The sequence below is a fragment of the Mchenga conophoros genome, linkage group LG23, assembly GCF_057382185.1.
Source record: "Mchenga conophoros isolate Kocher_MC1m ecotype Shallow Benthic linkage group LG23, M_conophoros_male_GT1.1, whole genome shotgun sequence".
Taxonomy (NCBI): domain Eukaryota; kingdom Metazoa; phylum Chordata; class Actinopteri; order Cichliformes; family Cichlidae; genus Mchenga; species Mchenga conophoros.
In genome coordinates this window covers 41264318-41408496 of record NC_140547.1, presented here as the reverse complement: position 1 = coordinate 41408496, position 144179 = coordinate 41264318, and the positions used below count along the sequence as shown (strand labels likewise).

The 144179-nt window shown below is 41.7% G+C and overlaps 3 protein-coding genes, 2 long non-coding RNA genes and 5 other non-coding genes across 13 annotated transcripts in view; 6 read left to right on the top strand and 4 right to left on the bottom strand.

Moving 5' to 3' along the window:
- The window catches only part of LOC146547870 (uncharacterized), a 14302-nt gene extending 2205 nt beyond the window's left edge, over nt 1-12097 (top strand). Inside the window, exon 2 of the long non-coding RNA XR_014890706.1 lies at nt 11929-12097. This is a non-coding gene — a long non-coding RNA (uncharacterized LOC146547870). The remainder of the gene's footprint in view (nt 1-11928) is intronic.
- Nucleotides 12098-23837: 11740 nt separating this feature from the next.
- Nucleotides 23838-91971, top strand: rnasel4 (ribonuclease like 4). 4 transcript variants are annotated; one of them, XM_085264586.1, is made up of 6 exons: nt 23838-23909; nt 24213-24335; nt 25650-25857; nt 43381-43436; nt 91022-91241; nt 91886-91971. In XM_085264586.1, exons 3-6 carry the CDS (start codon nt 25656-25658, stop codon nt 91969-91971), a joined length of 564 nt encoding a protein of 187 aa, XP_085120712.1. In that variant the 5' UTR covers nt 23838-23909; nt 24213-24335; nt 25650-25655. The 4 variants fall into 4 exon arrangements, 1 of the variants encoding a protein (XP_085120712.1); XR_014890703.1 differs by lacking the exons at nt 23838-23909; nt 24213-24335; nt 25650-25857; nt 91022-91241; nt 91886-91971 and adding an exon at nt 57509-57677 and having other exon boundaries at nt 43339-43436; XR_014890704.1 differs by lacking the exons at nt 23838-23909; nt 24213-24335; nt 25650-25857; nt 91022-91241; nt 91886-91971 and adding an exon at nt 54599-55232 and having other exon boundaries at nt 43339-43436.
- Nucleotides 65303-67639, bottom strand: LOC146547869 (uncharacterized). Its single transcript, XM_085263772.1, has 2 exons — nt 66514-67639; nt 65303-66378 (listed from the first exon to the last, which is right to left on the bottom strand). The coding sequence occupies exons 1-2, from the start codon at nt 67637-67639 to the stop codon at nt 65303-65305; spliced, it is 2202 nt and encodes a 733-aa protein (XP_085119898.1).
- On the top strand, nt 77931-78049 carry LOC146547868 (5S ribosomal RNA). Its single transcript, XR_014890973.1, has one exon. It is a non-coding gene; the product is annotated as a 5S ribosomal RNA (ribosomal RNA).
- A 7053-nt stretch (nt 91972-99024) lies between the features above and the next one.
- On the bottom strand, nt 99025-99143 carry LOC146547866 (5S ribosomal RNA). The gene has a single exon (XR_014890972.1). It is a non-coding gene; the product is annotated as a 5S ribosomal RNA (ribosomal RNA).
- Nucleotides 99144-99462: 319 nt separating this feature from the next.
- Nucleotides 99463-99581, top strand: LOC146547865 (5S ribosomal RNA). The gene has a single exon (XR_014890971.1). It is a non-coding gene; the product is annotated as a 5S ribosomal RNA (ribosomal RNA).
- A 15731-nt stretch (nt 99582-115312) lies between these two features.
- Nucleotides 115313-115431, bottom strand: LOC146547864 (5S ribosomal RNA). Its single transcript, XR_014891007.1, has one exon. It is a non-coding gene; the product is annotated as a 5S ribosomal RNA (ribosomal RNA).
- Nucleotides 115432-115787: 356 nt separating this feature from the next.
- Nucleotides 115788-115906, top strand: LOC146547863 (5S ribosomal RNA). Its single transcript, XR_014891003.1, has one exon. It is a non-coding gene; the product is annotated as a 5S ribosomal RNA (ribosomal RNA).
- A 1595-nt stretch (nt 115907-117501) lies between these two features.
- LOC146547862 (uncharacterized) lies at nt 117502-120401 on the bottom strand. Its single transcript, XM_085265431.1, has one exon. It carries the CDS (start codon nt 120302-120304, stop codon nt 117968-117970), a length of 2337 nt encoding a protein of 778 aa, XP_085121557.1. The 5' UTR covers nt 120305-120401; the 3' UTR covers nt 117502-117967.
- A 2722-nt stretch (nt 120402-123123) lies between these two features.
- Nucleotides 123124-137406, top strand: LOC146547861 (uncharacterized). Its single transcript, XR_014890797.1, has 2 exons — nt 123124-123221; nt 137240-137406. It is a non-coding gene; the product is annotated as an uncharacterized LOC146547861 (long non-coding RNA).
- The last annotated feature ends 6773 nt before the right edge of the window (nt 137407-144179 follow it).

Below are 144179 nucleotides of genomic sequence, written 5' to 3'. Positions count from 1 at the left end.
CTACTGATTTTCAGTCCAGTTCATGTGTAATTTGGCATCCCTCAGCCTTTTCTCCCTGTTCCCTTCCTTAATAATGGCTTCTTGACAGCCACCCTTCACTGACACCATGAGATGAGGCTTTGGTGAACACTAGATGGATCAACTGAAGGACCAAGTGCATCTTTCAGGTCCTGTGTCAGGTGTTTGCTGAATCTTTTTTGACATGACTTTCAGGTACTGTTCCTCCACTGTAGATAGATTTTTCAGCTTCTCCCCTTTTTTTCTGTCTTCTACTTTCCCAATCCAAAGAAATTAAATAGTGTGTTTCTGTGGCAGGTTGCTAGTAACAAAGTGCCTAAAGATAAAATTTAAAATTGGTTCTTTGCTAAGTTGTGTGTTTTGTATTGTATTTGACAACTCGGGTTTGTCCCCTTGAGTTAGGTTAAGTGGTTTAACCCCCCCAAAAACAAAAATATCGCTCTGAAAGCGATCAGGTACAAGGACTGGACTGAAAATGGGTGAAAAAGCAGTTATTGTCCAAAGAAAAACTTTAAATGACCTTCAGAAAGTCTAAAGAAAGGAAGAAGAAGAACATCTGACTCAGGACAGGCAAAATATAAAGAACCGAGGAGAGGCTCAAGACTTATTCACAGATAATCAATCAAATTAATCAAGCGTCATCTGGAAGCAGCCTCCTGGCTATAAGAGCGTCTCGTTTTTGTCTCATTAACTGTCTGGTGGCGCTCACAGTAGTCTGCTGTGACGGGGACCTCGAGGACTAATGTTACAGGGAAATCATTAGGAAAGTGCTTTGGACTGAGCTTTACTGAAATCTCAGTTTTCCCCCTGTCGGAGAGCTCCACCACCTCCACCCCTCCTCCTCCTATTCCTTCTTTTTAAACGTCAGTACAGGTACCGTCTCCCTCCCTCCCATCCCTGTCTTTTTGTTACATAGAACTTAGTGGCTGTGCTCACTGTTCAATTCAAGTTGGTTTAAGAGAGATGGTAGTTTAAAAAACACAAAAACAAGCTGTTTTGGTAAAGCAATATATATGATTATTAAAGATAAAGTATGGCGTTAATTTTGTTTGAGTTCCTGCCGTCTCTTTACTTCTCACTCTGTTTTGAAGCATCTGCCTTCCAGCAGATGGGGGAGACTGTAATGGCAGCTGCTTTCCAGGAGGATGTAGCTCATCTGTATCATGAGGCCTGTTGGGCCATATACGTCCTAAGAGTAAGAGTAATTTCCTGCTCTCTCTTTTCCTCTCTAACTTTTCCCTGTGTGCATCAGACTTCCCCCCCCTCTTCTTTGTCACTCCAACGTTCTCAGCTCAGGCTGCATAGAAAGCTGGCATTTCTCTTGCCAGGCTTATTAAAGCCTGTGCTTTAGAGCTCTGGAGGGGGGCTAACACTCGAGGGGGACATGACAGTCATTGGCAGCGACAGCAGTTTAGTGACAGCTTCCTAATGTCAACAGTCACATGGACAGGTGAACATCTAAACGGATAGAAGAGAGGTGGATGGAGAGAGACAGGGAAGGTCAGAAGTTGTGGATGAACTCAGCGTGCGGTTCCTGCGTCTTCTTTCCCTGCGCCGTGCAGCTGCTTCAGTGGGAATAAAGCCTCATTAGGATGGAAATGGGAAGGCAGACTAACAGAGACGGCTGCTGGAAATGAGTGGGAGTAAAAACGAGATGGAGATGAGGGAGTAGATGGTCAAACCTTCAACGTTTTCAACTTTTTTTTCCTTTTTTTTACATCCGTTGGGCTCCCAGACGGCCAATCAGTCCTTCTGTCTGTAAAGACTGACAGTAGCTGCTTTTTACTTCTCATCCCTCCCTTCTTTGCACCTCTCAAAACCAACTCTCGTCTTTACTTGATGAAAGTTGTTTTTGCAGAGTTAATCTTGCAGCTCAGCCACAGCATAGCCCTCGGCAACCTAGAGCATGCTAGCGGGCCGTTGTTATTATGTTATTACTGTGTTTTTCGGAAAATAAGGCACTCTAAAAATCAGTCCTTTGATTTTTCTGGAAATCGACAGTGCTCCTTATAATCCGGTTCGCCTTATGTCTCTACCAGCTTTGCACATCTACAGACTGAAATCTTTGCCCATTCTTCTTTGCAAAACAGCTCCAGCTCAGTCAGATTAGATGGGCAGCGTTTGTGAACAGCAGTTTTCAGATCTTGCCACAGAGTCTCGATTGGATTTAGATCTGGACTTTGACTGGGCCGTTCTAACACATGGATATGTTTTGTTTTAAACCACTCCATTGTTGCCCTGGCTTTATGTTTAGGGTCGTTGTCCTGCTGGAAGGTGAACCTCCGCCCCAGTCTCAAGTCTTTTGCAGACTCCAAGAGGTTTTCTTCCAAGATTGCCCTGTATTTGGCTCCATCCATCTTCCCATCAACTCTGACCAGCTTCCCTGTCCCTGCTGAAGAGAAGCACCCCCAGAGCATGATGCTGCCACCACCATATTTGACAGTGGGGATGGTGTGTTCAGACTGATGTGCAGTGTTAGTTTTCCACACACAGCGTTTTGCATTTTGGCCAAAAAGTTCCAATTTGGTCTCATCTGACCAGAGCACCTTCTTCCACATGTTTGCTGTGTCCCCCACATGGCTTGTGGCAAACTGCAAACGGGACTTCTTATGGTTTTCTGTTAACAATGGCTTTCTTCTTGCCACTCTTGCATAAAGGCCAACTTTGTGCAGTGCACGACTAATAGTTGTCCTATGGACAGATTCCCCCACCTGAGCTGTGGATCTCTGCAGCTCGTCCAGAGTCACCATGGGCCTCTTGGCTGCATTTCTGATCAGCTCTCCTTGTTCGGCCTGTGAGTTTAGGTGGACGGCCTTGTCTTGGTAGGTTTACAGTTGTTCCATACTCCTTTCATTTCTGAATGATCGCTTGAACAGTGCTCCGTGGGATGTTCAAGGCTTGGGAAATCTTTTTGTAGCCTAAGCCTGCTTTAAATATCTCAATAACTTTATCCCTGACCTGTCTGGTGTGTTCTTTGGACTTCATGGTGTTGTTGCTCCCAATATTCTCTTAGACAACCTCTGAGGCTGTCACAGAGCAGCTGTATTTGTACTGACATTAGATCACACACAGGTGATGATCTGTTGCTTGTGAAGCTCGCACACAAGAATTTCACTCACATGTGCTGTACCAATGTACCTGCACATGTGATGTGACAATAAAAGTGATTTGATTTGAGGTGCACTCTGTTTAGTCATTAGCACTCATCAGGCAACGTCTATGTGCAACTGACTGCACTCAGACCAAAGGGGGCTGAATAATTACACACACCCCACTTTGCAGTTATTTATTTGTAAAAAATGTTTGGAATCATGTCTGATTTTTGTTCCACTTCTCACGTGTGCACCACTTTGTGTTGGTCTTTCACGTGGAATTCCAATAAAATTGATTCATGTTTGTGGCTGTAATGTGACAAAATGGGGAAAAGTTCAAGGGGTTGAATACTTTTGCAAGCCACTGTATGAATTCTGGTTGTGTTTACTGACCTCGAAACGATTTTATGTACACGGCGCTCGAAAATCTGTCAAATGTTTTAGTACGACTTTGCTAAGCTACGAAGCCGCACCGCTTGATGGATTGTCGGAGCATTACGGCTATCGTAGGCAGGAGCCTCGCGGAGTGATACGTACTGTGCTTCAACATAATATTACTGTATTGTGTGTTTGTTTAACCTCTTTTTAAGTTTTGTGGATATTATACATGGTTGTGCTGAGGATATGTCGGCCAGTTTCCACTGGAAATGCCTTTTGGTTAAACTGTCAGCAAGGAATTTGCATTTGCACTGTTACATTTTTATATAACTTTAATGCAGATAAAACAGCTGCTTATTTAAGTGTAAATACATTGATGTTTTTTTTTTTTTGCACAAATGAAGTGGAGTTGTAAAGTATTTTGTCTCGTGTCAGTTATATCGTTATCGCACATTTTCAAATTTATATCGTGATGAATATTTTTGGCCATATCGCCCTGCTCTACTTCTACAACACGCCTTGTGTAGATGAGTTAGTGAGGCAAACTTACCAGCTGTCTTATTGTGTCTGTTGAGTGTTTGGTTTTGTGAACGGCCTCTTTAATGCACGAGGGTGTGACCATCCACATCCTTGTATCTGTCCACTGTCAGCCATTCATTTTGTGCAAATCTGGCCAAGTCTTCCAAGTGTGCGTGTTTTGGGTTTTTTTGGGTTTTTTTTCCTTCTGACCAGATGCAGCTTTCTGCAACATCACTTTAATGTCCTTATACTGATCACCACACTGTGTATGTGCGCTAAAACAGCAATCATTTCACTGCTCCTTCGTAGTGGCAGGTTACAAAACGTCATTAGATGCTGCGTGGCTGTACAAGATAGACTTTGGTTAGCAACAACTCTCTGAGGCCTTTACTGTGAAACAGAACGCTGTCTTATCCAGCTAACTTCAAGGCTTAATGGGATCACTGCGGTTCAGCTCAGTGTGACTTCATGTGTCTGAAAGCATCAGCAGGTGAAAGATGCACCAACATTATCTCCTGGCTTTAGTTTCCAGACTGTCAGCAGTTGTTCCTGCAGTCTGTAGCTTCCTGAACACGCCTGATCTTGTCTGATCTCGGAAGCTAAGCAGGGTCGGGCCTGGTCAGTACTTGGATGGGAGACTGCCTGGGAATACCAGGTGCTGTAAGCTTTTACACACAAACTGCAGAGGGCGCTGCTGCTCACTCACAGAAAACAGCATCAGGAAAAAAACTTGATGACAACACTTCACTAAAAAGAATGTGTTAAGTTTGTGTGTAAAAATAAATAAATAAAAAATACAAATCATCTTACGTTATCCACTTTTCTGGAGACACACAATTCAGCTAATCCAAAATGCTGCAGCAAGAGTCCTGACAGGGACTAGAAAGAGAGAGCAGATTTCTCCTGTTTTGGCTTCCCTTCATTGGCTTCCTGTTAAATCCAGAATTGAATTTAAAATCCTGCTCCTCACATACAAGGTCTTAAATAATCAGGCCCCATCTTATCTTAATGACCTTGTAGTACCATATCACCCTATTAGAGCGCTCCGCTCTCGCTCTGCAGGCCTACTTGTTGTTCTTAGAGTATTTAAAAGTAGAATGGGAGGGAGAGCCTTCAGTTTTCAGGCCCCTCTTCTGTGGAACCAGCTTCCAGTTTGGATTCGGGAGACAGACACTATCTCTACTTTTAAGATTAGGCTTCAAACTTTCCTTTTTGCTAAAGCATATAGTTAGGGCTGGACCAGGTGACCCTGAATCCTCCCTTAGTTATGCTGCAATAGACGTAGGTTGCCGGGGGATTCCCATGATGCATTGAGGTTTTCCTTTCCAGTCACCTTTCTCACTCACTATGTGTTAACAGACCTCTCTGCATTGAATCATATCTGTTATTAACCTCTGTCTCTCTTCCACAGCATGTCTTTTATCCTGTCTTCCTTCTCTCACCCCAACCGGTCGCAGCAGATGGCCCCGCCCCTCCCTGAGCCTGGTTCTGCCGGAGGTTTCTTCCTGTTAAAAGGGAGTTTTTCCTTCCCACTGTTGCCAAAGTGCTTGCTCATAGGGGGTCATATGATTGTTGGGTTTTTCTCTGTATCTATGAAGCGCCTTGAGGCGACTTTTGTTGTGATTTGGCGCTAAATAAATAAAATTGAATTGTTTCCTTACCCCTTGTGTCAAAGTGGCTCGGACTGAATTCATTTACCATTTGTCATTTGTGTTCTTTTATCTTATAGTCAATCATAATGCTTTAATGTAAACACAGCACATGTAACCTTGCCTCTGCATACTATCCCGGGTCTATTTGTGGTAGCATTGGTTATATTCATTACTGCAGTGCAAATGTTCTTAAAGCTAAATGTCACTTCATCATTAGTTGATTTGAATCTTTCATTTGGTTATACTTATCATTGTGTGTTCCTTTGAGCAGGTCCTATGTGTAAAACAGGTATGTGGGAGGGGCCGCCCTAGTACTTCCTGATTATATAGGATATGATGTCATTGATCATGTCAATTGGGTATAACCAAATGAAGGGGTGTTTCTTTTGTGTAAAATTGTTTATTTCCTATAAAATAACCTCATGAGTCAGATTTTGTGCAGAGATTGACTTTTCAAACCGTTTAGTTGGGTGAATGAGTTTGTTAAGTGCAAAAATGATTTTATTCCCGTTTCTTTGCCTAGACTGTTATTTAGTCTACCCTGTTTTCCCAATGGTAGAGGTTAATGAGGTTCAGATGTGAGTGGAATTCTATATAAAGCAGGGGAGATTTTGACTGCCGAGTTCTTCTGTTTTGTGAAACAATGGTTGAAAGGTGATGCCAGAAAATAAAGCACAATTAAAAGAAGCTTTAACAGTCTGCAGATGCTGTCTTCCTATCACTTTCCTTGCTGTCTATGTTGTGCTGCCTCACACCCCTCCAAGATCAAATGTACAAATCTAGCTAAGGTCACTCATTTCATTTTTCAAGCTTCCATGTTAGCTTGAATTATTTGTCGAGCAGAAAGGCAACTTTTAAAATCATTCTCTATCTCCTTCCATATTCACCTACTGTGCTAATATTCACTCCTGTTTTATCCAGATGCTGTCATCTCTTTTCTTAACGTTTTTGCTTCTTTGGTGGAGAGAACCCCTTCTCAGATGATAAAGGTATGACCAAATATATATTGAGTCTGAAGGAATAGATGCAAATTTAAATTAGTCTCCACAGTACAGGGATGCTTACGAATTCTCTCCTCCACCTTTGGCCCACTACAGCACACATGTGGTTGGTCTCTGATAAAGGTTATTATAGATGATTATTGTGTTAACATCTATAATTTTGCCATATTTTGTTGTAGTGTTGATGTTTTCTGAACTTAATTAAGAAATTGTTTCATTATTTCTTTTTAACTTTATTAAAGATTTTTATCATTAATTTTTATGTTTGTTTTCTGTTAATGCTGCATATACTTACAAATTTCCCACATATGTATAAATGCAATAAAGGTTAATTTCAAGTCTAAATCATCAGCATCAAATAATACAACGAATGATTCAGAGGCAGGAAATTGATTTAAAGTTTACAGTTTGTTTACAGTAAACAAGTAAATAGTGGCATCTAATCATAATCACACTGAAGCTGCAATTGGTAAGTGCAATAAAAATGTTATATGGAGTATACAAGGTGTGCGGTTCATTGAGTAACTACATCAGTTTTCTCAGACCCTCGGGAGGCCCGTCACTCTTGGTGTTCCAGATGCTCAATAAAAAACATTTCTTACACATTTTACAATAACAGAATAAATGATTTAAATAAACAAGTGAATAATAAATAAATAAATAAATGATAGAAAGTTGGTCCACTGTTGGTAAATTAGGAATGTGTTTATGTTACTTACTTTAAGAAGGAACAGAGGGCATTACTGTAAATAACTCCATAATCAATAAAGCCCACAGTAATGCGTGACAACTTGTGGTTGTGAAGCTACAGTTCACATTATTACTCACATTATATAAGGAGTGATCTACAATGCCAGAAGACAAAAGCAAAAATGTGATTGTGGACTACAAGAAACAACTGCAAGATGATATTGAACCAAAAGGATAGTCTATTGATTATTAAGACTGCTATAAAATTAATGAACACTGGCATTTTGTGTTGTTATTAAAAATATTTTAATACTTCCTGTTTCAGCATTATCTACTCTTTTGCATCATTTTTAGCAGAAAAATTAGGTTGAGAGCGGATATGTTCTAGAAAACATACAAACAGGAAGGGTTTAGGCTTAAAACTTTCCTTTTTGCTAAAGCATATAGTTAGGGCTGGACCAGGTGACCCTGAATCCTCCCTTAGTTATGCTGCAATAGATGTAGGCTGCCGGGGGATTCCCATGATGCATTGAGTTTTTCCTTTCCAGTCACCTTTCTCACTCACTATGTATTGATAGACCTCTCTGCATTGAATCATATCTGTTATTAACCTCTGTCTCTCTTCCACAGCATGTCTTTATCCTGTCTTCCTTCTCTAAAGCAAAGGGTGAGAGGTTTCCTTTTTGCTAAAGCATATATGCTTTAGCAAAAAGGAAAGTTTGAAGCCTAATCTTAAAAGTAGAGATAGTGTCTGTCTCCCGAATCCAAACTGGAAGCTGGTTCCACAGAAGAGGGGCCTGAAAACTGAAGGCTCTCCCTCCCATTCTACTTTTAAATACTCTAGGAACAACAAGTAGGCCAGCAGAGCGAGAGCGGAGCGCTCTAATAGGGTGATATGGTACTACAAGGTCATTAAGATAAGATGGGGTCTGATTATTTAACACCTTGTATGTGAGGAGCAGGATTTTGAATTCAATTCTGGATTTAACAGGAAGCCAATGAAGGGAAGCCAAAACAGGAGAAATATGCTCTCTCTTTCTAGTCCCTGTCAGGACTCTTGCTGCAGCATTTTGGATTAGCTGAAGGCTTTTCAGGGAGTTTTTAGGACTTCCTGATAATAATGAATTACAGTAGTCCAGCCTGGAAGTAATAAATGCATGAACTAGTTTTTCAGCGTCACTAAGAGACAGGATGTTTCTAACTTTAGAGATGTTGCACAAATGGAAGAAAGCAGTCTTACATATTTGTTTAATATGTGCGTTGAAGGACATGTCCTGGTCAAAAATGACTCCAAGGTTCCTCACAGTGTTACTGGAGGTAATGCCATCCAGAGTAAGAATCTGGTTAGAGACCATATTTCTAAGATTTTCTAAGGTTTTCAGGGCCGAGTACAATAACCTCAGTTTGATCTGAATTAAGAAGACATCTCACAGACACTGACAGTTTTCCTGTTAATGTTCCCCCTGCTGTGTTTTGCCCCAGCTCTTTTAATTTAGTTATCAAACTGTTCACAAAAAACACCCCAACATCCTACAAGCTGTTTTGTGAATTCTGATCTTCCAGTCTCAGAAAGTATGGAAATAACAAACACACACAGAGGAAATCAGTCTCTTTTTTTCTCAAACTACGTTATTTGTGCTGTTTAATAAGAACACTATTTTCCCTTTTCTTCAACAGAGGATCATGAAGGTTCAATTTGTCTGCTTGCTGCTGTGCCTGTTTTCTGCTGTGGAGCTGTCTGCAAGCCTGGACTTCTATCTACAACATGTCATTGGATTCATGCAGCCATACCAATGTACTACAGTGATAAGGGAGAGAGGAATCAATCATAACACTCCATGCAAAGATACAAACACGTTTATTTTGGCCAATGAAGGAAAGGTCAATGCCATCTGTTCACGTGGTAATGGAAATGGAAAACAACAATATGAATTTTCAATTATTGAATGCAGGCATGATGGTCGCAGTAAAAGTCCTAATTGTATATATGCAGGTCAACGCTATGATCGCAGGATTGTTGTTTTAAAGTGTAACAATGGAGAGCCAGTTGACTTGGATAGTACAGTCCAAATTGGCTAGTTTTGAATTGTTGCTTTTTGCTTCATTTGAAGTTGACAGCCATCCTGGCTGCAATCTCATGTTATTGCTTATCATGATTTTTCTTCAGCTTGCTTTAAAAAAACAGTGAATAGTGAAAATGCAATAAAGCACTTTTTCTGCACTCAGTTGTCTTACATGGATTTGCTGAACTCAGCTTGTCTTTTTTCTGCTGAAATGATAAAATAAATTTATGAACCAGCTTTCTGCTTCAGAGAATTTCCATCACTTAAAATTTTACAAATTGTATTTTCCTACATAGATTCAAAGTGAAGCTGTCTCACATTTAGTTCAGTAACATTAAATAATGAAAAAATGAAAACAAAGTTTTCAACAAATGAATTAATTTCTATGGATTTTTCAAGGTTGATATTTCCTGTACCAAATATAACAGCAATGTAAGAATTTCACTTTAAACCTCTACACTCCTACATGTCAGGGAGAATAACTCTGAAAATGAAATATAATCTGCTGTAGAGTCACTACTTAGTGGGCAGAGGACAGTTATCACTTTGCTGGATGCTCAAAAGTTCTTTATTTGCTGCATGTATCTAAACTGAACTGCAGTCTTTCATTTATTGATATTATTAATAGTTTACCCATATTAGACTCTTTCAGTCCACCCGAATCACACAAAACAACATGTTACAAGCTGTTTTGCTGCTTCCAGTGTCTCAGATCTCATGCAAACAAGTGGCTGGCTCATTGAATGTTAATTTAGTGCATGTTATATCTCTGTTCAAACATAATGTTGTATTTATTTTTTCTTTATTCAAATAAGAGCATTTTTTGTTTGTTTTTATCAAATTCTGAATGAGCCGCAAAGTAGTTTCTCCTCAGAGCAACGTTCCCGTTAACTTTTGCACCACTTATTGAAGCAAGATAATGTTCCCATCAAGATAATGGGAACATTGTTACAGCAGAATAAATGTATGTTTAATCAAAAATAATGAAAAAAATGGTGTTTACTAAGTGAGAGGATTTACTCAAACAACATGTACATGACTTACACTTAACTGTGTGAAATACATTTGGATTTGCTAAGAGAACTGCGGCAAGACCCGGTGCTAAAATAGCCTGGATCTAAGCCATCAGCGAGATTTTGCTCAAACAAACACACTCCACAACTTTCTGGCTTATATCCACGTCTTCTGGATACTCACAATATTACTGACATATTGTTACAGCTCATTTTGGTAATGCCAAACACTGAAAACTTACCAAGATGGAAGAAGTAATCACAAGAGTGGTGAATTGGTATTTTTTTTAATTTTTTTTTTTAGCTTTAACTCCTTCTTTTAACATGATGAGATTTTACTGCTTTGAAATTTCATATATCTCATAACTTTTCATCTTTGTAACTAAATCACAGAATTTGAATTTTACAACATGCAAATAGTTTCTTGTTATTTTAACCGGTCCCACTCAAACAGGACTATAAGACCCTCTGTGTGTTTACACAGTTTGTTGTGTGATTGCATCTTCTTGCTTCGTCTTGCTCCTAGTCTTGTTCTCTGAGTCAGAGAGACTGAGGTCCATGGTGCCATGTAAAACTACTTTGAAATTCTGACTGTTTGATAATAAATGATGAAAACTTGTAATTTGAGCATATTTGTCTTCTCTCATAAAAAACCCAGCAGCACAGGGTTTATGAAGGTACTAGCTAGCCAATATTTGTGTGCATGCTGCTGCCTCTCGTCTCGTGTTACTTAAAAAATTAACCCCACAGCTTCAATAACCGTATCTAAAAATCTCTCAGTGAAAGTTACGGTTGAAGGTTTGGAAACATTTTGGGGTAGCCAGTGTTAAATAGAGACAGGGCCACATTCTTTATCTAGTCATTGTAATGAAAGAAGCACATTAAAAACTATATGACAGTTTGCTTTTAACAAGCATGTAATGACTCTACTTAGTTTAGGTAGTCTTAGGGAGTCAAACTGAAAGTAGCATTTTGTGGATGTTTTCCCTGCTGCCCGATCCCATCAGTCTCTTAAAGCATCATTTTTTATGCGCCCTGGTGTGACAGAGGTTTCATGGCGCTACAGGTTACCTGAGCACATCAGGTATATTACGGTTGAAAACTAGTGCCCGGCCTTCCAGTGGGTGGTCGACCCCTCGTGCACAGCTCAGGAGTCTAAACGACCCAGCAGTTATGGACATGTGTGTTTTTGGTGTGCTGTCCCTCGTTCTCCCTGCTTGCAGGTGTGTGTGTGTGTGTGTGTGTGGATGCCGGCGTTTCTGAGAGCACCTGTTTACAGGCACCTTCAGGCCTGGTGGGTGTGGCCCTGCCAGGTGGTTGGCCACACCTGAAGACCATCACACAGCTGATCAAGCCTTGTCGGAGGAGCTACTTAAGAATGCGGTGGCGCTCTCTCTGATGCTGGATCATTGCGTGACTTCACGTTAGTCTCTCGGCCAGTCAGTACGGATAGTCTGCCGCATTGTATGTGTCTTACGGCTGCCTGTTTGTTATCTCCCCAGGAGAAGCGTGGAGACGAGAGGGCAGCGAGCACGGGGTGCTCAGACACTGAGGAGCGGAGACAAGGAACACTAGCAGTGGGAAGAGGACATTTCACGGGAGTCGGGAACGCACTGCGGATTTATTGTTATTTTCCATTCACTGTAAATAAACGCACTGCTTGCATTCAGAGCTCCGTGCCTGGCTCCTCCTTCCTCACATCCCCACGGTTGACGCTGGCCAACCGTGACAAATAGCTGTTCTTAGATTCATTATTAGTTCAACATTGACAAATAGTAGTTGACTAATATCAGGAGCCAAAAAGAAAACAAAAAACAAACTAAATAAATATTTCAGACGCTGAAAATATATTATTACGGTCGTTTAAATTTGCTGTCAGCAAGTTAGGTCTAATACATGTAGTCAATCTAAAGAATCAATATTACATGTAAAAAGTGCAGAACTGAAAATGAAACTAAAATATAACGGTAAATGAACTGGTTCTTGTATAAAACCTTTCTACTCTCTACAACTTGCCTCATTCATGCACTCACTTTTTTCTATGCTTTTTCTCTGTAAGTGCTTTCTATCTAACATTAATACGCATTCATCCTCCCGATGGATGCATCGGAGAGCAACTTGGGGTTAGCATCTTGCCCAAGGATATTTGGCATGCAGGCTGGAGCAGGCGGGGATTGAACCAGCAACTTTCTGATTAGTAGGTTTCCTGCTCTACCTGAGCTACAGACACCCCAATTTGTGGTGTTCTGGAAACAACACGTTCTCATCCCAACAGGTAACGATGCTATGTGACAAATCATCGGTATGTGTAAATGTGTTTTTTATTCTGATCATGAATCGCTTTGTAAAACAAGACCTGATAGGGTTAAGGTTAAAGTTATGGTTAGAGTTAATGTTAGGGATAGGGCTGGAATGGACGGCTGGAGCCTCTCCTCCAAGTGTGTGTTACTGCCGCCATCAGCATTCTGTTGTATGCTTTTCTCTGTAAGCGCTTCGAGCCTGTACTTTTTTGCTTTAGCTGAGTAATGAAGTTGAATCAGTACTTTAACTTTCACTGGAACAATAGTATTTTTACTTCTACTTAAGAATGTCTGATCTTTTGCCAACTCTGGCTGTCTCTCAGTCTTGGAATACCCACTTGTTGTCCAGCGGTGTCCTGGGAATATGGGAACTAGACAGACTGGGGAAACAATGGGAGGAGACACAAAGATGGAATCACTTTTACCATCTTTGATGTATTTGCTGGTCGTCTTATTTCTTCTATTTTGCAAGCACAGTGTTGCAATCATTGTCTTTGTGGTACAATGACACAGGTAGAATGCAGGTGTTTTCATGTAACACGATGCCAGAAAGATGAGTAATGTGTTTTGAAGAGAAGATAAAACATCATGTTTGAACAAAGATAAGCAGCAGACACGTCTGTGTGTGAGTTATTCAGGTTCAGTAAGAAGGTAATATGTCTGCAGAATTTGTAATTCTTATGAAGATATTGCTTGTACAATAAATAAAATCCCTTTAACTTCTTCTTCTGGAGAGTGTCTTTATATATTTAGTCATTTATTTAGCCTTTATTTAGTAGTAACGCTAGTCGGGGATATATATCAGAGTTTACTTTCAGATATGAGCATTGTGTTTCCTGTGGATGAATGAATGAATTATTTATTTATGTATTTTTTGAAAGACTGGCTCATGTAAAATCTCTGAAAGTATGACACAGCTCTCCTGTTACACTTTATGGACTCCTGAGCTTCACCATGAGGGCCTGTCTTTATTCACTGAAATCCACTTTTATAATGAATTCACAGTAATCGCTGACACCTTCAGAGCATTACATTCATTAAAGACGTCTTCTACACCTACTCTTCCAGACGACCGACACATACTTCAACCACTGCAGGTTAACCAGCCACTCATCAGTAAAGCAAAAACTAAATGTAAATGTCCTCATGTGGAAAAGACTGAAACACAACTCCCACATATCACTAATGTAACAGATCCATTTAGGGAGAGTGAGAACACTAGGCTGGATGTGTTTTAATGCAGGAACATTCATCATGTCTTGAGTTCAACAAATCATTTACATTGAATATGTGAGCTGGATGGTTACACGATACAATGTGATTGTCAACAATAACTGCAATGAACGCTGGTTTGAGGGCGGAGTCAAGGAGGCCATTTACGTGAAAAGGGAAAGACCCTCTCTGAATCAAGGAGGGGGCCTAAGGGTACATCTGTCACCATCTTACAATACGAAGCTGTAAAAAAGTAATTATAAAAAAGCATTTTTGTAGCTGAATGTTACTGGATAGCTGTTTCATCTGTAACACATCAAAATAACCTGCTAAGGTTTAATAGGCTATAAGGAACACACTCACTTCCTGAGCCCTGGGCAATAAGAGACGTTTTGTGTTTTATAATTTATTGATATGTTTGATCCTTTCTGACCTGCGTTAATGAAGCAGTCATTAGAGCACCATGTCCGCTATAATAGTTCTGTAGTTTGATGCTTGAGTCGTTGCAGACTTGTTGAAACTCCCTCACCCGTCAAAGCAGCGTCTTTGTTATTGGAGTCCAGCAGATGGCAGTGTTTCACTGTCTGACGGCTGTCTGAAGCTTCAGCTGGATTATCCGTTTGCTATGTTTGCCATGTTACAGTGGGGAGGAAAAACTCCTTTTTGACAGGAATATCTAGACATGAGTGATTACTGCAGTGGGGCACTATCTGTGCTATCTATAAGAAATGTTAGCAACAATAAAACTCTGAGGATCAGGGCTCCATTTCACTCCAGTGTTCAGTGGCATTTTAAAAGAGTGAATACCGACGCTGAATGTCTTTGTAAAGCAAAAGCACTTTGTTAGCCTTTACAGAGCAAAGCTATGGATCAATGTGCAGTGAAGAAAAATCGAGTTGGCCAGTCTGTCCTTTCCTAACCAATCACAGAGCTCCTTACATTGTTGCGCTGGAGAATAACTAAATATAATATAAAGATGATATTGAAAATAATCTTTTGTAGAGTCACTACTTAGTGGGCAGAGGACAGTTATCACTTTGCTGGATGCTTTAAAGTCGCATGTTCTGTATTTGCAGATTAACAGGATATTAACAGATTAACAGCTTTCATTAGACTTCATATGATAATCAACAGTGAAGTGTTTCTCTTTCAGTGTTTATTCTTGCTCATTGAATGGTCTCTGTTCAGATAATATGCTGCACTCATCTCATGTTTCTTTAAATACGGCATCACTTGTCCAGCTGTCAAACTCTGAAAGAGTTACAGTTTCACCACTGAGCACTTTGAATGGTTATTCTTTTATTTAAAAGCACTTATTCTAGCTGCATCATCAATACGACAAAAACTGTGACTTCAACAAAAATGTATCTAAACATATTTAGGGGGAAATGTTCCTACACCCCTCATGTAAACGTTACACCTCCAAAAGGGAGAAATAATCAGAATAAGGCGTAATCATTGTCTTGATAATAATGACCATGAAAATGAAACTAGGCCTACCTTTAGTTCAGCACACTCAGTGTTGCATAAAGACATGCGAACATGCCATCATCCATTCTGGAGCCTACTTTTAAAAAGAGCGAGCTGTTTATTCTGGCTGAGTAGCAAACAGAACCAACCATGAAAACCTAAACTGGGAAAACACTCGGAAACCTTGAACACTGGGAATATGGAGACACAGGGGGTAGGTGAACAGACACTCTGACAAAGGACAGAGGAAAACAGATACAGTATATACACTGAGGGGTGATCCGGGAGTGGACAAACATGGGAACACAGACTAGGATTATCAAAATAAGACAAGAAGTAGCACGAACACAGACTGAGATAAGGACACATGAGCTTGACACTAGGATGGAAATAAACAAACATGGGAACACACGACGGACTGAGGAGACAAGGACAACACACAAAGAGAGGGACACTGGAAACAGGTAAAGGAGACAAAAACCCAGAGACAGCACTAAGACACAAAGAGAGGGAGACACAAGACGGGCTGGGGACACTAAGGGGACGCCGAGGACAGAACACAGAGACGAACTCTATGACAGACATTACGTGACAACAAGACTGACATCCACAGGAGACACAGAAAAAACAATAATCAGAAAATTCACGAATGCAGGAAAAGTAAACTAGGAAACTTCAGTCAGTATAAGAACACAACAATAATGATGAAGCAACATTCAAAAGTCCACCAACACAAAACACTGGGACAAAGACCCAGAACCATGACACACAGACACTGACAGTGTTCTTGTTAATGCTCTGCCTCCTCTGGATCTTTAGTTAGCTAAAGTGGACTGCAGTCTTTCATTTATTGATATCATTAATAGTTTACCCATATTAGACTCTTTAGTCCACCTGAATCAAACATAACAACATGTTACAAGCTGTTTTGCTGCTTCCAGTGTCTCAGATCTCATGCAAACAAGTGGCTGGCTCAGTGAATGTTAATTTAGCAGATGTTATATAGAATAGAATAGAATAGAATAGAATAGAATAGAATTCAACTTTATTGTCATTGCACACGCACAGGTACAGGGCAACGAAATGCAGTTTGCATCCATCCAGAAGTGCTTTAGTGATATAGATATATTACAATATATATTAGCAATAGTATAGATATGTAAGTATATTACAGAAATGGGTCTATTATGGTATGTTATAATGTACACGGTATGAAGTATGTTGTGAATATTCTATAACTATAAGTATGTACAGGCTGTAGTGAGTACAAGCTATGTACAGGCTATGAACAGGATATAAATATGAAAAACTATACAGAATATGAAATAAATAACTTTACAGAAATCTGAGATATACAGCTATACAGAAATGTGAACTATGCAAGTTGTAAACAGTTGTAGGGTTAAAGATTATCGAATGTACAGAATGATTATTTACACAGAGCTATACAGTAGTGCAGTTAAGATAAGTGAGGGTGTAGATAGTTTCTACAGAGGCTATATAAAGTGCTAGTGGTTGTGAGTGGTGGTTCAGTCCATGTTATTATTGTGTGTTTGAGGGTACAGTTGTCCATTGTGGGTGTGTGTATGTTCAGTCCATATGTTAACGTGGGTCAGATGTCAGGAGGCAGAGTTCAGGAGTCTGACAGCTGTGGGGAAGAAGCTGTTCCGGTACCTGGTGGTCTTAGTCCGGAGGCTCCTGTAGCGCCTCCCAGAGGGCAGGAGGGTGAAGAGTCCATGTGATGGGTGACTGGGGTCTTTGATGATTTTCCCAGCCCTTTTCAGACACCGCTTCCTGTAGATGTCTTTTATGGCAGGAAGTGGTGCTCCGGCGATGCGCTGGGCAGTTTTCACGACCCTCTGCAACGCCTTCCGGTCCGAGGCAGAGCAGTTCCCGTACCAGACTGTTATACAGTTGGTCAGGATGCTCTCGATGGTGCAGCGATAGAAGTTCACCAGGATGTCTGAGGACAGGTGGTTCTTCCTCAGAGTCCTCAAGAAGAAGAGGCGCTGATGAGCCTTCTTGACCAGCTTGGAGCAGTTGGTCGTCCAGGTGAGATCCTCGGAGATGTGGACTCCCAGGAACTTGAAGCTGCTCACACGCTCCACAGCCGTCCCCTTAATGTGGATGGGTGGATGTGGGTCAGCATTCCTCCTGTAGTCCACGATGAGCTCCTTGGTCTTCTCGGTGTTAAGCAGCAGGTTGTTTCTGTCGCACCACTCAGCCAGACGATCCACTTCCTCCCTGTAGGCGGCCTCATCGTTGTCACTGATGAGGCCAATCACCGTGGTGTCATCTGCAAACTTAATGATGGTGTTGGAACCATCAGCAGGTCTGCAGTCGTGGGTGAAGAGGGAGTAGAGGAAAGGGCTCATCACACAGCCTTGTGGTACACCGGTGTTCATTGTGATGGTAGATGAGCAGTGGTTATCCAGCCGGACATGTTGGGGGCGGTTGGTCAGGAAGTCCAGTAACCATTTGCAGATGAGGGAACTGATGCCCAGGTCTGTCAGTTTCTTGATGAGTTGTGAGGGGTGGATTGTATTGAATGCTGAACTGAAGTCTATAAACAGCATTCTGGCGTAGGTGTTGTTGTTGTCCAGGTGTGAGAGGACAGAGTGCAGTGCGATGGAGACTGCATCCTCTGTGCTCCTGTTCTGGCGGTATGCGAATTGGTGGGGGTCCAGGGTGGGGGGGAGACAGGATTTGAAGTGTGCTAGGACCAGCTGCTCTAAGCACTTAGTGATGATGGGGGTGAGTGCTACTGGGCGGTAGTCATTGAGGCAAGATGGGTTGGAGTTTTTGGGTATCGGGACGATGGAGGTGGATTTGAAGCAGGCCGGTACCACAGCGTGGGCCAAGGACAGATTGAATATGTCTGTGAGCACTCCTGCAAGCTCCCCAGAACACGCTCTGAGAACACGCCCGGGGATGCCATCGGGACCTGCAGCCTTGTGGACATTGATCCTGCTCAGCACCGCTCCTACATCGGTGGGGGAGAGAGTCAGAGGTTGGTGGTCTGGCGTCATGTCTGCTTTGGTTGTGGTTGTGGGGTTCCCTCGCTCAAAACGAGCATAAAAGTTGTTGAGCTCGTTGAGGAAGGAGACATCAGAGGATGCGGGGGAGGGTTTGGTGGTCCTGTAGTCTGTAATGGTCTGGAGTCCTTGCCACATGCGTCGGGGGTTGGAGTTGGAGAAGTGTTCTTCTACCTTCTTTTTATAATGGTGTTTGGCTTTTTTGATGCCCTTCTTTAGATTAGCCCTGGCTGTGCTGTAGGCGTGTGCATATCCTGACCTAAAGGCGGTGTTGCGGGCCTTCAGGAGGAGACGAACATCCCGGTTCATCCAAGGCTTCTGGTTGGGGTACATGGTGATCCGTTTCTGGGTGGTGACCAGAAACGGCTCCAGCCAGGTTGGAATACACATGGTCTAAAGTCTTGTCTCCTCTGGTGTGGCAGGAGACATGTTGGTGGAATCTGGGGAGGACTGTCTTTAAGTTGGTGTGGTTGAAGTCGCCAGCAACAATAAAAGCAGCCTCGGGGTGTTTATTCTGGTGTTTGTTAATGGCTGCAGAAAGTTCTTTCATGGTCCGATATATCTCTGTTCAGATATTATGTTGTACTCATTTTTTTCCTTTATTCAAATAAGAGCAGTTATTGTTCATTTAATCAAACGCTGCTCAATCATCCATGTAACGAAAACTTTGATTCTCTTCATCTGGATGTAACGTTTTCAGAATCAACTTTTTTGGGAGCTGCAAAGCAGTTTCAGCTCAGAGCACCGTTCATGTTAACTTTTGCACCACTTATTGAAGCTGCATCATCATTTCCATCGAAGCTGTGTGTTGACACAGCTTCTTCTGTCATTGCATCCTCTTGTTTTTTTCTTGCTCTTGGCCTTTGTCTTTGAGCCAGAGAGATGGAGGTCCATGGCGTCATGTAAAACTACTTTGAAATTCTGACCATTTGATAATAAATTGTGAAAATGTATAATTTGAACATATTTGTTTTCACTCAGCACTACAAGCTGTATGTTCTTGCTTTTGAGCCCCGCACTCCCTCCTTTTTCCAATTCGTTTACTTCTCATTAGCACTCAGGGATCTGCACAGCTTAGGAGTCGCTGGCTGTCCCCTCTGTGACCTTCCCCAAACTGCAGCTTAAATTCATGCTCAAGCCATCTGCCATTATCTACTAAAAATGCTATCAAACCTAAAAAAAGGATGCGGTCTCAGCTGGTGAAATTGCATTATACACCGCTTTGAGGCAACTGTAGATAATTCATTTATCATTATTCAACATTGACAAATAGTAGTTGACTAATATCAGGAGCCAAAAGGAAACAAAAAAAACAACAACCCCAAACTAAACTAATATTTCAGATGCCGGAAAAAAATGATTACAGTTGTTCAAATTTGCTGTCACCGAGTTAGGTGTGATACATGTACATCAATCTTACATGTAAAAAGTAGAAAACTGAAAGTAAATCTGAAATATAAAAATGAACTGGTTCTTATATAAAACCTTTCTACTCTCTACAACTTGCCTCATTCACCCAATCACTTCTTTTTTTTCTCTGTAAGTGCTTTCTATCTAACATTAATACGCATTCATCCTCCCGATGGATGCATCGGAGAGCAACTTGGGGTTTGCATCTTGCCCAAGGATATTTGGCATGCAGGCTGGAGCAGAGGGGGATTGAACCAGTAACTTTCTGATTAGTAGGTTTCCTACCTGAGCTACAGACACCCCAATTTATGGTGCTTTGGAAACAACACGTTCTCATCCCAACAGGTAACGATGCTATGTGACAAGTCATCAGTATGCGTTTGGAGGCATGAGAGCCGTTTGGAATGAATCTATACATGTAAATGTGCTTTTTGTTCTAATCATGAATCGCTTTGAAAAACACTACCTGATAGGGTTAAGGTTAAAGTTATGGATAGAGTTAATGTTAGGAGCCTCTGCTCCAAGTGTGTGTTACTGCTGCGAGCAGCGTTCGGTTGTTTTCAAATGGGAATCTGGAGCATCTCATAAGGATGCGGAAAGATACCTTTCACGTTACTATGAGATGCCTCAGGCCATGACAAACTTTTGGTATGTTATAAGAACTGAGGGCAGCTGTATTTGGGCCTTTATTGGCTACAGAGATTCATTAGAGGTAAGGGTAAGGAAATGTGGCTTCCAGTAATTGTCCTGAACATACACCTGAGAAAACTTCAAAATCAGAAAAAAAAGCATCAAAGTAATCTTAAAATGTGTAATGTGCTTGTTACTCTGCTACAACTGGGATCATGTACCGCATAAAAAGACTAGATAGTCTATGTGATGTGGATGCTAGAGCGAAAGCCATGGTTGATATTTGACCTTGTAGTATTTTATAGTTTCCTTCCTGGAGCCAAATAGAGAAACAAATGAAGGCCCCAATTGCAAGAAGATGCTAGCATAAAACAAGCAATATAAAGACAACATATTCTGATCAAATAGCGCTGCAGTCATTGTCTTCATACTGGTAGTGATGATGCATTTCTGATAAATGCCTGTAAAAGAAAGACTAACCATATATGGTGCTCAGTGGTGAAACTGCTTTGTAAGTTCCTTACAAACCATTTTATACTGATTAAAAAACCAGAAATGAGAACGCTATATCTGAGCAGAGATAAGCAACAGACAGCTGTGAAAGTAAGATATTCAAATTCACTGAGCCAAAGACGCAGCTACAGAACTCATGACTCAAGAGTTTGCAAAATATATCCTTTCAAGAAACAAAGTTAAAAATGAGCTTATTGTTCATTATGATAGCGAGCGATATTCCACAGGGCATTGACAGATCCAAACCACTTCACACTTCACACACTTTAGAATTAATCCTGAACAGCTCACCACAACATTGTTTTCTCCACGGGATCTGCACACAGGAAAATAAATAATGATGGGACATACTGAACATTTGTGGAGAAATCCAGTACGTTTTTTATGAAGCACGTATCAAGGCTTGCTTATTTAAGAGTGAGTAATGTCTCTGATAAGAAAATTATTAGAGTCTTGCTGTTTCAGAAAGTGGTTTGAGTGCTGGTGTGATTAATGACCATATACAGTGGTCCCTGGTTTATCGCAGGAGTCACTGATAGATGAAATCCATGAAGTAGCCAACTTTATTTTTTACAATTATTATAGATGTTTTAAGGCTGTAAAACCCCTCACTACACACTTTATACACTTTTCCCAGGCAGGCATGAACATTTTCACACTTTTCTCTCTTGTTTGAACACTCTCGAAGTCTTGTAGAAAAACAAGTCCAGTGTTATAGAAGGAAACCAAAGGCACCCGCCGGTGACGATGTTTTGTCGACATTGTTGTGTTTGTTGGGGAGAAAACTTACAAACATACAGTACAGCACGTCAGAGTCACACTGCTAGCGATCGAAGCTTTATGTAAATTTGACCAGCTGAACGCATTCTGTACTGTACAGGAGACACAACACGAGATTGATTGACAATGGTCTAATTTTCTACAGCCAGTCAGGACGCAGAATACAATGCACTTAAAAAAATAAATAAAAAATGCAACAAAAAAGAAAAAATCAGCGAAACAGTGAGGGACCACTGTATGTGCTATTGGATCCCTGCAAAATTCTTCTGCTCATGTTGGAGATTCACCTTTTTCACCTCTTTTTGTGTGTGTGCCAAGCAACTGGGGTACAACAACACCTAATCTATATAATCTAAGCAGAGGTGCATCTATCCAAATCTTTACAGGCTTTCTGTGGGATACCCTTAAACCCCTGCCTTCTTAGTACCACGTGAAAGGGTTTTTCTCCAGAGATGGAGAGGTTATTACCAAAAAGAGAAACCGGCTGAGCCAAGGCACAGCGGAAAAAATATTATTTTTAATTAAACTTTATTTTTATAGAACCAAATCACAAATGTGCTTTATATTGTACGATAAAACCCTACAGTAATACAAGGACAACAGAAGACCCAACAATTATATGAACCCCTATGAGCAAGTAGGGTGACACACAAGCAGGTAGGGATGGCATTCTCAATATCACTTATCAATATGATTCTCTTATTGATTCTTATTGGGTTGTAACTGGCTCCACGTTGAGATCTACAACCATCTCTAAGCAGCATATTAAAGGCATTACATTCATGCAGATGAATTGCATGCTGTGGGTCAATGTTGGAGGCATCGCCCGTTCTTATAGAGTTCAATACTGGGGAAACATGAACCTAGTCAAAAAAGTAATGCATTACACAGAACAGTGTTCTTAAAAGTATTGCAATGCATTATTTACACATTACATCTGTCATTTTTTACAGTGTGGTATGTTGGAGCAGCAGTTTATCGGCAGCTGAGAGGAAGAGGTTGGATAAACTCATCAGGAAGGCCAGCTCTGTTCTGGGATGCACCCTGGACCCAGTGCAGGTGGTGGGAGACAGAAGGACTCTGGCCAAAATAACATCTCTGATGGACAGAGTCTCCCACCCCATGCATGTAGATGTTGCTGAACTGCAGAGCTCCTTCAGTGAGAGACTGCTGCATCCTAGATGCATGAAGGAGCGTTTCCGCAGGTCCTTCCTCCCTGCAGCTGTCAGACTGTACAATCAGAACTGCTCCCAACAAACATAGATGTTTACATCAATGCTGTAACTGCAATAAGTTAGTTAATTAACCAATTCGCACTACAACCTGGTTTGCCTCTTACCTGTAATTATTTTTATTTAATTTAATAACTGTACAGTTCTCTCTGTTTATAGTAACCATTGTCCTTAATGTAAATATGTAAGAAAAATTGTGTATGTTTCTGTTCTGTGTCCTGTGTACTGTTTGTTTGTATATGTGTCTTTTTGGCTGCTGTTACAACCAAATTTCCCCTTGTGGGACAATTAAAGGATTATTCTATTTTATTCTACTTTTGTGTTACTCTGTAAAATAGCTGAAACACATTGTCACATTATAACCAGTAACAGTATAAACCTTAGGAAACAGTCCCACACACCAACACAAATCCCGGTCCTAATGAGGACACACATATGAACTTTCTCTTAGTATTTAGGTATGAACACAATGTAACAATGAAAGCCAGCCTTTAAAGCGATCGCCACAGTGATTCTACTTTGGAAACACGAACAGGTAGAAATGGAGGCGTCAAGCCTGATCGTTCAACCTGATTGTTTGGCCTGCAAATATGCAAGAAAACTTTTTTTTTCGTAAAACAGTAGAAAAGCCAGCTATGAGTGACAAACTACATTTGCGTGATGCTGTGGTCATGTTGCATTAAGTTTCTGAAACACAAACAGAGAAGTGGTACATTTTCTTAGAACTGGTGCACTGGTGATGTAGGTGATAATTTAAATGATTACATAAGGCGGTGCTGCTGAAATGTATAAAAATGAAAGTGACAAGAACCAAGTGTTCTTTGTTCCAGTTTGACTGACTTGAACGTAACAGCGTGTCTCAGCTACACTCTGCTCATCTCGAGTCTTCGCTCCTCATTTGGTAAGAATGTTTTGTTTGTACAATAAAAATATTTAATTCTCAACAGGCTCATGTTCTACACCTCCAAGGAAGTATAACAACCCTCGCTCCTGCCACACTTTACCTACTTTTACAATCCAGACACGGGCTTAAAAACATGCTGACATTATCTGGGTTCTGTGAGCACACAAATCCTGCATAAGCTACATGCATGTACAGTTTGAGACCAGTCTTTATGTTAGATAATCTTTCATTTTCATTCACACTGACTATCAGATGTTGCCTATTCAGTCATGTATTTGATTTATTGTAATCTTTCGCCAGCTTCAGAGCCTTTCACCTGCTGCTCCACACGACCCACTTGTGCCTGAACCGCTGCAGGTTAACCAACCAACCAACCAACCAACCAACAACCACTCATTCACTCATCAGTGAAGCAAAAATAAGGTAATCTCATGCTGGATGCCTTTTAGTGCAGCAAAGGTCGTGAGGTTCTTGAGTTGAGTTTTATTCGTTTTCAGATGTGCAGTGCAGATTTGTTATTACAGACCAAGCCACAATACACGAGGAGATGTGAGGAAAGCTTCCAGCGTTTACATTTATGATGATTTCATGTCCGAGTCGACGTTTAAGTTCTTGCAAATTGTTTCATTGTGTGATGTAAAGATTTCTGGCTGGCGATCAGTTTGTGAAAAGACAAAATCAAAATTCTAATGTGTCTCACTATAAGACATTTAGATTCAACAGCAATTTAAGACTCGGCCCCTTAGTTCCAGTAAAAGATACTCTTAATGCTTCTACACACCAAAACACTTATGATACGTTCATGCTCCATAGTCTGTGGGAACAGTTTGGGGATGGCCCCTTCCTGTTCCAACGTCACTGCACACCAGTGCACAAAACAAGATCCATAAAGACATGGATGAGCGAGTTTGGCCTGCACAGAGTCCTGATCTCAACCTGAAAGAACTGCTCATAAATAGAGCAGAGACTGCAAGTTAATGTGTGAGATCAGTGGCTGACCTCATAAATTCCCCATACACTCCTAAACGCTGTGGAAAGCATTTACAGGGAGGTCGACATCATATGGATTAAAAATAGGATGTAATTCAAGTTTATATGTGTGTGTGAAAGCAGAGGAACAGAATCTTTTGGCAACATAGTGTATGTAACAGTAGAATATGAATGAAGGGGAAGGAGTGTATGAGAAGTCCCTGAGCACCCAAAGACAAAAGCAAAGTAACTAAGCAATCATTCAGCAGCTGATCCGACGCTTCTTGCTGGGCTTGAAGCCAGAATAGGAGCAGGCTCAACAGGAGAGGGCTGGGTGATAGTTGAAGCCTCTGCTTCCTGTTAGATTTGTATTGTTGGATTGTCATTTATGCTTAGAAATATATATTTATATATGCTTAGAAGTATATATTCATTTGTAGATTGAAAGAATGTCTCATCCTAGGAGGTCTGTAACAACTCTGTGTAGCATGAAGAGGGGGGTGCGTTCACTCCTCTTCAGAGAGACACTTGGCTCCAGGCAGGTCTCTCTCATGCATGAGTAACACAAAGAACTTTGCCTATTTGTGTCTTGATTTTTGCTGTGTAGTAAACTGTGGTTTATGCTACAAACCTATCACTTCCCATTCTACTTTAGGAACCACAAGTTAGCATGTAGACTCAAATTTATTACATATTTGTTGCAATAATTTGTGCTTTTTCTGGATAAAATTCTCAATCAGAATATTGTTTCTGTTTTTTCTTCACCAGGTAATAATGAGGATCCTGTTTATCTGTTTGCTGCTCATTGCCACTGAGAGTTCAACGCTTGAAGAAACCCGCTATGGCCAGTTTAGAAGACAGCACATAAACGCCAAGATGACTGCAATGGATTGTGATACGGTTATAAGAAGGAAACAGATCTACAATGTTGACAACAGCTGTAAAGATACCGACACGTTCATCCTTGATAATCCAAGTGAGATCAAAAACATTTGTGTTGAGGGAATATTTGATGAAACATTTCAAATGACAAAAAGTCACAAGAAGTTCAAAGTTGTTAAGTGTGAACTAAGGAATGTGGGAGCCAGAAAACCCAGATGCCAGTATACTGGTAATCTCCTCACTAACAGATATGTTGCAGTTGATTGTGAAAATAATTTACCTGTACACTTTGCAAGAGACATTCTGGTCTTAGACGGCTAACAACTAGTGTTAAGTATGTTCAGGAAAGCCCCTAATATTATTTTTTCTTTTCTCTTTGGTGGAAGCAAAACTTAGCTGTGAAGACTGTTAACCTGTAGCTAAACACACAATGAATTTGAATCTCTCTAAAACTGCAAAGTAATCACAGAACATCGAACGATTCCTGAAGCTCGTGTTGCTTTGAGTTTGTGGTCCAAAGCATTAACATGTCGTAACAGTAACATGCTGCCACTTGTTCAGTGATTCTGTCATCAGCCATGGCTGGCTTGTGACGCAGTGCCAAAGGTGACTGTGTTTCTGTGATACTTTTACAGTCTGGACGATGTCAATGACTAGTCTCATGATCACACACATTTCACTAAACACACATGAGCTGTTTCTGTCATGAATCGCTGTGCGGCAGGCAGGAGTTGGACCCAAAGTGCAGGACTCAGACTCAGGGAGGTGAACTCAAAACTCAGCTTTATTTGCTGGCAGGGAAAAAAACATACAAACTAATCTAAACTGGGAACTTGGAAAACTCACAGAGAGACACACAGGGAGATCCACACAGCATGAGGGACGACGCGACACTGACTCAGAGAAACACAGGGTTTAAATACACTGGGAAGTAACGAGGGGACAAGCAAAGCAGGACGCATTCACATGAGACACGGACCATCAAAGTAAAACAGGAAGTATCACACAGAGACGCGAACTTGACACAGTGGAGACAGCAACTAAGAAATACAGAGACATAAACCATAAGGCAGAGGTCTAAGAACCAAAATACACAGGGAAATACTCAGCTGGGAACACAAGAGACTAGACTAGAGAGAGTAACAAAAAACCAACCATGAGAACATAATGCACAATGCAGAGTGACAGAAAACAAGAAACTCAAACATGCAAAGACACACAATTACACAGAACAGAGGGGACACAGAGAGACATGAAGGGCAAGGGATCAAAACTAGAAGCCATAGAATAAATCACACACAAGTACAATGATACAAAAATCACAAAGAACTAAAAACGCTGGGTCAGGAGACCCAGGACCGTGACAGTACCACCCCCCCTCTCAAGGGCTGGCTCCAGACAGCCCAAACACAGAAAAACAAAACCAAACAGAAAACAACCCAGGGCGGGCGGCGGGGGCCCAGGACGGAGGGCTCGGAACAGAAAACAAAAGAAGAGCACAGCAAACACCGGAGCCCAAGAAAACAACCCAAACACAGAGCAGTTCAGGGGGCCGACCATGCGCAAGGCAACGGCGGCGACGCGGAAACAGTGCAGGAGGCCGGCCGTGCGCAAGGCAACGGCGGCGACGTGGAAACAGTTCAGGAGGCCGGCCGCGCACAAGGCAACGGCGGCGACGTGGAAACAGTTCAGGAGGCCGGCCGCGCGCAAGGCAACGGCGGCGGCGAAGGAGACAACGGAGCAGTTCAGGGGGCCGACCGCGCGGAAGGCAGCGGCGGCCCTCCAGTCTCAGGCGTGCTGGCCATGGCCTGGTGGGCACAGGACCAGACGAGGCAGGACCAGACGAGGCAGGACCAGGCGAAGCACAGGCTGAGGCCGGACCAGACGAGGACGAAGACTCGGAGGCCGGACCAGACGAGGACGAAGACTCGGAGGCCGGACCAGACGAGGACGAAGACTCGGAGGCCGGACCAGACGAGGACGAAGACTCGGAGGCCGGACCAGGCGGAGCTGCAGAGGCTGAGGCTGGACCAGGCGGAGCACAGGCTGAAGCCGAAGCTGGACCAGAAGCAGAGGCTGAGACCGGACCAGGCGTAGCAGAAGCAGAGGCAGAGGCTGGCCCAGGCGTAGCAGAAGCACAGGCAGATGCAGCCGGACCAGGCGACGACGAGGCGGTCGCAGGTGGCGGCTGGACAGGCTCCTCGGGCCCTCCAGCTGATGCGGCGTGAGGCTGAACGGGCCCCTCGGACCCTCCAGCGGAGACAGGAGGCTGAACGGGCCCCTCGGACCCTCCAGCGGAGACAGGAGGCTGAACGGGCCCCTCGGACCCTCCAGCGGAGACAGGAGGCTGAACGGGCCCCTCGGACCCTCCAGCGGAGACAGGAGGCTGAACGGGCCCCTCGGACCCTCCAGCGGAGACGAGGAGGTGCTGGCCGGGCTCACTGGAACCCCCAGCGGACGAGGTAGATGGCGGCGTGGGAGCCGCGGAGTCCTGGATGAGCTCATCCGAGCTTCCAGCAGGAGCTGATGTAGAGCCAGAGAGGTTTGGGACCCCTGGCTGAATGTTAAGCCGAACAGAAGACCGTATTGCTATCGGGGACTGGGCCAATGGTTCAGGTGCGAGCTGAGCTACTGGAGATGCGGATGAGAGTGGGAGCTGAGCTACTGATGGTGGTGAAGTAGATAACTGCACGGGAGACTGAACTGAGGGCGTCTGCACTGGCACAGGGGACTGAACTGATGTCTGTTGTAACGGAGGTGGTGAGAGTGGAGTAGGCAGTGGAGTTGATGACTTCACAGGAGAATGAACCAGAGGTGAGTGCACAGGAGACTGAGCTAGAGGTGGTAGTGATAGTTGAGGGGAAAGTGGAGCTGGTGATTGAGTGGATGACTGTGCTAAGGGATGCTGCACTGGGGACACTGGAGACTGCACTAGAGACTGCAGTGACGGTTGTAGTGGAGGTGTAACGGGTGGAGGAGTGGCTGAAGTGGCTGCGGGTCGGGCAGCTAGTGGCTCAGCTACAGAGTGTATTAACGGCAGGGCTATGGGTTGAATGTCTGACTGAGTAGCAGCCTGAATGGCTGGGTGTAGTGATGGTGGTGGTGGAGGCGGCGACTGGGCTTTAGGCCGGGCGGCTAACTGAGCTGAGGGCTGGGGAACACACAGTTCATTTTTAACCGAACCCTCAGGACCCTTCATTTCAGTTTGTAGCTCACAACCATCTGAGTCTAAAACAGTCTTTGGATCCTTGGAGTTATTGAGCACAGAGACACCAATCTTCCTAGTTTCATGGATAGGCTCGAAAGGAACAGGAGTGACACAGTTTGAATGGCTCAATGGGCCAGAATAATTGTCCTTAAAATAAGCAGTTCTTTCATTTCCGGTGCCGCTTACACAACAAGCCGGCCCGGAATTAACAGTTTTTATTTCTGCAGGAGCCAAAAGAGTAGCTCCACCACTCACCCTAGCCGACTGTACAGGAAGAAATCCAGGCCCTCGCTGGGGCTGTGAATGCTGGCGGGGTGTCTGCCGCTTCCCTGTTGAAGAGGGAGAAGGGCTGGCTGAAGGTGATGTGGGAAAACTCGGCTGCAGTTGCTCCTGCTGCGGTGTGGAAATGTTGGGTGCACTGGGGGGAACAATGATAATCCCCAGCATTTTATAAAATGCCTGTGCTGGCGTGAGCTGGTTGCTCGCAGGCTCATAGTATTCCTCGCGGTGCCGCCTCGGGTGCTTTCCTCGGGTCCGGGTCGCAGGCGTCAACAGTGGAGAGGAAACAGAAAAGTGAGTAGACGGGTTAGTGGCAAACGAAGATGACCGGCTACACGGAGGACCCCCAAGAACCAACCGGGTCCCATCAAAAGCCAAGCGGCGCCTCCTCATTGAGTCCGCTGGATCCTTTTTGTGGTCGCGTCGTTCTGTCATGAATCGCTGTGCGGCAGGCAGGAGTTGGACCCAAAGTGCAGGACTCACAGACTCAGGGAGGTGAACTCAAAACTCAGCTTTATTTGCTGGCAGGGAAAAAACATACAAACTAATCTAAACTGGGAACTTGGAAAACTCACAGAGAGACACACAGGGAGATCCACACAGCATGAGGGACGACGCGACACTGACTCAGAGAAACACAGGGTTTAAATACACTGGGAAGTAACGAGGGGAATGAGACACAGAAGGAGGGCACAGCTGGGAGAAATCAGGACTGACGAGACAAGCAAAGCAGGACGCATTCACATGAGACACGGACCATCAAAGTAAAACAGGAAGTATCACACAGAGACGCGAACTTGACACAGTGGAGACAGCAACTAAGAAATACAGAGACATAAACCATAAGGCAGAGGTCTAAGAACCAAAATACACAGGGAAATACTCAGCTGGGAACACAAGAGACTAGACTAGAGAGAGTAACAAAAAACCAACCATGAGAACATAATGCACAATGCAGAGTGACAGAAAACAAGAAACTCAAACATGCAAAGACACACAATTACACAGAACAGAGGGGACACAGAGAGACATGAAGGGCAAGGGATCAAAACTAGAAGCCATAGAATAAATCACACACAAGTACAATAATACAAAAATCACAAAGAACTAAAAACGCTGGGTCAGGAGACCCAGGACCGTGACAGTTTCTCTGTCAGTCACAGCAGGAGGAAGACTGTCACTTTTTTGTCTTTTTACCTTTGACTCTGTCATTTCTTTTGGAGCTTAGTAAACAACCTGAACACGCGTTAGCCACTTTTTAATTTCTTTCTTTGTTTTTAGCAGCATTCCAGGGCTGTGTGCTGCCCAGCAATTTTGTTTTTCAAAGCATGTTTCTTGTGTTTGAGCAATAAAAAAAGTTACTAAAAAAAACATCTGGTTACACGTCATTTTTCTTTATACTACCTGAGCTGGTACATAATAAATACAACAATAAATACTGTACCTTCTACAACACGACTTGTGTAGATGAGTTAGTAATATCTCTCCCGAGCTTGCAGAATTAACTAAATTAAACCACATCCCACTTTTAAAGACAGTAGAAGGCGACCTGGCTAGATGGATTTCTCTACCCATATCACTCATGGGAAGGGTCGCCGCTATAAAAATGATGGTCTTGCCAAAAATAAACTATTTATTTTCAATGATCCTAAATAAGCCATCACAAGATTGGTTCAGATCTCTAGACTCGTATATTTCTAAATTCCTTTGGAAAGATAAATCCCCACGTATCAGCTTAAAAACACTACAAAGGACCAAGGATAAAGGAGGATTAGATCTGCCTAACTTTAATCACTACTTTTTAGCCAACAGGCTTCAGTTCATCTCTAGATGGTTTAAACACATCTTCTTAGATGAAACCTGGATAGATGTAGAACAGGCACTATGTAATAACCTAGAGATTTCAGACCTACCATTTATCAGCTCAAACATCAAACGACATGAATGCTTTAAAAGCATCAATATCAGCTCTTCTCTGACAGCATGGTGGGAGTTTCTAAAATTGACGGCGTCTTCATTAATCCCATGCAAACGTACACCTATCTGGAACTATCCGGACATATTACAAAACAATAACATGATAAACTTTCCAGTTTGGAGTTATAAAGGAATTAAAAACTTGGAACATATATTGGAAGGAACAGACTTTATTTTATTTGACAGACTAGTTACACAATATGGGATCAACAAGAAAATACTTTTGGAATATCAACAAATTAAATCCATAGTAAAAAAAAGAAATTTAATTCCAGTGAAGCTGAATTACAAACACCACCAAGTGTGGTACAATTTTTTAATCTAACCCCCCCCCCCAAAATTATTGTCTAAAATATACAGCACACTTTCTAAAGTAGATGAATCAATATCCCTTCCGATTGCAAAATGGGAAGCAGATTTATCAATCAGCTTAGACCAAATCCTTTGGTCTCAGATATGCTTAAAAACCTTTCAATGGATCAGAAATCCCAGTTTGCCATTAATACAATACAAAATATTACACAGAGTGCACTATACTGGTCATAGGATGTTCAAGATCGGCTATACGTCTTCCAACAACTGCTCACACTGCACAGCAAATACACCGGACAATTATATCCACGCTCTTTGGTTCTGTCCACCAGTTCAGAAGTTTTGGCGCAAGATATGTGACGACTTATCAAAGTGTCTGAAATGTAACATTCCAGCCTCCCCTTTAGTATGCTTGCTGGGCAACTTGGATGAGGTCACTACAGAAATAAACACAGCCCACGTTGTTTTTACGGCCCTATGCATTGCCAAGAAAATGGTCCTCATTAACTGGAAAAATAAAAATAATCTTAATTCTAACCAATATAAAAACCATCTAATAGATCACATTAGTCTTGATACAGCCTCTGCCATCACATTTGATCAATCCCTCTGGACTACTTTGATTGGCTTCATCACCTAGTGGGGGTGGGGGGTCATGGTTTAGTTCTGCCTTCGCTATTGTGGTTGATATGGGGGTCGGGACGGCCTTAGGGCATCTAGGGATTCCCTAGGGACGTTTTCCCTGTGGCCATGACCTGGTAAGGGGCTCTGGTGGCTCTTAGATGGTGTTTTCCTTGTGGCTGCTTACAGCGGAGATGGGGGAGGGTCTGTGCTGGTGGACGTTGGTTACTGGCCTGGTAGCCTGGCTGCCCCTGGGTGGGTCCGGGATGGGCGTGGAGGCTTGGGGGTCTGGGGGTGCTCCGCCCCCAGGCTGGGGCTCTGGCTGGGCCTTGGGGCCTTGGGTCCTGGTTGTTGTGTCGCCGGGGTGGTGCATGGGGGCTCAGCCCCGGAGCGGGGGACCTCTGGTGCATCGGCCTGAATGGAGGGCTCTCTAACTGGTGGGGAGGCTGTTACATCTTTGCAGGAGGTCTCCTCTCTACAGGAGCAGACTCTGCAGGTGGGGGAAAGATATTGGAGAGGTGGAGAATGACTCAACCTGGGTGTCTATTGTCTTGTGTAGTCTGGGAGAAGATTGGATGACGGGGTGGGTGCATTTTTCTCTGCAGTGGGGTCGGGTGGGCTGTCCCGGACTCTGTGGGGCCGGGTGGTGCTGCTGCTGTGGGTCCCGGTCCGGATGGGCCTGGGCCCTCTTGCCCCGGTGGGTTCCAGAGTGTGGGGGTGCCTACTGGGGTCAGCGGGGGAGCTTGGGTGTAAGACTCCACCTCTCTGGGGACATCTCGGGCTCTCCGAGGTGTGGAGACCTCTCCCCCCTCGGCACGCTCCCTGCCGGTGGCTGGTGTTGGTGTGTTGGTGGTTCTGGGGGCGACTGTGGCTCAGGGATTTGGGAAGCCTCGCTTCTGTCAGTCTGCCCCAGGGCAGCTGTGGCTACAACTGTAGCTTGCCTCCACCAGTCTTATGAATGTGAGAGTGAATGAATAGTGGAATTGTAAAGCGCTTTGGGTGCCTAGAAAAACTCTATATAAATGCAATCCATTATTGTTATTCGTTTTGGTGTCTGGGGCGGGGCGCTCATGTATGTACCGACTCACTCCTGGTGGCCGATTGGCGGGGCCTGGCACCTGTGGCCCAGCTAGGCCCCTTACGGGGGGTCGGGTGCCCTCAGGCCTCTCGGCCTGATACCCGGTCTTCTCTGGCACAGCTGGCTGCTGGCAGAGCCCGCGGGCACATCACTGCAACCCCCTCTGGCCTCTGCTCCGTGGCTGCTGGGTGACCTCTCGTTTGGGGCTCTCCTCAGCTCTTCCCAGGAGGGTGGCACGTTGGCCCCCTGGTGGTCCTCCTCGGGTCCTCGTACTCTGGGGCCTCTGGATGTCTGGGGCCTGGATCTCCTCCATACCTGCTTCATGCCCTGGGGGACGGGGCTATGGCTCCCCACACTCCCTAGCAGATCGTTACATGGAGAAACCTTTTGAATACAAGCGTGCTGATCCACACAGGTGTGTACACAGGTGTGCACATAGGTGTTCACAGACACAAACTACACCTTTCTTGGCTGCTGCCTGAAAGCACATTGTGCGCTGTCGATCTTGCGTGCTGTAACATAACATCTAATATTTGGTATCTACTGTTATCTACTGTTAGCTGTTTTATTGTGATGGTGCTATATTTATTATGTTGCTCTTTCTTGTTTGTTTTCTCTTCTGTTTTTTCTTATCTCCATACAGGTGATCCAGGTGTTTTGTTTGTTTTTCTTTTTTTCTTCCCCCCTTTCTCACCGTCTCTTCTCCCCTCTATTTTTTTTTCTCCCCCTCTCTTTCTTTCATTCTTTCTCCCTGTCCTATCCCCCAGTCATGTCTGTCCCATCTGTAACAACCAAAAATCAAATCAAATAAATATATAATTATAATAAAGGTCAATCAAATGGCCCAAACGCAAGACCGTGATGATCCAATTGGTAAAGTAAAGCCGCTTGGCATCTTTCTTGGCCTTCAGACAACAATTCTGATGGCTAAAGATCCAAACGGGACAGGCAAAAAAAAAAAAAAAAAGATGAGTCAGTGAAGCAAACTGATCAGCTGTCTTATTGTGTCTTTTGTGTGTTTGGTTTTGTGTATTCAATGAACCGAACGCCGTCTTTACTGCACGAGGGTGTGACCATCCACATCCTTTCATCTGTCCACTGTCAGCCAATAATTTTATAAAAATCTGGCCAAGTCTTCCAAGTGTGCGTGCTTTTCCTTCTGACCAGATGCAGATTTCTGTACCATCACTTTATTGCCCTTATACTGTTCAGCACACAGTGTATGTGCGCTAAAACAGAAACTGTTTCACTGCTTCTTTGTAGTGGCAGGTTACAAAACATCATAAGATGCTGAGTGGCCATACAAGATGGAATTTGGTTAGCAACAACTCTCTGAGGCCTTTACTGTGAAACACAACGCTGTCTTATCCGGTTAACTTCAAGATTTAATGTGGGATTTTTTTGTAATCCAAGACATAATGCCAGGTCAACTCATGCTTTGAACCTAATCTGCTCCAGAGCAAATCATGTTCCAAATGTGAGATCAACAGGTAGAAAATCACCACCTACTAACCAGTAAGACCGAAAAAGAACAAAATAAATAAAATCCCCGATCCTGGAAGATCCCTCAGACCACTGTGTGCAGAGAGTAGGAGGGTGTAATGTCTTTGTCTTTCCATGATGAGCAACAATAATGAACATAGATTCTCTACAACAACTTTATTGTTTTGGAAGTATTAATATATTATCCCAAAACTTCTACATTTAACCTTTTAATCAGACCAGCAAAAATCTAGTATTTAATTTTAGCAGCAGTCATAAAAAATTATTTGCTAAAAGCATTTTTGCAGCTGAATATTTTAAATTACAGTTAACTTTACTTTTTGGCTGTTTTACCTGTAAGACATTAAAATAACATGCTAAGGTTTAATAGTCTATATGGAATACACTCTGAGGCCTGGGCAGTGTTGTGCTAATAAGAGAAGGTTTGTGTGTGCAGTGAAACAGTAATTTTTTGTATTTCACAATTTATTGATATGTTTGATCCTTTCTGACCTGCGTTAATGAAGCAGTCATTAGAGCACCATGTCCGCTACAATAGTTCTGTAGTTTGATGCTTGAGTCGTTGCAGACTTGTTGAAACTCCCTCACCCGTCAAAGCAGCGTCTTTGTTATTCGAGTCCAGCAGATGGCAGTGTTTCACTGTCATATGACGGCTGTCTGAAGCTTCAATATGATTGTTCGTTTAAATTAGATCGTTTTATACAATAGTTTGTGTTTGCTAGGTTTGCTATGCAACAGTGGGGAGGAAAAACTCCGTTTTAACAGGAATATCTAGACATGAGTGATTACTGCAGTGGGGCACTATCTGTGCTATCTATAAGAAATGTTAGCAACAATAAAACTCTGAGGATCAGGGCTCCATTTCACTCCAGTGTTCAGTGGCATTTTAAAAGAGTGAATACCGACGCTGAATGTCTTTGTAAAGCAAAAGCACTTTGTTAGCCTTTACAGAGCAAAGCTATGGATCAATGTGCAGTGAAGAAAAATCCAGGTGGCCAGTCTGTCCTTTCCTAACCAATCACAGAGCTCCTTACATTGTTGCGCTGGAGAATAACTAAATATAATATAAAGATGATATTGAAAATAATCTTTTGTAGAGTCACTACTTAGTGGGCAGAGGACAGTTATCACTTTGCTGGATGCTTTAAAGTCGCATGTTCTGTATTTGCAGATTAACAGGATATTAACAGATTAACAGCTTTCATTAGACTTCATATGATAATCAACAGTGAAGTGTTTCTCTTTCAGTGTTTATTCTTGCTCATTGAATGATCTCTGTTCAGATAATATGCTGCACTCATCTCATGTTTCTTTAAATACGGCATCACTTGTCCAGCTGTCAAACTCTGAAAGAGTTACAGTTTCACCACTGAGCACTTTGAATGGTTATTCTTTTATTTAAAAGCACTTATTCTAGCTGCATCATCAATACGACAAAAACTGTGACTTTAGCAAAAGTTTATCTAAAAATATTTAGGGGGAAATGTTCCTACACCCCTCATGTAAACGTTACACCTCCAAAAGGGAGAAATAATCAGAATAAGGCGTAATCATTGTCTTGATAATAATGACCATGAAAATGAAACTAGGCCTACCTTTAGTTCAGCACACTCAGTGTTGCATAAAGACATGCGAACATGCCATCATCCATTCTGGAGCCTACTTTTAAAAAGAGCGAGCTGTTTATTCTGGCTGAGTAGCAAACAGAACCAACCATGACAACCTAAACTGGGAAAACACTTGGAAACCTTGAACACTGGGAATATGGAGACACAGGGGGTAGGTGAACAGGCACTCTGACAAAGGACAGAGGAAAACAGAGACAATATATATAAGACAAGAAGTAACACAGACACCCTTTTCGGTGACAAAAAAGAGAAAATATCCAGTGAAAGGCAGTTCTCTTGGAAAAACTGCCTTATTGATGTCAACGGTCAGAGAAAAATGTCTGATAGGAAGGCAACCGTAGCTCATACAACCATTTGTTGCAACCAAAGAATGCAGAAGAGCGTTTTGGTCAGCTAAGAACAGGAAATTGAAGCTACAGTTCTCAAAATTTGACATGAGAAGATTGGATAAATGTTGCCTGGTCTGATGAGTCTTGATTTCTGCTCTGACATGCAGATGGTCGGGTCAGAATTTGGCATAAATAGCATGAAAGGATGGATCCATGCTGCCTTATGTCAGCTGTGCAGACTAGTGGTGGTGGTGTCACTGTGGGGGGGAGGGGCGGTATTTTCTTGCTGAAACGTTACATAGTGAGTGTGTGTGTGTGTGTGTGTGTGTGTGTGTGTGTGTGTGTGTGTGTGTGTGTGTGTGTGTGTGTGTGTGAGTGAGAGAGAGAGAGAGAGAGAGAGAACAACTTGAAACAAACTGCAGCAATAAGGGCAAACTAGTGCACAGTTATGTTTACGTGAGCGTTATTTTGTATGCATTTGTACAGTTCCATAACTGTGAGAATACATTGATAGCATTTAACTCTAGTAACAGGCATTTGTACCAGTAAGCATGAAAAAGTAGGGAAAAGAACTAGTATGTAAGCACTGACTAGTACTGTAAAGTATATGTGTATATAGGTCAATCGTGGCTCAAGAGTTCGCAGTTCATCCTGTAATTGGAAGGTTGCCAGATTGAGCCCCGCCTCCGACAGTCTCGGTCGTTGTGTCCCGGGGCAAGACACTTCACCCGTTGCCTACTGGTGGTGGTCAGAGGGCCCGGTGGCGCCAGTGTCCGGCAGCCTCGCCTCTGTCAGTGCGCCCCAGGGCAGCTGTGGCTACAATGTAGCTGCCATCACCAGTGTGTGAATGTGTGAATGACTGAATGTAGTGTAAAGCTCTTTGGGGTCCTTGGGGACTAAGTAAAGCGCTGTACAAGTACAGGCCATTTACTGTGCATGTGTTTATGCTCAAGTGTATGAATAAATTAGTCAGTTTTAAACAGTTGCAATTTAAACAGTAGAAGAGTGGCACTATATTTATATATTTATAAAGAATTTCAAACAACAATTAATTGATGCTCAAAGCAGGTTTATTTAATTAATATCCAGATTTCCAATTAGTTCCGAATTCATTCAGCAGCAAATCACATCACCAGTCACTTCAAGGCTGTATGTATTATTGTAAGGTAGACCCTACAATAATACATACAGAGAACCCAACAATCATATGACCCCCTATGAGCAAGCACTTTGGCGACAGTGGGAAGGAAAAACTCCCTTTTTACAGGAAGAAACCTCCGGCAGAACCAGGCTCAGGTCGGGGCGGCCATCTGCTGCGACCGGTTGGGGTGAGAGACTGAAGACGTTTGTTGTAGGTCTGATTGAAGGACTGATGTGATGGTAAGTTGTCTGCTGCTCCGCTTTGAATATTGAGAGATTAGTTGATGGATTTCAAGCCAAATTGTGCCCAAGTTTAAGACCACATTCATTGGTTGTTTTTGTTGATGTTATTGTTTTGGGCTTTTTTTCCACAAGAATTTCTAGCTCCCCTAGAATTCTGGCCACCCAAACGATGATTGCTGCTGAGAGAACACAAGGTTTTGTCCCCCTGTACTATTCATGTCAGTGCAGGGGGTTCTCCTTGAGAGGCCAGGGTGGAAAAAGGGATGCTTCAGAACCTCCGAGGGTGTTATGCGCAGATTTGCATCCAAGGCCAACATTTCTTTGATTAGCCTTACAAATAATGTTTGGCCATTTTCCGGTCCTCGCCTAACTTTCAGCAGTTTTTCGAGGTCATCGAGACACTTAAGTTTTATATATCGAGTTTCCTTTGATCGATAATGTGTCTCGTATTGAAATTGTTCTTGGGTCTTAAATGTCCAGCGCTGTTTGTTGTAGTTATCCTCGATGAAGTAGCAGTCAGTGTACAAGCCAGACTCTAGGAGATGATCTGGTAGCTGACCCTGGGTTTCAATTATGAATTTTAAAACATCATAATCGTCTTCCCCAGGATAGAGAGGCACCCCTGTAGCAAGCTCCACAGCTACCAGCCCCAGAGACCACATGTCGATTGCTTCGTGGTATGGAATGCCAAGCATAAGCTCAGGTGCACAATAACCAATTGTCCCCACACGGTCACCAGGAATCACTGCAGAAGCAGGACATGCGAGGCCAAAGTCTATGAGTTTGACTTTGACGGGAGACTCACTGTGGTTCAGCACCATGATGTTTCCAGGTTTGAGGTCAGCATGCACTATTCCCACAGAACCCAGGTGGAACAGAGCATTTGCAAGCTGATGCAAAATTGGCCTGAGTTCTCTCATTGGGAGACCTCGGTTATTCCGGTCCCCAATGTAGTCCCACAGGCTTTGGTCAAGCAATTCGAAATTCAAGCAAATGCGCTGTCCATCGAGGAAATAGTCGTTCCATTCCACAATGTTGCACCTGTCTGGATCCAAGCGTCGTAGCTGCTCCAGGATGAAAATTTCCAGTTTTGCCTGGAGCAGAATTTCAGGGTCGCTCTTGTTGACTTTAATAGCAACGGTTTTGTTGTTTTTTGTATCGCGACATCTGGTTACCAAACCAAAGCCTCCTTCTCCAAGGAAAGCCTCTACCACGTGGTGATCTCCTAAAATGGTCCCTTCCGTTATTTGAAGATCATCTTCAGAGGCAGATGGGTTGGCTGAGGTGTTGATGTCTCCTTTTTGAGGAAATTCAACTGAGTTTTGGAAACTGCAGCTGAATTTTTGCAATCCATGACTTTTCCAGCTTGAAGGCTGCTGAGAGAGCACAAGGAGTTCTCCCCCTGTACTATTCATGTCAGTGCAGGGGGTTCTCCTTGAGAGGCCAGGGTTGAAAAAGGGATGCTTCAGAACCTCCGAGGGTGTTATGCGCTGATTTGCATCCAAGGCCAACATTTCTTTGATTAGCCTTACAAATAATGTTTGGCCATTTTCCGGTCCTCGCCTAACTTTCAGCAGTTGTTCGAGGTCATCGAGACACTTAAGTTTTATCGATCGAGTTTCCTTGGATCGATAATCTGTCTCGTATTGAAATTGTTCTGGGGTCTTAAATGTCCAGCGCTGTTCCTTGTGGTTATCCTCGATGAAATAGCTGTCAGTGTACAAGCCAGACTCTAGGAGATGATCTGGTAGCTGACCCTGGGTTTCAATTATGAATTTCAAAACGTCATAATCGTCTTCCCCAGGATAGAGAGGCACCCCTGTAGCAAGCTCCACAGCTACCAGCCCTAGAGACCACATGTCAATTGCTTCATCATATGGAGTGCCAAGCATAATCTCAGGTGCACAATAACCAATTGTCCCCACACAGTCACCAGGAATCACTGCAGAGGTGTTACATGCGATGCCAAAGTCTATAAGTTTGACTCTGACTTGAGATTCACTGCGGTTCACAACCATGATGTTGACAGGTTTGAGGTCAGCATGCACTATTCCCACAGAACCCAGGTGGAATAGAGCATTTGCGAGCTGATTCAAAATTGGCCTGATTTCTCTCATTGGGAGACCTCGGTTATTCCGGTCCCCTATGTAGTCTGACAGGCTTTGGTCGAGGAGTTCAAAATTCAGGCAAATGCGCTCTCCATCGAGGAAATAGCCGTTCCATTCGACGATGTTGCACCTGTCTGGATCCAAGCGTCGTAGCTGCTCCAGGATGAAAATTTCCAGTTTTGCCTGGAGCAGAATTTCAGGGTCGCTCTTGTTGACTTTAACAGCAACAGTTTTGTTGTTTTTTGTATCGCGACATCTGGTTACAACACCAAAGCTTCCTTCTCCAAGGAAAGCCTCCACCATGTGGTGATCTCCCAAAATGGTCCCTTTAGATATTCCAAGCTCATCTGAGCCGAAGGCTGGGTTGGCTGACATGGTGTAATGTGTCTGTTTGCGCTGTGAATTGGTGAGAAACAAAACTGAACTTGTTTTGGTTTCTCTCGTAAATTGCTCTCAAAGCTTCTCAAAAGGGTTTTAGTTGCTGCAGGTCAACGTCCGTTAAGCATAAAGTAACAGGTGAGCGCTTCTATTTATAGGTTTTGGATCAAAGCAAAGTTATGACGTCAGAAAGGATCAAAGCAAAGTTATCACGTCACAAGCGATCGAAGCGATTCTAATATGTGCGCATGCGCACATATGAGAAGCGATCGAAGGGATTCTAATATGTGCGCATGCGCACACGTGCTTGCTTGTGTAATATTGTTCACAGTAAACTTGACCCTAATCAATTTAATATCAGTCAATCAAAGAAAATGTTAGTTTTGGAAAATTTTAAAATGACATAACTGACAGTTAAAACATTTTTTGTTCATGTATTTGTATTTGTATTGTCTTCGGGGTTTTTTTTGCATACCATGTCAAGCTTTTCTGTATATAGTCATGTCGTAGATTTCGGAGCAAAGAAGAAATTGAATTGGATTTTAATATTGCAGTGCTTGGATTTCGGATTTGGTGCTTAAAACTTCTTGAAACTGTAACCGTATTTCATTCACCACAAAGAACTATCTGATTGAATAGTTTTCTTATCAGATAGAGAAATAAAACGAGTCGCAAAGTCTAAAAGCAACATTTGTCTGCCTGGGCTGTACCTCTGCACGTTAGTCTGTTTCAATGTGTGACCCCCCACCCCCTCCCTGATCAGTCGGGGGTGAGTGCGCTAATGTGCCTGGAGGCCGTTTTAATGAGTGTTTGCTGGAAAACGAAAAATACAAGAAGGATTTGTACGTTTTCACAACGGGGGAGTTTGCGTAAGTACTAGTAAATAATTTTCTCGAGTGTGTACGTTACACATGTTATTTGTTTAAAATTGGTATTATTATTTTGCTAGCTAGCAAACTCGCGGGATAAAGGATTGAAGTGCACTCAGTGCGATACAATACGGTGGCGCTATTCTAACAGTTAGTTATTGCAGGGTAACTTGTAGAATATGCTGTGAATTGAACCAAGATTACACAGCAGTAGCAGTAATACGAGTTACTTCCCTCAAGTGAAAGCGTTAAACGTTAGCCCGTTGCTTAACTAGCCAACGTCAGGCTTTCTGATTGAAGGCTAAAAGCGACGTTGTCACCAAGTAAACAGAATATTGATGATATTTTTGTGTATCGCTGCAGCCTTTTCAAGTATTAACCTGGTGTCTTTGGGAACAGCTTAGGGGGAAATGACGGTAATATGACTGAACCATATGGGAAGAAAGAATAGGCACTTTTTTGTGCTAGCGAAGTTTCCTCGCTTTCATTCAAAATCTGTTTATCATTAAACAATTGAAACATAATGGCTTCGAGCTGACATTGAGGCCTGTGGGGCACTATCAGCCACTGAGACAGTAGACAAGTGACTATTTCACACTTTAAGGCTGCCTGTTTATTTAAGGGAGATGAACAGTACATTCTAACTGTACATAATAATATCAATGATGATAGATTAAATAAATGGGTTTTTGAAAGACGCTTGTGCATTTTTAAAGTCTAAAGTGTTGAATTGATCTGAGTATGTCATGTGTTCAAAGCCTCTCCCAGTCAGTGCTGTTCTCTATGCCTGTCTTACTCTACATGATGTTATTAGCACAAACACTTTAAAGGTGATAATTAGGTCTACAACAATAACACAGACTGCAATGTAGTTAAGCGTCTTACAGTTAGTTTTGAATGAATGAACTTAAAAACAACACAAGCAAAGATCTGTCTCCTCCTGTTTTTTGTGTCACATAAGAAAGAAGCATCAATATCTGATGAGAAGACTTATTCATTTGGCCTTTCACGTGGTCTTACTCAGGTGATGCGAAGTGAAATATGCATCCTTTTTATGGTAATGTGCTGGAAAATGTTGAAAATGGACATTAAACGTGCTTACAAAGTGCTTGAATTTGACCCTGAAAGGTGTATGAAGCCAGAAAAAGTCACACTTGGAGTAAAAACCTCTCATAGCAAGTTAATCATATTCAATTGATTTGATGCTTTCAGCACAAAATTTAGCCACACAGTCAGGACAGCGTCTGCTTTACCTTCATCGGTAAACGTGTTTATGCAGTACATAGTAACAGTGTGGCTGAGTCCTCTGGTTCAAATCAGTTCCAGTACATTTGGAGATGTAAGTCTTAACCTTTCACATGCATCGGGAAGGAAAAAACATTTAATCTTCACAGTACTGCCGAAGTGCAGCGATACATTGTGAAGTGCACATTTGCATTTGTCATACAGTACCGAGCAAAAGTCTTGAACCACCCCCTTATTTTTTCGTGTTTTGCCAGGTCAGTCTGTGTTAACGGTGTTATTAACTGCATTCTTCAACTAAAGAAGTGAGAACAAATGATGTGGGCTTTTGTTTTTTTGCAATAGGCTGCAAGTAAATGTGTACAGATACAATTTAAAATTGGTTCTTTGTTAAGTTTTGTGGTCCTTTCCGTGACTTAGGTGTCTGTTTATGTTTGAATGTTTCAGAGATTAGTGTGAAGGGTCTTAACAGACAAAAAGTGGACAAATACAAGCCCTGGATTAAAAATCAGAAACACTTTAAAAAGCCTGGAGAGCTATTCCTTAATACCACTTTAAAGATTACAGGGAAGTCCGGATCCCTGGAAGCAAATGAGGGATGGCTCAAGACTTTTGCACAGTGCTGTACATGTCATGTTCCCTGTTTTATAGCTCAGCTCAAACTGACACGTTCTCACTAACTGCTTCTCATTTTCTCCACAGTAAACTTTGACCACTTCCAGATACTGCGGGCCATCGGGAAAGGAAGCTTTGGAAAGGTAATGCAGCCTCCATTTTTCACGCCACTTGTATATTGTTTGCCCTTAATTACCCACCACGGTCGTCATCTCTAAAGAATCAGTGCAAGCGAAGCGAAATGTGCTGGGATTACACTTTAGTTCTCGTGTGCTGCTGTTATTTAATAACAGTTATAAATGCAGCTGATGTAATTATTTCTATAAAGTCAGTTAGAGGAGAGCCGATTTCTATTTCATCTCACTCAATCTAGGTGGGAATTTTGACCCCACGTCTCAATTTAATTACACAGCAGCAAAATTCTGCGGCTCTATTTGTCATCGCGCTCAACGGTTGGGCTGAAGGCAGGAGGAGAACTTAGTGTGTGTGTGATACACAATTGGGGCTGCAGAGATTGGAATAGTTTACCTTCATTTGAAATATCACTGCCCTGTGCACATTGTTGGCTTTAAAATTCAAACTTAAAGAGTTTGTAAGTAAACTGGCTGAGATGAGACAGACGATGCACCGGGTCCTCGTCTGAGTGCTGGCTTTCAGTTGTGCTGTTTCTCTTGCCCAGCCATGCACACACAGACACTGTGCTACACTTACACAGTGAGACAGATGCTCACAGAGACGTCCAGATACATTTTGTCCTTGCTGGAGGTCATCTTGTGTTTTTTGGCCCACTGTGGCCTCACACCGAGCTCCTGCTGTTTTTTGAACACTTTAACAGCTAACAACTTTTAGCTTCCTGTTGAACACACAGGGGGGGGGGGGGGGTGCAGGAGGTAATAAATCAAGTTTGATTATCCTAATTTATAGCTGTCTATATGTTAATGATTAAAATAAAATTGACAAGAGGAAGGTGTTGGTGTGTGTGGTTGGGAAGAGAAGGGCGAAGCTAGTATGAAGCACAAACAGAGGGAGCTGTTTGCCTCTCGCTGTAGCGCTGTGAAACACGATCTGTAGATTGCAGCTTGTGTAGGTGCTCCAAGAAAATGGGTTCATCGGCATGCAACACTGTAGATGTGCACGTATGCACTCGCGAAAGAGAGAGGATGCTTGTGTTGCTGAGCTTGTTCTTGCACAGCGGGGAGATGTGAGGTAGGTTGGGGCTACCTCATAACTCCCCGCTGTGAGGCTGCCAGATGGGAAGAAGAGGAAACCGCTTCGTTGTCCTGAAACGCTCATTTTCCTCTGCTCACTTTTCATCTTTACAATCTCAGCACTTGGGTGTGTATCTTCTTGCAGTGGGCCTCTCAGTTTCATTCTTATTCATAAGCTCCTCTTTGTGTTATTTAGTTTGTACCTGAAAAGTCTAATTTCTGCCTTTGTACACAAGTACAAATAAAAGGAGTACCACGTACTTTAATGGGTCAGCTTGGGTCCAGACCTGAATTAGAGATAATGTTGGGCTGTTTTAGGTCTGAGCCACTAACCTGACGAAAACGCAACACAACTGCTGGTTGTTTAAAACAGATGGTTGGAGAGGCAGGTCAGTGCTTTTAAAGGTTTATCAGGTGCCAAATCATTTTATAGATGTGAAATGTAGGACTGTGCAAAAGTTTGAGCCACACCTTAATTCTAACATATAACTTACTGGGTGGAACTTACTGGAAACGGGTGCAACAGTTTAAATTTGAAAAGTTTACATGAAAATACAATATAAAAGGCGTCATACAGAGTTGATATAATGAGCTTGAGCATCTTTATCTTCAGCACGCCCTGAACTCTCTTAGGCACATTTCTTTGGAATTCCTTTAAGTAGTCTTCAGGAATAGTTCTCCGAGCTTCTTTAAGGACATTCAGAGCTCTTCTTTCAATATCAGCTGCCGTTTTGTTCCATTCTCTGCCGAGATGATCCCACACGGCTCAGGTCAGTCCATGAATGATGGTGTTTCGATGTGTTTAGTAAGCTGCTGCCGATCAGACGCTTTCCAGATGGTATTGCATGGTGCATCAAAGTCTGGTGGTACTCTCTTTCTGTGTTTCTGTGGCCAGGTCTGGTGGTACTTTTCATAATTCCATCAATTTTGACGAAATCCCCAACACCCTGGCTGAAATGCAGACCCAAACTATGGCAGAGCTGTACAGTAGTTTACAGGTGGTTGTAGACATATTACCAGCAATTTGAACCAGAAATGTCAAATTTTGGTTCATCACTCCATCAGACCTGCTGCTACTGATTTTCAGTCCAGTTCATGTGTAATTTGGCATCCCTCAGCCTTTTCTCCCTGTTCCCTTCCTTAATAATGGCTTCTTGACAGCCACCCTTCACTGACACCATGAGATGAGGCTTTGGTGAACACTAGATGGATCAACTGAAGGACCAAGTGCATCTTTCAGGTCCTGTGTCAGGTGTTTGCTGAATCTTTTTTGACATGACTTTCAGGTACTGTTCCTCCACTGTAGATAGATTTTTCAGCTTCTCCCCTTTTTTTCTGTCTTCTACTTTCCCAATCCAAAGAAATTAAATAGTGTGTTTCTGTGGCAGGTTGCTAGTAACAAAGTGCCTAAAGATAAAATTTAAAATTGGTTCTTTGCTAAGTTGTGTGTTTTGTATTGTATTTGACAACTCGGGTTTGTCCCCTTGAGTTAGGTTAAGTGGTTTAACCCCCCCAAAAACAAAAATATCGCTCTGAAAGCGATCAGGTACAAGGACTGGACTGAAAATGGGTGAAAAAGCAGTTATTGTCCAAAGAAAAACTTTAAATGACCTTCAGAAAGTCTAAAGAAAGGAAGAAGAAGAACATCTGACTCAGGACAGGCAAAATATAAAGAACCGAGGAGAGGCTCAAGACTTATTCACAGATAATCAATCAAATTAATCAAGCGTCATCTGGAAGCAGCCTCCTGGCTATAAGAGCGTCTCGTTTTTGTCTCATTAACTGTCTGGTGGCGCTCACAGTAGTCTGCTGTGACGGGGACCTCGAGGACTAATGTTACAGGGAAATCATTAGGAAAGTGCTTTGGACTGAGCTTTACTGAAATCTCAGTTTTCCCCCTGTCGGAGAGCTCCACCACCTCCACCCCTCCTCCTCCTATTCCTTCTTTTTAAACGTCAGTACAGGTACCGTCTCCCTCCCTCCCATCCCTGTCTTTTTGTTACATAGAACTTAGTGGCTGTGCTCACTGTTCAATTCAAGTTGGTTTAAGAGAGATGGTAGTTTAAAAAACACAAAAACAAGCTGTTTTGGTAAAGCAATATATATGATTATTAAAGATAAAGTATGGCGTTAATTTTGTTTGAGTTCCTGCCGTCTCTTTACTTCTCACTCTGTTTTGAAGCATCTGCCTTCCAGCAGATGGGGGAGACTGTAATGGCAGCTGCTTTCCAGGAGGATGTAGCTCATCTGTATCATGAGGCCTGTTGGGCCATATACGTCCTAAGAGTAAGAGTAATTTCCTGCTCTCTCTTTTCCTCTCTAACTTTTCCCTGTGTGCATCAGACTTCCCCCCCCCTCTTCTTTGTCACTCCAACGTTCTCAGCTCAGGCTGCATAGAAAGCTGGCATTTCTCTTGCCAGGCTTATTAAAGCCTGTGCTTTAGAGCTCTGGAGGGGGGCTAACACTCGAGGGGGACATGACAGTCATTGGCAGCGACAGCAGTTTAGTGACAGCTTCCTAATGTCAACAGTCACATGGACAGGTGAACATCTAAACGGATAGAAGAGAGGTGGATGGAGAGAGACAGGGAAGGTCAGAAGTTGTGGATGAACTCAGCGTGCGGTTCCTGCGTCTTCTTTCCCTGCGCCGTGCAGCTGCTTCAGTGGGAATAAAGCCTCATTAGGATGGAAATGGGAAGGCAGACTAACAGAGACGGCTGCTGGAAATGAGTGGGAGTAAAAACGAGATGGAGATGAGGGAGTAGATGGTCAAACCTTCAACGTTTTCAACTTTTTTTTCCTTTTTTTTACATCCGTTGGGCTCCCAGACGGCCAATCAGTCCTTCTGTCTGTAAAGACTGACAGTAGCTGCTTTTTACTTCTCATCCCTCCCTTCTTTGCACCTCTCAAAACCAACTCTCGTCTTTACTTGATGAAAGTTGTTTTTGCAGAGTTAATCTTGCAGCTCAGCCACAGCATAGCCCTCGGCAACCTAGAGCATGCTAGCGGGCCGTTGTTATTATGTTATTACTGTGTTTTTCGGAAAATAAGGCACTCTAAAAATCAGTCCTTTGATTTTTCTGGAAATCGACAGTGCTCCTTATAATCCGGTTCGCCTTATGTCTCTACCAGCTTTGCACATCTACAGACTGAAATCTTTGCCCATTCTTCTTTGCAAAACAGCTCCAGCTCAGTCAGATTAGATGGGCAGCGTTTGTGAACAGCAGTTTTCAGATCTTGCCACAGAGTCTCGATTGGATTTAGATCTGGACTTTGACTGGGCCGTTCTAACACATGGATATGTTTTGTTTTAAACCACTCCATTGTTGCCCTGGCTTTATGTTTAGGGTCGTTGTCCTGCTGGAAGGTGAACCTCCGCCCCAGTCTCAAGTCTTTTGCAGACTCCAAGAGGTTTTCTTCCAAGATTGCCCTGTATTTGGCTCCATCCATCTTCCCATCAACTCTGACCAGCTTCCCTGTCCCTGCTGAAGAGAAGCACCCCCAGAGCATGATGCTGCCACCACCATATTTGACAGTGGGGATGGTGTGTTCAGACTGATGTGCAGTGTTAGTTTTCCACACACAGCGTTTTGCATTTTGGCCAAAAAGTTCCAATTTGGTCTCATCTGACCAGAGCACCTTCTTCCACATGTTTGCTGTGTCCCCCACATGGCTTGTGGCAAACTGCAAACGGGACTTCTTATGGTTTTCTGTTAACAATGGCTTTCTTCTTGCCACTCTTGCATAAAGGCCAACTTTGTGCAGTGCACGACTAATAGTTGTCCTATGGACAGATTCCCCCACCTGAGCTGTGGATCTCTGCAGCTCGTCCAGAGTCACCATGGGCCTCTTGGCTGCATTTCTGATCAGCTCTCCTTGTTCGGCCTGTGAGTTTAGGTGGACGGCCTTGTCTTGGTAGGTTTACAGTTGTTCCATACTCCTTTCATTTCTGAATGATCGCTTGAACAGTGCTCCGTGGGATGTTCAAGGCTTGGGAAATCTTTTTGTAGCCTAAGCCTGCTTTAAATATCTCAATAACTTTATCCCTGACCTGTCTGGTGTGTTCTTTGGACTTCATGGTGTTGTTGCTCCCAATATTCTCTTAGACAACCTCTGAGGCTGTCACAGAGCAGCTGTATTTGTACTGACATTAGATCACACACAGGTGATGATCTGTTGCTTGTGAAGCTCGCACACAAGAATTTCACTCACATGTGCTGTACCAATGTACCTGCACATGTGATGTGACAATAAAAGTGATTTGATTTGAGGTGCACTCTGTTTAGTCATTAGCACTCATCAGGCAATGTCTATGTGCAACTGACTGCACTCAGACCAAAGGGGGCTGAATAATTACGCACACCCCACTTTGCAGTTATTTATTTGTAAAAAATGTTTGGAATCATGTCTGATTTTCGTTCCACTTCTCACGTGTGCACCACTTTGTGTTGGTCTTTCACGTGGAATTCCAATAAAATTGATTCATGTTTGTGGCTGTAATGTGACAAAATGGGGAAAAGTTCAAGGGGTTGAATACTTTTGCAAGCCACTGTATGAATTCTGGTTGTGTTTACTGACCTCGAAACGATTTTATGTACACGGCGCTCGAAAATCTGTCAAATGTTTTAGTACGACTTTGCTAAGCTACGAAGCCGCACCGCTTGATGGATTGTCGGAGCATTACGGCTATCGTAGGCAGGAGCCTCGCGGAGTGATACGTACTGTGCTTCAACATAATATTACTGTATTGTGTGTTTGTTTAACCTCTTTTTAAGTTTTGTGGATATTATACATGGTTGTGCTGAGGATATGTCGGCCAGTTTCCACTGGAAATGCCTTTTGGTTAAACTGTCAGCAAGGAATTTGCATTTGCACTGTTACATTTTTATATAACTTTAATGCAGATAAAACAGCTGCTTATTTAAGTGTAAATACATTGATGTTTTTTTTTTTTTGCACAAATGAAGTGGAGTTGTAAAGTATTTTGTCTCGTGTCAGTTATATCGTTATCGCACATTTTCAAATTTATATCGTGATGAATATTTTTGGCCATATCGCCCTGCTCTACTTCTACAACACGCCTTGTGTAGATGAGTTAGTGAGGCAAACTTACCAGCTGTCTTATTGTGTCTGTTGAGTGTTTGGTTTTGTGAACGGCCTCTTTAATGCACGAGGGTGTGACCATCCACATCCTTGTATCTGTCCACTGTCAGCCATTCATTTTGTGCAAATCTGGCCAAGTCTTCCAAGTGTGCGTGTTTTGGGTTTTTTTTGGGTTTTTTTCCTTCTGACCAGATGCAGCTTTCTGCAACATCACTTTAATGTCCTTATACTGATCACCACACTGTGTATGTGCGCTAAAACAGCAATCATTTCACTGCTCCTTCGTAGTGGCAGGTTACAAAACGTCATTAGATGCTGCGTGGCTGTACAAGATAGACTTTGGTTAGCAACAACTCTCTGAGGCCTTTACTGTGAAACAGAACGCTGTCTTATCCAGCTAACTTCAAGGCTTAATGGGATCACTGCGGTTCAGCTCAGTGTGACTTCATGTGTCTGAAAGCATCAGCAGGTGAAAGATGCACCAACATTATCTCCTGGCTTTAGTTTCCAGACTGTCAGCAGTTGTTCCTGCAGTCTGTAGCTTCCTGAACACGCCTGATCTTGTCTGATCTCGGAAGCTAAGCAGGGTCGGGCCTGGTCAGTACTTGGATGGGAGACTGCCTGGGAATACCAGGTGCTGTAAGCTTTTACACACAAACTGCAGAGGGCGCTGCTGCTCACTCACAGAAAACAGCATCAGGAAAAAAACTTGATGACAACACTTCACTAAAAAGAATGTGTTAAGTTTGTGTGTAAAAATAAATAAATAAAAAATACAAATCATCTTACGTTATCCACTTTTCTGGAGACACACAATTCAGCTAATCCAAAATGCTGCAGCAAGAGTCCTGACAGGGACTAGAAAGAGAGAGCAGATTTCTCCTGTTTTGGCTTCCCTTCATTGGCTTCCTGTTAAATCCAGAATTGAATTTAAAATCCTGCTCCTCACATACAAGGTCTTAAATAATCAGGCCCCATCTTATCTTAATGACCTTGTAGTACCATATCACCCTATTAGAGCGCTTCGCTCTTGCTCTGCAGGCCTACTTGTTGTTCTTAGAGTATTTAAAAGTAGAATGGGAGGGAGAGCCTTCAGTTTTCAGGCCCCTCTTCTGTGGAACCAGCTTCCAGTTTGGATTCGGGAGACAGACACTATCTCTACTTTTAAGATTAGGCTTCAAACTTTCCTTTTTGCTAAAGCATATAGTTAGGGCTGGACCAGGTGACCCTGAATCCTCCCTTAGTTATGCTGCAATAGACGTAGGTTGCCGGGGGATTCCCATGATGCATTGAGGTTTTCCTTTCCAGTCACCTTTCTCACTCACTATGTGTTAACAGACCTCTCTGCATTGAATCATATCTGTTATTAACCTCTGTCTCTCTTCCACAGCATGTCTTTTATCCTGTCTTCCTTCTCTCACCCCAACCGGTCGCAGCAGATGGCCCCGCCCCTCCCTGAGCCTGGTTCTGCCGGAGGTTTCTTCCTGTTAAAAGGGAGTTTTTCCTTCCCACTGTTGCCAAAGTGCTTGCTCATAGGGGGTCATATGATTGTTGGGTTTTTCTCTGTATCTATGAAGCGCCTTGAGGCGACTTTTGTTGTGATTTGGCGCTAAATAAATAAAATTGAATTGTTTCCTTACCCCTTGTGTCAAAGTGGCTCGGACTGAATTCATTTACCATTTGTCATTTGTGTTCTTTTATCTTATAGTCAATCATAATGCTTTAATGTAAACACAGCACATGTAACCTTGCCTCTGCATACTATCCCGGGTCTATTTGTGGTAGCATTGGTTATATTCATTACTGCAGTGCAAATGTTCTTAAAGCTAAATGTCACTTCATCATTAGTTGATTTGAATCTTTCATTTGGTTATACTTATCATTGTGTGTTCCTTTGAGCAGGTCCTATGTGTAAAACAGGTATGTGGGAGGGGCCGCCCTAGTACTTCCTGATTATATAGGATATGATGTCATTGATCATGTCAATTGGGTATAACCAAATGAAGGGGTGTTTCTTTTGTGTAAAATTGTTTATTTCCTATAAAATAACCTCATGAGTCAGATTTTGTGCAGAGATTGACTTTTCAAACCGTTTAGTTGGGTGAATGAGTTTGTTAAGTGCAAAAATGATTTTATTCCCGTTTCTTTGCCTAGACTGTTATTTAGTCTACCCTGTTTTCCCAATGGTAGAGGTTAATGAGGTTCAGATGTGAGTGGAATTCTATATAAAGCAGGGGAGATTTTGACTGCCGAGTTCTTCTGTTTTGTGAAACAATGGTTGAAAGGTGATGCCAGAAAATAAAGCACAATTAAAAGAAGCTTGAACAGTCTGCAGATGCTGTCTTCCTATCACTTTCCTTGCTGTCTATGTTGTGCTGCCTCACACCCCTCCAAGATCAAATGTACAAATCTAGCTAAGGTCACTCATTTCATTTTTCAAGCTTCCATGTTAGCTTGAATTATTTGTCGAGCAGAAAGGCAACTTTTAAAATCATTCTCTATCTCCTTCCATATTCACCTACTGTGCTAATATTCACTCCTGTTTTATCCAGATGCTGTCATCTCTTTTCTTAACGTTTTTGCTTCTTTGGTGGAGAGAACCCCTTCTCAGATGATAAAGGTATGACCAAATATATATTGAGTCTGAAGGAATAGATGCAAATTTAAATTAGTCTCCACAGTACAGGGATGCTTACGAATTCTCTCCTCCACCTTTGGCCCACTACAGCACACATGTGGTTGGTCTCTGATAAAGGTTATTATAGATGATTATTGTGTTAACATCTATAATTTTGCCATATTTTGTTGTAGTGTTGATGTTTTCTGAACTTAATTAAGAAATTGTTTCATTATTTCTTTTTAACTTTATTAAAGATTTTTATCATTAATTTTTATGTTTGTTTTCTGTTAATGCTGCATATACTTACAAATTTCCCACATATGTATAAATGCAATAAAGGTTAATTTCAAGTCTAAATCATCAGCATCAAATAATACAACGAATGATTCAGAGGCAGGAAATTGATTTAAAGTTTACAGTTTGTTTACAGTAAACAAGTAAATAGTGGCATCTAATCATAATCACACTGAAGCTGCAATTGGTAAGTGCAATAAAAATGTTATATGGAGTATACAAGGTGTGCGGTTCATTGAGTAACTACATCAGTTTTCTCAGACCCTCGGGAGGCCCGTCACTCTTGGTGTTCCAGATGCTCAATAAAAAACATTTCTTACACATTTTACAATAACAGAATAAATGATTTAAATAAACAAGTGAATAATAAATAAATAAATGATAGAAAGTTGGTCCACTGTTGGTAAATTAGGAATGTGTTTATGTTACTTACTTTAAGAAGGAACAGAGGGCATTACTGTAAATAACTCCATAATCAATAAAGCCCACAGTAATGCGTGACAACTTGTGGTTGTGAAGCTACAGTTCACATTATTACTCACATTATATAAGGAGTGATCTACAATGCCAGAAGACAAAAGCAAAAATGTGATTGTGGACTACAAGAAACAACTGCAAGATGATATTGAACCAAAAGGATAGTCTATTGATTATTAAGACTGCTATAAAATTAATGAACACTGGCATTTTGTGTTGTTATTAAAAATATTTTAATACTTCCTGTTTCAGCATTATCTACTCTTTTGCATCATTTTTAGCAGAAAAATTAGGTTGAGAGCGGATATGTTCTAGAAAACATACAAACAGGAAGGGTTTAGGCTTAAAACTTTCCTTTTTGCTAAAGCATATAGTTAGGGCTGGACCAGGTGACCCTGAATCCTCCCTTAGTTATGCTGCAATAGATGTAGGCTGCCGGGGGATTCCCATGATGCATTGAGTTTTTCCTTTCCAGTCACCTTTCTCACTCACTATGTATTGATAGACCTCTCTGCATTGAATCATATCTGTTATTAACCTCTGTCTCTCTTCCACAGCATGTCTTTATCCTGTCTTCCTTCTCTAAAGCAAAGGGTGAGAGGTTTCCTTTTTGCTAAAGCATATATGCTTTAGCAAAAAGGAAAGTTTGAAGCCTAATCTTAAAAGTAGAGATAGTGTCTGTCTCCCGAATCCAAACTGGAAGCTGGTTCCACAGAAGAGGGGCCTGAAAACTGAAGGCTCTCCCTCCCATTCTACTTTTAAATACTCTAGGAACAACAAGTAGGCCAGCAGAGCGAGAGCGGAGCGCTCTAATAGGGTGATATGGTACTACAAGGTCATTAAGATAAGATGGGGTCTGATTATTTAACACCTTGTATGTGAGGAGCAGGATTTTGAATTCAATTCTGGATTTAACAGGAAGCCAATGAAGGGAAGCCAAAACAGGAGAAATCTGCTCTCTCTTTCTAGTCCCTGTCAGGACTCTTGCTGCAGCATTTTGGATTAGCTGAAGGCTTTTCAGGGAGTTTTTAGGACTTCCTGATAATAATGAATTACAGTCATCCAGCCTGGAAGTAATAAATGCATGAACTAGTTTTTCAGCGTCACTCTGAGACAGGATGTTTCTAACTTTAGAGATGTTGCACAAATGGAAGAAAGCAGTCTTACATATTTGTTTAATATGTGCGTTGAAGGACATGTCCTGGTCAAAAATGACTCCAAGGTTCCTCACAGTGTTACTGGAGGTAATGCCATCCAGAGTAAGAATCTGGTTAGAGACCATATTTCTAAGATTTTCTAAGGTTTTCAGGGCCGAGTACAATAACCTCAGTTTGATCTGAATTAAGAAGACATCTCACAGACACTGACAGTTTTCCTGTTAATGTTCCCCCTGCTGTGTTTTGCCCCAGCTCTTTTAATTTAGTTATCAAACTGTTCACAAAAAACACCCCAACATCCTACAAGCTGTTTTGTGAATTCTGATCTTCCAGTCTCAGAAAGTATGGAAATAACAAACACACACAGAGGAAATCAGTCTCTTTTTTTCTCAAACTACGTTATTTGTGCTGTTTAATAAGAACACTATTTTCCCTTTTCTTCAACAGAGGATCATGAAGGTTCAATTTGTCTGCTTGCTGCTGTGCCTGTTTTCTGCTGTGGAGCTGTCTGCAAGCCAGGACTTCTATCTACAACATGTCATTGGACTCATGCAGCCAGACCAATGTACTACAGTGATAAGGGAGAGAGGAATCAATCATAACACTCCATGCAAAGATACAAACACGTTTATTTTGGCCAATGAAAGACAGGTCAATGCCATCTGTTCACGTGGTAATGGAAATGGAAAACAACAATATGAATTTTCAATTATTGAATGCAGGCATGATGGTCGCAGTAAAAGTCCTAATTGTATATATGCAGGTCAACGCTATGATCGCAGGATTGTTGTTTTAAAGTGTAACAATGGAGAGCCAGTTGACTTGGATAGTACAGTCCAAATTGGCTAGTTTTGAATTGTTGCTTTTTGCTTCATTTGAAGTTGACAGCCATCCTGGCTGCAATCTCATGTTATTGCTTATCATGATTTTTCTTCAGCTTGCTTTAAAAAAACAGTGAATAGTGAAAATGCAATAAAGCACTTTTTCTGCACTCAGTTGTCTTACATGGATTTGCTGAACTCAGCTTGTCTTTTTTCTGCTGAAATGATAAAATAAATTTATGAACCAGCTTTCTGCTTCAGAGAATTTCCATCACTTAAAATTTTACAAATTGTATTTTCCTACATAGATTCAAAGTGAAGCTGTCTCACATTTAGTTCAGTAACATTAAATAATGAAAAAATGAAAACAAAGTTTTCAACAAATGAATTAATTTCTATGGATTTTTCAAGGTTGATATTTCCTGTACCAAATATAACAGCAATGTAAGAATTTCACTTTAAACCTCTACACTCCTACATGTCAGGGAGAATAACTCTGAAAATGAAATATAATCTGCTGTAGAGTCACTACTTAGTGGGCAGAGGACAGTTATCACTTTGCTGGATGCTCAAAAGTTCTTTATTTGCTGCATGTATCTAAACTGAACTGCAGTCTTTCATTTATTGATATTATTAATAGTTTACCCATATTAGACTCTTTCAGTCCACCCGAATCACACAAAACAACATGTTACAAGCTGTTTTGCTGCTTCCAGTGTCTCAGATCTCATGCAAACAAGTGGCTGGCTCATTGAATGTTAATTTAGTGCATGTTATATCTCTGTTCAAACATAATGTTGTATTTATTTTTTCTTTATTCAAATAAGAGCATTTTTTGTTTGTTTTTATCAAATTCTGAATGAGCCGCAAAGTAGTTTCTCCTCAGAGCAACGTTCCCGTTAACTTTTGCACCACTTATTGAAGCAAGATAATGTTCCCATCAAGATAATGGGAACATTGTTACAGCAGAATAAATGTATGTTTAATCAAAAATAATGAAAAAAATGGTGTTTACTAAGTGAGAGGATTTACTCAAACAACATGTACATGACTTACACTTAACTGTGTGAAATACATTTGGATTTGCTAAGAGAACTGCGGCAAGACCCGGTGCTAAAATAGCCTGGATCTAAGCCATCAGCGAGATTTTGCTCAAACAAACACACTCCACAACTTTCTGGCTTATATCCACGTCTTCTGGATACTCACAATATTACTGACATATTGTTACAGCTCATTTTGGTAATGCCAAACACTGAAAACTTACCAAGATGGAAGAAGTAATCACAAGAGTGGTGAATTGGTATTTTTTTTAATTTTTTTTTTTAGCTTTAACTCCTTCTTTTAACATGATGAGATTTTACTGCTTTGAAATTTCATATATCTCATAACTTTTCATCTTTGTAACTAAATCACAGAATTTGAATTTTACAACATGCAAATAGTTTCTTGTTATTTTAACCGGTCCCACTCAAACAGGACTATAAGACCCTCTGTGTGTTTACACAGTTTGTTGTGTGATTGCATCTTCTTGCTTCGTCTTGCTCCTAGTCTTGTTCTCTGAGTCAGAGAGACTGAGGTCCATGGTGCCATGTAAAACTACTTTGAAATTCTGACTGTTTGATAATAAATGATGAAAACTTGTAATTTGAGCATATTTGTCTTCTCTCATAAAAAACCCAGCAGCACAGGGTTTATGAAGGTACTAGCTAGCCAATATTTGTGTGCATGCTGCTGCCTCTCGTCTCGTGTTACTTAAAAAATTAACCCCACAGCTTCAATAACCGTATCTAAAAATCTCTCAGTGAAAGTTACGGTTGTAGGTTTGGAAACATTTTGGGGTAGCCAGTGTTAAATAGAGACAGGGCCACATTCTTTATCTAGTCATTGTAATGAAAGAAGCACATTAAAAACTATATGAGAGTTTGCTTTTAACAAGCATGTAATGACTCTACTTAGTTTAGGTAGTCTTAGGGAGTCAAACTGAAAGTAGCATTTTGTGGATGTTTTCCCTGCTGCCCGATCCCATCAGTCTCTTAAAGCATCATTTTTTATGCGCCCTGGTGTGACAGAGGTTTCATGGCGCTATCAGCACATCAGGTATATTACGGTTGAAAACGAGTGCCCGGCCTTCCAGTGGGTGTTCGACCCCTCGTGCACAGCTCAGGAGTCTAAACGACCCAGCAGTTATGGACATGTGTGTTTTTGGTGTGCTGTCCCTCCTTCTCCCTGCTTGCAGGTGTGTGTGTGTGTGTGTGTGTGTGTGTGTGTGTGTGTGTGGATGCCGGCGTTTCTGAGAGCACCTGTTTACAGGCACCTTCAGGCCTGGTGGGTGTGGCCCTGCCAGGTGGTTGGCCACACCTGAAGACCATCACACAGCTGATCAAGCCTTGTCGGAGGAGCTACTTAAGAATGCGGTGGCGCTCTCTCTGATGCTGGATCATTGCGTGACTTCACGTTAGTCTCTCGGCCAGTCAGTACGGATAGTCTGCCGCATTGTATGTGTCTTACGGCTGCCTGTTTGTTATCTCCCCAGGAGAAGCGTGGAGACGAGAGGGCAGCGAGCACGGGGTGCTCAGACACTGAGGAGCGGAGACAAGGAACACTAGCAGTGGGAAGAGGACATTTCACGGGAGTCGGGAACGCACTGCGGATTTATTGTTATTTTCCATTCACTGTAAATAAACGCACTGCTTGCATTCAGAGCTCCGTGCCTGGCTCCTCCTTCCTCACATCCCCACGGTTGACGCTGGCCAACCGTGACAAATAGCTGTTCTTAGATTCATTATTAGTTCAACATTGACAAATAGTAGTTGACTAATATCAGGAGCCAAAAAGAAAACAAAAAACAAACTAAATAAATATTTCAGACGCTGAAAATATATTATTACGGTCGTTTAAATTTGCTGTCAGCAAGTTAGGTCTAATACATGTAGTCAATCTAATGAATCAATATTACATGTAAAAAGTACAGAACTGAAAATAAAACTAAAATATAACGGTAAATGAACTGGTTCTTGTATAAAACCTTTCTACTCTCTACAACTTGCCTCATTCATGCACTCACTTTTTTCTATGCTTTTTCTCTGTAAGTGCTTTCTATCTAACATTAATACGCATTCATCCTCCCGATGGATGCATCGGAGAGCAACTTGGGGTTAGCATCTTGCCCAAGGATATTTGGCATGCAGGCTGGAGCAGGCGGGGATTGAACCAGCAACTTTCTGATTAGTAGGTTTCCTGCTCTACCTGAGCTACAGACACCCCAATTTGTGGTGTTCTGGAAACAACACGTTCTCATCCCAACAGGTAACGATGCTATGTGACAAATCATCGGTATGTGTAAATGTGTTTTTTGTTCTAATCATGAATCGCTTTGTAAAACAAGACCTGATAGGGTTAAGGTTAAAGTTATGGTTAGAGTTAATGTTAGGGATAGGGCTGGAATGGACGGCTGGAGCCTCTCCTCCAAGTGTGTGTTACTGCCGCCATCAGCATTCTGTTGTATGCTTTTCTCTGTAAGCGCTTCGAGCCTGTACTTTTTTGCTTTAGCTGAGTAATGAAGTTGAATCAGTACTTTAACTTTCACTGGAACAATAGTATTTTTACTTCTACTTAAGAATGTCTGATCTTTTGCCAACTCTGGCTGTCTCTCAGTCTTGGAATACCCACTTGTTGTCCAGCGGTGTCCTGGGAATATGGGAACTAGACAGACTGGGGAAACAATGGGAGGAGACACAAAGATGGAATCACTTTTACCATCTTTGATGTATTTGCTGGTCGTCTTATTTCTTCTATTTTGCAAGCACAGTGTTGCAATCATTGTCTTTGTGGTACAATGACACAGGTAGAATGCAGGTGTTTTCATGTAACACGATGCCAGAAAGATGAGTAATGTGTTTTGAAGAGAAGATAAAACATCATGTTTGAACAAAGATAAGCAGCAGACACGTCTGTGTGTGAGTTATTCAGGTTCAGTAAGAAGGTAATATGTCTGCAGAATTTGTAATTCTTATGAAGATATTGCTTGTACAATAAATAAAATCCCTTTAACTTCTTCTTCTGGAGAGTGTCTTTATATATTTAGTCATTTATTTAGCCTTTATTTAGTAGTAACGCTAGTCGGGGATATATATCAGAGTTTACTTTCAGATATGAGCATTGTGTTTTCTGTGGATGAATGAATTAATTATTTATTTATGTATTTTTTGAAAGACTGGCTCATGTAAAATCTCTGAAAGTATGACACAGCTCTCCTGTTACACTTTATGGACTCCTGAGCTTCACCATGAGGGCCTGTCTTTATTCACTGAAATCCACTTTTATAATGAATTCACAGTAATCACTGACACCTTCAGAGCATTACATTCATTAAAGACGTCTTCTACACCTACTCTTCCAGACGACCGACACATACTTCAACCACTGCAGGTTAACCAGCCACTCATCAGTAAAGCAAAAACTAAATGTAAATGTCCTCATGTGGAAAAGACTGAAACACAACTCCCACATATCACTAATGTAACAGATCCATTTAGGGAGAGTGAGAACACTAGGCTGGATGTGTTTTAATGCAGGAACATTCATCATGTCTTGAGTTCAACAAATCATTTACATTGAATATGTGAGCTGGATGGTTACACGATACAATGTGATTGTCAACAATAACTGCAATGAACGCTGGTTTGAGGGCGGAGTCAAGGAGGCCATTTACGTGAAAAGGGAAAGACCCTCTCTGAATCAAGGAGGGGGCCTAAGGGTACATCTGTCACCATCTTACAATACGAAGCTGTAAAAAAGTAATTATAAAAAAGCATTTTTGTAGCTGAATGTTACTGGATAGCTGTTTCATCTGTAACACATCAAAATAACCTGCTAAGGTTTAATAGGCTATAAGGAACACACTCACTTCCTGAGCCCTGGGCAATAAGAGACGTTTTGTGTTTTATAATTTATTGATATGTTTGATCCTTTCTGACCTGCGTTAATGAAGCAGTCATTAGAGCACCATGTCCGCTATAATAGTTCTGTAGTTTGATGCTTGAGTCGTTGCAGACTTGTTGAAACTCCCTCACCCGTCAAAGCAGCGTCTTTGTTATTGGAGTCCAGCAGATGGCAGTGTTTCACTGTCTGACGGCTGTCTGAAGCTTCAGCTGGTTTATCCGTTTGCTATGTTTGCCATGTTACAGTGGGGAGGAAAAACTCCTTTTTAACAGGAATATCTAGACATGAGTGATTACTGCAGTGGGGCACTATCTGTGCTATCTATAAGAAATGTTAGCAACAATAAAACTCTGAGGATCAGGGCTCCATTTCACTCCAGTGTTCAGTGGCATTTTAAAAGAGTGAATACCGACGCTGAATGTCTTTGTAAAGCAAAAGCACTTTGTTAGCCTTTACAGAGCAAAGCTATGGATCAATGTGCAGTGAAGAAAAATCCAGGTGGCCAGTCTGTCCTTTCCTAACCAATCACAGAGCTCCTTACATTGTTGCGCTGGAGAATAACTAAATATAATATAAAGATGATATTGAAAATAATCTTTTGTAGAGTCACTACTTAGTGGGCAGAGGACAGTTATCACTTTGCTGGATGCTTTAAAGTCGCATGTTCTGTATTTGCTGTATGCAGATTAACAGGATATTAACAGATTAACAGCTTTCATTAGACTTCATATGATAATCAGATAAGATAGAACTTTATTAATCCCTTGGGTGGGTTCCTCTGGGAAATTCGGTTTCCAAAAGCACAGCACCGACAGAAGTTACAGTTACAGAATGAATGTTATATATATACATACATACACACACATATATAAATACAGAGACAAATATAAATAAAAATAAAATATACGAAGGGGATAAATAGAATAAATAGGAATAAAAAATAAAAATACAAGTGAATTGCACATTTCAAGTATTGAGGTCTATTTGCACCATTGACTATTAACAAAAGTATTGCACAAAGGTATTGCACAGTGAGGTGAAGAGGCACTACAGCTTAGTTGTTCCCCCCTCCTTTGTCCTCCTGTCTCCCCTCCCTCTCCCCTCCAGAGTGGAGTTAAACAGTCTGATGGCGTGTGGGACAAAGGAGTTTTTAAGTCTGTTAGTTCTTGTCTTGGGGAGAAGCAACCTGTCACTGAACAGACTCTTCTGGTTGTTAATGGCCGTGTGCAGAGCAGCATTGTTCATAATGTCCATCAGTTTCTTTAATGTCCTTTTCTCTGCCACTGTCACCAGAGTGTCCAGCTTCATGCCGACCACAGAGCCAGCCTTCCTGATCAGTTTCTCCAGTCTGGATGAGTCCTTCTTTGCTGTGCTGCTCCCCCAGCACACCACAGCATAGAAAAGTACTCCAGCAACCACTGACTGGTAAAACATCCTCAGGAGCTTCCTGCAGATGTTAAAAGACCTCAGCCTCCTGAGGAAGTACAGTCGGCTTTGGGCTTTTTTATACAGGTGCTCTGTGTTGCATGACCAGTCCAGTTTATTGTCCACCCACAGCCCGAGGTACTTGTACTTGTTGACCACCTCCTCCCCCTCTATCTGAACCGGCAGTGGACCTGCTCTAGACCTCCCGAAGTCCACAACCAGTTCCTTGGTCTTTGAGGTGTTGAGTTGCAGGTGGTTTGTGCAACTCAACACCTCAACAGTGAAGTGTTTCTCTTTCAGTGTTTATTCTTGGACATGGATATGCATATACATGGATTTTATTAAAATATGAAATTATTGTGTAAATAACGCTACATGTTAGATCAAAAGTTAGTAGAATTACAAAGGGTTTGTAGATTGTAAATGCAAAATGAGTTTGATTAGCCTGTAGAAACACAAAAGAGAGTAACAGGAAGTGTGTGTGTGAAATTGAAGCCTGAAAAAGGCCCAACAGAGACTGTACTTCCTGAGAATTCTCAGGAGGAATAACATCACACAGAGACTGCTGGTGTCCTTCTACAGAGCCACCATTGAGAGTGTTCTAACTTACTGCATATGTATTTGGTACACTAGCTGCACAGGGGCTCAGAGGAAAGCACTCCAAGGGATCATTAACACCGCCCAAAAGATCACTGGCTGCCCTCTCCCCACACTGGACGTTCTACACAACGCCCACTGTTTTAAAAAGGCCCAAAACATCATAAAAGACACCTCACATCCTGGCCACTCCCTGTTCGAACTGTTGCCCTCAGGCAGACGGTACAGGGCAATCAGAGCAAGGACTAATAGACTCAAACACAGTTGTTATCCAACTGCAATAACACATCTGAATACTACAAAAAAAATGTCCATCACGCCACTCTTGTGTTAATCTATGCACGGTCTGAAGCATGTGTGTGGGAATGTATGTGAATGTTTTACTGTTACATCTTATTAGTATTTTAAGTATTCTATCTATTTTATTTATTGAATTTTATTGTTTTATTTATATTTTGATATTGCTAGGGATGATGCAATGATCGGGGACCATTCTTCATTTCGTTGTTCTCGTGACAATGACAATAAAGTTTCTGATTCTGATTCTGAACTCATGATGGTGTTTAGAGATGTCCACCAGAGCACAACAAAGAGTCTCTTGCAGATTAAACCCAGGCGATAAGGTCCATACCAAGTACTCCTAATGACGCCAACAGTTTGCAAAATCGCTGAGAGGCCCTTTTGGATCCACCAGAGCCATTGCAAAAAAGTGGAAGTGAGTGACAGCATAACCTAAAAGACACCACCACCCCGACTCTTTGGTGATCTACAGGTGAAGGGAGGGCTGATTGGGTATATCCCGCCTTCTACTTCTCACCTGTAGTCTACTCACCAGAGAAATCGGTGTGTCTGGTCATCATGAAGATTATTCTGTTTACCACCTTGGCCCTGCTGCTTACAGCATGGACTCTGATGCACTTAATGGATCAAGAAGCCAACTTGTATAGAAGGACATGGACATATGACAATTCACACCTGGTCGAAGTGACACAGGACCACATCCATCCCTGGATGAACAACGCCTGATACAGATATATATGCTCACACATGCCTACTACAACGCAGCATGCTATATTATATGGCAAACCTATGAATATGACTCAAGTGACATGCGCAGCAAGCTTTGCCAATCTAGATTATCAATATTCAGGAATTGTCCTAACCACAGCGACCCCCTGACTATGGGACTATTATTTTGGGCTGTTTTTAAATGCATCGACCACCATCAACAAAGAGCAACTTCTCCTCACACTTGTCCAGCTGTCAAACTCTGAAAGAGTTACAGTTTCACCACTGAGCACTTTGAATGGTTATTCTTTTATTTAAAAGCACTTATTCTAGCTGCATCATCAATACGACAAAAACTGTGACTTCAACAAAAATGTATCTAAAAATATTTAGGGGGAAATGTTCCTACACCCCTCATGTAAACGTTACACCTCCAAAAGGGAGAAATAATCAGAATAAGGCGTAATCATTGTCCTGATAATAATGACCATGAAAATGAAACTAGGCCTACCTTTAGTTCAGCACACTCAGTGTTGCATAAAGACATGCGAACATGCCATCATCCATTCTGGAGCCTACTTTTAAAAAGAGCGAGCTGTTTATTCTGGCTGAGAAGCAAACAGAACCAACCATGAAAACCTAAACTGGGAAAACACTCGGAAACCTTGAACACTGGGAATATGGAGACACAGGGGGTAGGTGAACAGACACTCTGACAAAGGACAGAGGAAAACAGAGACAATATATATAAGACAAGAAGTAACACAGACACCCTTTTCGGTGACAAAAAAGAGAAAATATCCAGTGAAAGGCAGTTCTCTTGGAAAAACTGCCTTATTGATGTCAACGGTCAGAGAAAAATGTCTGATAGGAAGGCAACCGTAGCTCATACAACCATTTGTTGCAACCAAAGAATGCAGAAGAGCGTTTTGGTCAGCTAAGAACAGGAAATTGAAGCTACAGTTCTCAAAATTTGACATGAGAAGATTGGATAAATGTTGCCTGGTCTGATGAGTCTTGATTTCTGCTCTGACATGCAGATGGTCGGGTCAGAATTTGGCATAAATAGCATGAAAGGATGGATCCATGCTGCCTTATGTCAGCTGTGCAGACTAGTGGTGGTGGTGTCACTGTGGGGGGGAGGGGCGGTATTTTTTTGCTGAAACGTTACATAGTGAGTGTGTGTGTGTGTGTGTGTGTGTGTGTGTGAGAGAGAGAGAGAGAGAGAACAACTTGAAACAAACTGCAGCAATAAGGGCAAACTAGTGCACAGTTATGTTTACGTGAGCGTTATTTTGTATGCATTTGTACAGTTCCATAACTGTGAGAATACATTGATAGCATTTAACTCTAGTAACAGGCATTTGTACCAGTAAGCATGAAAAAGTAGGGAAAAGAACTAGTATGTAAGCACTGACTAGTACTGTAAAGTATATGTGTATATAGGTCAATCGTGGCTCAAGAGTTCGCAGTTCATCCTGTAATTGGAAGGTTGCCAGATTGAGCCCCGCCTCCGACAGTCTCGGTCGTTGTGTCCCGGGGCAAGACACTTCACCCGTTGCCTACTGGTGGTGGTCAGAGGGCCCGGTGGCGCCAGTGTCCGGCAGCCTCGCCTCTGTCAGTGCGCCCCAGGGCAGCTGTGGCTACAATGTAGCTGCCATCACCAGTGTGTGAATGTGTGAATGACTGAATGTAGTGTAAAGCTCTTTGGGGTCCTTGGGGACTAAGTAAAGCGCTGTACAAGTACAGGCCATTTACTGTGCATGTGTTTATGCTCAAGTGTATGAATAAATTAGTCAGTTTGAAACAGTTGCAATTTAAACAGTAGAAGAGTGGCACTATATTTATATATTTATAAAGAATTTCAAACAACAATTAATTGATGCTCAAAGCAGGTTTATTTAATTAATATCCAGATTTCCAATTAGTTCCGAATTCATTCAGCAGCAAATCACATCACCAGTCACTTCAAGGCTGTATGTATTATTGTAAGGTAGACCCTACAATAATACATACAGAGAACCCAACAATCATATGACCCCCTATGAGCAAGCACTTTGGCGACAGTGGGAAGGAAAAACTCCCTTTTTACAGGAAGAAACCTCCGGCAGAACCAGGCTCAGGTCGGGGCGGCCATCTGCTGCGACCGGTTGGGGTGAGAGACTGAAGACGTTTGTTGTAGGTCTGATTGAAGGACTGATGTGATGGTAAGTTGTCTGCTGCTCCGCTTTGAATATTGAGAGATTAGTTGATGGATTTCAAGCCAAATTGTGCCCAAGTTTAAGACCACATTCATTGCTTTTTTTTGTTGATGTTATTGTTTTGGGCTTTTTTTCCACAAGAATTTCTAGCTCCCCTAGAATTCTGGCCACCCAAACGATGATTGCTGCTGAGAGAGCACAAGGTTTTGTCCCCCTGTACTATTCATGTCAGTGCAGGGGGTTCTCCTTGAGAGGCCAGGGTGGAAAAAGGGATGCTTCAGAACCTCCGAGGGTGTTATGCGCTGATTTGCATCCAAGGCCAACATTTCTTTGATTAGCCTTACAAATAATGTTTGGCCATTTTCCGGTCCTCGCCTAACTTTCAGCAGTTTTTCGAGGTCATCGAGACACTTAAGTTTTATATATCGAGTTTCCTTGGATCGATAATGTGTCTCGTATTGAAATTGTTCTTGGGTCTTAAATGTCCAGCGCTGTTTGTTGTAGTTATCCTCGATGAAGTAGCAGTCAGTGTACAGGCCAGACTCTAGGAGATGATCTGGTAGCTGACCCTGGGTTTCAATTATGAATTTTAAAACATCATAATCGTCTTCCCCAGGATAGAGAGGCACCCCTGTAGCAAGCTCCACAGCTACCAGCCCCAGAGACCACATGTCGATTGCTTTGTCGTATGGAATGCCAAGCATAACCTCAGGTGCACAATAACCAGTTGTCCCCACACAGTCACCAGGAATCACTGCAGAAGCAGGACATGCGAGGCCAAAGTCTATGAGTTTGACTTTGACGGGAGACTCACTGCGGTTCACAACCATGATGTTTCCAGGTTTGAGGTCAGCATGCACTATTCCCACAGAACCCAGGTGGAACAGAGCATTTGCGAGCTGATGCAAAATTGGCCTGAGTTCTCTCATTGGGAGACCTCGGTTATTCCGGTCCCCAATGTAGTCCCACAGGCTTTGGTCGAGCAATTCGAAATTCAAGCAAATGCGCTGTCCATCGAGGAAATAGTCGTTCCATTCCACAATGTTGCACCTGTCTGGATCCAAGCGTCGTAGCTGCTCCAGGATGAAAATTTCCAGTTTTGCCTGGAGCAGAATTTCAGGGTCGCTCTTGTTGACTTTAATAGCAACGGTTTTGTTGTTTTTTGTATCGCGACATCTGGTTACCAAACCAAAGCCTCCTTCTCCAAGGAAAGCCTCTACCACGTGGTGATCTCCTAAAATGGCCCCTTCCGTTATTTGAAGATCATCTTCAGAGGCAGATGGGTTGGCTGAGGTGTTGATGTCTCCTTTTTGAGGAAATTCAACTGAGTTTTGGAAACTGCAGCTGAATTTTTGCAATCTATGACTTTTCCAGCTTGAAGGCTGCTGAGAGAGCACAAGGAGTTCTCCCCCTGTACTATTCATGTCAGTGCAGGGGGTTCTCCTTGAGAGGCCAGGGTTGAAAAAGGGATGCTTCAGAACCTCCGAGGGTGTTATGCGCTGATTTGCATCCAAGGCCAACATTTCTTTGATTAGCCTTACAAATAATGTTTGGCCATTTTCCGGTCCTCGCCTAACTTTCAGCAGTTGTTCGAGGTCATCGAGACACTTAAGTTTTATCGATCGAGTTTCCTTGGATCGATAATCTGTCTCGTATTGAAATTGTTCTGGGGTCTTAAATGTCCAGCGCTGTTCCTTGTGGTTATCCTCGATGAAATAGCTGTCAGTGTACAAGCCAGACTCTAGGAGATGATCTGGTAGCTGACCCTGGGTTTCAATTATGAATTTCAAAACGTCATAATCGTCTTCCCCAGGATAGAGAGGCACCCCTGTAGCAAGCTCCACAGCTACCAGCCCTAGAGACCACATGTCAATTGCTTCATCATATGGAGTGCCAAGCATAATCTCAGGTGCACAATAACCAATTGTCCCCACACAGTCACCAGGAATCACTGCAGAGGTGTTACATGCGATGCCAAAGTCTATAAGTTTGACTCTGACTTGAGACTCACTGCGGTTCACAACCATGATGTTGACAGGTTTGAGGTCAGCATGCACTATTCCCACAGAACCCAGGTGGAATAGAGCATTTGCGAGCTGATTCAAAATTGGCCTGATTTCTCTCATTGGGAGACCTTGGTTATTCCGGTCCCCTATGTAGTCTGACAGGCTTTGGTCGAGGAGTTCAAAATTCAGGCAAATGCGCTCTCCATCGAGGAAATAGCCGTTCCATTCGACGATGTTGCACCTGTCTGGATCCAAGCGTCGTAGCTGCTCCAGGATGAAAATTTCCAGTTTTGCCTGGAGCAGAATTTCAGGGTCGCTCTTGTTGACTTTAACAGCAACAGTTTTGTTGTTTTTTGTATCGCGACATCTGGTTACAACACCAAAGCTTCCTTCTCCAAGGAAAGCCTCCACCATGTGGTGATCTCCCAAAATGGTCCCTTTAGATATTCCAAGCTCATCTGAGCCGAAGGATGGGTTGGCTGACATGGTGTAAAGCATCCCTTTTTCAACCCTGGCCTCTCAAGGAGAACCCCCTGTACTATTCATGTCAGTGCAGGGGGTTCTCCTTGAGAGGCCAGGGTTGAAAAAGGGATGCTTCAGAACCTCCGAGGGTGTTATGCGCTGATTTGCATCCAAGGCCAACATTTCTTTGATTAGCCTTACAAATAATGTTTGGCCATTTTCCGGTCCTCGCCTAACTTTCAGCAGTTGTTCGAGGTCATCGAGACACTTAAGTTTTATCGATCGAGTTTCCTTGGATCGATAATCTGTCTCGTATTGAAATTGTTCTGGGGTCTTAAATGTCCAGCGCTGTTCCTTGTGGTTATCCTCGATGAAATAGCTGTCAGTGTACAAGCCAGACTCTAGGAGATGATCTGGTAGCTGACCCTGGGTTTCAATTATGAATTTCAAAACGTCATAATCGTCTTCCCCAGGATAGAGAGGCACCCCTGTAGCAAGCTCCACAGCTACCAGCCCTAGAGACCACATGTCAATTGCTTCATCATATGGAGTGCCAAGCATAATCTCAGGTGCACAATAACCAATTGTCCCCACACAGTCACCAGGAATCACTGCAGAGGTGTTACATGCGATGCCAAAGTCTATAAGTTTGACTCTGACTTGAGACTCACTGCGGTTCACAACCATGATGTTGACAGGTTTGAGGTCAGCATGCACTATTCCCACAGAACCCAGGTGGAATAGAGCATTTGCGAGCTGATTCAAAATTGGCCTGATTTCTCTCATTGGGAGACCTTGGTTATTCCGGTCCCCTATGTAGTCTGACAGGCTTTGGTCGAGGAGTTCAAAATTCAGGCAAATGCGCTCTCCATCGAGGAAATAGCCGTTCCATTCGACGATGTTGCACCTGTCTGGATCCAAGCGTCGTAGCTGCTCCAGGATGAAAATTTCCAGTTTTGCCTGGAGCAGAATTTCAGGGTCGCTCTTGTTGACTTTAACAGCAACAGTTTTGTTGTTTTTTGTATCGCGACATCTGGTTACAACACCAAAGCTTCCTTCTCCAAGGAAAGCCTCCACCATGTGGTGATCTCCCAAAATGGTCCCTTTAGATATTCCAAGCTCATCTGAGCCGAAGGATGGGTTGGCTGACATGGTGTAAAGTTTGCGCTGTGAATTGGTGAGAAACAAAACTGAACTTGTTTTGGTTTCTCTCGTAAATTGCTCTCAAATCTTCTCAAAAGGGTTTTAGTTGCTGCAGGTCAACGTCCGTTAAGCATAAAGTAACAGGTGAGCGCTCCTATTTATAGGTTTTCGGATCAAAGCAAAGTTATGACGTCAGAAAGGATCAAAGCAAAGTTACCACGTCACAAGCGATCGAAGCGATTCTAATATGTGCGCATGCGCACATATGAGAAGCGATGGAAGCGATTCTAATATGTGCGCATGCGCACACGTGCTTGCTTGTGTAATATTGTTCACAGTAAACTTGACCCTAATCAATTTAATATCAGTCAATCAAAGAAAATGTTAGTTTTGGAAAATTTTAAAATGACATAACTGACAGTTAAAACATTTTTTGTTCATGTATTTGTATTTGTATTGTCTTCGGGATTTTTTTTTGCATACCATGTCAAGCTTTTAGTCATGTCGTAGATTTCGGAGCAAACAAGAAATTGAATTGGATTTTAATATTGCAGTGCTTGGATTTCGGATTTGGTGCTTAAAACTTCTTGAAACTGTAACCGTATTTCATTCACCACAAAGAACTATCTGATTGAATAGTTTTCTTATCAGATAGAGAAATAAAACGAGTCGCAAAGTCTAAAAGCAACATTTGTCTGCCTGGGCTGTACCTCTGCACGTTAGTCTGTTTCAGTGTGTGACCCCCCACCCCCTCCCTGATCAGTCGGGGGTGAGTGCGCTAATGTGCCTGGAGGCCGTTTTAATGAGTGTTTGCTGGAAAACGAAAAATACAAGAAGGATTTGTACGTTTTCACAACGGGGGAGTTGCGTAAGTACTAGTAAATAATTTTCTCGAGTGTGTACGTTACACATGTTATTTGTTTAAAATTGGTATTATTATTTTGCTAGCTAGCAAACTCGCGGGATAAAGGATTGAAGTGCACTCAGTGCGATACAATACGGTGGCGCTATTCTAACAGTTAGTTATTGCAGGGTAACTTGTAGAATATGCTGTGAATTGAACCAAGATTACACAGCAGTAGCAGTAATACGAGTTACTTCCCTCAAGTGAAAGCGTTAAACGTTAGCCCGATGCTTAACTAGCCAACGTCAGGCTTTCTGATTGAAGGCTAAAAGCGACGTTGTCACCAAGTAAACAGAATATTGATGATATTTTTGTGTATCGCTGCAGCCTTTTCAAGTATTAACCTGGTGTCTTTGGGAACAGCTTAGGGGGAAATGACGGTAATATGACTGAACCATATGGGAAGAAAGAATAGGCACTTTTTGTGCTAGCGAAGTTTCCTCGCTTTCATTCAAAATCTGTTTATCATTAAACAATTGAAACATGATGGCTTCGAGCTGACATTGAGGCCTGTGGGGCACTATCAGCCACTGAGACAGTAGACAAGTGACTATTTCACACTTTAAGGCTGCCTGTTTATTTAAGGGAGATGAACAGTACATTCTAACTGTACATAATAATATCAATGATGATAGATTAAATAAATGGGTTTTTGAAAGACGCTTGTGCATTTTTAAAGTCTAAAGTGTTGAATTGATCTGAGTATGTCATGTGTTCAAAGCCTCTCCCAGTCAGTGCTGTTCTCTATGCCTGTCTTACTCTACATGATGTTATTAGCACAAACACTTTAAAGGTGATAATTAGGTCTACAACAATAACACAGACTGCAATGTAGTTAAGCGTCTTACAGTTAGTTTTGAATGAATGAACTTAAAAAACAACACAAGCAAAGATCTGTCTCCTCCTGTTTTTTGTGTCACATAAGAAAGAAGCATCAATATCTGATGAGAAGACTTATTCATTTGGCCTTTCACATGGTCTTACTCAGGTGATGCGAAGTGAAATATGCATCCTTTTTATGGTAATGTGCTGGAAAATGTTGAAAATGGACATTAAACGTGCTTACAAAGTGCTTGAATTTGATCCTGAAAGGTGTATGAAGCCAGAAAAAGTCACACTTGGAGTAAAAACCTCTCATAGCAAGTTAATCATATTCAATTGATTTGATGCTTTCAGCACAAAATTTAGCCACACAGTCAGGACAGCGTCTGATTTACCTTCATCGGTAAACGTGTTTATGCAGTACATAGTAACAGTGTGGCTGAGTCCTCTGGTTCAAATCAGTTCCAGTACATTTGGAGATGTAAGTCTTAACCTTTCACATGCATCGGGAAGGAAAAAACATTTGATCTTCACAGTACTGCCGAAGTGCAGCGATACATTGTGAAGTGCACATTTGCATTTGTCATACAGTACCGAGCAAAAGTCTTGAACCACCCCCTTATTTTTTCGTGTTTTGCCAGGTCAGTCTGTGTTAACGGTGTTATTAACTGCATTCTTCAACTAAAGAAGTGAGAACAAATGATGTGGGCTTTTGTTTTTTTGCAATAGGCTGCAAGTAAATGTGTACAGATACAATTTAAAATTGGTTCTTTGTTAAGTTTTCTGGTCCTTTCCGTGACTTAGGTGTCTGTTTATGTTTGAATGTTTCAGAGATTAGTGTGAAGGGTCTTAACAGACAAAAAGTGGTCAAATACAAGCCCTGGATTAAAAATCAGAAACACTTTAAAAAGCCTGGAGAGCTATTCCTTAATACCACTTTAAAGATTACAGGGAAGTCCGGATCCCTGGAAGCAAATGAGGGATGGCTCAAGACTTTTGCACAGTGCTGTACATGTCATGTTCCCTGTTTTATAGCTCAGCTCAAACTGACACGTTCTCACTAACTGCTTCTCATTTTCTCCACAGTAAACTTTGACTACTTCCAGATACTGCGGGCCATCGGGAAAGGAAGCTTTGGAAAGGTAATGCAGCCTCCATTTTTCACGCGACTTGTATATTGTTTGCCCTTAATTACCCACCACGGTCGTCATCTCTAAAGAATCAGTGCAAGCGAAGCGAAATGTGCTGGGATTACACTTTAGTTCTCGTGTGCTGCTGTTATTTAATAACAGTTATAAATGCAGCTGATGTAATTATTTCTATAAAGTCAGTTAGAGGAGAGCCGATTTCTATTTCATCTCACTCAATCTAGGTGGGAATTTTGACCCCACGTCTCAATTTAATTACACAGCAGCAAAATTCTGCGGCTCTATTTGTCATCCCGCTCAACGGTTGGGCTGAAGGCAGGAGGAGAACTTAGTGTGTGTGTGATACACAGTTGGGGCTGCAGAGATTGGAATAGTTTACCTTCATTTTAAATATCACTGCCCTGTGCACATTGTCGGCTTTAAAATTCAAACTTAAAGAGTTTGTAAGTAAACTGGCTGAGATGAGACAGACGATGCACCGGGTCCTCGTCTGAGTGCTGGCTTTCAGTTGTGCTGTTTCTCTTGCCCAGCCATGCACACACAGACACTGTGCTACACTTACACAGTGAGACAGATGCTCACAGAGACGTCCAGATACATTTTGTCCTTGCTGGAGGTCATCTTGTGTTTTTTGGCCCACTGTGGCCTCACACCGAGCTCCTGCTGTTTTTTGAACACTTTAACAGCACCAGTCTTTAGCTTCCTGTTGAACACACTTAAGTGGGGGAGGTGTTATTATTAGTGGTAAATGATTTGTGTATTTGTTGGATGCACCTCAGAGCAACAGGAAACATGACACGATACGCTCCAGTAACCTGCAGTCTTTACAGTGAGGACACACAAACATTAACCCTCTGCTCCTTACAGAAACTCTAAATCCTGTAAGTTTCTTGACTGCCACTTGGAAAGTTGAAACTTCAGCTCCCTCCACAGATTTTCTACATTACTGATGTCTGGAGACTGACTAGACCACTCCGTGATCTTATAGCACTTCTCCATTAGTACATACTCAGATCAGCTTGCTGTGACTCATTTTCCATTACAATCAAGTACCACCTAATGTGCGTGGGGTCATTACAGCAAAGCGGCCCGATGTCCATGTTGTCATTTATGAGCAACACGAATGCCACAACAAAGGAAGACGTCGCAGCGATGATGTATCTGTGGCTTTTTGTCACACTTGGAAACCACGGTGTTGTGCAGCTATTTGCCTTGTTGCAGGGTTTTAAAAAAACTGCAGTTTTGATTTTAGTGAAAGACAAAAGCCAATCCGTGGCCTGCAGTCTGACGATGTCACATTTCCTGACTGCTTGGAACCCCGACTAAGTCGTCCTGTAGCCCACATCATAATGTTTCCATCTCTCTGCTTGACTGCGGGGATGCTATTTTTTGCATCACACTCCTATTTCAAAAGGTCAGTTAAAGCCACATAATTTCGTTTCATCTCCCCACAGCACTTTCTCCAAAGTCTTCCCTGAATCATTTAGATGTTCACTGGCACTTGAGATGGGCCTATACATGTTTCTCCTTGAACAGGTAGCTACCCTATGTTAGCCTAGCTTTCTATCACTGATGCTCTGTATGTATGCTGCTGCCTCTCGTCTCGTGTTACTTAAAAAATTAATCCCACAGCTTCAATAACCGTATCTAAAAATCTCTCATTGAAAGTTACGGTTGAAGGTTTGGAAACATTTTGGGGTAGCCAGTGTTAAATAGAGACAGTGCCACATTCTTTATCTAGTCATTGTAATGAAAGAAGCACATTAAAAACTATATGAGAGTTTGCTTTTAACAAGCATGTAATGACTCTACTTAAAAACTGAAAGTAGCATTTTGTGGATGTTTTCCCTGCTGCCCGATCCCATCAGTCTCTTAAAGCATCATTTTTTATGCGCCCTGGTGTGACAGAGGTTTCATGGCGCTACAGGTTACCTGAGCACATCAGGTATATTACGGTTGAAAACGAGTGCCCGGCCTTCCAGTGGGTGTTCGACCCCTCGTGCACAGCTCAGGAGTCTAAACGACCCAGCAGTTATGGACATGTGTGTTTTTGGTGTGCTGTCCCTCCTTCTCCCTGCTTGCAGGTGTGTGTGTGTGTGTGTGTGTGTGTGTGTGTGGATGCCGGCGTTTCTGAGAGCACCTGTTTACAGGCACCTTCAGGCCTGGTGGGTGTGGCCCTGCCAGGTGGTTGGCCACACCTGAAGACCATCACACAGCTGATCAAGCCTTGTCGGAGGAGCTACTTAAGAATGCGGTGGCGCTCTCTCTGACGCTGGATCATTGCGTGACTTCACGTTAGTCTCTCGGCCAGTCAGTACGGATAGTCTGCCGCATTGTATGTGTCTTACGGCTGCCTGTTTGTTATCTCCCCAGGAGAAGCGTGGAGACGAGAGGGCAGCGAGCACGGGGTGCTCAGACACTGAGGAGCGGAGACAAGGAACACTAGCAGTGGGAAGAGGACATTTCACGGGAGTCGGGAACGCACTGCGGATTTATTGTTATTTTCCATTCACTGTAAATAAACGCACTGCTTGCATTCAGAGCTCCGTGCCTGGCTCCTCCTTCCTCACATCCCCACGGTTGACGCTGGCCAACCGTGACAAATACCTTTTCTTAGATTCATTATTAGTTCAACATTGACAAATAGTAGTTGACTAATATCAGGAGCCAAAAAGAAAACAAAAAACAAACTAAATAAATATTTCAGACGCTGAAAATAAATTATTACGGTTGTTTAAATTTGCTGTCAGCAAGTTAGGTCTAATACATGTAGTCAATCTAATGAATCAATATTACATGTAAAAAGTACAGAACTGAAAATAAAACTAAAATATAACGGTAAATGAACTGGTTCTTGTATAAAACCTTTCTACTCTCTACAACTTGCCTCATTCATGCACTCACTTTTTTCTATGCTTTTTCTCTGTAAGTGCTTTCTATCTAACATTAATACGCATTCATCCTCCCGATGGCTGCATCGGAGAGCAACTTGGGGTTAGCATCTTGCCCAAGGATATTTGGCATGCAGGCTGGAGCAGAGGGGCATTGAACCAGCAACTTTCTGATTAGTAAGTTTCCTGCTCTACCTGAGCTACAGACACCCCAATTTGTGGTGTTTTGGAAACAACCAGTGGCGTGTCCAGCGGGGTGGCCTGGGGGGGCACAGGCCACCCCCCCAACCAGACTGGCCACCCCGAAGCTAAAACAATAAAATTCAATGAAATATCAAATGTATGATTATGTTTTCACAGTGAAGCTCTGATATCCGAGTGTGAGTGAATGCAGCATCGGCTTCTGCATTATGAGCATCATGTTAGCAAAGGTAGGAGAGCCAAGCACAAAAGACGGCACCGCAGAAAACAATGTTTTGGCGAAAGATTAACAGGTTAACATAGCTGGACTGGCCATCGGGCATACCGGGCATTTGCCCGGTGGGCTGATGACTTTTTCTTTTTGTAACGGCATGAACAATGAGACGTGGTGGATTGGCCAGATGCTGGCCGATGTGTAAAAATAACTTCTTCTCTCATTCTCTCCCCCTCCCTCTCCTGTTTCTACTTCAATCATGAAACTGATCAATGATCAGCTGATCGGCTTTTCTCTCTTGTTTGTTTATCGCCCACTTTGCGCCAGAAACAGGAAACCAGCGGATGTCGCGCTAAACAACAGCAGCACATTTACGCTTGATCAGCTGTTGTTAGAATTTATTTAATATTAATTTCTAGTATCAGCTGATGTTTGCTGGAGCCACAGCTGTAAAGCTGCTGGTCATGATGTCGGTTTGTATATCTGGTGAGAGGGAATCATGAAGATGAAACCAGGAGATGTCCTTACTGAATCATCAGAGCTGAACAGTGATGGAGAAACAGGTTTACCTTTTAGGTGACATGAATGAGTTGAAGGGAAGTTATGAACTGTTTCTGAGAGACAAATAACACCAGCATCCTTTTCTAAGTAGCTGACAGCTGGTAACTGTGCAGGGGCGGGTCTAGGAAAGTTTTGCCAGGGGGGCCAGGTAGGGCTTTAATAGGGAAAGGGGGGCACAAAGAAATACTTTTCTTTCTTATTCTCATTTCAAATATTTAGCTTTTATTAAATAATTATCTGAATCTTGCGAACAAAGTTTTTATCTGACGTAAAATGTATAGAAATCATACATATACCAAAAAGACAGTGTACATCACTGTCACAACAGCGTTTGTTTTCATTCAAAGGCTTTATGGCTTTAATACCTGGTGGGCTGGTCTGTAGTGAAAATGCCCAATTTTTCGTCCCAGTCCAGCCCTGCAGGTTCATACTGGCAGTGTCACCATGCCAGCTGACTGTATTTCATCATCAGCCAGTGTTGTTCTTTATACATCAATATTACCAAAGTTTACCATAAGGCAGCATAGAAAGTATTTACTTGCTTTCAGGTGTTATTCAAATGTTAGTCTTTTCAGTTGTTTCCACACTTTTTTCCTGTTTCAAAATCAAACACCAGTTTGTGAGAAGATTATCTTCTTTTTTTAATAGGCATTGGTTTTGCATTGGCATTGGCTAATTTGCCAATTGTATGTTAAAATGTTCGTATTTTAATATTAAAAAATGTTTTTGCCCAAAACATATGTGCACTACATGTCAGTAAAAATACTATGCAAATATTGATGTCCTTGACTGCTGAATAAACACTGACTGATTGTATCTCTTGTACTTTATCAACGCAGTATCTAAAAACTTTGCACCGTAGTGGTTAAAATCTCATTCTAATAAGAGTTAAAAGCGCATTCGGTTATTAGGTTTATAGGGTTATTGAATTATGGTTAACGGTTGGTAGAATTTTTTTTTAACATTATCTGCCAATTACATCTGCCACCCTTCTCCAAATCTGTGCCCCTACCTGGCCCCCCCAACAAAAATTTTCTAGACACGCCACTGGAAACAACACGTTCTCATCCCAACAGGTAACGATGCTATGTGACAAATCATCAGTATGTGTAAATGTGTTTTTTGTTCTAATCATGAATCGCTTTGTAAAACAAGACCTGATAGGGTTAAGGTTAAAGTTACGGTTAGAGTTAATGTTAGGGATAGGGCTGGAATGGACGGCTGGAGCCTCTCCTCCAAGTGTGTGTTACTGCCGCGAACAGCATTCTGTTGTATTCTGTTGTATGCTTTTCTCTGTAAGCGCTTCGAGCCTCTACTTTTTTGCTTTAACTGAGTAATGAAGTTGAATCAGTACTTTAACTTTCACTGGAACAATAGTATTTTTACTTCTACTTAAGAATGTCTGATCTTTTGCCAACTCTGGCTGTCTCTCAGTCTTGGAATACCCACTTGTTGTCCAGCGGTGTCCTGGGAATATGGGAACTAGACAGACTGGGGAAACAATGGGAGGAGACACAAAGATGGAATCACTTTTACCATCTTTTATGTATTTGCTGGTCGTTGTGGGCGGGTGGGTGTATGGGGGCGCAGGGTGCCGCCGGTGCGTCGAGCCACCTGGGGGGGCTCTTCAACTGGTGAGGGAGGTTGTCACATCTTGCAGGAGCTTTCCTCTCTTCAGGAACTCTCTGCAGGAGGGGGAGATACAGGAGAGGTGGAGGAAGATCTCAGCCTGGGCGTCTATTGTCTTATGTAGTCTGGAAGATGAGTGGATGGTGGGGTGGGTGCAGTTTTCTCTGTGGTGGGGTTGGGTGGACTGTCCCGGGCTCTGTGCGGCTGGGCAGCGCTGCTGCACTGGGCCCCGGCCCGGATGGGCCTGGGCCCCCTTTCCCTGGCGGGTCGCGGAGTATGGGGGTGCCTACTGGGGTCAGCGGGGGAGCTGGCCCCAGGGAGGGGTCACTTGCCCCTCCCTTCCTTCCCTCCCCATCTCCAGCTGCCTCCCTCTTCCCGCTCCACCACAACCACCCACACATGCAGGGACTTGGAGTAGGGGTGTGTCACTAGGGTGCAGAGGAGGCATCCCCCCCTCTGTCCCCTTCTGGCTGCCTCTGCCTCAATTTTATCTCACAACTTAGACATTCACATTACTCACACTCTCATTACACATACATATAGGATCTTGGGGGTGGGCACGCTGCACGGAATCCAAGTTACCATCAGGGTGTACACCTCACCCCTGGCGTCGTTGCCCACCTCTCAATTTTAAATACACGTAGACATTGAGGGCTAGCAGGAGGGACCATGCACTTACCTGCTGCTCTCTGGCAGGTAGCTCCATGCCATCCTGGGTTTTAAATGCACCTTAGAACACATCGGGCGTGTTCAGGGTGGTATCACAGCATGTTTAAAAAGGCTGTTTCTGTGCTCTTCTCTCGCTTACGGCCATACCACCCTGAACACGCCCGATCTCGTCTGATCTCGGAAGCTAAGCAGGGTCGGGCCTGGTCAGTACTTGGATGGGAGACCGCCTGGGAATACCAGGTGCTGTAAGCTTTTGCACTTCCACACACAAAGTGCAGAGAGCGCTGCTGCTCATGTTTATGCTCACAGGCATGAAAAGTTAGATTTCTGGGTAATAAAATCTTTTTTCTATCTTTTTAACATGAGAATATTATATTTCCATCTTGTCTTAAACAGTAATCAGATTAATGATGAGATAAAAGTAGAACAAGGAAAGAATAGGCCATGTATCTCACGTTTAAAAAAATTTATGTTTTCTGAAAAATCTCACACAGATAAACATTTACAGGAAATTACTTTTCCTTCAAAACAAACATCAAAGAGTCTGTGGTTTTCTTTATTGATTGTACTTGAGTAGAAGCTATAATGGAAAATTTCTATTATTCTCATTCAAAGTGTTTAAGTTCTTAAAAGCATATGCTTAGTTCTGACACTATAATAGACTGTTCAGTGGAAGTTTCTAAACTAGATGAACTTATTTCAGCCCCAGTAGTTGAAGAAGACAACTCCCTATTGCATGAATAATATACCACTGAAATTTATAAAACAGCTTTCAAAAACAAGTTTGAATTTATTTTGGATTTTCTCAAATGCACACAGTGCCAAAAGCATACACACAGTCAAATCTTTTCATGTGAGGTGCTGAAGGTTCTGCACCTCATAACTCAACAAGCCCTATTAACTTCTCATTAGTGATCATGGCCGACTACAAGTGTTAGTTTCTCTTCGCAGCGTAAAAAGGATCAGCTTGAAAGCACTTGTTGGATTGACCAATATTTAGAACAACTGAAAGTCCAAGGAACTCACTGTAAACCATTTTAAGCCATTTTTATACACTTACAGATTCGGTTCAAATAATCGTTTGTAATTACAAGTTGTTTGGATATGTTACCACTTGGCCAAGGACTGGAAGAAGACCAAAGAGTCCCCCTTAGATCAGTGGGAATTTGTTATTACTGTGAACTGAGGATCCCAACCCCTTCTGGAAAGACAGCTTTCTGGGCAGACTAGACTATGACTGAGCTATATGTCCACAATGACAACAGTATGTTTGGCGTATCAAAGGTGATCCTTTGAAAACTGAGAACACTGTACCAGATGTTAAGCCTGGTGGTGGTAGGATCATGCTCCGGGGCTGATTTGCCGGATGGAATAATGAAGGAGGAGGACTAGTAAAGTGAGTTTACAATCAACCATTGAAACTGATCATCAGAAATAGAAAACTTCTATATTCAGTGCTACTCCAAATCCTCAACCTCGACTTATTAGTAAAAGAAAACAAATTTCATAATATAATATGTTCTGATGACATTCAGTTGCATCTGATTTACACATCAGAGGCTTGGTCAAGTAAATGAACATGAAATATACAGAATAAAAAACTGCATGAGAAAATATTCAATACATGACTTTCCGTGAAGCCGTGCTGTCACAACCATCAGATGACACTGCATCACAGAATTTTCGCTAACCACTTTCTTCTTTTCATGACCACAACTCAGCACCTTATGAGTGTTTGCAGCTTGGTAATGCACCGTGTGCCAAAACTGTGAACAACTGAATCTGTTCTGAGAGCAGAAGAAACTTCTATGAATGCAATAACTCTAGATGTTATCACACTAACTACATATGTTATAATGCAATCTTTGTGTAATTTAAGGTTATAAATGGCAGTTTTTGGTTACTTTTGAGTTTACCTTCATTAATTTCACTTTTACAAACTGCTTATTTTGCCTTGTTTGAGTTCATTCTTTTCAGAACAACAGTACAAATAAGAATTTACAGTTATTATTTCATTCTGACTGTATTTTTGATAAACAAACATACACACACACACACACACGTACACACACACACAAAGCTAGACTACACAGTCAAAAAATTCCAGAAATCTCTCAAATCTCAAAATTTGCTGTCAGTGTTGCTGTTCTTTATTTTGCATTCACTCCAAGAACCCCTTTCCATAGTAAATACCACATGCTGTCATATAATTTTGGCTGTCATGCTGCATTCCCCCCCAATAGGAAATTGAAGTTGTGTTTTATTTACATTTTTCCTTAGAAGATGCAGTTTTTACTGTTTCTTCTTGCACTAAAGGTGATTTTCAAAACTGGTATGTAGTTTGGCGTCCGCATTTCTGACCCAAACTGAAACGAGACTCAGTGAGGGTTTGATGTCATCTTAAATCAATCACGTGATTTGGATGCTTTGTCTGTAGACTCTAGAGGGTGATACGTTCTCAGTTTATTGCTTCACACCAGACAGCCTCCTGTAATTCAGAAAGCAACTTTAATGCTTCAATACAAATGAAGAAGATAATTATCTTCTTCATTTGTAATAGCAGCCAGATGCTGCTAATGAACTGCACTTGATTAACTGTTTATCAGCAAGTGTGAGCACCTTTACGAAAGCATAATATTTGACAGTTAACACAATTATCATAATCTTCCCAGGAATCATGTCCCAGAAAATTCAAGCCAAGGTCAAACTGTGCAATGGTCAGAAAAAGCCCAAAAATCCAAAATTATATGTCAGACTCTACAGGCCTCAGTTGGCATGTTAAATATTAAAGTCCATGACAGTACAATTAGAAAAAGGTTGAATAAGTGTGGCTTGGTTGGAAGGGTTGCAAAGAGAAAGTCTGCATGGATGCAAGTTTGGTAGTAAAGTTGCAATCTCATACCAGCTGTCAACATATAAACACATAAATAAATGTCAGAAACTTCAATGATGTGAAGAAACAATGTAAAGAAGAGTGAGCCAAACATCCTTGTTTATAGTCATACAGAAACAATTTGGTGACACTATTGCTGCTAAAAGGTAAATGACTGAATCCTGGAGTGTTCTTAGTTTTTCAGAGTATGCAATAGATTTCTATGAAAACAATCTTTTCCACATGACTGTATGTTTGTTTGTTTTCTTCTGACTGTGCTATGAGGATTAAGTTATGAATCTCTTAACAGTGCAGCAGCAGCTTGAGAATGCTGCTTGGTTAATGGGACGTCTTAAAAGACCTGGTCAAATGTCTTACTGGAAATGTTTGATATCTTCAGTCAGCTCAGTGCAGGTTTCCCCAACCTGTGTTTGAATTCAGACTTTACATGACAGCATTGACTTGCTGCTGAATTTAAAAAAAAACTAGTTCAAGGTGTCCTGCATATATAATACAGTGGTCCCTTGCTATAACGCGGCCTCGCTGTGTCGCAGTTTGGTTTTTGCAATTTTACATGCTTTTTTTTTTTTTTTTTTACAGCGCATTGTGTTCTGCGTCTTGATCAGCTGTCAAATTTACTTAAATCTTCGATCGCTAGCAGTGTGACTCTGAAGTGCTGTACTGTATGTTTGTAAGTTTTCTCACCAACAAACACAATAATTTGATTTCATTCTGTAATACTGGACTTATTTTTCTACGAAGGTTTTAACTGTGATTGCAGCCATTCCCCAACTCTCTGTGAATGGTACTCATGGCTGTTGATCAGTCGGCTGGTTTCAGTCATTATGCAAATGTACTGTTTATAAGATTGAGGAAACCTGCAGTCAGCTGAGACTGAAGAAGTCACTTGGATGAGTGACGAAACGTTTCTCCCACAAATTGCTACGTCCAGATGAACAGAATCAACTTTTGGAGGTTCCCTGTGCTTTGTTTGGCCTATTGTCATAGCGGGAGGGGACGTGGCCCCCCTCACGTGACATCACGCTCCAAAGCCCTATAAGATGTCTGGCTCCGCCTCTGCTCAGTCGGCTAGTGCCTGAGCTCGGATCATAGCAAAATTAGGGGGAATTTAGGACTGTGCGCTATGTGCTTCGAATATTGTGTGTAGTTTTTGTTTTATACAGTTGTCAGTCAGGCAACTAACTATGAAACAAATTACACTCCAAAAGACCCCGGGCTTCTGAAACAACAACCCGGGCTTAAGCCCAGTAAGCCACCTCCCGCTCCGCTGATTTCGTGAACACAGCAGAACTGAGGCAAGTGAACTAAGAGGTTATTTATTATTAATGACTGAACAGGGATGGCCAGTTTTCTCCCTAATATTATAATGCTAATGTATATCAGAGAGCTGTTAATAGAACTGAGTCTGTTAATAGAATTAAAAGCATATTAAAAACAAAAATGTAACTTTGTTGGAGTCATTTCAAATTGAGAGACATGGTCATCATTAACTAGGGATGCAATGATACACAAAATTCACGGTTCGGTTCGATACTTTGGTGTCACAGTTCGATATTTTTTCAATGCAAAAAGAGAGTTTATTACAGAGAAATGGCTCTTTCCAAAATAAAAGCTATACTATACGCTTCTTCTGGGCTATATTCTCAGCAGCATATTAAACATATCAGGTCCCCATAAGGAGAATCCTGTGCTAACGGCTGTCTAAATGACTCAGGTAAAGTTTGTAGCATGCGTGCTTGTTGTTTTTGTCTGCTTCCACTTGTCTTTGCACTAGGATGATGTCGGCGTAAATGTGCAGTCATATTCGTTGTGTTCCCACTATTGCTGTCAGCGTTAACCTTGTTAAAATGACATTAACGCCATAACGCTGCAAATCTCCGTTAACGAGTTACCGTGGATCGACCCGTGCGTGGGGCTGGACGGCGTCAAAATGTTAACACGCTAACTGCGCTAACGCACTAGTTCCCACCAATTGAGCATTGCGTGGCACATCCGACATACTGTTTTACTTTTGTCCATGATGCGCTTACCATCTGGGTCATGCTTCACATGAAAACCGAGATAGTTCCAAATGCCAGATCTCAATGACGGTGGGGGAGGTTCAATTTCGGGTAGCGTGAGGCAGTTGCCATGTTGCAACGAGCTGAGCTTCTGTCTTGCTAGCTTGCGCTGCGCTCAGTGGATCTACACTCGACAGTGCAGCCTAGGCGGAGTAGTCGAACACAGATCCACTGAGTGCTCAACACAGACAGCATCGTCAGAAGAAAAGTTGATAAAATAAATTAAAAATGTTGAATTGTTCGATACATATGCGTACCGAACCAAAAGCACTGTATCGAACGGTTCAATATCAATACGAGTATTGTTGCACCCCTATCATTAACATCACAGGGTGCTTTTGCATAGAAACACATAAACAAGCACCAAATACGGAGCCATTTATTCTTTTTGTTCTCAAACTTGCTTTGGTGTAATACACAGAGATGCTGAGGGGCAGTCATGTCTCGAGGGACTGCGTTTATACAGGAAGGGTTCAATCATTCTGGTGTGTGCATGGGTGGAGCCCACACAGTTTTTGACCCTGATCTCTGCAGCAGTAGCAGTGAGAGCAATGACTGCATTACATTAGGCTACATAACAGAAACAGATCAGATGCCTGCATTTCAAAATATATAAGTAATAACTGAAGAAACAACAGCATGAACATTTGGAGCTTTACTTCTTTTGGGAACATCAGTTAAGACTCATCAGTCTGAATATAATTTATAAGCAGCATTGTGACTGCTGCGACAGATTAAGAATATGACACAAATATAAATGTGCCCAATATGTGGGACTCAACAAAACAGCCATTTGAACTGTTACCTGATTAGGGCACGTGGATGCTGAGTCAGCAGTCTGAATTTAATTTACATGCAACACCGAGTGACTTACTGAAAGTAAGGTACAGTTAAACAGATCATCTGTTCTTAAGAATATGAGGACCATATTCCAGACCATAAGACCGGATTATAAGGCGCATTATGCGAAACAAAAGAGTCAGATAAGTCAAACTTTACTTAACTCATTCTTCTTGCTTTCTCCATTTCACAGAATGGGGTTCACAAAGAACCCCAGACACTGGGGTTCTCTATGAGTAACCTTGCGAGTAACGTTGCGTAGAGACAAAAGTGGACGAAAGAGAGACAAAATTGGGGCTCCACAAGTATAATTATAATGTAACATAGACAATATTGATGTAAACGATATTGTCACATCTCATATCTCGTATAAAAATATATCGATATATTTAAAAGCTCGATATATCGCCCAGCCCTACTGCTGAAAGTTCTTTGTTAGTTGTCTCTGCTTATTCCCACACATGGAGCAGATAGAAATCCAATGCAGTCCAGATGAACTCCAGCACTAACTCAGACCTCAGCACTAAGACAAAATCTGTAGCTCCTCTCTTCATCAATGATTTTAAAACCAGTGAGTGTTTGTGGTTTTACAAGAGCTTTGCTTTAAGTATAAAAAAATTCTCTGGAGCAGCAACTTGGTTTTTTTTGTAGATTATTTATTGAATGCTGAAAGACAAGCAATGTCTGTGATCTGAGAGAACAGGCTGAACAGCCAGTTAGAAAAAATGTCAGAATGTAATGTTTACTTATGCAAGTGAGACAAGAAAGTCAAAAGTTCTTTCAATAACTCTTGTGATTGTGGTATTATTCCACATTCACTTACAAACAATTCTTCCATATTTCCTTAATAATAATATTCCCATTATTGTTTATGCAAACTTTACAAAGTCTTAAGAATTCCAAATCTGAAGAAATCCAAAGCAACATCATGAAACAATGATAGAAAGATCACAGTGAGTACAGAGCAGCTCTCAAATCAACAGCAGCATTCGAAGTGTACAAGTTGAAGAACATGGCCGATTTCCACACATGCAATTTCAATATGCTTCTTTATCTTTACGCCTTCGTATTTTCTTTTGTCATTTTGCAGTTTGCAGTGCAAAAGCTCCATCTCTTCAGAGCTTCTATAAAGATTGTCATTTTTATAAACACGTTGTTCTTCTTTACAAATATCTTTAACCTCTTCAAAAGTGCTAAAGATGAAGGTGTTTCTTTTTTTTATCTTTACCATTAAAATCTTTGATCTTCCGGTCTTCTATTAGTTTATCACATGACTCTTCTGTTTCGATGATATGCTGGTTTATGAAGTTGTCAACACGTTCGTCATCACTTTCTTGTGCTGATCTGCTAGAAGAAACAGACGACATTTTTGTGTCTGGTTCGATGATACGCTGATTTTTGACCTTCTTAACATGTTCGTAATCCACACAGAGCACAGTGACAGAGAGCACCACCAGCAAGAAAATGGAGAGCTTCATATTTCTATTTTGAAGACAAAAAAAGAACACTGATAAGAGTAAGTAAAGTAGTCAGTTTGTTTGTTTATTTCTGAAACGTTTTACCATTTGAACATGCTTACACATTAAAACACATTTAAAATACACATTTAATACAACAAACTGGATGATCCCAGATGGATGAACCAAAACAACAACTGGTAAAGATGTATTACTTTTACCTCTTTCTTCAGTTAGCAGAGTGATTTGTCGTGCAGTGCAGTGTTTGGTGGGAGTCGGCTCTCTGACGCAGGGATCAATGAAGATCTTCAGGGAAGGAAATTCTCTGAAATGTCAGATTAATTGCTATAAGTTAATAAACTAAATGGTTGAATGAACAGCAGCTGCATGTAAGATCAGTTTGAATGAAGATATTTGTTTAAACAGAAATTATGTAAAGTTGACTGTATATGATACATGCAAGTAAAATATGAAAAATAGTAATGTTAGGAAAGTAAACAGTCAACATGCATCTAAAAGCTGACATGTTTTTTTGGAACAAACGAAGTGAAGCAGCCAAATACTTGTGAGCAATTAGGAGGATCCTCCCACCTGCTGCACCTGAACCAGTTGACTGGCACTCTAATTTCCTAGCTCCAGGTTTTACTTCCACTGTATTATTCTGCCTGGTGTGTTTCTGCCATGTCTGCCACATCTATTGGAGCTCACAATAGAAACTTCAAATATTTAGGTGTTGAGGTCAGTTGGCCTGTTTACGATGTTGACAACAGCAAATAGAACTTTTTTAAAACTTTGTTTTTCTCTACTTGTGTTACAAAAGATTACAAGATAACATATTATATTCATTATAATTATAATTTAAGTTTAAATAAAGTTTTAATTTCTTTATATTTTTTATTATATTAGTAATGAGGTTTGTTTAGCTTTGCACCAAAATAGATTGTAGAAATAGGCTTTACAATGCACTCAAGTACATTTTAGAGATTTTATTTTCCTCACTTTTGAGTAAAGAAGTTGAATCTCAAAGTTTACTAGACTAATTTTAACCCAAGTACATGTACTTGTACTTAAATGATAAAAATATGTGTTTTACCACATCTGCACTCATGAGCAATTGGACAAACTAACATCTTTTTAAATATAAAAATTGTTTTTAATACTCGGATGAAAAAGTTAATCGTGACCTGAAGTTTTATTACAAGTAAAAGGTTATGCAAAAGTAAAGAGACATAAAATCAAAGTTAAAATATAACAAGTCTAAAGACTGACCTGTGTCAAGCTGAGGATCACTCAAAAAGGACCATGAAAGAAAGCCAAGGGACAAGAGTAAAAAAGATCAGTGATTTCCATGTCAGCCCTTTTTATACTACACAACTGCCTTAGCCATAAATAGATTCAGCGCACATAGCAGCAGCTTAGCAACCACATTTCCTGTCAACTTTGCGTCTTTGAGCCCATATATGGCATATATACATCAACATGAAGCGCTACACAAACATGACTACAAAAAAAAAAATTTATAAGCTGTTTGTCTGCACAGCCAAATATGTAAAGATATGAGTCTCTGTCTGTGTACAGTTTTACACATGTTTGGTTTAATACTTAATAGCAAAAGGTCATGAACTGTTAATTAATGCACCAAACATAATAAATATTACATGAAGTTGATTAACTCATTCACTGCCATTGACGTCTATAGACGTCAATAGCAGTGAATGAGTCAATGGGTTTAACTCATTCACTGCCAATGGCTGGCAGTGAATGAGTTAATAAAAATGTTCCTTGTAATTATGTTACTTTAATTTTACAGGAAATGTGTACTACCCATTTTTTTTGTGAATGTAGTGGCGTAAAGTTCCCATCTGGTCAGCTGGTCAAAATAGAACATGTTTGCAAAAGTGCTCTGATGTTTTTGGAGATGTTGCTAGCTCAGCTAACAGTCAGCTGACAGAGTGCACCGAGCTCACAGCTCCAGTGTTCCAGCTAAAATGTTAACCAGTTAGATTTGTGTGTTCCACATGTTGCATTTAAGAGTTTTGTGACATTTAGCGTGTTTGGAGTCTATAGTTAGTGTGCAGTTAGTGTGTAGTGCAGTTGTTGTTTTGTTTGTCAGTTATACTGATGAATGTCACAGTTGCTCAAAAAAGCCACCAAAGGCAGACTGCAGTGTAAATGCTAGTGGTGTGTTTGACAAGAATCTGGCGATACAATATGTATCACAATACAGGGGAGACGATACGATATATTGCGATACTAAAAGCCAGATGATATTTGTGTTTGTGTCAATTGTAGGAAAACTCGCAGTAAACAGTCTAAACTCTTAAATGTGTGACATGAGCAATCTCAACTAAAATAGAGGGATACAGTTGACTAGAGAAAACAAGTTATTTGGATGTGCTACCACTTTGCCAAGGTCTGCAAGAAGACCCGAAGTGTCCCTCTTAAGCTGTGCATACACTGTGCGATTTTTTTCAGTCACGTTATTCAGCTCCTGCTCAACCCTGTATGATTGAATCGAAGGGGTTAGAACAGGGGTGGGCAACTCCAGGCCTCGAGGGCCAGTGTCCTTGCAGGTTTTAAATGTGTCCTCAAACCAGCACAGCTGATTTAAATGACTAAATTAGCTCCTCAACATGTCCTGAAGTTTTCCAGAGGCCTGGTAGTGAACTAATCATGTGATTCAGGTGTGTTGACCCAAGGTGAGATCTAAAACCTGCAGGACACCGGCCCTCGTGGACTGAGATTGCCCACCCCTGGGTTAGAAGGTCGTAGGTCACGATGCATGGTCTCACAATATGCGGCCTGATGCTCTGATGCGACCTGAATGCTCACACTGTGCGTGTATAACGTGAAGCTTATAACACAAAATCTGTCTCTCCCTCTCTATCTTTAACACACACACACACACACACACACACACACACACACACACACACACACACACACCACCATCAACTTTGCAAACTTGCTAATGAAAAACATTGACCAGACAGCTGCAATTGAGCAGCAATGTCCATCCACCTCTTTTCACGGTTGTTGCAGTCGTGATAATTTTGTGAGGCCACATTGAAGAGGCTTGGACGAGTTGGGCCTCCATCGCTTGTGTCCAGATCACACACTGCACTGCCATGCTACGTCTTTTTCATTTCCTTTTCTGTGTTTGTCCGTGTGCAGTGTGACAGGTTGTGTTAAATCAGCTCGTGGCACCGCTTCAACGGTGCGATACCCTCATGAGGGGCGACCAGAATTTCTAACAGGTTTGAAATTCTGGTCGCAACCATATGATTGCTGATCGGGAGCTGGTCGTGAGGTGTTAATTGCTTCTCGTTACCCCATGTGTACTACACGATATATGACACACGACTAAGGTGCACGACTGAAAATTCATCTTAAATTGGGCCAAAAATCCCACAATCTGGCCCAATTTTTGCTAACCACTTTGACCAGCTTTAGATCAGAGGGGATTTGTCATTACTGTGAACTGAGAGGATCCCAACCACAAAAAAGCCATTTGCTTCTGGAAAGAAAGCTTTATGGGAAGACTAGACTATGACTGAGCTATATGGCCACAATGACAACAGTATGTTTGGTGTATCAAAGGTGATCCTTTGAAATCTGAGAACACTGCACCAGATGTTAAGCCTGGTGGTGGAAGGATCATGCTCTGGGGCCGATTTGCTACCAGTGGTACTGATCAATTGCACAAAATGGATGGAATAATGAAGGAGGAGGACTACTAAAGTGAGTTTACAATCCATAATTGCAACTGACCTTCAGAGATAGAAAACTTCTATATTCAATGTTACGCCAAATCCTCAACTTATTAGTAAAAGAAAACAAATTTCATTATATAATATGTTCTGATAACATTCAGTTGGATCTGATTTACACATCAGAGGCTTGGTCAAGTAAATGAACATTAAAGAAAGAGCAGAAAACACTGCATGAGAAAATATTCAATACGTGACTTTCAGCAAAGCCATGCTGTCACACTGTGGTTAGACTGAGGGTTTGTCAACCGTCAGATGACAATGCATCACAGAATTTTTGCTAACCACATTGTTCTTTTCATGACCACAACTCAGCACCTTGCAACCTGGTAATGCACCATGTGCCAAAACTGTGAACAACTGAATCTATTCTGAGAGCAGAAGAAACTTCTATGAATGCAATAACTCTAGATGTTATCACACTAACTAGATACGTGATAATGCAATCTTTGTGTACCAAATGCCATACACTGATATTTTTTTTTTCCCAATAGGAAAAGGGAGTCATGTTTTATTTTAAAGTTTTGTTGTTTTTTTTGTTTTTTTCTTGCATCCTTATTTCTTCCTGCATTCAAGGCCCAGTCACAGTCCACACCTTAACCTAAAATTCAGTGCAGGGAACTTGCGAGAGCTGTACTGAAATAAATACCACAAACCTCAATGATCTGAAGAAACAATGTAAAGAAGAGTGAGCCAAACGTCCTTGTGAAACACTGATAGTCATACAGAAACAATTTGGTGACGCTATTGCTGCTAAAAGGTGGCTCTATAAATGACTGAATCATAGAGTGTTCTTAGTTTTTCAGAGTATGCTATAGATGCGTATGAAAACAATCTTTTCCACATGACTTTATGTTTGTTTGTTGTTTGTTCTTAACAGTGCAGCAGCAGCTTCCTGGTTAACAGGAAGTTTTAAAAGACCTGATCAAATGTCATACAGGAAATTGTTGTCAGTCAGCTCAGTGCAGGTTTCCCCAACCTGTGTTTGAATTCAGACTTGACATGTTGTCCAGTTTCAGGCAAGGGAACTGAAAAGTGTGCTGAGGATAAATGATCAATTAGGCAGATGTAAATGAACTCATCGCCTCAGGCTGGTCGCTCTGACATCACCCCGGAGAGCTGGTTCTTGCTCATCTTCGGCCCCAGGTGAGCTCATTGCTGAACCCCTTTCAGTTCACCTACTACACCAACATTAGGGTAGATGATGCTGTCATCCACCTCTGACATCAATCCCTCGCTCGCCTGGAAAGTGCTTGGGGCTCTATGACAATCATGTCCTTTGATCTCTCCAATGCTTTCAACACCATTATACCCACAATCCCTAAGGACCAGCTGGATTACACAGGTGTGGACCATCACCACATGGATCCTGGTGAGTCTTACCAACCACCCTCAGTACACAAGTGCCCATAATTATGTGTCTGAATGGGAATTTTGCAGTATAGGTACGTCACACAGGGAACAGTCCTGACTCCATTTCTATTCACAATATAAACAATAGACTTCTCCTACACTTTTGATAAATGATTCCTGCAAAAGTTCTCTGATGATTCAGTAATTACTGGTAAATGGGGACGACAGGAAGTACAGAAGACTGACTGAAGACTTTGATGACTGGTGCCAGCAGCTCCGCCTCCAGATTAGCACTGGGAAAACCAAGAAGCTGGTAGGACAAACATTCTCCACCTAAGAAAAGTGAACAGGGAATAAACATTAAGATAGAGGACTCAGAAGCAGTGTGTTCATCTGACCAATAAACAGTAGCAGACACATCTCTACATCAACTGTTCAGAGGAGACTGTGTGAATCAGGCCTTTATGGCCAAATAGCTAAGAAAACACTACTAAGGAAGATCAACAAGCAGAAGAGATTTGTTTGGGCCAAGAAACACAAGGAATGGACATTAGACCGGTAGACATTCATGCTTTGGTCTGATGGGTCCAAATTTGAGATCTTTGATTCCACCTGCCATGTCTTTGACTGATACAGAGAAGGTGAACTGATGGTCTCTACATGCATGGTTCCCACCATGAAGCATGGAGGAGGTGTGATGGTGTGGGGGTGCTTTGCTGGTGACACTGTTGTGGATTTATTCAAAACTGAAGGCACACCGAACCAGCATGGCTACCACAGCATCCTGCAGCAACATGCCATCCTAACAAGTTTGCATTTAGTTGGACCACCGTCTTTTTTCCCCCCAACAGGACAATGACCCCAAAGACACCGCCAGGCTGTGTAGGAGCTATCTGACCAAGAAGGAGAGTGATGGAGTGCTGTGGCAGATGGCCCGGCCTCCACAGTCACCTGACCTAAACCATATTGAGATGGTTTGGGATGAGATGGACCGCAGAGTGAAAGCAATAGAGTCAACAAGTGCTCAGCACCTCTGGAAACTCCATCAAGACTCTTGGAAAACCATTTCAGGTGATGACCTCATGAAGATCAAGAGTGTGCAAAGCAATAATCACAACAAAGTGTGGCTGTTTTGAAGAATCTAACATATAACATGTTTTGAGTTATTTTTAACATTTTGGTTTGCTACATCATTCCATATATGTGTCATTCATAGTTCTGATACCTTCAGTGAGAATCTACAATGTAAATAGTCACGAAAATGAAGCACAATTTTGTCTTAACCAGGTAACTTTAGGGTTAGCTCTGGGTCTTATGTCCTACAAAGGTGATTTGCTTTTTACTGGGGTATATTGCCATGGTAACTTGTGCTTTAGACCCAATCTGTCCCAGACTGGAGCCATATCTGAATTCTCTTTTTATATTTTGTCTTTACTCTTAAACTTTGCACCATTCCACTGAATGAGGCACAGACTGTATCTGGAGACAAACTAAAGTGATTCCACATCTCTTCTGTTAGTCTGTGAGAGAGTAAGCTTTAACATTTGAATGTGTCCAATCTGATGTTTCAGAGCTTTAATGTGTAGCAACTGCCTTATAAATAATTAACTCAATTTAATCTGTTTAATCCTCTCTATGTGCTAAATGTTTGTTTTAATGCAGTGTTAATCTTATTGTTTTAACAGTGCTGCATTTTACATTGTCTCTGATTGCAGCAGGCGGCACTCATCATGTTGTGTGGAAGAAGACTTCAGCTGAACAACAACACATGACATATTACACCCAAGTTAACAAAAACTAAGCCAAATGCGTTCTCGGTATTTTAAAAAAATGTAATTATTCTGATTGTTTACCTATTTTTTAGACACCTTTTTTTTATTTATATAAAAATAATTTCAAACAGCTGCCTGCAAATATGCCTCTTTACCATTAAGCCAGGTGTGAATGACAACCTGCAGCTGCATGCTGTTGTGGTCATTGGTGTCACATTAGGTTTTGAACCACAAACAGAGACGTTTCTTAGAACTGGTGGGCTAGTGATGTAGGTATTGATGTAAATGATTGCTTAAGGCGGTGCTACAGCAATGTATAAAAACTGAAGCTCCCAGAGCCAAATGTTATTTGTTCTTCCATAACTGAGATGAACTGTAACCTGCTCAGGTAGAATTTAATAACAGCGTGTCTGAACTGCACTTGACTTGATCTCTGCTCATCTCCAGGCTTCTCATTCGGTAAGAACTCGTTGGCTTTTGCATAATTAATTTTAATTAATTAATTTTGCATAAACATAATTTATTAAATTTAATGGAGTTAGAAGTTAGCAGGAAGTTAGCTCGCTAGTTTCCATCTAAACATAAGCCTGTTCTGACTGAGAGATTTCTGAAAAAATTCTAACGTACAGCTCTGCTATCACTTCCAACATAAACGAAGACAGAAAAAAACAACAACAGTGACTCTTGGTACTGAAGTTGGGCTAGCTGGTATATAATGATGTGCTACCTGATCGCTAGTGACACAACTATGTTAGCATAACATAACCACAGTGAAGCTGGAGGATAAATGCTAACTTTTTTCCACTCCATAAAAAATAGGGTTCCCGATGGTTAGGGACAAATGCAATCGCATTTGTCTAGATGCCAACCCGAGGCCTGGAGTTGCCTACCTCTGGACTAAAGTCAACTCACTTTGGTAATGTAAATATAATATGGCCAATATTATAGTTATTATATTAATCATTATTAGTTATTACAGCATTAAACTTGAACTCGGGGTCAAAGATTCAAGTTGCAGTTATTTATATTTCCTATCACCTGAAATCTTCACTCAAAGACAAGTATCTTTGACAGTGTATATATATAGATGTATTATATATATAAGAGACAAATATTGTTCTTTTAATATGTTGGCATTACTAAATTTGACTCAGTGCTTACATATATGTAAAAACAAAATGTACGAGCTGTGATAACTGTGTCTGATAGAATGAAGAGTAGACTCATATATAAAATATTCCTTTATTGGGTGAGAAAATCAGACCATGTCATAACTGCTTTAAGTCATACAGAATAGATATCAGAGCCTTAAACAGGCAGACTTCTGCTAAATGGGTCAAACTGGGCAGAAAGTATACAAACTAGAGATGGCACGATACTACTTTTTTATGTCTGATACCGATATCATAAATTTGGATATCTGCAGATACCGATATGAATCCGATATAGTGTGTTTTTTAATCAATAAAACTGTTTTTTTAATATCTTGCTGCTTTTTGTATAAGTTAATACTCAAGTTAAAAAAAACAAAGAAACACTAAAGTTATTCTGTTATACCTGTATGCAAAAAATACACTGCACCCAAAATATTTCATAGTTCAACAATACTGATCAATCTAATAAACTTAAAACTACTCCATCCTCCCTATTCTGGTATTTTAAAGAGTAAGCAACCTAACTAATAGGGTTCTAAAACTCCCAGCAACCCCCCCCCCCCCCCAAAAAGAAAACAGGGAATCACCCTCCACTTCATGATGCTTAATCGACGTAATCAACTTTGATTTGATGCAGTGTGAAATAAAATGCACAGAAATCAATTATTTTTTCAAGAATAATTAAATAGATTCAACATCTTTCTTCAACAGAACTGCAGACTGCACAGATGGTTCCCAAAGGAAAAAGTACTACAGCTTACTAGGGTTTATTAGACTTAATAGTTACTATATACAGTAATGGACTTCTATACATTTTACATCAGATTATTTATTAAAAGCGAGACATTTTAAATAAAAGAAAAGTATGTCTCTGTGCCCCCCCTGTCACGGTTCTGGGTCCGTCGGACCCAGTAGTTTGAGTTTTATTATGTTTTGGTTTTAGTTTGCATCAGGGATTGTTTTCTTGTTCTCTTGTAGTGTTGATTATGATGATGTTTATTATTTGAGTTTCATGTTTCTGTGGTGTTTAGGATTTGTTCTTCAGTTGTGTCTGCTTAGTATTTGTCTAGCTCCATGTGCCATTTTCTGTCTGTCTCTCTATGTCGAGTTTGTGTCTTAGTGTGATGGTTGCTTGTTCCTGTTTTATTGTGATGGTCTGCGTCTCATGTGAGTGTGTTCAGTTTTACCTTTGTCTCGTCTTGTTGATTATTCCCAGCTGTGTCCACCACCTGTGTGTAATTCCCCTGTGATTCTCTGTGTATTTAAGTCATGTCTGCCGTCATTGTAGTTGCTGGTCCGTCTGTGTTTCCACCCTGCTTCATCTGTGTGTTTCCCTGCAGTCTACCATCATCTGTTTCCGCCCGCTCTCATTCATGTCCAGGTTCGTGTTCTATAGTTAGTTTGTTCCCAGTTTAGTTTAGTCATTGCTCCGTTCGCCGTTTGTCCATTTCCTTTTTGTGTTTAATAAACCACCCTCACACCCATACAAGTGCCTGCGTTTGGATCCTCCTTTATTTTCCACACGGCTCATCTCACTCGCCGTGACAGTACGGACCAGCCAGATATGGATCCAGCGGCATTCACCCCACCCACAGAGCTTCGAAAGCTCATAACGGACTCTGTGTCAAAACTAATCAACCTGTGGCTCAAGCATGAGGGAGAAGCGTTTCTCTACGTTCTGGAAGTCAGGCTGCAACAGCTTATCACGGATTATCCCTGGCTATTGGACTCACTGCACCCTCTGGTACAAAACTTCATTCTCCACGAACTTCACCTCCACCCTCCAGGCGCTGCCGCTACCGCTTCCCAACCCAGCCCGCCGGTGAAGGTTTTGCCCGGCCCGCCGGAGGTTTTGCCCGGCCCGCCGGAGCAGTCGGCAGGGAGGAAGCGACGTTCGCGTCACCGGCGCGGCGCCCTGCAGCCGGACTTCAGGATGTCAAATCGGCCAGCTGTGGTGAGTGAAAGGGACACTTTTGTTGACTCTGTTGCTTCTGTGACTGTTGTTTCTGGGGCATTTTTTCGTGTTTCGACTGAGGATAACAATGATTTTTCATCCATGCCCATAGCATCTAAGACTGCCTGTTCTGAACCCGCGTTCCATGTTTATGACCGTGTCCGTTCCATTGTCCCTTCCTCAATTCCATCCCAGTCAAATGCCAGGCCTGTAACGCCGCTATCAGTTCAGCCAGCCACTCCACCACCTGTTACTACTTCGCTACCTGTAGCTCAGTTACCACCAGTTCAGCAGCCTGCCCACTCATTTACCCAGCCTTTATCCTCACAGCCTCATTACAAGCAGGGAACACACTCCACACAAACTTTTGCTGGTTCATTTAAGCTGGCCATCTCAGAGACAGTTGCTCCCTCCAGGGCCTCCCCAGAGGCTGGGTGTCAGTCACCAGCCAACTCTGGACCCCTAGAGGTCAAGACACCAGCACCAGCAGCCTCACCGGAGAACTCACCTGAACAGTCTCGGCTCTCAGCACCCCCTGAGAGCTCAAGTGAGTTCACCCGTCCGCCTCAGTCCTCTGCTGAGTGTATTGGGGAACACTTCCAGCCCTCTGAGGACTGTATCCCACTGTTGCTGCCTGAGTCTAGCCACGGTACTGCTCAGTCCCAGCCAGTGTCCACACTGGCAGAGGTCTCCGTACCTGCTGCTTCAGAGACTGCTTTCACTGGAGGGCCTGAGGAGCCCGTCCAGTCTCAAGTCATGTTAGCTGGGGGTTCAGGTGAACCCAGCCAGCGTCCTGCCTCGTCGGCTGGAGGGCCTGAGGAGCCCGGCCAGCCTCAAGTGTCGTCTGCTGGGGGTTTAGGAGAACCCAGCCAGCCTCAAGTGTCGTCTGCTGGGGGTTTAGGAGAACCCAGCCAGCCTCAAGCGTCGTCTGCTGGGGGTTTAGGAGAACCCAGCCAGCCTCAAGCGTCGTCTGCTGGGGGTTTAGGAGAACCCAGCCAGCCTCAAGCGTCGTCTGCTGGGGGTTTAGGAGAACCCAGCCAGCCTCAAGCCTCGTCTGCTGGAGGGCCCGAGGAGCCCGTCCAGCCTCAAGCCTCGTCTGCTGGAGGGCCTGAGGAGCCCGTCCAGCCTCAAGCCTCGTCTGCTGGAGGGCCCGAGGAGCCCGTCCAGCCTCAAGCCACGTCTGCTGGAGGGCCCGTGGAGCCCACCCAGCACATCCTCACATCTGCTGGTGGTCCTGGAGGACCCAGCCAGCACATCTCCACATCACCTCCTGCAGCATCACCGCCGTCAGGTTCCGCAGCCGTCCCGCTGCCGTCAGGTTCCGCAGCCGTCCCGTTGCCGTCTTCATCATCTTCGCCTGGTCCAGCCTCCGTGTCTTCATCATCTTCGCCTGGTCCAGCCTCCGTGTCTTCAGCATCGCCTGGTCCAGCCTCCGTGTCTTCGTCCTCGTCTGGTCCAGCCTCCGTGTCTTCGTCCTCGTCTGGTCCAGCCACTGCTTCGTCCTCGTCTGGTCCTGCCTCGTCTGGTCCTGCCTCGTCTGGTCCTGCCTCGTCTGGTCCTGCCTCGTCTGGTCCTGTGGTTGCCACGCCGCCGTCGGTGCCAGCTCGACCCATTCCGCCTTGCCTCTGCCGGCCGTTTTCCGGGCCTCTAAGATGGCGTCATGGCCTTCGGGGACTGCCTCCGGAAGGTGTTTGTCGCCGCCGCTGGCATCGCGGCCGTCCTCCGGACCTGCTCGGTGGCCGCCACTGCCTTCCACGTGGTCGGCCTCCGGAACTGTTTGCCCGCCGTTGCCGTGTGCACGGTCGGCCTCCAGAACTGCATTCGCGCCGCCGTTGCCGTCCGCACGGTCGGCCCCCGGACCTGCTTCCTCGCCGCCGTTGCTGCACGCACGGTCGGCCTCCGGAACTGTTTGCCGGTCGCCACCGTTGCCGTGTGCACGGTCGGCCTCCGGAACTGTTTGCCCGTCGCCGCCGTTGCCGTGTGCACGGTCGGCCTCCTGAACTGTTTGCCCGTCGCCGCCGTTGCCGTGTGCACGGTCGGCCTCCTGAACTGTTTGCCTGTCGCCGCCGTTGCTGTGTGCAGGGTCGGCCCCCTGAACTGTTTCGGCTCTTGTGTTGTCGGCCCCCGGACTTTACTGTGGACTCGTGAATGGTCTTGTTTTGTGTTGGCCTGTTTTTGGTTTATTCTGGTCTCTTGTGCTCCTTGTTTTTTTTGTTTCGGTGAGTGTGTTCAGTTTTACCTTTGTCTCGTCTTGTTGATTATTCCCAGCTGTGTCCACCACCTGTGTGTAATTCCCCTGTGATTCTCTGTGTATTTAAGTCATGTCTGCCGTCATTGTAGTTGCTGGTCCGTCTGTGTTTCCACCCTGCTTCATCTGTGTGTTTCCCTGCAGTCTACCATCATCTGTTTCTGCCCGCTCTCATTCATGTCCAGGTTCGTGTTCTATAGTTAGTTTGTTCCCAGTTTAGTTTAGTCATTGCTCCGTTCGCCGTTTGTCCATTTCCTTTTTGTGTTTAATAAACCACCCTCACACCCATACAAGTGCCTGCGTTTGGATCCTCCTTTATTTTCCACACGGCTCATCTCACTCGCCGTGACACCCCCCCCCCCCCCCCTTTTTTTTTTTTTTCCCTGTTAATGTCCTATCGGCCCCCCTGGCTAAACTTTGCAAGATCTACCCCTGCACAGTTACCAGCCGTCAGCTCCTGGTGTAGAAAGTAATAATTTTTTAAAGGATGACGTGAGGGTTAAATAAATTCAAACAACAGCTTATCAAGCTTAAACGTGCTGCTGTTGTTCAGCTGCTGGTTTCCTCTTTCTGGTGCAAAGTGGGCCAAAAACAAACAAGAGAGACGGAATTGAAGTAGCAGCAGGAGAGGGAGGGAGAGAGAAGAGGCAGTCCCTCCATATATTGATTGTTAAGCTTAACGTGGGAATGCTTTACAAACATTCAGAGATGAACTTACACATTTGCTTTACTTCTCTCTGGGATCACTTTCTCGAAGATGAAATGCCAGTTTGTAGCGAGGCTCCAACTGCTCAACCAGACCGCCGACAGGTCTGGCACGCCACAGCAGCTCTATCACGTGACGCATACTGCTCTGACGTGCTATGGTTATGAGCCGAGTTATGCCATGTTGCAAGTTTTGTCAGGTGCTTTTTTGATATTTAATGGATCGGATTACATTTTTTATTTTTCTCCGATATCCGATCCAGTCATTTACGTCAGTATCAGACCGATACATAATATCAGATTGGTTCATCTCTAATTAATAAACTAATACAAGTAGCCACTGGTTGCACTGATGTGATTAGACTCTTGTGAGTCATCAATCTCTCAAATGTCCTTCTCTCTCCTCCAGGGAAACATCTTACCGACCAGAGCTGCAAGCCACTTCCTCCAAATATGATGAAGGTGTGTGATTTTCAGCAACAGGGACACTTTCCAAGTTTCAGGAAATGATTTGTGGTTAAAGTAGCAGGACTGTCGAGCACATTTTTATATTTCAAGATGCCGTTTTTAAAAAAAGGAAAATATGACAGCCAAAAGCTTTGTACCTGTGCAAGTCTGTCAGATCGGTGCATTTATATGAATATGACGCAGTGTTTTTTTTTTTTTCCCTGTAAAATTCTGTAAACTATAAACCAAAACTGTGCTTCTGCTTTTTATAATTATATTAAATTCAACATGTCACATCTTGTTGTTGTTTTTTCTCTAACTTACTTGTCTCCATGTTATACTCTGCAATAGTACTGTGATTTGTGCATTTAATCTGTTATTGACAGTGAGGTGCTGCTCTAGGTTTTATAGTAGTTACTGTCAAAAAGAAACATAACTTAAATATTCCTTGATTAGCATCTAGGAAATGATCATTGAGGCGCTTTTGTGCTTCAAGGAAAGCAGGAGGAAACTAGAGACTACAGGAAGGAGTAGTGAGAGTTTTATCGCCCTCTGCAGTTTGTGTAAGTGCAAAAGCTTACAGCACCTGGTATTCCCAGGCGGTCTCCCATCCAAGTACTGACCAGGCCCGACCCTGCTTAGCTTCCGAGATCAGACGAGATCGGGCGTGTTCAGGGTGGTATGGCCGTAAGCGAGAGAAGAGCACAGAACTAGCCTTTTTATACATGCTGTGATGACACATGCACACGTTTTCTCTTCTATATAGAAGTTAAAGTCTCCAAACGACAAAAATGTTAGAATTACAAAACACACGGTTCTATAATAATCTAACATATGTTATTATGGAGATGTTACTGTGGGAAAAGTATTTCTGCAGCTCAGTGTTGAAGCTGCAGTTAACAACAAATAGCTGCATGCTTTCGCTGTAACATATAAAGCTTGGCACAATAATATATATCAAACTGTGAGACACTTGCCACTTATAAAATGCCCTTTATATAGCAAAGCTTTCGCTTACGGCCATACCACCCTGAACACGCCCGATCTCGTCTGATCTCGGAAGCTAAGCAGGGTCGGGCCTGGTCAGTACTTGGATGGGAGACCGCCTGGGAATACCAGGTGCTGTAAGCTTTTGCACTTCCACACACAAACTGCAGAGGGCGCTGCTGCTCACTCACAGAAAACAGAACCAGAAAAAAAAACTTCATTAAAATGCTTATAAAAATAAGGCATTTCGCTTTTGTGCAAAAGTTGATAATCATCTCACTCTATCTACTTTTCTGGTGTGTATTTTCCAGCAGAGGTTTAGCTCTGTGTCGTGTGTCTGACATTTTGTGGATGTCAGAGAGCATCATTATTATTTCCTAACTTTAGGTTTCAAAACAGGAGGGAGACTGATATTTACTCACAGTAAATATCAGTCTTCCTCCTGTTTTCTATTTTGCAGAGCCTTATTGATGAGCCACAGCTGTTGTTTTATTTTCTCCCCCTGATATCTGTAACTTTATCATTTAAACTGTTGATATGGCTCCAAGCAGCCCCATTAACTTTGTAATTGACTTTTGTTTCCTCCTTTCTCCTCTCTATTATTTACTGCCGATATATTGTGAGTTTATATCAGTAGCATTTGAGCAAAACCTGGTGAGGATTTAGAAGAGCTTCAACATCCCATTAAATTCAAATTCAAATTTTATATGTCGCATACACAGTCATACACAGTACGATATGCAGTGAAATGCTTACACAACTGCTCGTGACCTAAAGAAAAAAGAAAAGGCTATGAATAAGATAGGAAATAAATATGAAAATTTATGGAAATGAAGAAATATAATGTCCAGTGTTGTGCAATCCACATTATGTCTTGTGCAGAGCAAATATGCTTAAAGTGATTTAAGTGATGAAGTGAAAACAATGTCCAGAATGTCCAGTGTGTGTGTAAGAACCATATGTGTGGGTCAGTACTGTGTGGTGGTGTGATTGAGAGACCGTATCGCCTGCGGGAAGAAGCTCCTCCTCAGTCTCTCTGTGTTGGTCTTCAGGGAGCGGAATCGCTTTCCTGACCTCAACAGAGAGAACAGTCTGTTGTTGGGATGGCTGAGGTCCTTCACCATCTTCCTGGCCTTGGTCCAGCACCGCCTGCTGTAGATTGAGTGCAGGTCAGGGAGCTCGGAGCGGATGGTGCGCTCAGCTGACCGCACAACCCTCTGTAGAGCTCGTCTGTCCTGCATGATGCTGTTCCCGAACCAGGTTAAGATGTTTCCCGCCAGGATGCTCTCTATGGTGCACGAGTAAAAGTTCCTGAGCACCTTGGAGGGCAGTTGGAAGTCTCTCAAGCGTCTGAGGTGGTAGAGACGCTGACGGGCCTTTTTCACCACGGTGTTGATGTGACAGGACCATGACAGGTCCCGCGTGATGTGAACTCCGAGGTATTTGAAGCTGTCCACTCTCTCCACTGGGCAGTCGTTGATGACGGGAGTCTGGTAGTTCCTCTCCTGCTTAGTGCTGAAGTCCACTATCAGCTCCTTTGTCTTACTGAAGGAGGTTGTTCCTCTGGCACCAGTTCTCCAGATTCCTAATCTCCTTCAGGTAGGCCGTCTCGTTGTTGTCAGAGATGGGCTTTGATCTCATGGTGAAATATTAAAAAGTATACACATTAAAATCTTTTAATATGAGGTTGTACAATGTCTTAAATTGACATGGCTAATGCCTATTAACTTCTCATCAGTGATCATGGATGAATAATGAAGGAGGAGGACTACCGTACTAAAGTGAGTTTACAATCCAACATAGAAACTGACCCCCTGAGATGGAAGACTTTTATATTCAATGATACTCAAAATCCTCATTCTTGACTTATTACCAAAAGAAAAAAAATTATTATATGTTCTGATGACATTCAGTTGGATCTGATTTACACATCAGAGGTTTGTTCAAGTAAATATATTCAAGTCAAGTGAAATAAAGAGCAGAAAACATTTCATGAGAAGCAATGCAAAACGTGACTTTCAGCAAAGGCCTGCTGTCACAGTGTGGTTAGACTGAGGGTTTGTCAACAGTCTGATGACACTGCATCAGAGACTTGTCTTTAAACACTTTGTTCTTTTCGTGACCACAACTCAACACCTTGTGAGTGTTTGCAACCTGGTAATGCACCGTGACCCGAAACTGTGAACAACTGAATCTGTTCTGAGAGCAGAAGAAACTTCTATGAATGCAATAACTCTAGATGTTATCACACTAACTACATGTTATAATGTAACACTTTGTGTCATGTAAAACTCTGAAGTCAAGGTTATAAATGGCTGTTTTTGACAACTTTTGAGTTTACCTTTATATATTTCACTTTTAAAACTTTACAGTCATCATTTCATTGGGACTAAATCTAAGCAGGAATGTTTTTTAATCTCTATAAAAACGTTTTTAATCAGTCAATTTTAATATGAATTGAAAAATATAAATTGTATATTTCAAAACTATGTTTAAGTTGCTGATGCTTTTAACTGGACTTGGAGTATACATGCATAATAAACTGGACTGGGTTAAGAACACAGCTTCACTCTACAGGAAGGGCCAGAGTCGTCTCTATTTTCTGAGGACAATGCTCAGGATTTTTTCCAAATCTGTTGTGGCCAGTGCCATCCTCTATGCTGTTGCATGCTGGGGCAACAGGTTGACGGTCACAGGTGCCAACAGACTCAAACTGATCCGCAAGGCCAGTAATGAGTGGAGATGGAGATGGACTCCTTCAGGGTGTCTGAGAGGCAGATGTCGTCCAAGAAAAGAAGATCATTCAATGAGAGACTGAGATTACCAAAATGCACCACTGAACAACACAGGAAATCATTCCTGCCCGTGGCCATCTCCCTGCACAACTCCTCCATCTAATACAGTTATACCCGCTGGCACATGTTCTACAGTAAAATAACAAATGACATAATTCACAAGTTAGAGTTACAGTTTTTCTCAGTCGCTTTGGTGCGTTTCTCAGATCAGAATTGAAATTCTCATAACTATTAGTTCAACCTCCACAACACTCAGTCATTTGTGCACATCATAGTAGCAATTTCTCCTCTCTCTGAACAAACTGCAAATGATTTTGGACATGAATCAGTTGCTTCCATACATTTCCCTGCTGCTTTCTGACATTTCCATTTGCTTATGTCATGTCAGTCAAAAGTAATCATACCTATGGATGCTGAATAGTCGTTCCCAATAAAACGAATAGTCATACATCCATTGCTTGAGTCATCACACACAAAATTGTTGAACTAGTTATCACATGCCAAATATTGGCCATCTGTCAAGCAAATCCTATACCTTTCTGTATCATTGTTCCTGGAAATGTCTCCGAAATTGAACAATTGATCTCGGGTGAATTACAGCTGTCACTCATGAGGAGGCGTGTGAAAGTTTAGTTGTAACCAATGACAAACAACTTGTTCACTGTCAATAATGGATGAATCCTGTGAATCCCCAATTGGCAAGCATATATAAACTGCGCAGGAGCTAGTGTGTACCATTTCTACACTTCTGTGACACAAAATGGAAGGTCAGCAACGTGGAAGAGGGGTGAGGATGCGGGGAGGAAGGGGAAGGGGAAGAGGGAGAAGAGGCAGATATAGGCGGATTCCTAATGAAATAAGGGCTACAATTGTGGACCATGTTGTCAATCACGGCCTCACCATGGAGGAGGCTGGTCGAAGGGTGCAACCCAATATTGGAAGAACTACTGTCAGTTCAATCATTCAAACATTCCGTAGGGAAAACAGGTATGCAAACAGTAATACACTGTACTGTACTGTGCCATCTCAGACACATCACATGTTACTGTACTGTATTTGCAATTTCACAAAAAGTTCACTCTGCACCACATAGGATTGTAAGACAACCTCGCGGAGGCGGAAGAGGGCCCCTTTTTACCCCACAGCAAGAAGAAGCCATTTGTGCAATGGTCATTGCAAACAATGCAATAAAGCTGAGAGACATACAAAGCGCTGTCATAGAGAATTACACGGTATTTGGCAATATTGAATCTGTTCCAATTTCAACAATTGACAGAGTACTCAAGAAAAATTAAATCCACATGAGCAAATGGCCCTGCTAGCAGCCATGGATGCAGCATGTGACGACATCACAGCAGGGTCCTGCAGAGGATGGATTCGCCACTCCAGGAGATACTTTCCTCGCTGCATTGCGAGGGATAACATCTGTTGTGATGTAGATGAAAATATGTGGCCAGACAGACAGGAACGTCTGGATGTGCCAGAATGATTTACTGTACTGTTACATGTGCTGTTTATTGTTCACATTAGTGCACAGCTCTACCAAATGGGTGATTTTATGTTTACATGTATTCTACAGTGAACAAGTGACTGTAGCATATTTTTCTTTTGCACAATTCTGTAGGATTACAAACACTTCTACACAATGGAAATGTGAAACGTACGTATTCAGTGTCTCAGTTACTCCCAAGACTCCCATAACATCTACAGTGACTTTACTGCACATTTCAGATGGCTGTACAGGTAGGCCATAGTGCTGTCGTCAGCATTTTCAGGTGTCACCAATTGTTTTTGCAATGGGAAACACTGAAATTATAAACTGTCATAGTGGAAACATGACAATGCCATTTGACTATCTTGTTCATAAAGATGGTGTCAAGACTTTTCATTTTGATGGCACTGACAGTTTCATTGACATGGATACTTGCTTTTGAGGTATGGATAATCAATTCTGTGCATGTGACGTGCTTTTGCAGGCTATCCACTAGGTTTTGCAGTTTGCACTAATTGTTTTGGGAAATGCACTAACTGCTGTGCAAATGTTAATGGTGTTCTGAGAAACGCACCAAAGCGACTGAGAATAACTGTAAATGTCAGTCACACACATTTCCCCTCACCTCTTGATATGTGTGATTGTGTGATTCGTGTGTATAGATAGATAGATAGATAGATAGATAGATAGATAGATAGATAGATAGATAGATAGATAGACAGATAGATAGACACACACACACACACACACACACACACACACTTGGAGCAACTGTAATCCACATAATTTCCTTAGGGATTATTAAAGTAATCTGATTCTGATTATTCACTTTAAATATGAATACCACACCAGACAGCTCATATTATTCAGAAAGCACCTTTATTGCTTCAATGCAAATTAGAAGGTGATTAACAGCCAGATGCTGCTAATCCACTGCATTTGAATAATTGCTCATCAGCATATGTGAGCAGCTCTATAAAAGCAAACATTTTGTCAGTTTGCTGGTCTGGAGTATTCAGGTGTTTGTTAACACAATGTCATAATGTTCCCAGGAACGGATGACCCAGAAAATTCACCCCAGGGTCAAACTGTGCAGTTCTCAGAAAAAGCTCAAAAATCCACAAGCTACATCTCAGACTCTACAGGCCTCAGTTAGCAAGTTAAATGTTAAAGGCCATGACAATTAGAAAAAGTTTGAATAAGTGTGGCTTGTTTGGAAGGGTTGCAAGGAGACAGTCTCTGCTCTCTAAAAACAGCATGACAGCATGGCTGCAAGTTTAGTAGCAAATTTGCAAAGCATAACAGCACAAACACCGCATACCAGCTGTTAGCATGGTGGTGAAGGGGTGATGATTTGAGCTTGTCTTGCAGCTACAGAACCTGGGCCCTTGCAGTCATTGAGTTTTCCATGAAGTCCCTTGTATACCAAGTAGTCTACAGTCAAAACTGAGTTTTGGTAATGCAGCAGGACAAAGATCCCAAGCAAATTAGCAGAGCTACAACAGAATCAAGGTGTTGCAATGACCAGGTCACAGTCCACACCTCAACCTGAAAAACAGTGCTGGGAACTTAAGAGAGCTTTACATAAACAAATACCACAAACCTCAATGAACTGACGAAACGATGTAAAGAAACGTCAGCCAAAAGTCCTGCACAACCGTGTGACAGACTAAGAGTCATACAGAAACAATTTGGTGACGCTACTGCTGCTAAAAGGTGGCTCTGCAAGCTACTCACTCATGTACAGTGCTTAGTTTTTCAGAGTACTCTATAGATTCCTATGAAAACACTCTTTTCCACATGACTGTATGTCAGATAAAAGAGATACGATCTGTGAAGAGGATTCTGAGAAGAGAAAACATCTGGGGACCTGTCCCGAAAAGTTCATTTTGTTCATCTGGACGTAGAGTTTTCAGTAGCAGGAACGCTCTGTCACTCATCCGAGTTCGACTTCAGAATTCTTCTGTCTCAGCTCAGCGCAGGTTTCCCCAACCTTTGTTTGAAATTAGACTTTACATGTTGTCCAGTTTCAGGCAAGGGAACTGAAAAGTGTGCTGAGGATAAATGATCAATTAGGCAGATGTAAATGAACAACAGCTGCAGGCTGGTGGCTCTGACATCACACCTGATGGACACCTAGAAGCCTAGATTCAATTGTTTTGGAGTTTCTGAAGACCGTCTATGACTCTGGGGTGACATCAATCATCTTTTATGGTGTGTTCTGCTGGGACAGCTGGGGCTTCCCTCTTTCCCCTGCTGGGATGGGCACGCACACGTCGCTGAGATGTGTGGTCTCAGGTAACTGGTACTGCTGGAGGCTGCAGGTGACATAGTCATACTATACCAGTGTAATAACTGAAATAACACAAATAGAAATGAATAAATAAACAGATAACATAGTCACATGAACAAGAGGAGCCTATAGAGATTCTAAGTAGCTGATCTTGCAAAAGCAAAATGTGTTCTGCACCACAATGCATTCAGGTCACAATTCTGATTGCAAAAGCTGGCAGATAGGACAGGATATTAAAAATAAAACAAAAACCCACCTCCCACCACATGCAGGTCATCCTAGCAGCACTGAGCAGCTCCTACAGTGACACGCTGCTGCAACAACAGTGTGCGAGGAGAAATTTCAGATATCTTTCCAGCTGCTGTCAGACTCTACAATAGAGTCTTAGTGCCCACTTTAAAATTAGGTGTATACAACATCAGGGGAATAACAACACGTGATATATTACACCGTGCCATTATTTACTTAACAAAAACTAAGCCAAAAGGCCGTTTCTGCACTTTTTTCACAAATGTCAATATTTTTTTATTTACTTATTTTTAAAACATGTGGTTTATTGAATTGAAAAAAAAAATAGCTGCAATTGTTGTAACACGAGCTATGAAAGACAACCTGCATCTGCAGCTGTGGTCACTGGTCCTCACATCATGTTTGCAGCATGTTCTGAACCACAAACAGAGCAGTGCTAACTGGTGGGCTGGTGATGTAGACACTGATGCTAGTTAATTTAAGGTGGGGCTGCTGAAATGTTTAAAAGCTGAAGCCCCCAAAGTTTTACTTGTCTGTGACACAAATGAGCTCCAACCTGCTCAGGTAGAATTTAATAACAGCTGAGCTGCACTAGACCTGGTCTCTGCTCATCTTGACTCCTCGTTTGGTAAGAACTTTTTATTTGTATATTTAAAATCTTTTATAGACAGCATGTTTATTTTGAACAACTCGATCTCCTGCCACACTTATACTCACATTCACTAACCAGATATGGGCTTTAAAACATGCATCATCTGGGTTCTGTGACCATGAATATCGTGCATAAGAAATGTGCATGCACAGGCAGAGGCCTATCTTTTTTTATTTATGTTCAAATAATGTTCAATTTTAATTCCCCCTTTAGAGCATTTCATTTAATGAAGACATGTTCACCATCCGCTGTTCCAGACGACTGACTCGTGCCTGAACTCCTGCAGGTTAATCAACCAACCACTGATCAGTAAAGCAAAAAGTACGGTAAGTGTCCTCAGTTGGAAAAGTTTGCTTAAAAGTTTCATATCTTTATAATATAAATAATTATATTTAGCAAGAATGTTGTCATGACTGAGTGCAATGACCGTTTCCCTCTGTAAGGTTCAATGTGTGGATGCAAGTAGAGAAGTTGTCTTTAGATACACCTCATGAATAGGGGTGGGTTTTTATAATCGATTTATCGATTAAAATCGATTCTGGCTTGGATAACGTGAAATCAATCCATTAAAATCCTGAATTGATTTTTTTTAATATAAATTTATTTTGCCCAAAATATCAGAATCTCTGGTGAAAGATCACAAACTTTCAACAACCACCAAACAGCTAAGACAGTAAATGAGAGCAGGAACACGGATTCTGCACAAAGATGTAAACACACAGCGCGGATCAGAATCAGTTAGATGTCGCCTTTCTCACAGTCGGGGCTGAAAGCCGACAGCTCGCTGATTCTGATTTGTCGGCGGGTCCGCGCTTTGTGTTCACGCCCTTTTTGCGCTGATCATAAAGCTGTTAGTTTTATCTCTCTCCAAACAACATTGACTGAACCAGCAGCAAACGAAGCAGCAAACTACGCTTCACATAAACATCGTCATGAATTCACTCTGACTTTTGCTGTTTTGCTTCCACCACGATGCACAGCTCTCTCTCTCTGTCTGTCTGTTGTCTTGCTTGTTACACAGAAGTCTACCGTTGTTTACAGGCTGTCAGCTGCTGTTTTACTTACTTCCGAAAAGAAAACCCAATTTCTGCCGTTCAATACTAAACAAATGTAAACTTTTTAAAATTATGCAAAATGCAAAACGCTTAGCCGTGTCTCTAATAAAACCGCGGTAATGTCAGAGGTAACGTTCATATGTTGATTAATGGTTTTCTTTCATTTTTGATGTACTGCAGAATATTTTTATAAAATCCCAGAACAGTAAAACCACCTTCATGTTTTTCTGTGTTTTATCTTCAGCTACTTTGACACAAAGGCATCTGCTGTGACGCTCACGCCTCTGATAACGTCTTGTGTGTGTCAGCTTCCTTTTTATAGATACAATAAAATGTACTGTACTGATCTGAATTATAATATTTCTGACTGTCCAAATTTCCCAGATTCAAATCGAATCGAATCGTGGATCGAACTGATTCGGTACCTTGTGAATTGGAAGCGAATCGATTCTAGAAATCAGTGACGATACCCTGCCCTACTCATGAACTCATCAACTGAGAGTTAAAAAAATCATCAAATTTATTTAAATGACTTGTTGTTAATTTCCACTACTTTACATAAAAACTTCTGTCACATGGTAAATGGCCTGTATTTGTATAGCGCTTTTACTAGTCCCCCCTAGGGACCCCAAAGCGCTTTACACACCCAGTCATTCACACACTGGTGGAGGCAGCTACAGTTGTAGCCACAGCTGCCTTGGGGCAGACTGACAGAAGCGAGGCTGCCATATCGCGCCATCGACCCTTCTAGCCAACACCAGTAGGTGAAGTGTCTTGCCCAAGGACACAACAACCGAGACTGTCCGAGCCGGGGCTCGAACCGGCAACTTTCAGATTACAAGGCGAACTCCCAACTCTTGAGCCACGATCACCCCAAATGAGCTGCTATGCAGGCATATTCAAATATTTCTAAGATTATAAGGTCTTACCAGCAAACTCCACAATTTTATTTGTGTCTTCGTGAAAAAAGTCAAGTTTAATCTTGTGAATGTAAAAATTATTAGGTAAAGCAGCCCCTTCATAATGTCTACATGCTACCAAATGTATGTAAATGATTACAATTTCCTGTTTTAAAAAAATCAAGTAATACTTTTAAAAATTACACAATATTATTGTTCAACATGTCCTCCGTGCCTCTCTGAAAAGTTTCAAAATATTTACTAAAGTAAAAATTAGACTGGTTTTGATATTGAATTTTTGGAAGCTGTTATATTGATATTGATTTTTTATTTTTATTTTATTTTATCATTTAATGATTTTAAAAGTCATCATTAAAAGGAATAAGAAAGTAATGACACATGTTTTTAGTTAGTTTCATTTACTTTAATTATTATTTTTTAAATGATCCTTGGCGCATATATTCCTTTCAGGCACTCTCCAATAACCTGCGGTCTTTACAGTGAAGACACGCAAACATCAACCTGGAACATAACTGTATGAAAATATATGATCCGTATTCGTCTTAGTTCATAGTTACACTGTTTAAAATAGAATATTAAACCAAACAGCGGTAATTACCTGTCCAGCAGAGATTCGCTAGCTCTTGTTTCATTTCAAGCTCAGTTAAATTATTTCTTTCTGCTTTTCCTCATCAGCGATCTTCCGTCTTTTCTTTTCGACTTGTCTCTCAGTCCGCGCTTCCTGCTCAAGTAAGTCAGCCCCCTCCTCTGGCGCGCATGCTCTGCAGCGCATACCCGACGGGGTCTGCGCAGCGCGTGCACCACAGGTGTGGAGAAGTACTGATTAGTGCTCCAGTTTCAACATAAACGCTTCCAGAAAGCGAAACATGCTCCTTTTCAGACTAAAATATCAACGTTTCAAACCATACTCCAGGGTTTTTAGTTCACCGTTTATGAGGTTTAACAAGAAAATAAAAGACAAATCTGAATGTTTGAAAATGATTTGAAAAAATTCTGTAAAGAATGGATCAGAAATACTAAAATTATCCTTTTACTTAAATTTAGTTGCTTTATTCATTTGTTACATAAGTTAAACAAACTTATGTGGGTTTCTATATAAGTCAATAAAGAAACAAGAACAAACTGAGAGGTTCTGGAAGCGTGGAGTTCAGTTTGCAAATTTATCTAATGCAAAAAACATCTATGAATAAAACTTTTTTATTATTATTATTTTTATTTTTTATTTTGAATAAATGAATAAAACTTTGTTGGCCAGCAACTTTTCAAAAAGACAAAAAAGAGAAAAGCTGGTCATAAAAAGAAGCTATTATCTGGGGGGAAATAATCATTTGATCCTCTGCTGAGTTTGTAAGTTTGTTCACTTATATTAAATAATCAGTCTCTAATTTTTTTTTAAAGTATTTTCATTTTGATGTAATGAGACAGAATATCAACCAAAATTGAATAAAAAATGTATTTGCTAAAATAAATGAATTGATTTATATGTCACTGAGTGAAGTAAGTATTTGATCTCAAACACAACTTAGTACTTGGTGGAGAAACCTTTATTGCCCAGCACTGCGGTAATATGTTTCTTGTAGTTGGTCACTGGGTTTGCTCACATCTCAGGAGGGATTTTTTTCCACTCCTCCTTCCACAAACTCTCTAAATTCTTTCGATTTCTTTGCTGCTGTTTGGTAACTTTAAGCTTCAGCTCCCTCCACAGATTTTCTTCAGGACTGAGGTTTGGAGACTGCCTTAGCTCCACCCCATGTCCTTGTGCTTCTTCTTTAGCCACACCTTTGTTGCATCAGTGGTATGTTTTAGGCCATTGTCATGCTGGAAGACCCATCGATGACACATCTTCAGTCTTTTGCCTGAGAGAAAGTGGTTCTTGTCCAAGATTTTGCAGTACATGGCTCCATCTACTGGCCGCCAGTGTGGTGAAGTCGTCTTGTATCCTTGGCAGAAAAACAGCCCCACAGTATAATGTTTCCACTTCTGTGCTTGACAGTGGGGATGATGTTCTGTGGGTTACACTCAGCATTTCTCTTCCTCCAAACAAAGTGGGCTCAGTTCATGCCACAGAACGCTTGTTGGGTTGTCGAGGATCAAAAACTTACTTCACTCAATTATATGCAAATCAGTGAAAAGAAATCATGTATTGTGTTTTGTTTCTGTTGGTGTTCATGTCTCTCTCCAGTAAAATAAAACATCCACAAAAAATAGAGACTGTTTATTTCTTCATAAGGGAACAAATTTACAAATTCAGCAGGGGATCAAATACTTACTTCTGCCACTACAGTGATGACGCTTTTGTTGCATTAAATTCTTGATCTGGAAAATGTTCCTGTTTTTCTCTCTCCAGGAAACAATGAGGATCATGTTTACCTGTTTGCTGCTTGTGCTGCCCTTTGTTACTGGACTCTCAAAACCAGCCAATCTTCAACCCAACCGAATTGAGAAGCGACTGAATGAAACAAATTATGAAAAGTTTAGACGACAGCATGTAGATGCCAAGATGAGCGTGAAAAAATGTGATACAGAAATGAAAAAAAAGAAAATATATGCTGATCGAAACAAATGTAAGGATGTTAACACATTCATCCTCAGTGATTACAAACAGGTCAAAGCCATTTGTAACGGTCAAGGAAGATATGATCAGACGAATGGCACGACAAAGAGTGTAGCAAAGTTTCGCATTGTTAGATGTGACCTAAAGAACAATGGAGCCAGGAAACCCAAATGTCAGTATAAAGGCACACTTCTCACTAACAGAATAGTTGTGGTCAAATGTGAAGGAAAGTTACCTGTGCACTATTGTGGTGATGAAATGACCTTTGAATCCAATAATGCAACTATAGGAAAAATCCCCATGCGCTCTACTTCTGTACCCACAAATATACATTTCTGAGATAACAAAAGAGCAACATTTATCATCAGCTCTAACTAAACGTCGCTGGAAACGTCTTCTTCATTATAAGTTTTTATTTGAGTCTGTCTTAGCAATAAGTATATACATTTTTTAACATGTGATCAACCTCTATTTCTTCACACGTTACATGAAATAACATAAAACTATTATTTCCTTCTGATGAGGGAATTTTATATTCATCCCACCAATACCGACATATTAATTGTACTGACTGTAGGATGCTGTGTAGAAATAATCTCTTAGATCCAGCTTGCTTCTAATAAAATATTTTTTATCTGATCACAGGATAAGCATATAATAAAAGTCACTTTTTGGTGTTTGTTGGTTTTTATATATTTATTTTTTAACATTTGGAGCATCACCAGTTACAAGACTCACAAGCTGACAAGTTCTTATTCAGCGCCCTGTCTCTTGTTTCTTTTGTTTTTAATGTCATCCAATTTTTTTGTTTTCATTTTGGCATGCGATTCATTTCTAAGACTTTTCTAAACGTCTAAACGTCGTTGCCATAACGGAGGGGGCTTGAGCATTTGCCCCTTTCCTCTTGGACGTCCCAAGAGCCCTGTTCTTGAGGCATTACTATTTTTTAATCTGTGTACATGTGCTGTCTGTGCCCCTCAACAATAACATTTAACTAATAACCCCAATTTTGCTAAATAAAAGGATCTGGCTTCCACTAGTCACATGATGCCCATTAACTAATTCTCGACTTTGACGGCAGAGGGCATTGGTTACGAGATCACAAAGAACATGCACATTTTTTGCCGCCTGGGTGGTGCGGAGCTGTAAGCGAAACACACAAAGTAATTGGGAGATGCAGACTGGTGCAACAAAAACCAGTAAGTAGGTGTAGAGCGTACACTGTAGTCTATAGCAGCGGTCCCCAACCCCCGGGCCACGGACCGGTACCAGGCCTTGAGTCGTTTGGTACCGGGTCAAGAGAGTTGAAGCTCGTACCGCACAGAAAAAATAAATAACTTACATTATTTCCGTTTTATTTATTATCCGACTCTGAACAGTGTTTTATTTGGAAAAAGACTGAATTCTCTCAGTTACTTCAGTCTATGACTGACTCTTGACGCATGTCAAGATACATTAGTTAATATTAAACCCACAAACTAGCAAAATTAGTAAAAAACAGATGTCTTTGGAGGGTTTCTTTGCAAAGGAAAAAAGGCCCAGTGAGGAGACAGAAGAAGAGTCTATGACAACTACTAAGAAAAAGAAAGCTGCATTTAACAGACAACAAGTGGATATATTGCAACAAGTGATTCCCATGCACCAAGCCCGCTCTGCATAATATATGTGGAGACCAGCTCTCCAATGAGGCAATGAAGCCTTCAAAACTGCTTCGTCACTTGGAGACCAAGCACCCGACATTAAAAAACAAGCCTTTGGACTAGTTTAAAAGAAAAAAGCAGGAACAACAGGGACAGAAGCCATTACTGAGGGCCTCCACAACAACAAATACAAGTGCACTGAGAGCATCATACTTGGTGGCTAACCGTATTGCTAAGGCTAAAAAGTCATTCACTATTGGTGAAGAATCGATCCTTCCTGCCACTAAAGACATTTGCTGTGAACTTTTCCCCTTAATATTGGTATGATCCCAGCTCAGGCACTGAGCGAGGGGGCGGGGCAGCTGCTGCCTGCGAGTGCGCTGTTGGAGAAGCGCAGCGAGGCAGACAGAGAACTGAAGTTTGACCAGGTTCCAAAGCAAATCATTCGTACTGTACAAATAATGTAAATATGACGGTGCATCACAAAAGATTGATATCAAACTGATCACTTGACCCATATTACGTTACTTGCTCTTCAAGTGAATCAACAAAAGGTGAAATGAAAAGCCGAACAACAACAATGCTGTTTCTTTAGAGAGTCTCAGCTTACATGTGTGTTTATTTCATATTTTCAGTTGTTTCCCTCCACGGCTAAATAAATCGGTTTCAGTTATGCACTGATATACAAGACTGGACATAAGGAGCTTCTTTCAAAGAAAAACTCTGGTAGATGTTATTTTATATATTATGCTTTGTATGTTGTTCAGTATATTTCTATGCAAAACAAAAGGAATTTCAATACACAGCAGTACATTCACAGTTGAAACCAGATATTTACATACACTTTATGGAAAACACAAGAACATTTTTTTACTGTACAACATCAATTTAGAGTAAACTTGTTTTGTTTTGCATAAATAAATATTGAAATATATTTTGAATTAGTTAAAGAGAGAGAGCTGTCTCTTTTTTATCACTTTCACCAAATTTAGGAGCACATATACACTAAGTTTATTGTTAATTAATAAGAAAACTCCAGACGATTCCATTCTGAGCTGAAGAAGCTTCTGATAGGTTGGTGGCACACCTGTGGATGCATATAAGGCAAAACACAGAGCCTGTTTCTTTGACATGGGAAAATCAAGAGATGTCAACCAAAACACCTGGAAAAGAACTGTGGAGCTCCATAAGTGTGGCTCAATTTGAATACAATTTGGTGCCATTTACAATTAAGAAATACAGACAGTTTCTCTCTTTACTCTTAAAGTTAACAAATATGTTTTTTTATATTTATCAACATAAAAATAAACATTTAGTCTGATTTGATGTTACAATTAAAAAAGTGTTTTTGTTTTTATCTGAAGAATGTGTAAATATCTGGTTTCAACTGTATATTTGATGATGTTGGTGTTTGGTTTGATTGTCAGCACAAAGAGGGAGAGAGAGAGGACAGAACAGAGATGAACAAGAGCAGGTGAGACACACATGTTAGTCAAATGGTTGTTTACCAAAAGTATCAGCGTATCATAGGTCCTCATGTATCTCGTACCTAGTGTTTCTTTTTAGGTTTGTTATTTTTCAAATTCTATATTTATTAAGTTTTGCAGGCTTGTTTGCACAACAAGGCTGAATAATTATCTAAACTTTTCTCAATCTAAATAGTGGACTTTGGTAGAATTAAAAAACAAGTGTAGTGCAGGTCTATGATGATTTTTAGTGCTACTATCATCTAGCTCTGATTCTGGTTCTGTCTTGGTTAAATCCTAAGTAGTCCTGCTTTTGAACTGTTGTAGTCCTGTTTTAATTCCGGATCAGTTCTGGGTCTGGTTGAATTGGGGTTTAGTCCTCGTGTCTTGATACAGCCCCGACTTTGTTCTGCCTTGCTGCTTAATTAAAAAACTACTTTAAGGTGTCCTGCACATGTGATATATTTTTCCCTATATGAATATGAACTCAAAACAGAGCCAATTAATCTTTCAGTCATTTCTTCCCCCCCACCCCCCAAGTCCCAGATGCATACTACCCTTTAGGGCTAAGCCCCGGGTGTATCAAATGTCTGCCTCTGCTCTGCTCTACAACAGAATCACAAAGGTGTCTCCAATAAGCTGCAGAGATGATTGTTGTTTTAATTTTTTAACGGTACACAAGCAAAAAATTAGAAGAGAGGTCATGAAGTTTCTTACTAAACAGTAGCGCCCTCTGCAGTTTGTGTGTGGAAGTGCAAAAGCTTACAGCACCTGGTATTCCCAGGCGGTCTCCCATCCAAGTACTGACCAGGCCCGACCCTGCTTAGCTTCCGAGATCAGACGAGATCGGGCGCGTTCAGGGTGGTGTGGCCGCAAGCGAAAGGTCAGCTCAGAAACGGCGTTTTTATACATGCTGTAATGACACATACACGCTTACGTTTTTGTTTTCTATATTTAAGTTAAAATGTCCAAACGACAAAAATGTTGGACTTCCAAATCGACCCAACACACCGTGTGCTCTCTGTCACTTTAACACTGTGCTGTAATCAACGAACATGTCTTCTTATCGTGATGTTACTGCGGGAAAAGCATTTTTGCAGCTCAATTTGAAGCTGCAGTTAATAACGAAGGTTTGCATGTTGTCGCTGTAACATATGAAGTTTAGCACAATAATATAGATCAAACTGTGAGACATTTGCCACCAATAAAAGGTCTTTTTCACAGCTTTGCTTTCGCTTACGGCCATACCACCCTGAACACGCCCGATCTCGTCTGATCTCGGAAGCTAAACAGGGTCGGGCCTGGTCAGTACTTGGATGGGAGACCGCCTGGGAATACCAGGTGCTGTAAGCTTTTGCACTTCCACACACAAACTGCAGAGGGCGCTTCTGCTCCTGCTTGTGCTAAGAGGCATGAGAAGTTAACATTTATGGGTGATAAAATCCTTTTTCTATATTTTTAACATGAGAATATCAGTTTTCCATCTTGTGTTCCAGAGTAATCGGACAAAAGACAAACGTAGAACAAGGAAAAAAGAGGCCAAGTGTCTCACCTATAAAACAAAATAGAATAGAATAGAATTCAACTTTATTGTCATTGCACATGCACAGGTACAGGGCAACGAAATGCAGTTTGCATCCATCCAGAAGTTCTTTAGTGATATAGATATATTACAATATATATTAGCAATAATATAGATATGTGAGTATATTACAGAAATGGGTCTATTATGGTATGTTATAATGTACACGGTATGAAGTATGTTGTGAATATTCTATAACTATAAGTATGTACAGGCTGTAGTGAGTACAAGCTATGTACAGGATATGAACAGGATATAAATATGAAAAACTATACAGAATATGAAATAAATAACTTTACAGAATCTGGGATATACAGCTATACAGAAATGGGAACTATGCAAGTTGCAAACAGTTGTAGGATTAAAGATTATCGAATGTACAGAATGATTATTTACACAGAGCTATACAGTAGCTGAAAATTACTGTTTTCTGAATAGTCTCACACAGATAAACATTTGCAGGGAATACCTTTTCCTTCAAAACAAACGTCACAGACTGTGTTTTTCTTTACTGATTGTATTTGAGTAGAAACTCAGATTAAAATGGCATGAGTGCTCATAAAACGATTTAACTGTAAAAGTAGGTGTAGTGGATCACTTTGCATAGATGTAGATAAAAGTGCAGTAAGCAAAGACTACAGTGGTCATTGAGCAGCTGTTCCTATAATGTGAATCTGGGATAAAGGCAGAGATTATTTGTTTGCCTTTGTTTCCTGGTTCTTTCTTTCTTATCCAAATGGAAAAAGAGAGCATAAAAGTACTGTTTACAAGCAGCTTATCTATCTCATTGTGCCCACTATCATAAAATCTTGGTTGACTGAGCACTGAGCCATCTACCACTCGAAATTGAACCTGTGTGGGACAACAACAAAGTCCAGTATACTAAGTTTCAGTAATGTGCAGTTTTTTCTGTGGAAGATGTAAATCTAAATAGATGTCCTATTGTATGCATAATATAGCACTGACATGTATAAAACAACTTCTAAAGACAAATTTCAATTTATTTTAGATTTTCTCAAATCCAAACAGCGCTAAAAGCATACACACAGTCAAATATTTTTCATACGAGGTGCTGAAGGTTCTGCAATGTTCTGTCAGTGCGCCCCAGGGCAGCTGTGGCTACAATGTAGCTGCCATTACCAGTGTGTGAATGTGTGAATGACTGAATGTAGTGTAAAGCTCTTTGGGGTCCTTGGGGACTAAGTAAAGTGCTGTACAAATACAGGCCATTTACTGTGCGTGTGTTTATGCTCAAGTGTATGAATAAATTAGTCAGTTTGAAACAGTTGCAATTTAAACAGTAGAAGAGTGTCACTATATTTATATATTTATAAAGAATTTCAAACAACAATTAATTGATGGTCAAAGCAGGTTTATTTAATTAATATCCAGATTTCCAATTAGTTCCGAATTGATTCAGCAGCAAATCACATCACCAGTCACTTCAAGGCTGTATGTATTATTGTAAGGTAGACCCTACAATAAGACATACAGAGAACCCAACAATCATATGACCCCCTATGAGCAAGCACTTTGGCGACAGTGGGAAGGAAAAACTCCCTTTTTACAGGAAGAAACCTCCGGCAGAACCAGGCTCAGGTCGGGGCGGCCATCTGCTGCGACCGGTTGGGGTGAGAGAAGGAAGACGTTTGTTGTAGGTCTGATTGAAGGACTGATGTGATGGTAAGTTGTCTGCTGCTCCGCTTTGAATATTGAGAGATTAGTTGATGGATTTCAAGCCAAATTGTGCCCAAGTTTAAGACCACATTCATTGGTTGTTTTTGTTGATGTTATTGTTTTGGGCTTTTTTTCCACAAGAATTTCTAGCTCCCCTAGAATTCTGGCCACCCAAACGATGATTGCTGCTGAGAGAGCACAAGGTTTTGTCCCCCTGTACTATTCATGTCAGTGCAGGGGGTTCTCCTTGAGAGGCCAGGGTGGAAAAAGGGATGCTTCAGAACCTCCAAGGGTGTTATGCGCTGATTTGCATCCAAGGCCAACATTTCTTTGATTAGCCTTACAAATAATGTTTGGCCATTTTCCGGTCCTCGCCTAACCTTTAGCAGTTGTTCGAGGTCATCGAGACGCTTAAGTTTTATATATCGAGTTTCTTTAGATCGATAATCTGTCTCGTATTGAAATTGTTCTTGGGTCTTAAATGTCCAGCGCTGTTTGTTGTAGTTATCCTTGATGAAGTAGCAGTCAGTGTACAAGCCAGACTCTAGAAGATGATCTGGTAGCTGACCCTGGGTTTCAATTATGAATTTTAAAACATCATAATCGTCTTCCCCAGGATAGAGAGGCACCCCTGTAGCAAGCTCCACAGCTACCAGCCCCAGAGACCACATGTCGATTGCTTCGTGGTATGGAATGCCAAGCATAAGCTCAGGTGCACAATAACCAATTGTCCCCACACAGTCACCAGGAATCACTGCAGAAGCAGGACATGCGAGGCCAAAGTCTATGAGTTTGACTTTGACGGGAGACTCACTGTGGTTCAGCACCATGATGTTTCCAGGTTTGAGGTCAGCATGCACTATTCCCACAGAACCCAGGTGGAACAGAGCATTTGCAAGCTGATGCAAAATTGGCCTGAGTTCTCTCATTGGGAGACCTCGGTTATTCCGGTCCCCAATGTAGTCCCACAGGCTTTGGTCGAGCAGTTCGAAATTCAAGCAAATGCGCTCTCCATCGAGGAAATAGCCGTTCCATTCGACAATGTTGCACCTGTCTGGATCCAAGCGTCGTAGCTGCTCCAGGATGAAAATTTCCAGTTTTGCCTGGAGCAGAATTTCAGGGTCGCTCTTGTTGACTTTAATAGCAACCGTTTTGTTGTTTTTTATATCGCGACATCTGGTTACCAAACCAAAGCCTCCTTCTCCAAGGAAGGCCTCTACCACGTGGTGATCTCCTAAAATGGTCCCTTCCGTTATTTGAAGATCATCTTCAGAGGCAGATGGGTTGGCTGAGGTGTTGATGTCTCCTTTTTGAGGAAATTCAACTGAGTTTTGGAAACTGCAGCTGAATTTTTGCGATCCATGACTTTTCCAGCTTGAAGGCTGCTGAGAGAGCACAAGGAGTTCTCCCCCTGTACTATTCATGTCAGTGCAGGGGGTTGTCCTTGAGAGGCCAGGGTGGAAAAAGGGATGCTTCAGAACCTCCGAGGGTGTTATGCGCTGATTTGCATCCAAGGCCAACATTTCTTTGATTAGCCTTACAAATAATGTTTGGCCATTTTCCGGTCCTCGCCTAACTTTCAGCAGTTGTTCGAGGTCATCGAGACACTTAAGTTTTATCGATCGAGTTTCCTTGGATCGATAATCTGTCTCGTATTGAAATTGTTCTGGGGTCTTAAATGTCCAGCGCTGTTCCTTGTGGTTATCCTCGATGAAATAGCTGTCAGTGTACAAGCCAGACTCTAGGAGATGATCTGGTAGCTGACCCTGGGTTTCAATTATGAATTTCAAAACGTCATAATCGTCTTCCCCAGGATAGAGAGGCACCCCTGTAGCAAGCTCCACAGCTACCAGCCCTAGAGACCACATGTCAATTGCTTCATCATATGGAGTGCCAAGCATAATCTCAGGTGCACAATAACCAATTGTCCCCACACAGTCACCAGGAATCACTGCAGAGGTGTTACATGCGATGCCAAAGTCTATAAGTTTGACTCTGACTTGAGACTCACTGCGGTTCACAACCATGATGTTGACAGGTTTGAGGTCAGCATGCACTATTCCCACAGAACCCAGGTGGAATAGAGCATTTGCAAGCTGATGCAAAATTGGCCTGATTTCTCTCATTGGGAGACCTCGGTTATTCCGGTCCCCTATGTAGTCTGACAGGCTTTGGTCGAGGAGTTCGAAATTCAAGCAAATGCGCTCTCCATCGAGGAAATAGCCGTTCCATTCCACAATGTTGCACCTGTCTGGATCCAAGCGTCGTAGCTGCTCCAGGATGAAAATTTCCAGTTTTGCCTGGAGCAGAATTTCAGGGTCGCTCTTGTTGACTTTAACAGCAACAGTTTTGTTGTTTTTTGTATCGCGACATCTGGTTACAACACCAAAGCTTCCTTCTCCAAGGAAAGCCTCCACCATGTGGTGATCTCCCAAAATGGTCCCTTTAGATATTCCAAGCTCATCTGAGCCGAAGGATGGGTTGGCTGACATGGTGTAATGTGTCTGTTTGCGCTGTGAATTGGTGAGAAACAAAACTGAACTTGTTTTGGTTTCTCTCGTAAATTGCTCTCAAAACTTCTCAAAAGGGTTTTAGTTGCTGCAGGTCAACGTCCGTTAAGCATAAAGTAACAGGTGAGCGCTTCTATTTATAGGTTTTGGATCAAAGCAAAGTTATGACGTCAGAAAGCATCAAAGCAAAGTTACCACGTCACAAGCGATCGAAGCGATTCTAATATGTGCGCATGCGCACATATGAGAAGCGATCGAAGCGATTCTAATATGTGTGCATGCGCACATATGACAAGCGATCGAAGGGATTCTAATATGTGCGCATGCGCACACACGTGCTTGTTTGTGTAATATTGTTCACACTAAACTTGACCCTAATCAATTTAATATCAGTCAATCAAAGAAAATGTTAGTTTTGGAAAATTTTAAAATGACATAACTGACAGTTAAAACATTTTTTGTTCATGTATTTGTATTTGTATTGTCTTCGGGATTTTTTTTTTGCATACCATGTCAAGCTTTTCTGTATATAGTCATGTCGTAGATTTCGGAGCAAACAAGAAGTTGAATTGGATTTTAATATTGCAGTGCTTGGATTTCGGATTTGGTGCTTAAAACTTCTTGAAACTGTAACCGTATTTCATTCACCACAAAGAACTATCTGATTGAATAGTTTTCTTATCAGATAGAGAAATAAAACGAGTCGCAAAGTCTAAAAGCAACATTTGTCTGCCTGGGCTGTACCTCTGCACGTTAGTCTGTTTCAATGTGTGACCCCCCACCCCCTCCCTGATCAGTCGGGGGTGAGTGCGCTAATGTGCCTGGAGGCCGTTTTAATGAGTGTTTGCTGGAAAACGAAAAATACAAGAAGGATTTGTACGTTTTCACAACGGGGGAGTTGCGTAAGTACTAGTAAATAATTTTCTCGAGTGTGTACGTTACACATGTTATTTGTTTAAAATTGGTATTATTATTTTGCTAGCTAGCAAACTCGCGGGATAAAGGATTGAAGTGCACTCAGTGCGATACAATACGGTGGCGCTATTCTAACAGTTAGTTATTGCAGGGTAACTTGTAGAATATGCTGTGAATTGAACCAAGATTACACAGCAGTAGCAGTAATACGAGTTACTTCCCTCAAGTGAAAGCGTTAAACGTTAGCCCGATGCTTAACTAGCCAACGTCAGGCTTTCTGATTGAAGGCTAAAAGCGACGTTGTCACCAAGTAAACAGAATATTGATATTTTTGTGTATCGCTGCAGCCTTTTCAAGTATTAACCTGGTGTCTTTGGGAACAGCTTAGGGGGAAATGACGGTAATATGACTGAACCATATGGGAAGAAAGAATAGGCACTTTTTGTGCTAGCGAAGTTTCCTGGCTTTCATTCAAAATCTGTTTATCATTAAACAGTTGAAACATAATGGCTTCGAGCTGACATTGAGGCCTGTGGGGCACTATCAGCCACTGAGACAGTAGACAAGTGACTATTTCACACTTTAAGGCTGCCTGTTTATTTAAGGGAGATGAACAGTACATTCTAACTGTACATAATAATATCAATGATGATAGATTAAATAAATGGGTTTTTGAAAGACGCTTGTGCATTTTTAAAGTCTAAAGTGTTGAATTGATCTGAGTATGTCATGTGTTCAAAGCCTCTCCCAGTCAGTGCTGTTCTCTATGCCTGTCTTACTCTACATGATGTTATTAGCACAAACACTTTAAAGGTGATAATTAGGTCTACAACAATAACACAGACTGCAATGTAGTTAAGCGTCTTACAGTTAGTTTTGAATGAATGAACTTAAAAAACAACACAAGCAAAGATCTGTCTCCTCCTGTTTTTTGTGTCACATAAGAAAGAAGCATCAATATCTGATGAGAAGACTTATTCATTTGGCCTTTCACGTGGTCTTACTCAGGTGATGCGAAGTGAAATATGCATCCTTTTTATGGTAATGTGCTGGAAAATGTTGAAAATGGACATTAAACGTGCTTACAAAGTGCTTGAATTTGACCCTGAAAGGTGTATGAAGCCAGAAAAAGTCACACTTGGAGTAAAAACCTCTCATAGCAAGTTAATCATATTCAATTGATTTGATGCTTTCAGCACAAAATTTAGCCACACAGTCAGGACAGCGTCTGCTTTACCTTCATCGGTAAACGTGTTTATGCAGTACATAGTAACAGTGTGGCTGAGTCCTCTGGTTCAAATCAGTTCCAGTACATTTGGAGATGTAAGTCTTAACCTTTCACATGCATCGGGAAGGAAAAAACATTTAATCTTCACAGTACTGCCGAAGTGCAGCGATACATTGTGAAGTGCACATTTGCATTTCTCATACAGTGCCGAGCAAAAGTCTTGAACCACCCCCTTATTTTTTCGTGTTTTGCCAGGTCAGTCTGTGTTAACGGTGTTATTAACTGCATTCTTCAACTAAAGAAGTGAGAACAAATGATGTGGGCTTTTGTTTTTTTGCAATAGGCTGCAAGTAAATGTGTACAGATACAATTTAAAATTGGTTCTTTGTTAAGTTTTCTGGTCCTTTCCGTGACTTAGGTGTCTGTTTATGTTTGAATGTTTCAGAGATTAGTGTGAAGGGTCTTAACAGACAAAAAGTGGTCAAATACAAGCCCTGGATTAAAAATCAGAAACACTTTAAAAAGCCTGGAGAGCTATTCCTTAATACCACTTTAAAGATTACAGGGAAGTCCGGATCCCTGGAAGCAAATGAGGGATGGCTCAAGACTTTTGCACAGTGCTGTACATGTCATGTTCCCTGTTTTATAGCTCAGCTCAAACTGACACGTTCTCACTAACTGCTTCTCATTTTCTCCACAGTAAACTTTGACCACTTCCAGATACTGCGGGCCATCGGGAAAGGAAGCTTTGGAAAGGTAATGCAGCCTCCATTTTTCACGCCACTTGTATATTGTTTGCCCTTAATTACCCACCACGGTCGTCATCTCTAAAGAATCAGTGCAAGCGAAGCGAAATGTGCTGGGATTACACTTTAGTTCTCGTGTGCTGCTGTTATTTAATAACAGTTATAAATGCAGCTGATGTAATTATTTCTATAAAGTCAGTTAGAGGAGAGCCGATTTCTATTTCATCTCACTCAATCTAGGTGGGAATTTTGACCCCACGTCTCAATTTAATTACACAGCAGCAAAATTCTGCGGCTCTATTTGTCATCGCGCTCAACGGTTGGGCTGAAGGCAGGAGGAGAACTTAGTGTGTGTGTGTGAGATACACAATTGGGGCTGCAGAGATTGGAATAGTTTACCTTCATTTTAAATATCACTGCCCTGTGCACATTGTCGGCTTTAAAATTCAAACTTAAAGAGTTTGTAAGTAAACTGGCTGAGATGAGACAGACGATGCACCGGGTCCTCGTCTGAGTGCTGGCTTTCAGTTGTGCTGTCTCTCTTGCCCAGCCATGCACACACAGACACTGTGCTACACTTACACAGTGAGACAGATGCTCACAGAGACGTCCAGATACATTTTGTCCTTGCTGGAGGTCATCTTGTGTTTTTTGGCCCACTGTGGCCTCACACCGAGCTCCTGCTGTTTTTTGAACACTTTAACAGCTAACAACTTTTAGCTTCCTGTTGAACACACAGGGGGGGGGGGGGGTGCAGGAGGTAATAAATCAAGTTTGATTATCCTAATTTATAGCTGTCTTTATGTTAATGATTAAAATAAAATTGACAAGAGGAAGGTGTTGGTGTGTGTGGTTGGGAAGAGAAGGGCGAAGCTAGTATGAAGCACAAACAGAGGGAGCTGTTTGCCTCTCGCTGTAGCGCTGTGAAACACGATCTGTAGATTGCAGCTTGTGTAGGTGCTCCAAGAAAATGGGTTCATCGGCATGCAACACTGTAGATGTGCACGTATGCACTCGCGAAAGAGAGAGGATGCTTGTGTTGCTGAGCTTGTTCTTGCACAGCGGGGAGATGTGAGGTAGGTTGGGGCTACCTCATAACTCCCCGCTGTGAGGCTGCCAGATGGGAAGAAGAGGAAACCGCTTCGTTGTCCTGAAACGCTCATTTTCCTCTGCTCACTTTTCATCTTTACAATCTCAGCACTTGGGTGTGTATCTTCTTGCAGTGGGCCTCTCAGTTTCATTCTTATTCATAAGCTCCTCTTTGTGTTATTTAGTTTGTACCTGAAAAGTCTAATTTCTGCCTTTGTACACAAGTACAAATAAAAGGAGTACCACGTACTTTAATGGGTCAGCTTGGGTCCAGACCTGAATTAGAGATAATGTTGGGCTGTTTTAGGTCTGAGCCACTAACCTGACGAAAACGCAACACAACTGCTGGTTGTTTAAAACAGATGGTTGGAGAGGCAGGTCAGTGCTTTTAAAGGTTTATCAGGTGCCAAATCATTTTATAGATGTGAAATGTAGGACTGTGCAAAAGTTTGAGCCACACCTTAATTCTAACATATAACTTACTGGGTGGAACTTACTGGAAACGGGTGCAACAGTTTAAATTTGAAAAGTTTACATGAAAATACAATATAAAAGGCGTCATACAGAGTTGATATAATGAGCTTGAGCATCTTTATCTTCAGCACGCCCTGAACTCTCTTAGGCACATTTCTTTGGAATTCCTTTAAGTAGTCTTCAGGAATAGTTCTCCGAGCTTCTTTAAGGACATTCAGAGCTCTTCTTTCAATATCAGCTGCCGTTTTGTTCCATTCTCTGCCGAGATGATCCCACACGGCTCAGGTCAGTCCATGAATGATGGTGTTTCGATGTGTTTAGTAAGCTGCTGCCGATCAGACGCTTTCCAGATGGTATTGCATGGTGCATCAAAGTCTGGTGGTACTTTTCATAATTCCATCAATTTTGACGAAATCCCCAACACCCTGGCTGAAATGCAGACCCAAACTATGGCAGAGCTGTACAGTAGTTTACAGGTGGTTGTAGACATATTACCAGCAATTTGAACCAGAAATGTCAAATTTTGGTTCATCACTCCATCAGACCTGCTGCTACTGATTTTCAGTCCAGTTCATGTGTAATTTGGCATCCCTCAGCCTTTTCTCCCTGTTCCCTTCCTTAATAATGGCTTCTTGACAGCCACCCTTCACTGACACCATGAGATGAGGCTTTGGTGAACACTAGATGGATCAACTGAAGGACCAAGTGCATCTTTCAGGTCCTGTGTCAGGTGTTTGCTGAATCTTTTTTGACATGACTTTCAGGTACTGTTCCTCCACTGTAGATAGATTTTTCAGCTTCTCCCCTTTTTTTCTGTCTTCTACTTTCCCAATCCAAAGAAATTAAATAGTGTGTTTCTGTGGCAGGTTGCTAGTAACAAAGTGCCTAAAGATAAAATTTAAAATTGGTTCTTTGCTAAGTTGTGTGTTTTGTATTGTATTTGACAACTCGGGTTTGTCCCCTTGAGTTAGGTTAAGTGGTTTAACCCCCCCAAAAACAAAAATATCGCTCTGAAAGCGATCAGGTACAAGGACTGGACTGAAAATGGGTGAAAAAGCAGTTATTGTCCAAAGAAAAACTTTAAATGACCTTCAGAAAGTCTAAAGAAAGGAAGAAGAAGAACATCTGACTCAGGACAGGCAAAATATAAAGAACCGAGGAGAGGCTCAAGACTTATTCACAGATAATCAATCAAATTAATCAAGCGTCATCTGGAAGCAGCCTCCTGGCTATAAGAGCGTCTCGTTTTTGTCTCATTAACTGTCTGGTGGCGCTCACAGTAGTCTGCTGTGACGGGGACCTCGAGGACTAATGTTACAGGGAAATCATTAGGAAAGTGCTTTGGACTGAGCTTTACTGAAATCTCAGTTTTCCCCCTGTCGGAGAGCTCCACCACCTCCACCCCTCCTCCTCCTATTCCTTCTTTTTAAACGTCAGTACAGGTACCGTCTCCCTCCCTCCCATCCCTGTCTTTTTGTTACATAGAACTTAGTGGCTGTGCTCACTGTTCAATTCAAGTTGGTTTAAGAGAGATGGTAGTTTAAAAAACACAAAAACAAGCTGTTTTGGTAAAGCAATATATATGATTATTAAAGATAAAGTATGGCGTTAATTTTGTTTGAGTTCCTGCCGTCTCTTTACTTCTCACTCTGTTTTGAAGCATCTGCCTTCCAGCAGATGGGGGAGACTGTAATGGCAGCTGCTTTCCAGGAGGATGTAGCTCATCTGTATCATGAGGCCTGTTGGGCCATATACGTCCTAAGAGTAAGAGTAATTTCCTGCTCTCTCTTTTCCTCTCTAACTTTTCCCTGTGTGCATCAGACTTCCCCCCCCTCTTCTTTGTCACTCCAACGTTCTCAGCTCAGGCTGCATAGAAAGCTGGCATTTCTCTTGCCAGGCTTATTAAAGCCTGTGCTTTAGAGCTCTGGAGGGGGGCTAACACTCGAGGGGGACATGACAGTCATTGGCAGCGACAGCAGTTTAGTGACAGCTTCCTAATGTCAACAGTCACATGGACAGGTGAACATCTAAACGGATAGAAGAGAGGTGGATGGAGAGAGACAGGGAAGGTCAGAAGTTGTGGATGAACTCAGCGTGCGGTTCCTGCGTCTTCTTTCCCTGCGCCGTGCAGCTGCTTCAGTGGGAATAAAGCCTCATTAGGATGGAAATGGGAAGGCAGACTAACAGAGACGGCTGCTGGAAATGAGTGGGAGTAAAAACGAGATGGAGATGAGGGAGTAGATGGTCAAACCTTCAACGTTTTCAACTTTTTTTTCCTTTTTTTTACATCCGTTGGGCTCCCAGACGGCCAATCAGTCCTTCTGTCTGTAAAGACTGACAGTAGCTGCTTTTTACTTCTCATCCCTCCCTTCTTTGCACCTCTCAAAACCAACTCTCGTCTTTACTTGATGAAAGTTGTTTTTGCAGAGTTAATCTTGCAGCTCAGCCACAGCATAGCCCTCGGCAACCTAGAGCATGCTAGCGGGCCGTTGTTATTATGTTATTACTGTGTTTTTCGGAAAATAAGGCACTCTAAAAATCAGTCCTTTGATTTTTCTGGAAATCGACAGTGCTCCTTATAATCCGGTTCGCCTTATGTCTCTACCAGCTTTGCACATCTACAGACTGAAATCTTTGCCCATTCTTCTTTGCAAAACAGCTCCAGCTCAGTCAGATTAGATGGGCAGCGTTTGTGAACAGCAGTTTTCAGATCTTGCCACAGAGTCTCGATTGGATTTAGATCTGGACTTTGACTGGGCCGTTCTAACACATGGATATGTTTTGTTTTAAACCACTCCATTGTTGCCCTGGCTTTATGTTTAGGGTCGTTGTCCTGCTGGAAGGTGAACCTCCGCCCCAGTCTCAAGTCTTTTGCAGACTCCAAGAGGTTTTCTTCCAAGATTGCCCTGTATTTGGCTCCATCCATCTTCCCATCAACTCTGACCAGCTTCCCTGTCCCTGCTGAAGAGAAGCACCCCCAGAGCATGATGCTGCCACCACCATATTTGACAGTGGGGATGGTGTGTTCAGACTGATGTGCAGTGTTAGTTTTCCACACACAGCGTTTTGCATTTTGGCCAAAAAGTTCCAATTTGGTCTCATCTGACCAGAGCACCTTCTTCCACATGTTTGCTGTGTCCCCCACATGGCTTGTGGCAAACTGCAAACGGGACTTCTTATGGTTTTCTGTTAACAATGGCTTTCTTCTTGCCACTCTTGCATAAAGACCAACTTTGTGCAGTGCACGACTAATAGTTGTCCTATGGACAGATTCCCCCACCTGAGCTGTGGATCTCTGCAGCTCGTCCAGAGTCACCATGGGCCTCTTGGCTGCATTTCTGATCAGCTCTCCTTGTTCGGCCTGTGAGTTTAGGTGGACGGCCTTGTCTTGGTAGGTTTACAGTTGTTCCATACTCCTTTCATTTCTGAATGATCGCTTGAACAGTGCTCCGTGGGATGTTCAAGGCTTGGGAAATCTTTTTGTAGCCTAAGCCTGCTTTAAATATCTCAATAACTTTATCCCTGACCTGTCTGGTGTGTTCTTTGGACTTCATGGTGTTGTTGCTCCCAATATTCTCTTAGACAACCTCTGAGGCTGTCACAGAGCAGCTGTATTTGTACTGACATTAGATCACACACAGGTGATGATCTGTTGCTTGTGAAGCTCGCACACAAGAATTTCACTCACATGTGCTGTACCAATGTACCTGCACATGTGATGTGACAATAAAAGTGATTTGATTTGAGGTGCACTCTGTTTAGTCATTAGCACTCATCAGGCAACGTCTATGTGCAACTGACTGCACTCAGACCAAAGGGGGCTGAATAATTACGCACACCCCACTTTGCAGTTATTTATTTGTAAAAAATGTTTGGAATCATGTCTGATTTTCGTTCCACTTCTCACGTGTGCACCACTTTGTGTTGGTCTTTCACGTGGAATTCCAATAAAATTGATTCATGTTTGTGGCTGTAATGTGACAAAATGGGGAAAAGTTCAAGGGGTTGAATACTTTTGCAAACCACTGTATGAATTCTGGTTGTGTTTACTGACCTCGAAACGATTTTATGTACACGGCGCTCGAAAATCTGTCAAATGTTTTAGTACGACTTTGCTAAGCTACGAAGCCGCACCGCTTGATGGATTGTCGGAGCATTACGGCTATCGTAGGCAGGAGCCTCGCGGAGTGATACGTACTGTGCTTCAACATAATATTACTGTATTGTGTGTTTGTTTAACCTCTTTTTAAGTTTTGTGGATATTATACATGGTTGTGCTGAGGATATGTCGGCCAGTTTCCACTGGAAATGCCTTTTGGTTAAACTGTCAGCAAGGAATTTGCATTTGCACTGTTACATTTTTATATAACTTTAATGCAGATAAAACAGCTGCTTATTTAAGTGTAAATACATTGATGTTTTGTTTTTTTTTGCACAAATGAAGTGGAGTTGTAAAGTATTTTGTCTCGTGTCAGTTATATCGTTATCGCACATTTTCAAATTTATATCGTGATGAATATTTTTGGCCATATCGCCCTGCTCTACTTCTACAACACGCCTTGTGTAGATGAGTTAGTGAGGCAAACTTACCAGCTGTCTTATTGTGTCTGTTGAGTGTTTGGTTTTGTGAACGGCCTCTTTAATGCACGAGGGTGTGACCATCCACATCCTTGTATCTGTCCACTGTCAGCCATTCATTTTGTGCAAATCTGGCCAAGTCTTCCAAGTGTGCGTGTTTTGGGTTTTTTTTGGGTTTTTTTCCTTCTGACCAGATGCAGCTTTCTGCAACATCACTTTAATGTCCTTATACTGATCACCACACTGTGTATGTGCGCTAAAACAGCAATCATTTCACTGCTCCTTCGTAGTGGCAGGTTACAAAACGTCATTAGATGCTGCGTGGCTGTACAAGATAGACTTTGGTTAGCAACAACTCTCTGAGGCCTTTACTGTGAAACAGAACGCTGTCTTATCCAGCTAACTTCAAGGCTTAATGGGATCACTGCGGTTCAGCTCAGTGTGACTTCATGTGTCTGAAAGCATCAGCAGGTGAAAGATGCACCAACATTATCTCCTGGCTTTAGTTTCCAGACTGTCAGCAGTTGTTCCTGCAGTCTGTAGCTTCCTGAACACGCCTGATCTTGTCTGATCTCGGAAGCTAAGCAGGGTCGGGCCTGGTCAGTACTTGGATGGGAGACTGCCTGGGAATACCAGGTGCTGTAAGCTTTTACACACAAACTGCAGAGGGCGCTGCTGCTCACTCACAGAAAACAGCATCAGGAAAAAAACTTGATGACAACACTTCACTAAAAAGAATGTGTTAAGTTTGTGTGTAAAAATAAATAAATAAAAAATACAAATCATCTTACGTTATCCACTTTTCTGGAGACACACAATTCAGCTAATCCAAAATGCTGCAGCAAGAGTCCTGACAGGGACTAGAAAGAGAGAGCAGATTTCTCCTGTTTTGGCTTCCCTTCATTGGCTTCCTGTTAAATCCAGAATTGAATTTAAAATCCTGCTCCTCACATACAAGGTCTTAAATAATCAGGCCCCATCTTATCTTAATGACCTTGTAGTACCATATCACCCTATTAGAGCGCTTCGCTCTTGCTCTGCAGGCCTACTTGTTGTTCTTAGAGTATTTAAAAGTAGAATGGGAGGGAGAGCCTTCAGTTTTCAGGCCCCTCTTCTGTGGAACCAGCTTCCAGTTTGGATTCGGGAGACAGACACTATCTCTACTTTTAAGATTAGGCTTCAAACTTTCCTTTTTGCTAAAGCATATAGTTAGGGCTGGACCAGGTGACCCTGAATCCTCCCTTAGTTATGCTGCAATAGACGTAGGTTGCCGGGGGATTCCCATGATGCATTGAGGTTTTCCTTTCCAATCACCTTTCTCACTCACTATGTGTTAACAGACCTCTCTGCATTGAATCATATCTGTTATTAACCTCTGTCTCTCTTCCACAGCATGTCTTTTATCCTGTCTTCCTTCTCTCACCCCAACCGGTCGCAGCAGATGGCCGCCCCTCCCTGAGCCTGGTTCTGCCGGAGGTTTCTTCCTGTTAAAAGGGAGTTTTTCCTTCCCACTGTTGCCAAAGTGCTTGCTCATAGGGGGTCATATGATTGTTGGGTTTTTCTCTGTATCTATGAAGCGCCTTGAGGCGACTTTTGTTGTGATTTGGCGCTAAATAAATAAAATTGAATTGTTTCCTTACCCCTTGTGTCAAAGTGGCTCGGACTGAATTCATTTACCATTTGTCATTTGTGTTCTTTTATCTTATAGTCAATCATAATGCTTTAATGTAAACACAGCACATGTAACCTTGCCTCTGCATACTATCCCGGGTCTATTTGTGGTAGCATTGGTTATATTCATTACTGCAGTGCAAATGTTCTTAAAGCTAAATGTCACTTCATCATTAGTTGATTTGAATCTTTCATTTGGTTATACTTATCATTGTGTGTTCCTTTGAGCAGGTCCTATGTGTAAAACAGGTATGTGGGAGGGGCCGCCCTAGTACTTCCTGATTATATAGGATATGATGTCATTGATCATGTCAATTGGGTATAACCAAATGAAGGGGTGTTTCTTTTGTGTAAAATTGTTTATTTCCTATAAAATAACCTCATGAGTCAGATTTTGTGCAGAGATTGACTTTTCAAACCGTTTAGTTGGGTGAATGAGTTTGTTAAGTGCAAAAATGATTTTATTCCCGTTTCTTTGCCTAGACTGTTATTTAGTCTACCCTGTTTTCCCAATGGTAGAGGTTAATGAGGTTCAGATGTGAGTGGAATTCTATATAAAGCAGGGGAGATTTTGACTGCCGAGTTCTTCTGTTTTGTGAAACAATGGTTGAAAGGTGATGCCAGAAAATAAAGCACAATTAAAAGAAGCTTTAACAGTCTGCAGATGCTGTCTTCCTATCACTTTCCTTGCTGTCTATGTTGTGCTGCCTCACACCCCTCCAAGATCAAATGTACAAATCTAGCTAAGGTCACTCATTTCATTTTTCAAGCTTCCATGTTAGCTTGAATTATTTGTCGAGCAGAAAGGCAACTTTTAAAATCATTCTCTATCTCCTTCCATATTCACCTACTGTGCTAATATTCACTCCTGTTTTATCCAGATGCTGTCATCTCTTTTCTTAACGTTTTTGCTTCTTTGGTGGAGAGAACCCCTTCTCAGATGATAAAGGTATGACCAAATATATATTGAGTCTGAAGGAATAGGTGCAAATTTAAATTAGTCTCCACAGTACAGGGATGCTTACGAATTCTCTCCTCCACCTTTGGCCCACTACAGCACACATGTGGTTGGTCTCTGATAAAGGTTATTATAGATGATTATTGTGTTAACATCTATAATTTTGCCATATTTTGTTGTAGTGTTGATGTTTTCTGAACTTAATTAAGAAATTGTTTCATTATTTCTTTTTAACTTTATTAAAGATTTTTATCATTAATTTTTATGTTTGTTTTCTGTTAATGCTGCATATACTTACAAATTTCCCACATATGTATAAATGCAATAAAGGTTAATTTCAAGTCTAAATCATCAGCATCAAATAATACAACGAATGATTCAGAGGCAGGAAATTGATTTAAAGTTTACAGTTTGTTTACAGTAAACAAGTAAATAGTGGCATCTAATCATAATCACACTGAAGCTGCAATTGGTAAGTGCAATAAAAATGTTATATGGAGTATACAAGGTGTGCGGTTCATTGAGTAACTACATCAGTTTTCTCAGACCCTCGGGAGGCCCGTCACTCTTGGTGTTCCAGATGCTCAATAAAAAACATTTCTTACACATTTTACAATAACAGAATAAATGATTTAAATAAACAAGTGAATAATAAATAAATAAATGATAGAAAGTTGGTCCACTGTTGGTAAATTAGGAATGTGTTTATGTTACTTACTTTAAGAAGGAACAGAGGGCATTACTGTAAATAACTCCATAATCAATAAAGCCCACAGTAATGCGTGACAACTTGTGGTTGTGAAGCTACAGTTCACATTATTACTCACATTATATAAGGAGTGATCTACAATGCCAGAAGACAAAAGCAAAAATGTGATTGTGGACTACAAGAAACAACTGCAAGATGATATTGAACCAAAAGGATAGTCTATTGATTATTAAGACTGCTATAAAATTAATGAACACTGGCATTTTGTGTTGTTATTAAAAATATTTTAATACTTCCTGTTTCAGCATTATCTACTCTTTTGCATCATTTTTAGCAGAAAAATTAGGTTGAGAGCGGATATGTTCTAGAAAACATACAAACAGGAAGGGTTTAGGCTTAAAACTTTCCTTTTTGCTAAAGCATATAGTTAGGGCTGGACCAGGTGACCCTGAATCCTCCCTTAGTTATGCTGCAATAGATGTAGGCTGCCGGGGGATTCCCATGATGCATTGAGTTTTTCCTTTCCAGTCACCTTTCTCACTCACTATGTATTGATAGACCTCTCTGCATTGAATCATATCTGTTATTAACCTCTGTCTCTCTTCCACAGCATGTCTTTATCCTGTCTTCCTTCTCTAAAGCAAAGGGTGAGAGGTTTCCTTTTTGCTAAAGCATATATGCTTTAGCAAAAAGGAAAGTTTGAAGCCTAATCTTAAAAGTAGAGATAGTGTCTGTCTCCCGAATCCAAACTGGAAGCTGGTTCCACAGAAGAGGGGCCTGAAAACTGAAGGCTCTCCCTCCCATTCTACTTTTAAATACTCTAGGAACAACAAGTAGGCCAGCAGAGCGAGAGCGGAGCGCTCTAATAGGGTGATATGGTACTACAAGGTCATTAAGATAAGATGGGGTCTGATTATTTAACACCTTGTATGTGAGGAGCAGGATTTTGAATTCAATTCTGGATTTAACAGGAAGCCAATGAAGGGAAGCCAAAACAGGAGAAATCTGCTCTCTCTTTCTAGTCCCTGTCAGGACTCTTGCTGCAGCATTTTGGATTAGCTGAAGGCTTTTCAGGGAGTTTTTAGGACTTCCTGATAATAATGAATTACAGTCATCCAGCCTGGAAGTAATAAATGCATGAACTAGTTTTTCAGCGTCACTAAGAGACAGGATGTTTCTAACTTTAGAGATGTTGCGCAAATGGAAGAAAGCAGTCTTACATATTTGTTTAATATGTGCGTTGAAGGACATGTCCTGGTCAAAAATGACTCCAAGGTTCCTCACAGTGTTACTGGAGGTAATGCCATCCAGAGTAAGAATCTGGTTAGAGACCATATTTCTAAGATTTTCTAAGGTTTTCAGGGCCGAGTACAATAACCTCAGTTTGATCTGAATTAAGAAGACATCTCACAGACACTGACAGTTTTCCTGTTAATGTTCCCCCTGCTGTGTTTTGCCCCAGCTCTTTTAATTTAGTTATCAAACTGTTCACAAAAAACACCCCAACATCCTACAAGCTGTTTTGTGAATTCTGATCTTCCAGTCTCAGAAAGTATGGAAATAACAAACACACACAGAGGAAATCAGTCTCTTTTTTTCTCAAACTACGTTATTTGTGCTGTTTAATAAGAACACTATTTTCCCTTTTCTTCAACAGAGGATCATGAAGGTTCAATTTGTCTGCTTGCTGCTGTGCCTGTTTTCTGCTGTGGAGCTGTCTGCAAGCCAGGACTTCTATCTACAACATGTCATTGGACTCATGCAGCCAGACCAATGTACTACAGTGATAAGGGAGAGAGGAATCAATCATAACACTCCATGCAAAGATACAAACACGTTTATTTTGGCCAATGAAAGACAGGTCAATGCCATCTGTTCACGTGGTAATGGAAATGGAAAACAACAATATGAATTTTCAATTATTGAATGCAGGCATGATGGTCGCAGTAAAAGTCCTAATTGTATATATGCAGGTCAACGCTATGATCGCAGGATTGTTGTTTTAAAGTGTAACAATGGAGAGCCAGTTGACTTGGATAGTACAGTCCAAATTGGCTAGTTTTGAATTGTTGCTTTTTGCTTCATTTGAAGTTGACAGCCATCCTGGCTGCAATCTCATGTTATTGCTTATCATGATTTTTCTTCAGCTTGCTTTAAAAAAACAGTGAATAGTGAAAATGCAATAAAGCACTTTTTCTGCACTCAGTTGTCTTACATGGATTTGCTGAACTCAGCTTGTCTTTTTTCTGCTGAAATGATAAAATAAATTTATGAACCAGCTTTCTGCTTCAGAGAATTTCCATCACTTAAAATTTTACAAATTGTATTTTCCTACATAGATTCAAAGTGAAGCTGTCTCACATTTAGTTCAGTAACATTAAATAATGAAAAAATGAAAACAAAGTTTTCAACAAATGAATTAATTTCTATGGATTTTTCAAGGTTGATATTTCCTGTACCAAATATAACAGCAATGTAAGAATTTCACTTTAGACCTCTACACTCCTACATGTCAGGGAGAATAACTCTGAAAATGAAATATAATCTGCTGTAGAGTCACTACTTAGTGGGCAGAGGACAGTTATCACTTTGCTGGATGCTCAAAAGTTCTTTATTTGCTGCATGTATCTAAACTGAACTGCAGTCTTTCATTTATTGATATTATTAATAGTTTACCCATATTAGACTCTTTCAGTCCACCCGAATCACACAAAACAACATGTTACAAGCTGTTTTGCTGCTTCCAGTGTCTCAGATCTCATGCAAACAAGTGGCTGGCTCATTGAATGTTAATTTAGTGCATGTTATATCTCTGTTCAAACATAATGTTGTATTTATTTTTTCTTTATTCAAATAAGAGCATTTTTTGTTTGTTTTTATCAAATTCTGAATGAGCCGCAAAGTAGTTTCTCCTCAGAGCAACGTTCCCGTTAACTTTTGCACCACTTATTGAAGCAAGATAATGTTCCCATCAAGATAATGGGAACATTGTTACAGCAGAATAAATGTATGTTTAATCAAAAATAATGAAAAAAATGGTGTTTACTAAGTGAGAGGATTTACTCAAACAACATGTACATGACTTACACTTAACTGTGTGAAATACATTTGGATTTGCTAAGAGAACTGCGGCAAGACCCGGTGCTAAAATAGCCTGGATCTAAGCCATCAGCGAGATTTTGCTCAAACAAACACACTCCACAACTTTCTGGCTTATATCCACGTCTTCTGGATACTCACAATATTACCGACATATTGTTACAGCTCATTTTGGTAATGCCAAACACTGAAAACTTACCAAGATGGAAGAAGTAATCACAAGAGTGGTGAATTGGTATTTTTTTTAATTTTTTTTTTTAGCTTTAACTCCTTCTTTTAACATGATGAGATTTTACTGCTTTGAAATTTCATATATCTCATAACTTTTCATCTTTGTAACTAAATCACAGAATTTGAATTTTACAACATGCAAATAGTTTCTTGTTATTTTAACCGGTCCCACTCAAACAGGACTATAAGACCCTCTGTGTGTTTACACAGTTTGTTGTGTGATTGCATCTTCTTGCTTCGTCTTGCTCCTAGTCTTGTTCTCTGAGTCAGAGAGACTGAGGTCCATGGTGCCATGTAAAACTACTTTGAAATTCTGACTGTTTGATAATAAATGATGAAAACTTGTAATTTGAGCATATTTGTCTTCTCTCATAAAAAACCCAGCAGCACAGGGTTTATGAAGGTACTAGCTAGCCAATATTTGTGTGCATGCTGCTGCCTCTCGTCTCGTGTTACTTAAAAAATTAACCCCACAGCTTCAATAACCGTATCTAAAAATCTCTCAGTGAAAGTTACGGTTGTAGGTTTGGAAACATTTTGGGGTAGCCAGTGTTAAATAGAGACAGGGCCACATTCTTTATCTAGTCATTGTAATGAAAGAAGCACATTAAAAACTATATGAGAGTTTGCTTTTAACAAGCATGTAATGACTCTACTTAGTTTAGGTAGTCTTAGGGAGTCAAACTGAAAGTAGCATTTTGTGGATGTTTTCCCTGCTGCCCGATCCCATCAGTCTCTTAAAGCATCATTTTTTATGCGCCCTGGTGTGACAGAGGTTTCATGGCGCTATCAGCACATCAGGTATATTACGGTTGAAAACGAGTGCCCGGCCTTCCAGTGGGTGGTCGACCCCTCGTGCACAGCTCAGGAGTCTAAACGACCCAGCAGTTATGGACATGTGTGTTTTTGGTGTGCTGTCCCTCGTTCTCCCTGCTTGCAGGTGTGTGTGTGTGTGTGTGTGTGGATGCCGGCGTTTCTGAGAGCACCTGTTTACAGGCACCTTCAGGCCTGGTGGGTGTGGCCCTGCCAGGTGGTTGGCCACACCTGAAGACCATCACACAGCTGATCAAGCCTTGTCGGAGGAGCTACTTAAGAATGCGGTGGCGCTCTCTCTGATGCTGGATCATTGCGTGACTTCACGTTAGTCTCTCGGCCAGTCAGTACGGATAGTCTGCCGCATTGTATGTGTCTTACGGCTGCCTGTTTGTTATCTCCCCAGGAGAAGCGTGGAGACGAGAGGGCAGCGAGCACGGGGTGCTCAGACACTGAGGAGCGGAGACAAGGAACTAGCAGTGGGAAGAGGACATTTCACGGGAGTCGGGAACGCACTGCGGATTTATTGTTATTTTCCATTCACTGTAAATAAACGCACTGCTTGCATTCAGAGCTCCGTGCCTGGCTCCTCCTTCCTCACATCCCCACGGTTGACGCTGGACAACCGTGACAAATAGCTGTTCTTAGATTCATTATTAGTTCAACATTGACAAATAGTAGTTGACTAATATCAGGAGCCAAAAAGAAAACAAAAAACAAACTAAATAAATATTTCAGACGCTGAAAATATATTATTACGGTCGTTTAAATTTGCTGTCAGCAAGTTAGGTCTAATACATGTAGTCAATCTAATGAATCAATATTACATGTAAAAAGTGCAGAACTGAAAATGAAACTAAAATATAACGGTAAATGAACTGGTTCTTGTATAAAACCTTTCTACTCTCTACAACTTGCCTCATTCATGCACTCACTTTTTTCTATGCTTTTTCTCTGTAAGTGCTTTCTATCTAACATTAATACGCATTCATCCTCCCGATGGATGCATCGGAGAGCAACTTGGGGTTAGCATCTTGCCCAAGGATATTTGGCATGCAGGCTGGAGCAGGCGGGGATTGAACCAGCAACTTTCTGATTAGTAGGTTTCCTGCTCTACCTGAGCTACAGACACCCCAATTTGTGGTGTTCTGGAAACAACACGTTCTCATCCCAACAGGTAACGATGCTATGTGACAAATCATCGGTATGTGTAAATGTGTTTTTTATTCTGATCATGAATCGCTTTGTAAAACAAGACCTGATAGGGTTAAGGTTAAAGTTATGGTTAGAGTTAATGTTAGGGATAGGGCTGGAATGGACGGCTGGAGCCTCTCCTCCAAGTGTGTGTTACTGCCGCCATCAGCATTCTGTTGTATGCTTTTCTCTGTAAGCGCTTCGAGCCTGTACTTTTTTGCTTTAGCTGAGTAATGAAGTTGAATCAGTACTTTAACTTTCACTGGAACAATAGTATTTTTACTTCTACTTAAGAATGTCTGATCTTTTGCCAACTCTGGCTGTCTCTCAGTCTTGGAATACCCACTTGTTGTCCAGCGGTGTCCTGGGAATATGGGAACTAGACAGACTGGGGAAACAATGGGAGGAGACACAAAGATGGAATCACTTTTACCATCTTTGATGTATTTGCTGGTCGTCTTATTTCTTCTATTTTGCAAGCACAGTGTTGCAATCATTGTCTTTGTGGTACAATGACACAGGTAGAATGCAGGTGTTTTCATGTAACACGATGCCAGAAAGATGAGTAATGTGTTTTGAAGAGAAGATAAAACATCATGTTTGAACAAAGATAAGCAGCAGACACGTCTGTGTGTGAGTTATTCAGGTTCAGTAAGAAGGTAATATGTCTGCAGAATTTGTAATTCTTATGAAGATATTGCTTGTACAATAAATAAAATCCCTTTAACTTCTTCTTCTGGAGAGTGTCTTTATATATTTAGTCATTTTGGGGCGATCCTTTATTTAGTAGTAACGCTAGTCGGGGATATATATCAGAGTTTACTTTCAGATATGAGCATTGTGTTTCCTGTGGATGAATGAATGAATTATTTATTTATGTATTTTTTGAAAGACTGGCTCATGTAAAATCTCTGAAAGTATGACACAGCTCTCCTGTTACACTTTATGGACTCCTGAGCTTCACCATGAGGGCCTGTCTTTATTCACTGAAATCCACTTTTATAATGAATTCACAGTAATCACTGACACCTTCAGAGCATTACATTCATTAAAGACGTCTTCTACACCTACTCTTCCAGACGACCGACACATACTTCAACCACTGCAGGTTAACCAGCCACTCATCAGTAAAGCAAAAACTAAATGTAAATGTCCTCATGTGGAAAAGACTGAAACACAACTCCCACATATCACTAATGTAACAGATCCATTTAGGGAGAGTGAGAACACTAGGCTGGATGTGTTTTAATGCAGGAACATTCATCATGTCTTGAGTTCAACAAATCATTTACATTGAATATGTGAGCTGGATGGTTACACGATACAATGTGATTGTCAACAATAACTGCAATGAACGCTGGTTTGAGGGCGGAGTCAAGGAGGCCATTTACGTGAAAAGGGAAAGACCCTCTCTGAATCAAGGAGGGGGCCTAAGGGTACATCTGTCACCATCTTACAATACGAAGCTGTAAAAAAGTAATTATAAAAAAGCATTTTTGTAGCTGAATGTTACTGGATAGCTGTTTCATCTGTAACACATCAAAATAACCTGCTAAGGTTTAATAGGCTATAAGGAACACACTCACTTCCTGAGCCCTGGGCAATAAGAGACGTTTTGTGTTTTATAATTTATTGATATGTTTGATCCTTTCTGACCTGCGTTAATGAAGCAGTCATTAGAGCACCATGTCCGCTATAATAGTTCTGTAGTTTGATGCTTGAGTCGTTGCAGACTTCTTGAAACTCCCTCACCCGTCAAAGCAGCGTCTTTGTTATTGGAGTCCAGCAGATGGCAGTGTTTCACTGTCTGACGGCTGTCTGAAGCTTCAGCTGGTTTATCCGTTTGCTATGTTTGCCATGTTACAGTGGGGAGGAAAAACTCCGTTTTAACAGGAATATCTAGACATGAGTGATTACTGCAGTGGGGCACTATCTGTGCTATCTATAAGAAATGTTAGCAACAATAAAACTCTGAGGATCAGGGCTCCATTTCACTCCAGTGTTCAGTGGCATTTTAAAAGAGTGAATACCGACGCTGAATGTCTTTGTAAAGCAAAAGCACTTTGTTAGCCTTTACAGAGCAAAGCTATGGATCAATGTGCAGTGAAGAAAAATCCAGGTGGCCAGTCTGTCCTTTCCTAACCAATCACAGAGCTCCTTACATTGTTGCGCTGGAGAATAACTAAATATAATATAAAGATGATATTGAAAATAATCTTTTGTAGAGTCACTACTTAGTGGGCAGAGGACAGTTATCACTTTGCTGGATGCTTTAAAGTCGCATGTTCTGTATTTGCTGTATGCAGATTAACAGGATATTAACAGATTAACAGCTTTCATTAGACTTCATATGATAATCAGATAAGATAGAACTTTATTAATCCCTTGGGTGGGTTCCTCTGGGAAATTCGGTTTCCAAAAGCACAGCACCGACAGAAGTTACAGTTACAGAATGAATGTTATATATATACATACATACACACACATATATAAATACAGAGACAAATATAAATAAAAATAAAATATACGAAGGGGATAAATAGAATAAATAGGAATAAAAAATAAAAATACAAGTGAATTGCACATTTCAAGTATTGAGGTCTATTTGCACCATTGACTATTAACAAAAGTATTGCACAAAGGTATTGCACAGTGAGGTGAAGAGGCACTACAGCTTAGTTGTTCCCCCCTCCTTTGTCCTCCTGTCTCCCCTCCCTCTCCCCTCCAGAGTGGAGTTAAACAGTCTGATGGCGTGTGGGACAAAGGAGTTTTTAAGTCTGTTAGTTCTTGTCTTGGGGAGAAGCAACCTGTCACTGAACAGACTCTTCTGGTTGTTAATGGCCGTGTGCAGAGCAGCATTGTTCATAATGTCCATCAGTTTCTTTAATGTCCTTTTCTCTGCCACTGTCACCAGAGTGTCCAGCTTCATGCCAACCACAGAGCCAGCCTTCCTGATCAGTTTCTCCAGCCTGCGTGAGTCCTTCTTTGCTGTGCTGCTCCCCCAGCACACCACAGCATAGAAAAGTACTCCAGCAACCACTGACTGGTAAAACATCCTCAGGAGCTTCCTGCAGATGTTAAAAGACCTCAGCCTCCTGAGGAAGTACAGTCGGCTTTGGGCTTTTTTATACAGGTGCTCTGTGTTGCATGACCAGTCCAGTTTATTGTCCACCCACAGCCCGAGGTACTTGTACTTGTTGACCACCTCCTCCCCCTCTATCTGAACCGGCAGTGGACCTGCTCTAGACCTCCCGAAGTCCACAACCAGTTCCTTGGTCTTTGAGGTGTTGAGTTGCAGGTGGTTTGTGCAACTCAACACCTCAACAGTGAAGTGTTTCTCTTTCAGTGTTTATTCTTGGACATGGATATGCATATACATGGATTTTATTAAAATATGAAATTATTGTGTAAATAACGCTACATGTTAGATCAAAAGTTAGTAGAATTACAAAGGGTTTGTAGATTGTAAATGCAAAATGAGTTTGATTAGCCTGTAGAAACACAAAAGAGAGTAACAGGAAGTGTGTGTGTGACAGGACCTTTGCATGCCTATAGAAGGAGTGAGCACCCAGAGAGAAAAACAGAAGAGACAGACTCTAGCCAGATGAAGCAATGGAGGCTTTAAGAAAAGACATGAAAATGATATTAATGGTATGGTTTAGTGTGTTAATATAGGCCACAAATAGATAAAGGTGGACTTTCCTCAACCTAGAATTTTGAGCATAGCAGCAAAACCATAGATTTAACATAATTGGGAAAAAACAAGCCAAAGTTTGGCTTAAAATTTTACAGCTTGACCTCCCACTTATCCCGATCCTGAGAAGAAGCTCAAAGGACAGTCAATCTCCTGATGAAGACCAACAGAGCATCGTGAACCTGAAGAATTAACAGCAGGCTGGTAAGAACAGTGTGACATAACTGTTTAAAGGCATTGAATGTGATATTTTGCCTGGCTGGGACTTAATCTACAAGGAAAATACTGAAAGGAAACGGAGAAGAAACAGATTGTGTTTGCTGGAGATTTAAGACAACAAAGGACACTTTGAGAAGGGTACAGGGGCCAGTGGGAAGGTGAAGCCCAGAGGAGTATAATTGGGTTGAAATTGAAGCCTGAAAAAGGCCCAACAGAGACTGTACTTCCTGAGAATTCTCAGGAGGAATAACATCACACAGAGACTGCTGGTGTCCTTCTACAGAGCCACCATTGAGAGTGTTCTAACTTACTGCATATGTATTTGGTACACTAGCTGCACAGGGGCTCAGAGGAAAGCACTCCAAGGGATCATTAACACCGCCCAAAAGATCACTGGCTGCCCTCTCCCCACACTGGACGTTCTACACAACGCCCACTGTTTTAAAAAGGCCCAAAACATCATAAAAGACACCTCACATCCTGGCCACTCCCTGTTCGAACTGTTGCCCTCAGGCAGACGGTACAGGGCAATCAGAGCAAGGACTAATAGACTCAAACACAGTTGTTATCCAACTGCAATAACACATCTGAATACTACAAAAAAAATGTCCATCACGCCACTCTTGTGTTAATCTATGCACGGTCTGAAGCATGTGTGTGGGAATGTATGTGAATGTTTTACTGTTACATCTTATTAGTATTTTAAGTATTCTATCTATTTTATTTATTGAATTTTATTGTTTTATTTATATTTTGATATTGCTAGGGATGATGCAATGATCGGGGACCATTCTTCATTTCGTTGTTCTCGTGACAATGACAATAAAGTTTCTGATTCTGATTCTGAACTCATGATGGTGTTTAGAGATGTCCACCAGAGCACAACAAAGAGTCTCTTGCAGATTAAACCCAGGCGATAAGGTCCATACCAAGTACTCCTAATGACGCCAACAGTTTGCAAAATCGCTGAGAGGCCCTTTTGGATCCACCAGAGCCATTGCAAAAAAGTGGAAGTGAGTGACAGCATAACCTAAAAGACACCACCACCCCGACTCTTTGGTGATCTACAGGTGAAGGGAGGGCTGATTGGGTATATCCCGCCTTCTACTTCTCACCTGTAGTCTACTCACCAGAGAAATCGGTGTGTCTGGTCATCATGAAGATTATTCTGTTTACCACCTTGGCCCTGCTGCTTACAGCATGGACTCTGATGCACTTAATGGATCAAGAAGCCAACTTGTATAGAAGGACATGGACATATGACAATTCACACCTGGTCGAAGTGACACAGGACCACATCCATCCCTGGATGAACAACGCCTGATACAGATATATATGCTCACACATGCCTACTACAACGCAGCATGCTATATTATATGGCAAACCTATGAATATGACTCAAGTGACATGCGCAGCAAGCTTTGCCAATCTAGATTATCAATATTCAGGAATTGTCCTAAACCACAGCGACCCCCTGACTATGGGACTATCGTTTTGGGCTGTTTTTAAATGCATCGACCACCATCAACAAAGAGCAACTTCTCCTCACACTTGTCCAGCTGTCAAACTCTGAAAGAGTTACAGTTTCACCACTGAGCACTTTGAATGGTTATTCTTTTATTTAAAAGCACTTATTCTAGCTGCATCATCAATACGACAAAAACTGTGACTTTAGCAAAAGTTTATCTAAAAATATTTAGGGGGAAATGTTCCTACACCCCTCATGTAAACGTTACACCTCCAAAAGGGAGAAATAATCAGAATAAGGCGTAATCATTGTCTTTATAATAATGACCATGAAAATGAAACTAGGCCTACCTTTAGTTCAGCACACTCAGTGTTGCATAAAGACATGCGAACATGCCATCATCCATTCTGGAGCCTACTTTTAAAAAGAGCGAGCTGTTTATTCTGGCTGAGTAGCAAACAGAACCAACCATGAAAACCTAAACTGGGAAAACACTTGGAAACCTTGAACACTGGGAATATGGAGACACAGGGGGTAGGTGAACAGGCACTCTGACAAAGGACAGAGGAAAACAGAGACAATATATATAAGACAAGAAGTAACACAGGCACCCTTTTCGGTGACAAAAAAGAGAAAATATCCAGTGAAAGGCAGTTCTCTTGGAAAAACTGCCTTATTGATGTCAACGGTCAGAGAAAAATGTCTGATAGGAAGGCAACCGTAGCTCATACAACCATTTGTTGCAACCAAAGAATGCAGAAGAGCGTTTTG

Bases quoted from the DNA above. Each gene is read 5' to 3' on its own strand.
- rnasel4 (XM_085264586.1), top strand. From the start codon at position 25,656: ATGAGGATCCTGTTTATCTGTTTGCTGCTCATTGCCACTGAGAGTTCA. The intron at 25,858-43,380 runs GTGAGATCAAAA...TTTTCTCCACAG, and splicing joins GTTCATCCTTGATAATCCAA to TAAACTTTGACCACTTCCAG. The intron at 91,242-91,885 runs GTGATGACCTCA...CTCTGATTGCAG, and splicing joins CTCTTGGAAAACCATTTCAG to CAGGCGGCACTCATCATGTT.
- LOC146547869 (XM_085263772.1), bottom strand. From the start codon at position 67,639: ATGTCAGCCAACCCATCCTTCGGCTCAGATGAGCTTGGAATATCTAAA. The intron at 66,379-66,513 runs GTCATAGATTGC...CCATTTTAGGAG, and splicing joins GCAGCCTTCAAGCTGGAAAA to ATCACCACGTGGTAGAGGCT.
- LOC146547862 (XM_085265431.1), bottom strand. From the start codon at position 120,304: ATGTCAGCCAACCCATCCTTCGGCTCAGATGAGCTTGGAATATCTAAA.